Raw genomic sequence first — 134,179 nt, 5'->3', positions numbered from 1 at the left:
TCCACAGTGGTGGAGAGGGGGAACGGTTCCGTAACATGGGAAAAGATAGGACATGTCCCATCTTTTTCCCTTGTATGGAGCGGTACGGTGCCGCACGTGAGAAGGTGGCCATTGCCCTCTATGGGGTACAAATGTACAGTCATAAGCTTATGGCCGTATATTCGCCCCCCCCCCCAGCGACTTCTCTTCGTTGCGTAGCTTGATGTAGCTGCACTCGCCGTCCCTGAAGCTGGAGTTCTGCGCATGCGCAGTAGCTCAGGCTTTGGAGATGAGTTTGTGCAGCTACATTGGGGCGCACAATTTGGATGCCGTCTGCGAATCAGAAACTTTTCCTGCGCATCTAGTTTTCCAATACGTTTTTGACGCACTTTTTGGCGCATATTTAGAGCTGCAAAAAGCTGGTCTACGGAGTTCTATTTCACCATCATGAAGGTGGAGACATTTTCTAACCCTTTTTGGTTGTGTGCCAATTCTTTAACCCTTACCGCCACATTCTAACATCCCAGTATAAAATATAGCATGGTTTGTGCGCCAAAAAGCCTGACCCTGTGCCCAAATTGTTAAATGCCTGCATATGTCTTTACCTGAAGCTCTCATTCTCAACCATGTCTTTAACTATTTGTATCTCCAGATCACAGAACCACAAGCCCCAATTCTTATCTTCAATATTAACTAAAGAGTTCAAGGTAGGGGAGGGTGCAGTCATGCTCCCTCTCAAAGTTATTCATGCCAGCTCATCTCCACTGGAGTTTTTATAGGTAAATTGTCCAGCTTAACCCTAAAAGACAAAATGCTGGAAGTAATGTTTGACATTACCTGAAGCTGATAGTAACAGTATGAAAGCTGGTGACCTTGTTCCTTTAACATCATATTATTTTGTGTATTGTAAATTTTTTATGTGCATGCAGCCACCTGGTGGACAAGTTGTGAATTACAGCCTGTCAATGGTTTTCTAAGCATGTACCTATATTGCATTGAATTGGGAAAATGGAATTCTTAAATGGTTGCAAACATAGCGATCAGTGGTAAAAAAAAGGAACTTTTTAATTTATTGTATCTTAGAAAATGGACTCTTTCTCTTGTTATGAATATTTTAACGTATGTCATTCCTTTTTCTTCATCTGTCTTTCTCTCAGACATTGGGGCACATTTACTTACCCGTCCTGCGGAGTTCACGAAAGTGCATTGTCCGACGATCATGCACTCTGCCGCGATTCACTAAGAAAAGAGGCCCCTCCAATACAGGACATTTAGCATTATATGTACTGTGCATATGGCTGATAAGGTCTCCAGATTTTGATTTTAAAAATGGCAGCACAACAATAGTTGAGTAGCAAAATCCAGAGTGCAAGAACACATATATATATATATATATATATATATATATATATATATATATATATATACACATACAGTAGTCAGCAAAGTATAGGCAGCCACTAGTGCACATCAGTTTTATGTAAATTACAGGGGTATCCCATGAAGAGAAGATTCTCATATATACACAGGATAACAAAATAACATGTTCTCTAATTCACTGTTATTAACAAAAATACAGCATTTCACAGATATAAGTCCAACCTGTCTCTATCAGTCCTAGTGTACACAATTTTAGTTGCCCCTGGATCCAGTCGTAATTCTCCTGACTCTGGTAGGATTCTTCATGAATAGCTTATCTTGTCTGCACACTACAGTACTCTCTGCCTCGTGAATGTAAGTTAGGGGTGCAGCGTGACATGGATGTAATGTGGGGTGCAAGGTGACACGGATGCTATGTGGGGGTGCAAGGTGACATGGATGTTATGTGGGGGTTCAGGGTGACATGGACCTTATGTGGGGATACAGGGTGACATGGATGTTATGTGGTGGTGTTGGTGCAGGGTGACATGGATGTAATGTGGGGGTGCAGAGTAACATGGATGTTATGTGGGGGTGCAGGGTGTGTGTAACATGGAAACTTTTTATGTTTCTAGATCTTTAGAGCCAAGCTGAAACATCCTCCAGATAGAAGAAGAAAGAGAATTCCTCCAAATAAAAAGTGGTGATGGATCTCTCCAAAGACCTTTTTATATCCAGACCTCTGTTCACGACAAGGGGGCATCATCTACGCCTAGAGGAGAGGCGATTCTACCATCAACATAGACAGGGGGCATCCTCTACACCTAGAGAAGAGGTGGTTTTACCTTTTCCATAGACAGAGGGCATCCTCTACACCTAGAGGAGAGTAAGTTCTACCATCACCATAGACAGGGTGCATCCTCTACACCTAGAGGAGAGGAGGTTCTACCATTGCCATAGACAGGAGAAATCCTCTACACCTAGAGGAGAGGAGATTCTACCATCACCATAGACAGGGACATCATCTACACCTAGAGGAGAGGTGGTTCTATAATCACCATAGACAGGGACATCCTCTACACCTAGAGGAGAGGTGGTTCTATCATCACCATAGACAGGGGACATCCTCTACACCTAGAGGAGAGGTGGTTCTACCATCACTATAGACAGGGGAAATCCTCTACACCTAGAGGAGAGGAGGTTCTACCATCACCATAGACAGGGGGCATCCTCTACACCTAGAAGAGAGGAAGTTCTACCATCACCATAGACAGGGGGAATCCTTTACACCTAGAGGAGAGGAGGTTCTACAATTGCCATAGACAGGAGGAATCCTATACAACAAGAAGAGAGGAGGTTCTACCATCACCATAGACATGGGGAATCCTCTACTCCTAGAGGAGAGAAGGTTCTACCATCACCATAGGCAGGGGGCATCCTCTACACCTAGAAGAGAGGAGGTTCTACAATCGCCATAGACAAGAGGAATCCTCTACACCTAGGGCAGAGGTGGTTCTACCATCACCATAGACAGGGAGTATACTCTACGCCTGGAGGAGAGGAGGTTCTACCATCAACATAGACAAGAGGAATCCTCTACACCTAGAGGAGAGGCGGTTCTACCATCACCATAGACAGGGGACATCCTCTACACCTAGAGCAGAGGAGGTTCTACCATCACCATAGACAGGGGGCATCCTCTACACCTAGAAGAGAGGAGGTTCTACCATCACCATAGACAGGAGGAATCCTCTACATCTAGAGGAGAGGAGGTTCTACCATCACCATTGACAGGAGGAATCCTCTACACCTAGAAGAGAGGAGGTTCTACCATCACCATAGACAGGGAGTATACTCTACACCTAGAAGAGAGGAGGTTCTAAAATCATCATAGACAGGAGGAATCCTCTACACCTAGAGGAGAGGAGGTTCTACAATCACCATAGAAAGGAGGAATCCTCTACACCTAGAAGCAAAGAGGTGCTACCATCACCATAGACAGGGAGTATACTCTACGCCTAGAAGAGAGGAGGTTCTACCATCACCATAGACAGGAGGAATCCTCTACACCTAGAGGAGAGGAGGTTTTACCATCACCATACACCTAGAGGAGAGGAGGTTCTACCATCACCATAGACAGGAGGAATCCTCTACACCTAGAGGAGAGGAGGTTCTACAATCGCCATAGACAGGAGGAATCCTCTACACCTAGAAGAGAGGAGGTTCTACCATCACCATAGACAGGGATCATCCTCTACACCTAGAGGAGAGGCAGCTCTACCATCACCATAAGCAGGGGGCATCCTCTACACCTAGAGGAGAGGTAGTTCTACCATCACCATAGACAGGGGCCATCCTCTACACCTAGAGGAGAGGTAGCTCTACCATCCCCATAGACAGGGGACATCCTCTACACCTAGAGGAGAGGCGGCTCTACCATCACCATAGACAGGGAGCATCCTCTACACCTAGAGGAGAGGTGGTTCTACCATCCCCATAGACAGGGGACATCCTCTACACCTAGAGGAGAGGCGTTTCTACCATCACCATAGACAGGGGGATTCCTCTACACCTAGAGGAGAGGTGGTTCTACCATCACCATAGACAGGGGGCATCCTCTACACCTAGAGGAGAGGCGCTTCTACCATCACCATAGACAGGGGGCATCCTCTACACCTAGAGGAGAGGTGGTTCTACCATCACCATAGACAGGGGGCATCCTCTACACCTAAAGGAGAGGAGGTTCTACAATCACCATTGACAGGAGGAATCCTTTACACCTAGAAGAGAGGAGGTTCTACCATCACCTTAGACAGGAGGAGTCCTCTACACCTAGAGGAGAGGAGGTTTTACCTTCACCATAGACAGGGAGTATACTCTACTCCTAGAGGAGAGGAGGTTCTACCATCACCATAGACAGGAGGAATCCTCTACACCTAGAGGAGAGGCGGTTCTACCATCACCATAGACAGGGGGCATCCTCTACACCTAGAGGAGAGGCGGTTCTACCATCACTATAGACAGGGAGCATCCTCTACACCTAGAGGAGAGGCGGTTCTACCATCACCATAGACAGGAGGAATCCTCTACACCTAGAGGAGAGGCGGTTCTACCATCACCATAGACAGGGGACATCCTCTACACCTAGAGGAGAGGTGGTTCTACCATCACCATAGACAGGGGCATCCTCTACACCTAGAAGAGAGGTGGTTCTACCATCACCATAGACAGGGGGCATCCTCTACACCTAGAGGAGAGGAGGTTCTACCATCACCATAGACAGGGGAATCCTCTACACCTAGAGGAGAGAAGGTTCTACAATCGCCATAGACAAGAGGAATCCTCTACACCTAGAGGAGAGGCGGTTCTACCATCACCATAGACAGGGAGTATACTCTACACCTATAGGAGAGGTGGTTCTACCATCAACATGGACAGGAGAAATCCTATACATCTAGAGGAGAGGAGGTTCTACTATTACCATAGACAGGGAGTATACTCTACGCCTAGAGGAGAGGAGGTTCTACCATTGCCATAGACAGGAGGAATCCTCTACACCTAGAGCAGAGGAGGTTCTACCATCACCATAGACAGGAGGAATCCTCTACACCTAGAAGAGAGGAGGTTCTACCATCACCATAGACAGGAGGAATCCTCTACACCTAGAGGAGAGGAGGTTCTACCATCACCATAGACAGGGAGTATACTCTACACCTAGAGGAGAGGAGGTTCTACCATCACCATAGAAAGGAGGAATCCTCTACATCTAGAGGAGAGGAGGTTCTACTATCACCATTGACAGGAGGAATCCTCTACACCTAGAAGAGAGGAGGTTCTACCATCACCACAGACAGGAGGAATCCTCTACACCTAGAGAAGAGGAGGTTCTACCATCACCATAGACAGGAGGAATCCTCTACACCTAGAAGCAAAGAGGTGCTACCATCACCATAGACAGGGAGTATACTCTACGCCTAGAAGAGAGGAGGTTCTACCATCACCATAGACAGGAGGAATCCTCTACACCTAGAGGAGAGGAGGTTTTACCATCACCATAGACACGGAGTATACACTACACCTAGAGGAGAGGAGGTTCTACCATCACCATAGACAGGAGGAATCCTCTACACCTAGAGGAGAGGAGGTTCTACAATCACCATAGACAGGGAGTATACACTACACCTAGAGGAGAGGAGGTTCTACCATCACCATAGACAGGAGGAATCCTCTACACCTAGAGGAGAGGAGGTTCTACAATCGCCATTGTCAGAAGGAATCCTCTACACCTAGAGGAGAGGAGGTTCTACCACCACCATAGACAGGGAGTATACACTACACCTAGAGGAGAGGAGGTTCTACCATCACCATAGACAGGAGGAATCCTCTACACCTAGAGGAGAGGAGGTTTTACCATCACCATAGACAGGGAGTATACACTACACCTAGAGGAGAGGAGGTTCTACCATCACCATAGACAGGAGGAATCCTCTACACCTAGAGGAGAAGAGGTTCTACAATCACCATAGACAGGGAGTATACACTACACCTAGAGGAGAGGATGTTCTACCATCACCATAGACAGGAGGAATCCTCTACACCTAGAGGAGAGGAGGTTCTACAATCGCCATTGTCAGAAGGAATCCTCTACACCTACAGGAGAGGAGGTTCTACAATCGCCATAGACAGGAGGAATCCTCTACACCTAGAAGAGAGGAGGTTCTACCATCACCATAGACAGGGGGCATTCTCTACACCTAGAGGAGAGGCAGCTCTACCATCTCCATAGGCAGGGGACATCCTCTACTCCTAGAGGAGAGGTGGTTCTACCATCACCATAGACAGGGGGCATCCTCTACACCTAGAGGAGAGGAGGTTCTACAATCACCATTGACAGGAGGAATCCTTTACACCTAGAAGAGAGGAGGTTCTACCATCACCATAGACAGGAGGAATCCTCTACACCTACAGGAGAGGAGGTTCTACAATCGCCATTGACAGGAAGAATCCTCTACACCTAGAGGAGAGGAGGTTCTACCATCACCATAGACAGGGGGCATCCACTACACCTAGAAGAGAGGAGGTTCTACCATCACCATAGACAGAAGGAGTCCTCTACACCTAGAGGAGAGGAAGTTTTACCATCACTATAGACAGGGAGTATATTCTACACCTAGAAGAGAGGTGGTTCTACCATCACCATAGACAGGGGGCATCCTCTACACCTAGAGGAGAGGAGGTTCTACCATCACCATAGACAGGGGAATCCTCTACACCTAGAGGAGTGAAGGTTCTACAATAGCCATAGACAAAAGGAATCCTCTACACCTAGTGGAGAGGCGTTTCTACCATCACCATAGACAGGGAGTATACTCTACACCTATAGGAGAAGAGGTTCTACCATCACCATGGACAGGAGGAATCCTCTACATCTAGAGGAGAGGAGGTTCTAATATTACCATAGACAGGGAGTATACTCTACGCCTAGAGGAGAGGAGGTTCTACCATTGCCATAGACAGGAGGAATCCTCTACACCTAGAGCAGAGGAGGTTCTACCATCACCATAGACAGGAGGAATCCTTTACACCTAGAAGAGAGGAGGTTCAACCATCACCATAGACAGGAGGAATCCTCTACACCTAGAAGAGAGGAGGTTCTACCATCACCATAGACAGGAGGAATCCTCTACACCTAGAGGAGAAGAGGTTCTACCATCACCATAGACAGGGAGTATACTCTACACCTAGAGGAGAGGAGGTTCTACCATCACCATAGAAAGGAGGAATCCTCTACATCTAGAGGAGAGGAGGTTCTACTATCACCATTGACAGGAGGAATCCTCTACACCTAGAAGAGAGGAGGTTCTACCATCACCATAGACAGGAGGAATCCTCTACACCTAGAGAAGAGGAGGTTCTACCATCACCATAGACAGGAGGAATCCTCTACACCTAGAAGCAAAGAGGTGCTACCATCACCATAGACAGGGAGTATACTCTACGCCTAGAAGAGAGGAGGTTCTACCATCACCATAGACAGGAGGAATCCTCTACACCTAGAGGAGAGGAGGTTTTACCATCACCATAGACAGGGAGTATACACTACACCTAGAGGAGAGGAGGTTCTACCATCACCATAGACAGGAGGAATCCTCTACACCTAGAGGAGAGGAGGTTCTACAATCACCATAGACAGGGAGTATACACTACACCTAGAGGAGAGGAGGTTCTAGCATCACCATATACAGGAGGAATCCTCTACACCTAGAGGAGAGGAGGTTCTACAATCGCCATTGTCAGAAGGAATCCTCTACACCTAGAGGAGAGGAGGTTCTACCACCACCATAGACAGGAGGAATCCTCTACACCTAGAGGAGAGGAGGTTCTACAATCGCCATAGACAGGAGGAATACTCTACACCTAGAGGAGAGAAGGTTCTACAATAGCCATAGACAAGAGGAATCCTCTACACCTAGTGGAGAGGCGTTTCTACCATCACCATAGACAGGGAGTATACTCTACACCTATAGGAGAAGAGGTTCTACCATCACCATGGACAGGAGGAATCCTCTACATCTAGAGGAGAGGAGGTTCTAATATTACCATAGACAGGGAGTATACTCTACGCCTAGAGGAGAGGAGGTTCTACCATTGCCATAGACAGGAGGAATCCTCTACACCTAGAGCAGAGGAGGTTCTACCATCACCATAGACAGGAGGAATCCTCTACACCTAGAAGAGAGGAGGTTCTACCATCACCATAGACAGGAGGAATCCTCTACACCTAGAAGAGAGGAGGTTCTACCATCACCATAGACAGGAGGAATCCTCTACACCTAGAGGAGAGGAGGTTCTACCATCACCATAGACAGGGAGTATACTCTACACCTAGAGGAGAGGAGGTTCTACCATCACCATAGAAAGGAGGAATCCTCTACATCTAGAGGAGAGGAGGTTCTACTATCACCATTGACAGGAGGAATCCTCTACACCTAGAAGAGAGGAGGTTCTACCATCACCATAGACAGGAGGAATCCTCTACACCTAGAAGCAAAGAGGTGCTACCATCACCATAGACAGGGAGTATACTCTACGCCTAGAAGAGAGGAGGTTCTGCCATCACCATAGACAGGAGGAATCCTCTACACCTAGAGGAGAGGAGGTTTTACCATCACCATAGACAGGGAGTATACACTACACCTAGAGGAGAGGAGGTTCTACCATCACTATAGACAGGAGGAATCCTCTACACCTAGAGGAGAGGAGGTTCTACAATCACCATAGACAGGGAGTATACACTGCACCTAGAGGAGAGGAGGTTCTACCATCACCATAGACAGGAGGAATCCTCTACACCTAGAGGAGAGGAGGTTCTACAATCGCCATTGTCAGAAGGAATCCTCTACACCTAGAGGAGAGGAGGTTCTACCACCACCATAGACAGGAGGAATCCTCTACACCTAGAGGAGAGGAGGTTCTACAATCGCCATAGACAGGAGGAATACTCTACACCTAGAAGAGAGGAGGTTCTACCATCACTATAGACAGGGGGCATCCTCTACACCTAGAGGAGAGGCAGCTCTACCATCTCCATAGGCAGGGGACATCCTCTACACCTAGAGGAGAGGCGCTTCTAGCATCACCATAGACAGGGGGCATCCTCTACACCTAGAGGAGAGGTGGTTCTACCATCACCATAGACAGGGGGCATCCTCTACACCTAGAGGAGAGGAGGTTCTACAATCACCATTGAATGGAGGAATCCTTTACACCTAGAAGAGAGGAGATTCTACCATCACCATAGACAGGAGGAATCCTCTACACCTACAGGAGAGGAGGTTCTACAATCGCCATTGACAGGAGGAATCCTCTACACCTAGAGGAGAGGAGGTTCTACCATCACCATAGACAGGGGGAATCCTCTACACCTAGAAGAGAGGAGGTTCTACCATCACCATAGACAGAAGGAGTCCTCTACACCTAGAGGAGAGGAGGTTTTACCATCACCATAGACAGGGAGTATACTCTACACCTAGAGGAGAGGAGGTTCTACCATCACCATAGACAGGGGGCATCCTCTACACCTAGAGGAGAGGTGGTTCTACCATCACTATAGACAGGGAGCATCCTCTACACCTAGAGGAGAGGCGGTTCTACCATCACCATAGACAGGAGGAATCCTCTACACCTAGAGAAGAGGCGGTTCTACCATCACTATAGACAGGGAGCATCCTCTACACCTAGAGGAGAGGCGCTTCTACCATCACCATAGACAGGGGGCATCCTCTACACCTAGAGGAGAGGTGGTTCTACCATCACCATAGACAGGGTGCATCCTCTACACCTAGAGGAGAGGAGGTTCTACCATCACCATAGACAGGAGGAATCCTCTACACCTAGAGGAGAGGAGGTTCTACAATCGCCATTGTCAGAAGGAATCCTCTACACCTAGAGGAGAGGAGGTTCTACCACCACCATAGACAGGGAGTATACACTACACCTAGAGGAGAGGAGGTTCTACCATCACCATAGACAGGAGGAATCCTCTACACCTAGAGGAGAGGAGGTTTTACCATCACCATAGACAGGGAGTATACACTACACCTAGAGGAGAGGAGGTTCTACCATCACCATAGACAGGAGGAATCCTCTACACCTAGAGGAGAAGAGGTTCTACAATCACCATAGACAGGGAGTATACACTACACCTAGAGGAGAGGATGTTCTACCATCACCATAGACAGGAGGAATCCTCTACACCTAGAGGAGAGGAGGTTCTACAATCGCCATTGTCAGAAGGAATCCTCTACACCTACAGGAGAGGAGGTTCTACAATCGCCATAGACAGGAGGAATCCTCTACACCTAGAAGAGAGGAGGTTCTACCATCACCATAGACAGGGGGCATCCTCTACACCTAGAGGAGAGGAGGTTCTACAATCACCATTGACAGGAGGAATCCTTTACACCTAGAAGAGAGGAGGTTCTACCATCACCATAGACAGGAGGAATCCTCTACACCTACAGGAGAGGAGGTTCTACAATCGCCATTGACAGGAAGAATCCTCTACACCTAGAGGAGAGGAGGTTCTACCATCACCATAGACAGGGGGCATCCACTACACCTAGAAGAGAGGAGGTTCTACCATCACCATAGACAGAAGGAGTCCTCTACACCTAGAGGAGAGGAGGTTTTACCATCACTATAGACAGGGAGTATATTCTACACCTAGAAGAGAGGTGGTTCTACCATCACCATAGACAGGGGGCATCCTCTACACCTAGAGGAGAGGAGGTTCTACCATCACCATAGACAGGGGAATCCTCTACACCTAGAGGAGAGAAGGTTCTACAATAGCCATAGACAAGAGGAATCCTCTACACCTAGTGGAGAGGCGTTTCTACCATCACCATAGACAGGGAGTATACTCTACACCTATAGGAGAAGAGGTTCTACCATCACCATGGACAGGAGGAATCCTCTACATCTAGAGGAGAGGAGGTTCTAATATTACCATAGACAGGGAGTATACTCTACGCCTAGAGGAGAGGAGGTTCTACCATTGCCATAGACAGGAGGAATCCTCTACACCTAGAGCAGAGGAGGTTCTACCATCACCATAGACAGGAGGAATCCTCTACACCTAGAAGAGAGGAGGTTCTACCATCACCATAGACAGGAGGAATCCTCTACACCTAGAAGAGAGGAGGTTCTACCATCACCATAGACAGGAGGAATCCTCTACACCTAGAGGAGAAGAGGTTCTACCATCACCATAGACAGGGAGTATACTCTACACCTAGAGGAGAGGAGGTTCTACCATCACCATAGAAAGGAGGAATCCTCTACATCTAGAGGAGAGGAGGTTCTACTATCACCATTGACAGGAGGAATCCTCTACACCTAGAAGAGAGGAGGTTCTACCATCACCATAGACAGGAGGAATCCTCTACACCTAGAGAAGAGGAGGTTCTACCATCACCATAGACAGGAGGAATCCTCTACACCTAGAAGCAAAGAGGTGCTACCATCACCATAGACAGGGAGTATACTCTACGCCTAGAAGAGAGGAGGTTCTACCATCACCATAGACAGGAGGAATCCTCTACACCTAGAGGAGAGGAGGTTTTACCATCACCATAGACAGGGAGTATACACTACACCTAGAGGAGAGGAGGTTCTACCATCACCATAGACAGGAGGAATCCTCTACACCTAGAGGAGAAGAGGTTCTACAATCACCATAGACAGGGAGTATACACTACACCTAGAGGAGAGGATGTTCTACCATCACCATAGACAGGAGGAATCCTCTACACCTAGAGGAGAGGAGGTTCTACAATCGCCATTGTCAGAAGGAATCCTCTACACCTACAGGAGAGGAGGTTCTACAATCGCCATAGACAGGAGGAATCCTCTACACCTAGAAGAGAGGAGGTTCTACCATCACCATAGACAGGGGGCATTCTCTACACCTAGAGGAGAGGCAGCTCTACCATCTCCATAGGCAGGGGACATCCTCTACTCCTAGAGGAGAGGTGGTTCTACCATCACCATAGACAGGGGGCATCCTCTACACCTAGAGGAGAGGAGGTTCTACAATCACCATTGACAGGAGGAATCCTTTACACCTAGAAGAGAGGAGGTTCTACCATCACCATAGACAGGAGGAATCCTCTACACCTACAGGAGAGGAGGTTCTACAATCGCCATTGACAGGAAGAATCCTCTACACCTAGAGGAGAGGAGGTTCTACCATCACCATAGACAGGGGGCATCCACTACACCTAGAAGAGAGGAGGTTCTACCATCACCATAGACAGAAGGAGTCCTCTACACCTAGAGGAGAGGAAGTTTTACCATCACTATAGACAGGGAGTATATTCTACACCTAGAAGAGAGGTGGTTCTACCATCACCATAGACAGGGGGCATCCTCTACACCTAGAGGAGAGGAGGTTCTACCATCACCATAGACAGGGGAATCCTCTACACCTAGAGGAGTGAAGGTTCTACAATAGCCATAGACAAAAGGAATCCTCTACACCTAGTGGAGAGGCGTTTCTACCATCACCATAGACAGGGAGTATACTCTACACCTATAGGAGAAGAGGTTCTACCATCACCATGGACAGGAGGAATCCTCTACATCTAGAGGAGAGGAGGTTCTAATATTACCATAGACAGGGAGTATACTCTACGCCTAGAGGAGAGGAGGTTCTACCATTGCCATAGACAGGAGGAATCCTCTACACCTAGAGCAGAGGAGGTTCTACCATCACCATAGACAGGAGGAATCCTCTACACCTAGAAGAGAGGAGGTTCAACCATCACCATAGACAGGAGGAATCCTCTACACCTAGAAGAGAGGAGGTTCTACCATCACCATAGACAGGAGGAATCCTCTACACCTAGAGGAGAAGAGGTTCTACCATCACCATAGACAGGGAGTATACTCTACACCTAGAGGAGAGGAGGTTCTACCATCACCATAGAAAGGAGGAATCCTCTACATCTAGAGGAGAGGAGGTTCTACTATCACCATTGACAGGAGGAATCCTCTACACCTAGAAGAGAGGAGGTTCTACCATCACCATAGACAGGAGGAATCCTCTACACCTAGAGAAGAGGAGGTTCTACCATCACCATAGACAGGAGGAATCCTCTACACCTAGAAGCAAAGAGGTGCTACCATCACCATAGACAGGGAGTATACTCTACGCCTAGAAGAGAGGAGGTTCTACCATCACCATAGACAGGAGGAATCCTCTACACCTAGAGGAGAGGAGGTTTTACCATCACCATAGACAGGGAGTATACACTACACCTAGAGGAGAGGAGGTTCTACCATCACCATAGACAGGAGGAATCCTCTACACCTAGAGGAGAGGAGGTTCTACAATCACCATAGACAGGGAGTATACACTACACCTAGAGGAGAGGAGGTTCTACCATCACCATATACAGGAGGAATCCTCTACACCTAGAGGAGAGGAGGTTCTACAATCGCCATTGTCAGAAGGAATCCTCTACAACTAGAGGAGAGGAGGTTCTACCACCACCATAGACAGGAGGAATCCTCTACACCTAGAGGAGAGGAGGTTCTACAATCGCCATAGACAGGAGGAATACTCTACACCTAGAGGAGAGAAGGTTCTACAATAGCCATAGACAAGAGGAATCCTCTACACCTAGTGGAGAGGCGTTTCTACCATCACCATAGACAGGGAGTATACTCTACACCTATAGGAGAAGAGGTTCTACCATCACCATGGACAGGAGGAATCCTCTACATCTAGAGGAGAGGAGGTTCTAATATTACCATAGACAGGGAGTATACTCTACGCCTAGAGGAGAGGAGGTTCTTCCATTGCCATAGACAGGAGGAATCCTCTACACCTAGAGCAGAGGAGGTTCTACCATCACCATAGACAGGAGGAATCCTCTACACCTAGAAGAGAGGAGGTTCTACCATCACCATAGACAGGAGGAATCCTCTACACCTAGAAGAGAGGAGGTTCTACCATCACCATAGACAGGAGGAATCCTCTACACCTAGAGGAGAGGAGGTTCTACCATCACCATAGACAGGGAGTATACTCTACACCTAGAGGAGAGGAGGTTCTACCATCACCATAGAAAGGAGGAATCCTCTACATCTAGAGGAGAGGAGGTTCTACTATCACCATTGACAGGAGGAATCCTCTACACCTAGAAGAGAGGAGGTTCTACCATCACCATAGACAGGAGGAATCCTCTACACCTAGAAGCAAAGAGGTGCTACCATCACCATAGACAGGGAGTATACTCTACGCCTAGAAGAGAGGAGGTTCTGCCATCACCATAGACAGGAGGAATCCTCTACACCTAGAGGAGAGGAGGTTTTACCATCACCATAGACAGGGAGTATACACTACACCTAGAGGAGAGGAGGTTCTACCATCACCATAGACAGGAGGAATCCTCTACACCTAGAGGAGAGGAGGTTCTACAATCACCATAGACAGGGAGTATACACTACACCTAGAGGAGAGGAGGTTCTACCATCACCATAGACAGGAGGAATCCTCTACACCTAGAGGAGAGGAGGTTCTACAATCGCCATTGTCAGAAGGAATCCTCTACACCTAGAGGAGAGGAGGTTCTACCACCACCATAGACAGGAGGAATCCTCTACACCTAGAGGAGAGGAGGTTCTACAATCGCCATAGACAGGAGGAATACTCTACACCTAGAAGAGAGGAGGTTCTACCATCACTATAGACAGGGGGCATCCTCTACACCTAGAGGAGAGGCAGCTCTACCATCTCCATAGGCAGGGGACATCCTCTACACCTAGAGGAGAGGCGCTTCTAGCATCACCATAGACAGGGGGCATCCTCTACACCTAGAGGAGAGGTGGTTCTACCATCACCATAGACAGGGGGCATCCTCTACACCTAGAGGAGAGGAGGTTCTACAATCACCATTGACAGGAGGAATCCTTTACACCTAGAAGAGAGGAGATTCTACCATCACCATAGACAGGAGGAATCCTCTACACCTACAGGAGAGGAGGTTCTACAATCGCCATTGACAGGAGGAATCCTCTACACCTAGAGGAGAGGAGGTTCTACCATCACCATAGACAGGGGGAATCCTCTACACCTAGAAGAGAGGAGGTTCTACCATCACCATAGACAGAAGGAGTCCTCTACACCTAGAGGAGAGGAGGTTTTACCATCACCATAGACAGGGAGTATACTCTACACCTAGAGGAGAGGAGGTTCTACCATCACCATAGACAGGGGGCATCCTCTACACCTAGAGGAGAGGTGGTTCTACCATCACTATAGACAGGGAGCATCCTCTACACCTAGAGGAGAGGCGGTTCTACCATCACCATAGACAGGAGGAATCCTCTACACCTAGAGAAGAGGCGGTTCTACCATCACTATAGACAGGGAGCATCCTCTACACCTAGAGGAGAGGCGCTTCTACCATCACCATAGACAGGGGGCATCCTCTACACCTAGAGGAGAGGTGGTTCTACCATCACCATAGACAGGGTGCATCCTCTACACCTAGAGGAGAGGAGGTTCTACCATCACCATAGACAGGAGGAATCCTCTACACCTAGAGGAGAGGAGGTTCTACAATCGCCATTGTCAGAAGGAATCCTCTACACCTAGAGGAGAGGAGGTTCTACCACCACCATAGACAGGGAGTATACACTACACCTAGAGGAGAGGAGGTTCTACCATCACCATAGACAGGAGGAATCCTCTACACCTAGAGGAGAGGAGGTTTTACCATCACCATAGACAGGGAGTATACACTACACCTAGAGGAGAGGAGGTTCTACCATCACCATAGACAGGAGGAATCCTCTACACCTAGAGGAGAAGAGGTTCTACAATCACCATAGACAGGGAGTATACACTACACCTAGAGGAGAGGATGTTCTACCATCACCATAGACAGGAGGAATCCTCTACACCTAGAGGAGAGGAGGTTCTACAATCGCCATTGTCAGAAGGAATCCTCTACACCTACAGGAGAGGAGGTTCTACAATCGCCATAGACAGGAGGAATCCTCTACACCTAGAAGAGAGGAGGTTCTACCATCACCATAGACAGGGGGCATCCTCTACACCTAGAGGAGAGGAGGTTCTACAATCACCATTGACAGGAGGAATCCTTTACACCTAGAAGAGAGGAGGTTCTACCATCACCATAGACAGGAGGAATCCTCTACACCTACAGGAGAGGAGGTTCTACAATCGCCATTGACAGGAAGAATCCTCTACACCTAGAGGAGAGGAGGTTCTACCATCACCATAGACAGGGGGCATTCTCTACACCTAGAAGAGAGGAGGTTCTACCATCACCATAGACAGAAGGAGTCCTCTACACCTAGAGGAGAGGAGGTTTTACCATCACTATAGACAGGGAGTATATTCTACACCTAGAAGAGAGGTGGTTCTACCATCACCATAGACAGGGGGCATCCTCTACACCTAGAGGAGAGGAGGTTCTACCATCACCATAGACAGGGGAATCCTCTACACCTAGAGGAGAGAAGGTTCTACAATAGCCATAGACAAGAGGAATCCTCTACACCTAGTGGAGAGGCGTTTCTACCATCACCATAGACAGGGAGTATACTCTACACCTATAGGAGAAGAGGTTCTACCATCACCATGGACAGGAGGAATCCTCTACATCTAGAGGAGAGGAGGTTCTAATATTACCATAGACAGGGAGTATACTCTACGCCTAGAGGAGAGGAGGTTCTACCATTGCCATAGACAGGAGGAATCCTCTACACCTAGAGCAGAGGAGGTTCTACCATCACCATAGACAGGAGGAATCCTCTACACCTAGAAGAGAGGAGGTTCTACCATCACCATAGACAGGAGGAATCCTCTACACCTAGAAGAGAGGAGGTTCTACCATCACCATAGACAGGAGGAATCCTCTACACCTAGAGGAGAAGAGGTTCTACCATCACCATAGACAGGGAGTATACTCTACACCTAGAGGAGAGGAGGTTCTACCATCACCATAGAAAGGAGGAATCCTCTACATCTAGAGGAGAGGAGGTTCTACTATCACCATTGACAGGAGGAATCCTCTACACCTAGAAGAGAGGAGGTTCTACCATCACCATAGACAGGAGGAATCCTCTACACCTAGAGAAGAGGAGGTTCTACCATCACCATAGACAGGAGGAATCCTCTACACCTAGAAGCAAAGAGGTGCTACCATCACCATAGACAGGGAGTATACTCTACGCCTAGAAGAGAGGAGGTTCTACCATCACCATAGACAGGAGGAATCCTCTACACCTAGAGGAGAGGAGGTTTTACCATCACCATAGACAGGGAGTATACACTACACCTAGAGGAGAGGAGGTTCTACCATCACCATAGACAGGAGGAATCCTCTACACCTAGAGGAGAGGAGGTTCTACAATCACCATAGACAGGGAGTATACACTACACCTAGAGGAGAGGAGGTTCTAGCATCACCATATACAGGAGGAATCCTCTACACCTAGAGGAGAGGAGGTTCTACAATCGCCATTGTCAGAAGGAATCCTCTACACCTAGAGGAGAGGAGGTTCTACCACCACCATAGACAGGAGGAATCCTCTACACCTAGAGGAGAGGAGGTTCTACAATCGCCATAGACAGGAGGAATACTCTACACCTAGAGGAGAGAAGGTTCTACAATAGCCATAGACAAGAGGAATCCTCTACACCTAGTGGAGAGGCGTTTCTACCATCACCATAGACAGGGAGTATACTCTACACCTATAGGAGAAGAGGTTCTACCATCACCATGGACAGGAGGAATCCTCTACATCTAGAGGAGAGGAGGTTCTAATATTACCATAGACAGGGAGTATACTCTACGCCTAGAGGAGAGGAGGTTCTACCATTGCCATAGACAGGAGGAATCCTCTACACCTAGAGCAGAGGAGGTTCTACCATCACCATAGACAGGAGGAATCCTCTACACCTAGAAGAGAGGAGGTTCTACCATCACCATAGACAGGAGGAATCCTCTACACCTAGAAGAGAGGAGGTTCTACCATCACCATAGACAGGAGGAATCCTCTACACCTAGAGGAGAGGAGGTTCTACCATCACCATAGACAGGGAGTATACTCTACACCTAGAGGAGAGGAGGTTCTACCATCACCATAGAAAGGAGGAATCCTCTACATCTAGAGGAGAGGAGGTTCTACTATCACCATTGACAGGAGGAATCCTCTACACCTAGAAGAGAGGAGGTTCTACCATCACCATAGACAGGAGGAATCCTCTACACCTAGAGAAGAGGAGGTTCTACCATCACCATAGACAGGAGGAATCCTCTACACCTAGAAGCAAAGAGGTGCTACCATCACCATAGACAGGGAGTATACTCTACGCCTAGAAGAGAGGAGGTTCTGCCATCACCATAGACAGGAGGAATCCTCTACACCTAGAGGAGAGGAGGTTTTACCATCACCATAGACAGGGAGTATACACTACACCTAGAGGAGAGGAGGTTCTACCATCACCATAGACAGGAGGAATCCTCTACACCTAGAGGAGAGGAGGTTCTACAATCACCATAGACAGGGAGTATACACTACACCTAGAGGAGAGGCGGTTCTACCATCACCATAGACAGGAGGAATCCTCTACACCTAGAGGAGAGGAGGTTCTACAATCGCCATTGTCAGAAGGAATCCTCTACACCTAGAGGAGAGGAGGTTCTACCACCACCATAGACAGGAGGAATCCTCTACACCTAGAGGAGAGGAGGTTCTACAATCGCCATAGACAGGAGGAATACTCTACACCTAGAAGAGAGGAGGTTCTACCATCACTATAGACAGGGGGCATCCTCTACACCTAGAGGAGAGGCAGCTCTACCATCTCCATAGGCAGGGGACATCCTCTACACCTAGAGGAGAGGCGCTTCTAGCATCACCATAGACAGGGGGCATCCTCTACACCTAGAGGAGAAGTGGTTCTACCATCACCATAGACAGGGGGCATCCTCTACACCTAGAGGAGAGGAGGTTCTACAATCACCATTGACAGGAGGAATCCTTTACACCTAGAAGAGAGGAGATTCTACCATCACCATAGACAGGAGGAATCCTCTACACCTACAGGAGAGGAGGTTCTACAATCGCCATTGACAGGAGGAATCCTCTACACCTAGAGGAGAGGAGGTTCTACCATCACCATAGACAGGGGGAATCCTCTACACCTAGAAGAGAGGAGGTTCTACCATCACCATAGACAGAAGGAGTCCTCTACACCTAGAGGAGAGGAGGTTTTACCATCACCATAGACAGGGAGTATACTCTACACCTAGAGGAGAGGAGGTTCTACCATCACCATAGACAGGGGGCATCCTCTACACCTAGAGGAGAGGTGGTTCTACCATCACTATAGACAGGGAGCATCCTCTACACCTAGAGGAGAGGCGGTTCTACCATCACCATAGACAGGAGGAATCCTCTACACCTAGAGAAGAGGCGGTTCTACCATCACTATAGACAGGGAGCATCCTCTACACCTAGAGGAGAGGCGCTTCTACCATCACCATAGACAGGGGGCATCCTCTACACCTAGAGGAGAGGTGGTTCTACCATCACCATAGACAGGGTGCATCCTCTACACCTAGAGGAGAGGCGGTTCTACCATCACCATAGACAGGAGGAATTCTCTACACCTAGAGGAGAGGCAGTTCTACCATCACAATAGACAGGGAGTATACTCTACACCTAGAGTAGAGGAGGTTCTATCAACACCATAGACAGGGGGCATCCTCTACACCTAGTGGAGAGGCGGTTCTACCATCGACATAGATGGGGTCATCCTCTATACCTAGAGGAGAGGCGGTTCTACCATTGCCATAGATAGGGGGCAGCCTCTACACCTAGAGGAGAGGCGGTTCTATCATCTCCATAGACAGGGGGTATCCTATACACCTCGAGGAGAGGCGGTTTTACCATCACCATAGACAGGGGGAATCCTCTACACCTAGAGGAGAGGCGGTTCTACCATCGCCATAGACAGGAGGAGTCCTCTACACCTAGAGGAGAGGCGGTTCTACCATCGCCATAGATAGGGGGCAGCCTCTACACCTAGAGGAGAGGTGGTTCTATCATCTCCATAGACAGGGGGCATTCTATACACCTCGAGGAGAGGCGGTTCTACCATCACCATAGACAAAGGTTCTTTACTGTAAGAGCAGTGAGACTATGGAACTCTGCGCAGGAGGTTGTTATGGCGGACTCTATGTACATGTTCAAGAGAGGCCTGGATGCCTTTCTGGAGAGTAAAAATATCACGGGAGTATGGATGCCAATTGTGCTAGGGAAATTATGTAGACACCCTAATTTGTATAAAACTTCTACTTTCCAGAATTCTTCTCCAAAGTGAATGTGGGGATTATAGTTGTTGTCTAATGTGTCCCTAATGATAACTTCTATTATATATGAATAACGTCAAACAGCAGCTGCTAGTTTTTATTGTATAGCTTCATTTTACTTAAGCAAAAATACACTGTAATATCATTTGAATATATTTATAAGTGGAGCTTTATGGACATTGAGTGAAAACATTTATTAGATTAGTCATTTCATCATTGTACAATCAAAAACAAAGGATTTTTTTTTTTTTTTTTAAGACTGGTTGATTTCTTCTGAGGACACCGGAGAAGGTAAATTATCCAGTGCACCGGACTCTGAAAGACAGAGAAAAAGGGAGAGATTACTAAATGGAGTGATTATTAACCCCTTATCTCCACGTTATTGACCAGACCATTTTTAATTTTTTTTTTTTGTCAATTCATTCTACAAGCTATAACCTTTTTATTTTTATGTCACAATAGTTGTATGGGGTCTTGTTTTTTTCAGGACGAAATGTAGTTTTTAATAGCATGATTTTGTGTTTCATGTATCCCACTGGTGAACTTCTATTAACACTGTCTGTGCAGTACATTTGAAAAAGAACGCAAATCTGACGTTTTTTCTGAATAAAAGTTTTGCCTCATATTCAAATCTAAATAGCATTATAACTTTGTAGGTGACATGGATTTTATGTGGGGGTTCAGGGTGATAATATGGATGTAATGTAGGGTGCAGCATGATATGGATTATATGTGTGGTGCAGTGTGACATGGATGTTATGTGGGGTGCAGGGTGTGTGTAACATGGAAAGTTCTCATCTGGTCGATTCCGAAACATCCTCCATTGCTTATATCATGCAATATCACATTATCCACTCAATACACAACACTGAGCTTGGTTTTGGTTCTGTACTTATACAAGTCTGTGTGTGTGTTTCTATATATAATATGTATACATACGTGGTCTTCATGATTAAAGGAGTTGTTCAGGCTTGTATTTTATTTTTATTAGTGGAGTATGGAGGCTGTAAAAACAAGAAAGCAGTTGTGCCACTTCTGCCCCCATCACCCCTGGTCTGTAATCACAGTGTTCCCTATGCAGCCTCTGCCTGCAGCCTATGTAAGTGTTACACTGACCATAGCTAGGACCTGCAGTGCCCCCCCATCACCCCCAGTCTGCATGTATACAGAGATACAGCAGTGATGTCACCACCACAGCGCCCCCTGTGCAGCCTCTTCCTGCAGCCTGTGTAAGTGTTACACTGACCACAGCCAGGACCTGCAGTGCTCCCATCACCCCGATCTGTATGTATACAGAAATACAGCAGTGATGTCACCACCACAGAGCCTCTTGTGCAGCTTCTGCCTTCAACCTGTGTAAGTGTTACACGGACCACAGCCAGAACCTGCAGCACTGCCCCCATCTCCCCTGGTCTGTATGTATATAGAGATACAGCAGTGATGTCCCAATCACAGTGTTCCCTATGCAGCCTCTGCCTGCAGTCTGTGTAAGTGTTACACTGACCATAGCCAGGACCTGCAGCGCTGCCTCCACAACCCCTAGTCTGTAGGTATGCAGAAAAACAGCAGTGATGTCACCACCACAGTGCTCCCTGTGCAGCCTCTGCCTGCACCCTGTGTAAGTGTTACACTGACCACAGCCAGGACCTGCAGCACTGCCCCCATCACCCCCAGTCTGTATGTATACAGAGATACAGCAGTGATGTCACCACCACAGCGCTCCCTGTGCAGCCACTGCCTGCACCCTGTGTAAGTATTACGCTGACCACAGCCAGGACGTGCAGCGGCTGCCCCCATCACTCCTGGTCTGTAGGTATGCAGAGATACAGCAGTGACGTTACCACCACAGTGCTCCTTATGCAGCCTCTGCCTGCAGCCTGTGTAAGTGTTACACTGACCATAGCCAGGACCTGCAGAGGCTGCCCCCATCACTCCCAATCTGTATGTATACAGAGGTACAGAAGTGACATCACCATCATAGCACCCCTGTGCAGCCTCTTCCTGCAGCCTGTGTAAGTGTTACACTGACCACAGCCAGGACCTGCAGTGCCCCCATCACCCCCAGTCTGTATGTATACAGAGATACAGCAGTGATGTCACCACCACAGCGCTCCCTATGCAGCCTCTGCCCGCAGCCTGTGTAAGTGTTACACTGACCACAGCTAGGACCTGCAGCACTGCCCCCATAACCCCCGATCTGTATGTGTACAGAGGTACAGCAGTGACATCAACACCACAGCGCCTCCTGTGCAGCATCTGCCTGTGTAAGTGTTACACGGACCACAGCCAGGACCAGCAGCTGTCGCTCTGGTTGTGATGTCACTGCTGCACCTCTGTATACTTACCGGGAGTGATGGCAAGCACAGTAGTGCTGGACCAGAGCACCAGACGGGGTAAGTACAACTGTTTTCTTGTTTTGACTCCCCCAATTCCCTCAGCTCAGATAATCCCTTTAATTATGGAGGACACTGTATATGTTAGTGGGTTAGGGTTAGTAGTTGGCTTAGGGTTAGGGTGCCCCAGTGGGGAGGAGTATAGCGACCGCATGTGCTCAATGCACATTCCTGATTGCAAGCGTTTCACTGTAAATGCAGATGCGATCGGGAGAAACGCACTGTGCTAGAAATTTCTTTGGAAATGTAATTCAAGTGCAGAGTGTGAACACAGTCTAAGGCTGCATTCTGATGATATGTTTGTAATTCAAATGCTTTGGGCAAAATGCATCAAACGCATATGTATTATGTGAGTAGCAACATGTGTTTTTGTCTTTTAACATTAAAGGGGTTGTCGCATAGGGCATAACTTGCTGATTTGTGGGTGGGGGTCTCAGTAATGGGACCCCCACAGATTATGTGCATGTGTATAGAGCAGAGGGCGCAGATTCAGGATTTCTGGTGCACGTTCTTAATTAATCTGGCTCCCCCTGCACTTCCCCCAACTCAGTGCAATCCCTTTTTTTGGTGTACCTTTAACATGGGGCGTGCAATATACTTCTGTCGGACTTTGCATATTAAAAGTGGTTCAAAGCACTTAGTAAATGTGCCCCAATGTATTTATATTTGATGAAGTATTTTGCCCAATGCATTTCAAAACACAATGCAAACACATCATGTGAACACTGCCTGAAGCAGTTTTTGAATCTAATGCTTACAGTGGATCATTGGGGAGACTCTTCCTGGGTCCTGCACTGATCTCTTCTAGTAACATGCTGGGGGTTATGGGTAGAGGCATTAGCTTGACGGCTCCAATAGTTGGTGCAAGCACTGAGAGTGCCTAGGGCAGCACTAAAACACTAAATATGGCTCTGTTAAAGACCCTCATAGAATCCCGATACAACAGTCATTAAAGTGTTAAACGATAATGAATCAGTCATGAGGACTTGAAGGACATCTACCATTAGAATGAAGTATTGGACACCAAGCACACCAACATACTGGTGTGTGTGCCACTGGTGTGTGCCACTCTTATTTGAGCTTCCTATGACCTTATTTATAAGAAAAAAGGCTTTAAAATTATGTAAATATACTTGTGGGGCTCCTCAGGGTCATTTGCATAATTAAAAACCTTTAAAAAAAAAAAAAAAAACAGGGCATAAGAAGATAAAATAAGAGCAGATCCTGCCAGTGGGGGTACACACCAGTATATCAGTGTACTTGGTTTACAATACTTCATCCTGCTGTTACATGACCTTTGATGAACTTTGCATAAACCACAATACACTGTGGGGCACATTTACTTACCTGTCCCTGCGTGATCCCCAACGAGAATGCACAGCTGCTGCGATTCACTAAGATTGTGCGCCTGATATCCTGCATGTGTTCCCCGCTCAGGTCCGCCAGAGTTCACCTTCTTCTTCCCGGTGTATGTCAGTGCATTATATGCGACACAATTTTAAAGTTAAATCCCGCGGTTTGTCCAAATCCCTCGGATCGTGCGACGGCCCGCCCCCCCCCCCCCCCATTTTTGTCGCATGAAAGCCGGCGCGATTGCGACACAATCTGATAGCGTGCAACAAAAAGCACTGTTAAATGCAGCGCAAAACGGAAATCATCCAGAAACCCGGCGGAAATGCGATTCGCAGACCCTTAGTAAATGTGCCCGTAGGTGTACACCAGAAATATCACTATTTCTGGACATTACATGGCTTTGCATTATTTTGATAAGTTCAGACTTAATGCTAGACTTGATGCTATTATCCCCTTAAAACCCAGATAGGTATCTTCTCATCTAACTCTCCTTCCCAGGATGATATTAGTCCAGTTCGCTCCTACAATATATGTGCCACTGGCGCACACTATAGGTCGTCAAAGAAAAGGGTCATTGCACCCTGATGACATCACAGGGAGCGCCAATCCCTGACAAAATGGCGGCACGCACCTACTGATCGCATGTGTGTGTTTGCTGGGACTGTGGTAATCTTCCGATACTTGTTATCCATGACCTCCTTACTTCTAAAATCAACTTTTATAATTCTGTTAATGAGGCGTTATTAGAGCCTCGAGCCATTCAGGCTCATTCACATTATTTTAAAAGTTGATTTTAGAGCAGGGAGGCTGTGGATATATATGAAGATTACTACAGTCACAGTGTCTGGATCTATGAGTAACTGTCCCTGGTTTATCATGATGGATTTTGATGGTAGATTTTCTTTAAATATCAGGTGTATATCTGTGCCTACCTTTCAGGTGTAAATAAGTTAAAAATTCAATAAGTGTCCGCAGTACGTTGTCATCAGACAGGGTTTTATAAAAGTTTCCTGGAAAACATAAAGAAATATTAATTATTACATACTATATGAAATAGCATCTATGTCATTACTATGCAGAGTTCTGAGTTTAATAATAATTCTTTATTTATATAGCGCACAAAGATTACACAGCGCTGCACAAAGCATGCCAAATTGGTCCCTGTCTCCATGGGGCACACAATCTAAACAAACTAACAGTATGTTTTTGGAGTGTGGGAGGAAACAGGAGGACCCGGAGGAAACCCATTATTCTCAATATAAACATCATAATGTATGGGTCTTATTTGAATTCTTAACTTTGCACTTCATTATGGTGACAAAGTTATCTGCTGAAAGCACAATGTATGGTTGTATCAAATATAATATCTGTATCCTGATGGTTGTGGCTCAAATAGAAGGTATAGTAGGCAGTGGCCATATATTACATATAGAATAATATATGTTATGTCTCAATAGAAAGTAAAGTCTACTGAAACTCCAACTGCAGTAACATGACAGAATGTAACCAATGACATCTGGATATTATTTTCTTAATTGTAGGCAAATAATCTGATTGTGTCTTCCATAACTGGGGTCACATTCAGGTTAAATATTGCACATACTTTCCAGTTGCATTTCGACATTTTATGATCCCATCATGTTTAAACACAATAACCTCTCCATTAACTTGGCTCCAACTTTCCTGTAGGCTACATGTGCTGTGATACAGAGACATATATCAGGGTGGAAAGGGTCACGCTGGTGTTGAATATTGCATAAAATCCGGACATAGAAGGTCAATAATGAGAAAGTAATACAAAATGATAGAGGATAGGGCAGTGGTGGCGAACCTATGGCACGGGTGCCAGAGGTGGCACTCAGAGCCCTCTTAATGGGCACCCTTGCCATCACACCAGGATAGAGTTTGCCAGACAGGACTCAAGGACTCTTGCGGTCCCAGGCAGCCCAGGACCCCAGAAGGAAGCTACAATGATTCTTCTCCTTCTTTCTACTGTATTGGTGTCCTCGGATGCCTATGCCATTTAAACCTGTGACAGAGCAGGGAGTAATAAGTTGCTGCTTAAATTGTCGCATTGGCACTTTGCGAAAAATACGTGGGTTTTCGTTGTAGTTTGGGCACTCAGTGTCTAAAAGGTTTGCCATCACTGGGATAGGGGAAAGGAAGAAAATGAGGGGGTCACAGCATAATGTATGTGCAGGTACTAAGCATGCGCCTCTCTTACAGAACCCCAGGGAGTGAATGCTCATATTTAAATAGTATGTTTTTCTAGGCCCAACAATCGTGTTCATCTTTGTAGAACAGAGGATTGAATTCTCGGAGTAGATGTAAAAAATAAATTATCCTGACTGCTTGGAGAGCTTAGGTATTTTCTATCTATAGTGGAATTCATTAAATATATATGTGCATAAGCTACATCCAGGGATAGCTGCTGAAATCCAAATGGTATCATTTATGGGTAGAATGTTATAGAACAGGAGGAGCTGTGCAGATTGAACATAGTATCCTATCTGCAGGTAGCATGTTGTAGAGCAGGAGGAGCTGTGCAGATTGCACATAGTATCATATCTGCTGGTAGCATGTTATAGAGCAGGAAGAGCAGAGCAGAGTGTATTATCTGCGGAGAGCATGTGATAGGGCAGGAGAGCAGAGCAGAGCAGACCGAAGATAGTTCCCCATCTGCAGCAGACACTGAGTACATCTATAAATATATAGTCTTTTTTTTATCTGTTAATTTACTTTTGTTCAGCTTACAATCCGCTCAGTTGCCCGTGTTCTATAACATGCTGCCTGCATATAGGACACTGTACAATCTGCTCAGCTCCTCCTGCTCTATAACATGCTGTCTGCATATAGGACACTGTGTACAATCTGCTGAGCTCCATCTGCTCTATAACATGCTGTCTGCGTAAAGGATACTATGTAAAATCTGCTCAGCTCCTCCTGCTCTATAACATGCTGTCTGCAGATAGGAAACTTTGTACAATCCGCTGTTCTCTAAAACATGCTGCCAGCAGACACCATTTTGTGCCATGTACCTAATAATCTTCTGCTATAACATGCTGTACACTATGTACACTTTGTACAATCTGCTCTGCTCCACCTGCTTTATAACATGCAGCCTATATATGGGACTGTATACAATGTGCTCAGTTATCTTCCGCTATAGCATGCAGCCTACAGATAGGACACTACTATGTATAATGTGCTCAGTTATCTTCCGCTATAACATGCTGCCAGCACATAACACTTGACTGCTGCTTTAAGATCTGACAAGGGGTTGTCCATTTTCAGCAAATAATTTATATTGTTTGTATAATGAAAATGTATACAATTTAACAGTATAATATATATAATAGGTTTCTAGATCTCTGCTTGCTGTCATTCTATAGAAAGTCTCTATATTTACTTCCTGTGGATATAAAGCTGTCCCTGGTCATGTGATGTCACACAGGTGCACGAGCCATTAGTATCACAGAGAGTAATCAGAGCCGCATGATATAATGAGCTGTGCACCTGTGTGTCCATCACATGACCATGGACAGATTTCTGTCCCCTGGAAGTAAACATAAACTAAAAGTTTTCTATAGAATGGCAGCAAGTGGAGATCTAGAAAACCATTAATAATTGATAGAGAAAGTACAATGAAAAATTGTATAAGGTTTAGTACAAACAACATCAATTATTTGCAGAAAGTGGACAGCCCCTTTAATCTTGCCTAACTCAGTGATTGAATATAAGTTATGTTCAGCTTTTTAATTCAGCAATATTCCCATTGTCTGGGAGGGACTGTGTCCTATTCACCTTAATGTGACTTCGGTAGCCAGTCGCTGGTCGTGCACATGTGACCACTGTCACAATTCATTGCCTGCTGCGATTACACATAAAGATGAATAGGACCAAACCTGCAGTCTTGGTGGGTGGGACATTTAAAAAGTTAGTTAAAAAAAAGCTTTCCATTAAAAAATTTTTTAATGACTTTTAAAAAAAAATCTCACTTATTTATACATTTAATCAATAATTATTAATAAATTTTCAGCATTGGTAATTATATTTCTGAACATTGTGGACCCGGTTTCTAGAACATGTTAGCAGATGATCATTGCAGGCTGTATTTTTCTTGTCGGCCACTAGGAGGTAGCAGTTACTTATCACTGCAGTCTATATAATTACACATTACCTGACTTTACATCCTCTTCTGGCTGTAGTTCACGTTTCCCGGCTAATCCATGTTTGTCATTAAAAGATTTATGATTATCTAAAGCATCTGATGAATAAATGAATAGGAGCAGTTACTTCACAAGACCTCATTACTTCATTATACAAAAAGATCATCAACAGCATTGCATGACATTGGTAAGTGAGAGCACACAGATCTGCCCAGAAATTCCACCAATAATCCATTCTTATATCAGCCACTTACTATAATGTCAAGTCATTGACCTAGAAATTGTTAGAATTACAAACAGTAATGTGAAATGAGTTTGCTTTGAAAAATTCACAACTTCCTAATACTAGTGTGAAAGCCGCTGGTACCCGACCCTTGACCCAGGGGCGTATCTTGAACGGGTGCAGAGGTTGCGGTCGCACCAGGGCCCAAGATGTTTAGGGGGCCCTTATGGTGTCACTTTCCCATATGAGAAGACTAGTACTATAAACCATACATTATAGTCGGGGGCCTGCATAGACTTTGCACTGGGACCCATCAGCTTTTAGTTATGCCACTGCCTTGAACCTTTATATTCACCCCTTCTGCTCTTTGCCACCAACTTGTGCAGGTAACCTACATTGTCTCTATATTATACTTTGCCCATGTTTCTGAGCACAGCCTCCATTACACCCTCTAGCAGCACAACTAAGTGAAACCAATGAGAATTTTTGAGTATTTAGCCCAATCTGTTGCCAGGCATGGCACGGTAGCCTTCAGGCCCCCTAAATCAATCCAATGGCCCTGAAATGTCAGTTTCCGTAAGACATGTTAGCGCTTTAGTTGGTGGCTCAAGTCTTTGGGGACTGTCTTTATAAAGGGGTCAAAGACAAGTGCCAGTTCCTGTCCATGACCAGGTCTTGGGTATTAAACGGGTTTCCCATCTGGGCATTTACACTTAATTAAATTTATTTGCCATATGTAAACATTTCTTCAATTGGATGTTAATAAAAAAAATGTTCCTGTGTGAAGATAATTTCTCATAAATGTAGCCATGTTGTCCCTTAGAAACCAGATGGCTTACTCGGATACAACCAGGTCAGACTCTGGCAGCGGTGGCCAGACATATAGAGTCCTGCCGGACCACCAGGATTCAGTAATCATTACCACAGGACGACTGTGCAACATGTAGTAACTCCCGGACATTTCATATACAAAAACAATTTGTATCTTTGTGCAATCCCTCTAGCAGAGGTGGCCGTATCCGAGGAAGCCATCTCGTTTCTAAGGGACAACATGACTACATTTATGAGAAATTATCTTCACACAGGAACATTTTTTGTAATAACATCTAATTGAAGAAATGTTTATGTATGGCAGATTAATGAAACTGAATGTGCGTGCCCAGACGAGAATACCCCTTTAATCTTCTCCTGTGGATCTGAGGCAGAAAGCTGAGGTTTGCAGGTAAATTCGCCCTCCCTGTCTCTGACATAAGGAGGTAATGGCAGAATCAGGCACAGAATGAAATGACAAATGACACTACAGATGGTGCAGTTGGTCTCTCCTTGTTCTAGTGATGGTGACTATGACTAGAAATTAATGAATTGTTCATTGAAGCTTTGTCAAATTTTTTGGAAGATTTTATTTGGGTCCCAATCAAAACAGTCTCTTACAGTGTTGTTCCAATTATTCTGGCAATCGGTGTATAACCCCCTCCAATCCTCTGAAACAAATGCTATTATAAAAGTCTGGTTTCATTCACTTTAAGGATTTTTTTGTGTGAATCTGTTCACTTTCCCTCACCCATCCACCTCTCCAATAGCAGCATTTTGAAAAACTATTTAAATAGTCGATTCAATTTACTTCTTTAGAAATGGACGTTTTGGACCAAATTTATTGATTAATAAGTTTGTTCATCTCTAATAGTGACCATAAAATCTGTGATCTATCTACTTACCGGTGTATCTTATTGCTGGGGGTATGACTGCGGGAACTGGTTGTTTCTAGCACAGGGCATGGTATGCAACCACCCAGGGCGCAGGAGGGGCGCAGGACTGAGGAGGGAGACACATAGATGCTGCTGAAGCTTTGCCTCTACTGCAACAGTTTGGCCAGTGAGGAAAGTGAGCTGCTTATCATTAACCAATCTGTGGCCCACAAGTGCGCTATGTACAGTTTCCTGTAGAGTGTGTCAGATTATAACTACATGTGCATGCAGTTTGCAAAGTGCAAAGTCAGATTTTAATAAATGTGGACCTGCGTGTCTCCCTCTTCTTGTCTGTGTGAAATAGTTTTTTGGGGGGACATTTATAATATGCCGGCGCTTGTGTGCCGTCGTATGACAAGCCCCCCATTGCATATTTGCTGCGGGTTACATCAAAAGGCTTCCACTTCTTGATGTATCAGGCCGCCCGCGCCCCCCCTCCCATTCATGCCCCCTCACTCCCCACTGGCATGAAGGTGGCAGATTGAGGCAAATAGTTGTAAGTGCTAGCAATAAGTTGCACAGAGCTCCTGATAAATATGCCCCAGGGCCAAATAAAGGGTGGGCAGAGAGTAGGGGGTCTCTTATTGATCGTATGTCTTATTATATATATCCTAAGTCTTACTACTGTACATAAAGGAGGCAGGGTTACACTATATAGGGGCAGAGTCTCATTGGTGAGGAGGAGGGACCTCCAGGACGTCGGTACGGGCCATATAATTCCTGGAGCAGAACTATCAACACACATGAAGGTGAGAGCAGCGAGTGTGTTCAGAAACTAAAAGAAAGATATTGGGTAGGGGGTTGTTAAAGAAATTGGTAATTATTTTTCTAAAATTGGGAGTCGGGCAGAGCCTTGTTTTTAAACAGGACAGCATGTTGAAAGGGGCTAACGAATAATAAATCTTTTATTTTACATGGGACTGTAGGCTGCAGAATGAAGGGACAGGAGTGATATATTTTTCATGCAGGGTGAAGCCACCCTGCTTTGAAGCCACATTCACACGCTGCATGTGAATTGTATTTAAGGTGCTTGCAGCCTGCAGCCTGCAGCCTGCGTGTAATTTGCGGTTCTACAGCAGCTAAGGTGTGTACTCTGAGGTGCTGCAGCAGCTGAAGTGTGTTTTGTGAGGTTCCAAAAGCAGATCTAGTCGATATTTTGGGGTTCTGCAGCATGTGATGTGTGTATTAGGTTCTTAAATCATAACTGCATTGTCAGATGTCCCATACACAACAATGGGCTGCTACCTGCCTGCTAGATGAATTGGCTTAGCTGCCCTGGCTGAGAACCCAATGGATGGTTAGACTGAGGTTCATCATGTGCCTCATGTAAATGAGTAATTACTGTGATGTGTATTCGCATGGTGCAAGTCCCAGTGGTCAGACTCCCAGCTATCCAAATTTGTGGGAATTCATCTTTAAAGGGGACCTGGCACCAGGATAGTACATACACTGCCAAAGAGTTTTTGTATAAAATACACATTTTGCAGAAAAAAGATGTTATATACTACCTTTCAATGCCATGTGCTCTGTGACTAGGAACTTGTCCCCTGGGAGTGGCTACAGAGGAGCAGGGGGCGTAGCTAAGCCAAGTGATGGGCGTTTTCATACATTTGAAAATGACACATGGAGGAGCAATTTCCCAAAGGGTGGGGGCCTGCTCCTCTATAGCCACTCCCAGGGGACAAGTGCCTAGTTACAGAGCACATGGCATTGAAAGGTACAATATAATATATATTTTTTCTATGTTTTATACAAAAACTCTTTGGCAGTGTATGTACTATGCTCTGTGGGGACTGAGGGTGCTAAAATGGTCTCCTGGAGACAGGTTCCCTTTAATTTGACTAAATGTTATAAATGTTATATTATACAACGACAGCTGCTTAAAATGATTAATGACTTGCAAGACTACCTACCCCTTCCCCATCAGAGAACTGGAAATTTGACTTTGTAAATGTGTGCCTCTTATAAATAACTTCAGAAGTAAAGGAGATTTTGATAGATTATTATGGAGTTTTCGTCAATGCTTGGAGGATACAAAACATTTTAAAACCAGTTTAGATATTTAATTATATTCGGTATGAGATATGTATTTAATAATTATTTATAAGTCATTTAAATGTATGTTTATATAAGCCCTGTCCTAACCTACTTACATTCCCCAGGAGATTCTTCTCTTCCCATTGCATTGGGAAATTTCTTTACCAGAAAAAGTTGATCAATACGACCTGAAATAAAGGATGATGGCTGATTAGCCTGTCTACCCAAGCTGGCATCTGGCAGTAACAGACCCACATTATGCCACTTTCATCCTATTAGTACAATATAATAAAGTGCTGAAACATTATACATACATAGTATGTGTTGAGATGTCAGACTGGGGAATGAGTTTCAGCAAACTGTGGATTAAAATGTTACAGTACTTTCTACAAATAGAAACAATGTTGGGGCCCCAGAGAACTTTTTTATATCTATGGTAGAACATTTCAACTCAAAAGTGCTAAGCACAAGAGGGGGTTGGGTTCAAAAATCTGTAGCACAACAGGGGGTGGGATCCAAAAATATCCACCACAACAGGGGGTGGGATCCAAAAATATCCACTACAACAGGGGGTGGGATCCAAAAATATCCACCACAACAGGGGGTGGAATCCAAAAATATCCATCACAACAGGGGGTGGGATTCAAAAATATCCACTACAAAAGAGGGTTAGGCTAAATATACCAGTCATAACAGGAAGGGGGGGGGGGCATAGAGGACGCTTTAATCCAGTAGTTGTGGTCACATGGCTTTTAAAATGAATAAATCCTCGCCAACCATTAGCATTAAGAAGATTGTATTTTGACTTGATTGCAGATACATTTTTATTATAGAAATAAGTCAAATTACCCAGACCCTGTGCAGTATCACACATGTACATACATGAGGGAGGGGGTGTTAGCCATATAGTGGCATAATTTAGGATCATTAATTAAGAGTTTGGAAGTAATCATGGGGTCCAGTCTGTGGTGTGCATTAATTTAATTGGTCTGGTTAGTCATTCATTTAAGGGTCAGGTAAGCAACCTGTATTAAAGAAAGTCTACCATTGGGAATCTACTTTTTGAAGTAGTTCCCATGGTAGATTCCCCCTCCCTGTAGTTTGCGGATGGTGTAGGGAGGAGAAATCTTCCATAGGAACTACTTTAGAAAGTACATTCCTGATGATAGATTTCCTTTAATTTAAGAGATGATCTGTTTGCATTAAAGGACTTCTACCACCAGGATGAAGGATTGTACACCAAACACACTGAAATTTTGGATTCTATATGCCTAGCAACGCGGACAGCAGCTCCATTGACATAGAAGCTCATGGGAAATGAAGTCTACAAGCCCTATAATGACCAGCAACACTGTTGCCCTTGAAGTTTACACACTAGACTGATTTCTGCAAAGATTTTTCCAAGACTAGATATTTTTTAAATCTTGTATTTTTTACTCTGACCAGTCAGTCTCCATATAGTCAGCCACTTCCTGTTCTGTAGGAACATCTCATTATCTCCCCATTCCTTCACATATATAAAGTACCTTATATACTCGAGTATAAGCCTAGTTTTTCAGCACAAAATTTGTGCTCAAAAAACCCTAACTCGGCTTATACTCGAGTCAACTAAAAACATAAAGACAAAACTCACCTTTCTGACGTCACCCATAGGTCCTCTTCTGTCTGGGACAGTCTGAGACAGAAGAGGATCTATGGTGGACGTCGGAAAGATGAGTACAGTGTTATTTTTTTTCCTACTACAGGGGCTGGGCAGGCTGTATGCTACAGGGGCTGGGCAGGCTGTATGCTACAGGGGCTGGGTAGGCTGTATGCTACAGGGGCTGGCAGACTATATACTGGGAGGCTGTAACCAATGCATTTCCCACCCTCGGCTTATACTCGAGTCAATAGGTTTTCCCAGGTTTTTGTGTTGAAATTAGGGGTCTCGGCTTATATTCGGGTCGGCTTATACTCGAGTATATACGGTACTTTAGACTTGTGAAAATATATGCAGGGTTTTCCATGTGATCCAGAAACAGTTTTAGTGAACAAACTGGTTATTCTTTTGCGTATCTTTACAATTTTTGGCTGTAACAATCGCTAGCGGATTGCAGTTTAGACAGTGGGAAGGACTTAACAATCTTTTTGCACTTCTGAAGGCAGAGTAGAGAAGACAGTTAGATACACCATGACTAAGAACAGTTAACCCGTTCGAAACGCGTTGGATTGTAAAGGGAACATTGGAAACAATGCTGTGGATGTATGGATTTGACTAAATAAAGTCTTGAAGTTTCCCTGGAATATGGCTGGTCTGTCAAGAGTTTTTCACATGCAATTGAGACCTCAACAAACGAGGTAAAGTCCGTGCTGGTTCCAGAGTATACAGTGGCTAGAGGTGAGCTGGAATTTCCCCTTCCTTTTCACGAGAGTAGAGAAGACAGTTGTCTTACAATCAGGCATAGGATAGTAAGGGAGATGGGCACAAGTAGATGGGGGGGATGTATTTCTCTGCACATGTTTAGCTTTCCATCCAATAGAACATAATACACTGGAATACTGTGGAACTATCTGGCATCTAAAGGTTGAGGCTCAAAAACAGGAGAGGTTCATCTCTATTTCCGCGTAACCTCTGCTGTTATCTTTACGTACACACGTGTCACACTAATATGTATCTGTATAATTGCCCCAATGAAAAATTCCAGAGAAGGAGAGACCAAGGATGTCAATATTATGGGTTGATCTCAATATTCAATATGATAATGATAGTGATCGAAAAAACCTTAGTGTGATCTACCAACCCAGGTACAAAATATACCAACATTTGGATGAAAATATAATATACAAATATTAAGTGTCTCAAGACATGAGATAAATGTGATAAAGTAGTTGAAACAATCATAAAAAGCTAACTTTTTTTGGCCATTTTGTCAGTAACACCATCAATGGGGTTATCTTTGATACTGACAATCTATCCTCAGGATAAGCCTTCAGTATGGAGCAGAGATTTATCACTGCTTGTACATCAGTTTTCGTAGAAGCAGTGAAAGAATTCTTACAGTGACGGCGGGGTGGCTGGCGGAGTGGGCAAGCCTGCATAATTTTGAAAAACCTGCCGTAGTTTTGTCCGTCAGCCATGTCAAAGCCTCCTAATATAACCGGTAGGAAGCGGAGGGATGTGCCCACTGGCTTGTAATAAATCTTCCCCTTGGACTCCATGCAATTATTTAGAAGCTATACAAGGAGTTGAAAATGTAGCATATATATGTAACGCACAAGGGTTACTGTAAATCAGCTCCTATTCACTGTAGCTACACTTCTCCAACACAGCAACTATTCAGTATTGGGAGCCTTCTACTTCTAGCTGTGACCTCCTATTTGACAGGTGCCCTGGTGAGGTGTTGGACTCTCATCGATCCTAAGAATAGAACAGTATCATACATAGCTCCTATCTGGTTTAAAGGGGTTGGCCACTTGTCATCAAATCTGTTCCATTAGACATATCTCTGTATGTATATGTACCTGTACTTTTGCCCTCTGTGAGAGCTTCAGCCTTTCCCTGTTATCCAGATGCTGCATTATGCACATATGCACACAGGGCTGGATTATAGGGGGACGTGTGTCCAGGGGCCCCCACCATTTTGGCCTTAAAGAGGTCCCCACCAAATGTAGGCAAATCGGGCGATAGGGGCGCTGCCATCTTGGTACACCTCTGATATCCACTAATAACCTGACACCGCGAAGGAAGGGGGTCGGCACGCATCGAGGGAACAATGGAAGGTGAGTACAAATGTATTATTTTACCTTGGACTGTATATAGTTATTATGGAGGGGTGTATATAGTTATAATAGAAGTCTGTGTATAGTTAGTTATTATGGGGAGGCTGTATATAGTTGTTATAGGGGGGGCCGTATATAGTTAGTTATTATAGGGAGGCTGTATATAGTTATTATAGGGGGACTGTGTATAGTTATTATAGGGGGACTGTGTATAGTTATTATAGGGAGGCTGTATATAGTTATTATAAGGAGGATGTATATAGTTATTATAAGGAGGCTGTATATATACTTATAAGGGACTGTATATAGTTATTGTAGAGGATTTTATATAGTTTTAGGGGGCTGTATTTAGTTATAGGGGGCTGTATATAGTTATTAAAAGGGACTGTATATGATGAACAGTGGACAGAGGCTTTAGAACTAATTCCTACTCTCTCCCCCAGCGATGCTGCATAGAGCATATAAATCCCCCCAACTGTTGTACCAAATAGGAATTAGATCCACTTCAGATTGTCCAAGATGTGGTACAGAAGATGCGGGAATACTTCATATGATGTGGGACTGTAGAGAACTGGCAATTTTCTGGAAGTCTATTTTGGAGATAGTGCGTAAAGTCTTCTCCATTGCTATAGAAGCAAGCCCTCTGGCATGTTTATTAGGGGTCTTAAGGGTCGATAACCTGACAGAACCAAATAACATCGCAATTCAGCGCTCCCTATACCAAGCCAGGAAGGTCATAGCCGCTCACTGGATAAGGCCTCGGCCTCCAGACGAGAGGGAATTTGTAAATCGTCTAAACGCGATTATATGATTGGAATATAGTACTTGCGCAAATTGGAATTGCATTCCAAAATTTGAAAAGATATGGGGCAAGTGGATGGACACACCAGGCCTGCCATCGGCATCCCTGATGCGCTTAAGGGCAAGTTTGGAATATCAGCTATCTTTGGTGAAATAGGCAACGGAGGTTCCCTTTGTAAACAGAATAATTGGAAACAAGGGTGTTGGAGAGGGAGCTGGCTCATAGGGGAGGGGGGGGGGGTGCTTGGGGTAGGGTAGAGAGGGACAGATATTGTTATATTTATTTTCGTATGCTGGAGTGCATTGGAGACATTACAAAAATATAGTATAAAGTCTGGCCCACTTTTGATTGTATTACTGGGTTGTAATGTATATTTGTAACACTGAATATGCATGTCAATGATCATATTTGCTGCAATGTATATTTCCCTCATTGTTGTACTTGTTGGGTTTGTAAAAGGGGGGGGAAATTAAAAAATTTCAATAAAAATATCTGATTTTAAAAAAAAAGGGACTGTATATAGTTAGAATAGGGATGCCGTATATAGTTATTATAGGGGCTGTATATAGTTATTGTAGGGGGCTGTATAGTCAATGCTGTGGGACTGTATTTAGGTAAATTTGGGGGACTGTTTATAGTTATGCTGGGGGGCTATACATAGTGATTACTGGAGGGCTGTATTTAGTGATTACTGGGGAGCTGTATTTAGTGATTACAGGGGGGCTGGATATAGTGATTACTGGGGGAGCTGTATATAGTCGTTTCTGGGGGGCTGTATGTAATGATTACTGGGAGCTGTATATAGTGATTGCTGGGGGAGCTGTATATAGTGATTACTGGGACCTGTATACAGGAATTGCTGGGGGCTGTATATACTGATTACTGGGTTGGCTGTATATAGTGATTACTGGGGAGCTTTATATAGTGATTGCTGGGGGGCCATATATAGTGATTGTTGGAGGGGGCTGTATTTAGTGTTTGCTGGAGGGCTGCATATAGGGATTGCTGGGGGAGCTTTATATAGTGATTACGGGGGTTGTATATAGTAATTACTGGGAGCTGTATATAGTGATTGCTGGGGGAGTTCTATATAGTGATTGCTTGGGGTCTGTATATAGTGATTGCTGGGGGAGTTGTACATAGTTATTGCTGGGGGGCTGTACATAGTTATTGCTGGGGGGCTGTACATAGTTATTGCTGGGGGATGTATATATTTATTGCTAGGCGCTGTATATTGTGATTACTGGGAGCTGTTTACAGTGATTGTGGGGAAGCTGTATATAGTGATTGCTGGGGGAGCTGTATATAGTGATTACTGGGAGCTGTATATAGTGATTACTGGGAGCTGTATATAGTGATTATTGGGGGGCTGTATACAGTGATTACTGGGGGAGCTGTATATAGTGATTGCTGGGGGAGCTGCATATAGTGATTGCTGGGGGAGTTGTATATAGTGATTGCTGGGGGAGCTGTATATAGTGATTGCTGTGGGGGCTGTATATATTGAGTACAGGGGGCTGTATACAGTGATTGCTGAGGGAGCTGTATATAGTGGTTAATGGGGAGCTGTATACTGTGATTGGGGGAGCTGTATATAGTGGTTGCTGGCGGACCTGTATATAGTGATTGGGGGAGCTGTATATAGTGGTTGCTGGGAGCTGTATATAGTGACTACTGGGTGCTGTATATAGTTATTGATGGGGGGCAATATATAGTGATTGCTGTTCCCTTTCTGGACTACATTCAATGGGGACCGCCACCATTTTTTGCGCTCATGGGCCTCCACCAACCTTCACCTGGCCTTGTATACACAACTTCCTGCTTCTCACTCCTTCAGTTCGTCCATAATGGCAGCCTCTAGTGTGTCTTTTTGCTCTTGGTCTGTCTCACTGACAGACACAGGGAGGGGGGGAGGAGTCTCCTGCTGCAGGTCCCTCCTATTTATCAGTGCAGAGACATGTATACAAACATCCACAGAGAATTTACAAACAGCACTATAGGAAGCCTAAGGGATGACTAATGATTTGTTGAACATTCAGGGATTATTATTAAGGCAGTAAAGCACATAGGCAATTTATGTAAAAGAGTGGCCAACCCCTTTAAGAATCACTGATGGCAACTTTTCTACCATGTGAAATGAAAGGCTACAATGATGAAAAAATACAATGTTCTCATAAAAAGACATCTAAAGCAAACCTGTCCCCAGGATTTCATATTTGACCTAATGACAGGTTACCATAGACTTTTCATACTTATCCCAATCAGTTTTAGAGGTTTCACTCACTTTTAAACATCATTACCTTAAACACAAGGTAGGTGTACCTTTAAATCCAAATGAATTTAGTCCAAAACAACAAAATGTCTCATAACCGTCCTACTTACGTGGTCCTAAGAGATAACCAACGCTATTCGTTGTCCAGCCACGCTTCTCTTTCCCCTGCGAAAACAAATATCACTTATCTAATAATGTCAGACGGATTAGTCCAAATTGATTATAATTTGGTCAACTGAAGCTGACATAAATAGCATTGTATTAGCTCCTGTCTTGCTCTGTGGGTGCCACTGAATTATATTTTTTTCATATTAAAGATACTTAAGCCCATTAGGACAAAATAAATCTTGCAAAAACTGTCTCCAAGTTGGGTTAGGTTATTTATCTCGACATAAAAGGTCATCTTGAGAATACAATGATAATTAAAAGTAAAATAAATAAAAACTATTATACTACATATAAATGTATAGACTGACTCGCCTTGGAGAAGGAATGGAAATTTAATGTACAAAAATATGCAAATAACCTGTACTTATGATATTTTGTGGGCCCACAGAGCATATGTGGTTACAGTTTGCCAGTAAAGGAAATGTGTTTGCTTCCCGACTGTAAAAAAATATTATGCTACTTACTAAACTGATTCCAAAATAATTGGTTGAATAATTTTAAGGGATAAAATGCATATAACATGTATACACTAAACTGAAAAAAATAAAGGGGTTTGCCCATGAAAAAAATTCTAATTACAATCCCCTAATGATGTTAACACAATAAAGATCATTTTAACCCCCTCCACTCAGTTTTATTGCTGTTTTAGCTCATATCACTCAGTGATGGTCAGTGTAAAATCCCAGGGTGTGGACAGGGACTGTCTAAGCAGACACTTCATGATTCCTCTAGCTCTGTGTGCTGACAATGTGGTTAGATTATCAGGTTTATATACACTTTTATTCAGCTTCTGAACATTCACTAGTATTTCACACATAGAAAAAGAGATGAGACAGATCAGAGATGAGAGATGAAGAGGACCATGAGATGAATATTTACATATAATTTCATTCTCAGCTCTGCCAACATACCATAACATACACTGTCAGCTCTGCTGTGCCTCACTTTCCCTCCTCTCGATAAAAACCTTATCTGACTGTAGCTTGTAGAATAAGTCGCCACACACAGATGCTTGGCAGCAGAAAGCCTCTATCTGTGTGTGTGAGCTCATCTTGGAATGAATTTGTCATGCCCGACCCTAGACTTCTGATTTATGGTTGGATCCCAGAGAAACCGAAATTGTGTGCGCCAGGAGTGATAAAGAGAGGTTGGAATTATATCTATGAAATGCTGTATTTTTGTTAACAAAATAACACATTCTCTTTATTTTTATTATCCTAAGTATATTTAAGAATTTTGTCTATGGGAATACCCCTTTAATTTTTGGACAAACATCATCTCCCTTTTTAGTGGGTATGGTGTGGTGTTATAGCTAATGTTAAAACCAAGCTTACTAAATAGACACAGCATGAGAAATGGGCTTACTACATAGGTACAGTACTGGAACCAAGAACAATACATATATAACGTACCATAACGTAACCTACTACAAGGATACAATTCCAGAACCTAGCTAACTACATGAAAACCGTACTATGGCTAGGCTTACTAAAAATATAGGGTGCCAGAATCAACTTACTATGAAAATACAGTATCGGAACCATGATTATTACATAAAAACAGGAACAGAACCAATCTTATTCATACATAAAGTACCAGAACCAATCTTACTAAAGATATAGGATCCTAGAACCTTTATGTCGTATTACCATAATACATCTCTGCTTTCTCATAAAATCATCTTATGCACCTCAATTGTAACAATGCATATCTAAGCTGCTGTAGAACATCATAATATATACTTCAGTTGCTGAAGAACCTCATAATGCAATTCACAAATCAGGGCTTTAAATATCACATGAAACAACTCAGCTGCTGCAGATCCTTATTCACACACCATATATAACAGCCCTCAATAAATATATGAAAAATACTTCCCAACACCTCTATACTATATATATATATATATACATCTATACAATTGATAGACCTCCTTATAATACAATTATGCTCTGAATAATTAACAGGCCTCCTAAATATTGATATCTATATACCATATAAACATTATGTGCATATATATGGGATACAGTGAAGTGTATAGGGTACTATAGATGGATATATCGCAAAGGCGTGTGAAGTATATACAGTAGCTGCATAGCAAATCTATGTAGGTTTCCTATATACAGCATTATCTTGTAAATGTAAGCATGGACAGTGACAGTACAGACTGGCTGCAGGCCCTACTCATCACTGTTAGAACCAATCAATATCATATTAGAATCTTAATTCTACAAATGACTGTTCCTTTTCAGCAGTGGAGGAGACTGCAGCAGTCCTTAATTATTGACCTCTCAATCTGCCCACTCATAAAGAGAACCGTGCAGCTACTGTCTGACAGCACAGTTCTCTTTATACATCCCTTCCATCATCCCTATCATCAGTGCAAAGAGAGAACAGAAAGCCTAATGCATACATTTCATGCTAGCAACCATGCTAGAAGGGCATCTCAAGCAGCCTGTGAGGAGGAGAATCCATCTGTGAGAGAGGGGGGGAGTCTTAGAGAAAGATGAAAATATTAAAAGTAGTCTTTGCTAGTAGTGAAATGGAGCGATCTCCAGAAGAGGGGGAGATATCTGCCCATTCTAGTCTCTGCATTCCTGCTACATGGACAATGCTAGAGCCTGGGAAAAATAGCTATGCAAGATGAAGCTTTTCTCTACCCTAGACAACCAGAATTTCAGACATAAATCTCTTGATTTCTCTAGACTACCAGATTTACAAACCTTTATTCCTTCTCTCCCCTAGATACAAGGGGTAATACAAAAACCCATTCACCATTGATTATAATAAATCACTTGGCACTGTATTAAAATTTTTAAGGTGCAACCCCCTACATTCATAACCCCTACAAGCTCATAGAGGCACATTTACTTACCCGGTCCCTGTTCGATCGCCGAGTTGCGTTGTCCGATGAGGATGAAGTCTGCCGCAATTCAACAAGATCTTGCGCCGGATATCCTGCATGTGTGGCTTCCCCGCTCAGGTCCACCAGAGTTCACCTTCTTCTTCCCACTGTATGTGAGTGCACGTCTTGCGACACAATTAGAATTTTTAAATCCTGCGCTTAGTCCAAATCAGTCCGGTTGCCCGGCGGCCACGCCCCCTGATTTGTGTCGCATGAAAGTCGTCGCGATTGCGCCAAAAAACCCTGTTAAATGCGTCGGAAAACAGAAATAGTCGGGAAACCTGATGAAAGTGCGGTCCACTGACCCTTAGTGATGTGCCCCATAGACCACAGAGTAGAAGCAGAAGGGGGTAAAGATATATTTTCCACTACATGGTGCGGGGTCAAATCATTTAGTGTTTTTTTAACTTGAACTTGAAATAGGTTCTTTGTGATTAGGTTTACACTGCAGATAGTACCTGCTTCTCCCATGTAATAGAGTTAGCAAGTTCCTTAAGATTTTTTTTTAATGGTTTGACACTTATTGCTTACGAATACTACCAGAACCAAGCTTGTTGGAAATAGAGGATTTCTTCTCTTAAATTTTATTTCTGTAGTTTAAGGATCTTTTGAAGACCGCAATAGGTCCTGGAAGGGCTTTTGTATATATCTGTGTGTCAAAAGTCAGCACACACGAATGTCATGTAATCTCTTTAGGGCAGAATCAAATTTAGTGGATAGATTGAGTATCTATGCGCCCCCTAGGAGCCTTGGGGCTCAATCTGTCACCTAAACCTAGCTGTCTGTATTGTATGCAGAAAATGTTATAAAATGTTTGGCACTGTGGTATTATTTTGGCTCAATTGTAACTTAGTCTAATACTTTATGATAAAAATGATAAAAAACTATTTGAGTTGAGTAAATGAGATCCAGTACCAAGCATTCACAAAGAGGCTTAAGTATGGAGAGCTCCATCTCACAGTCCTAAAATGATCTCGAACTCCAGTATAATCATTATCATTAAGATTAATCTCTTGAATGTCATCTATTGTTATTATGTAATTTAGTTCCCAAAATGAATCCAATAAATACAATGAAATTAATATTTATAGTAAGTATTATGCTCACAAAGCTTCCTAGCATTTATCATTTTAGGGCTGCATTTATTTTTATGACTCTATTATCAATTTTCAAAGAACCTAAACTTAATTTCTTCAGACCACTAATAAAATATAGAACAGCAGTCCTCATTTAATGGAGGTCAAGCCGCATTTTTATTTTGGCTGTGGTTTTATTGTGCAGGACAGCAGAGTCTCTCAGGGCTTAACTACATTATCTGTCATTATAAGACCTTTAAATCCAAAGCCAACATTTTTTTCTGAATAGTTAACTTTGTGCACTATAGGTCCGAAATACCCTATGGAACCTAGCCAAATGTTTTGTTGTAATTGTCAGGTCACATCACCTGCATTACATATGAAGCCCTTGTATCTACCAGTTAGCAGTAATTTTAGATACCTGGGTTGCAAAGTATACAGACACAGGTTAAAAAGGTTTTCCGGGTCAGTGATAATACCTAGACCTACCGTATTTTTCGGACTATAAGGCGCACCGGACTATAAGGCGCACCATAAATAAATGCCTGCTAAAATACCTAAGTTCACATATAAGGTGCACCAGATTATAAGGCGCACCTGATTATAAGGATGAATGACCAGCAGGTGGCAGACCTGTGCACAGCTCAAGGCAGCTGTTGTCTGTAAGTGTGGTTCATATATAAGAGGCACTGGAATATAAGGCGCACCTTTGATTTCTGAGAATATCTAAGGGTTTTTTGTGCACCTTATAGTCCGAAAAATACGCTATTCCAATACTCATGACCCTCCATTTTCAGTTGATTCTGGCAGGTAAATAGGAATGCTATTGCCTTGGCTGACCACTATACAGGGAGTGGCACCAGAGGCCGCTAGAACAAAAAATCGGTGTGGATTTTTAATTGTCGGAATAGGTTGTCCACATAGCTAACCTTAAAATCCCCTTTAAACATGAGAAGTGAAATGTGCTAATCTATGGTCTATGAGTATTGCCTTGCGGTAATATCATTACCATACAGTTTCTGAACATACATTACAATGCAAAAGACAATATTATTAGTTATACCACTGTAAAAGAGCCATGTAATGCTGCCACACCTAACTATTACTGCTACCCTTACTTAAAAACTGAATAATACCAACACATTGAATAAACACTATTATACAAGGACCAATATAATCACTGTAATGCGTCCATAAAGTGATTAGAGTATAAAAAGATTGAATTACTTCCCTTATTTACTTCTTGCTTTTTCAATTTGTCTCAGTGAGTAATATACTTGTGTGCAGTGCCCATCTTCTGTTAATAGTGTCACTTCTAAATTTAAAGTGTCCCCCTGAAGTCTTCATAGTGCTGTAGTCTATATAATACCACCACAATCTATGAAGTACACCCTACCTGTAGTGGTTAAAATGCCCCATGCAGAAGTTAGAGCGCCCCCTGTATTGTTATCAGATTTATGGGCTCTGGTCCCTCCTCCTGGTCACGTGTGGGGAGAGGTTGGTGACAGGGTGAGGTTTGGCTTCCCCAATCCTTTTGCATCACCACCTCTACTTTGCATGTCGAATGTGAGGTTGGAGGATTGTCATCATTCCTCATTGGTCATCACTGGCAGACGCTGGTTGACGCTAGGTTGTTACACCCCCTGGAGAATGGCCCCTGTCCAACCATGATCCAATCACAGGTAAAGAAACAAAACTTGTACCCACAGGTTATTTCAATGATACTATGTTACAATATCTAAAATGCTACTTATGTGTGTTAACATCTGAAGGGCGCCTGCGTTGCGCCAGAAACACATTGCCGATGATAACGTATGCTGTATTGTCCTGCAGTGAAGCTTGAATAATGATAGATTGCTTTGGAGCAAGAAAGTCAGATTGTTTAATTTTATGACAAATTGTTTATATTGTCCCTTGTAGTAGTTATAGTGCCCTATTTTGGCTATACCTTCGCCAAAGTACTAGTTATACTGCACATGTATTATATATACTGTCCATATAGATTATATAGTGTCCTGTTTCCTCACCATTCTTGACTCCCTGACATGGCATGGCTGCGGTATTATGTGGTCAGCTATCTGGCATAGGTGGTGCAATACACTGACATTATCGCAACACCAGCATTGGAAGCTGCGGTCCTGTGTGTCCTACATAATGGAAATGCAAGGAACCTTTGGCTCTACCAATACTTGTCGTGTACCTCTAGTTGTTGGTTCACGTGCATTATAGGTGAACTATAGGTAAGTAGTATCCAAGAGCACGGCTTGCACATTAATATTCACTTGCTCTACTAGGCATTACAAATATTAAAATAAGAATGGGAGATCCCTTTAATTTGTTTTTCTAGAAGGAAAAAAACAAAAGGGGATTTTGTCTTGTCCACAATTACTTGGAAGCTTTACTTTTTTAACTATTGTGATCTGTCAATGTTACTGCTATAATCCCAAGGAAATCAAGCGTGATAAACCCTTACTCATTCTTATATTTGTTATCAATGGCCTCCTTCCTCCTAACGTCAACATGCTAATGAGCCTGAAAGACCACTAGGGCAGTTCCCAGAGACCCTCGGTGCTGCAGATTTACAGGCTTTTACACTGTCTCATCCTCCTCCTCTGCTCCTACTCAATACCCCCCCATCCTCTGCCTGATGTAATCTCACAGCAGCACATAAAGTTTCAGCACAAAGTGGGAAGGAATAGTGCCCCTTGCACATTATAACAAGCCTGGAAAGCTGCATCACTGTGGGGCTCCGGAAACACATCCCCCCCCTCCCCCAGTAGCTTTTCCGACTCATTCAAATAATTTTAAAAGTTGAAGGAGGTCATGGTAACAAATAAAAAAAGATTATCACAGTCACGGTTCCAGAATCTATGAGGAAGTGTCCCTGGTTTATCATGCTTCAATTTGATGGTAGATTCCATTTAAGAGTTACAATCTGAACATCCCCTGTATTCTAAGACTCCTTTCATTCAGTTGCTGTTATATCTTTCTTCCTTGTATCATGAAAAAAGCTTAATTCCCCCACATAATATTGCTCACATATAACAGCAAAAGTGAGCAAGAATCTTCTTTTCTTCTATTCATCATCATGATACCATACAGAATAAAATCTATACCATCACAAACACCTATAGATATAATATACTGACAAACCAACAATATTATACTGTATAAAATATACTCACTGATAAGACTAGTCCAAATGTCTGTGAGATAGTGGCACATAGTATTAAAGATACCAGCAGGAGACTTGTGCACTTTTGCATCTGTAAGTAACAGAGAATTAAGATAGGGTGAAATAGCAAATAAACATATAAATGAAAGAATGAATAAATAAATATGTAAATGAAGATTACGTTGACATTCTTCTACACATTTCTTTACTATGAATACAAGCAGTTACTATCAGGGCTTTGACTAGATGTCATGATCCTAATATACTGTATTATAAATAAAGGAATTATTATTAATTATTATTATACTACTTCTGCTAAACTTCTTGCATCCTCATGAATTGCAGCACTAAGTATCATGCTGAATAGAATAAACAAAGTGTTCATCCAACTTGCACAAATCTATAGACTCTAAATTAGAAATGCTACAATTTTAATAATATTTGTATTATTATGTGGATAGAAATCTACTGGAAGGAATAAGGCATAAAGTAAATATATATGATTAAAGTTGTGATATTTAAATAATACTTTGAAATGCAGAAGTAATAATCCTGCATTTAGTCTAAAAGCAAAAGTAAAGCAAAGGTAAGGAATAAAAGAAAGAAAAAAGAGAAAGAAGGAATACATAATGAAAGAAAATGTAACACTGAGGAACCTTAAGAAAAGACAGACCTTGAGTGGGCTTGGAGATCTGTGCGTTGTGTTTCTCTGTCTTGTGTCTTTCAGGAGAGAGCTACAGGTGCTCCCAGCTGGCATACAGGAGGAGTGGTGCTGTGCAGACGTGTCCAAGAAAAAACACAGTAGGAATCTCACTGCATTGTAGGATAGGCAAGTCTCCCCAGGGTGTTTGGTGAAGCAGCTAGGAGGATTGGCTATTTATGGTCAGCACCAGGTTCATATGGACCGGCCTCCCTGAGGGTGAATGTGATGGAGTCAGACGTCACTAGATCATTTCCACTCAAGTCACTACATTAAGGGAGGGCAAAAATTACAGCAATTCAATTAAAGGTACTTTGAAGCAATATGAAGGCAAAAGACAGATAACAGCCCTGGTAATTACCTGTGATTACGGCATGGGTGGACAGTTCGTACCGGTCCAAGACACTTCATCCTACTTGCTTCCTCTTCTTTGGCCACTTCATTCTATATACACACACAAAAAAAATGAATGGGAGCATTATAATATATTACTCTGCTGCTGGTTATCGAAATTTAAATATGGTTATGTCCGGCGAAAAAAAATAAATCTGTCATTTATGAATGACGGAAGGAGTAAGCCATGAATAAAAAAGACATTATACGCACTTCCTCCATTGCGGATCCAAAAGAGCGTCATCACATTATTGCACAAAGTACATTGGAAAGAATTGGAAAGATTTGTGACTTACAGAAGAGATGAGTAAATATTACCTCTATCATGAATTCCATAATAAGCCGAAAACCTAAAGTAAAATATATGAGCTAAATTATAGCAATCTAATACATACACCATATGTCCTTCAAGACTAAGCAGGATAGATGAAGGCAGAACTTCGTCATCTACTGGAATCGCTGATATAATTATGTTTTCTGGTATTTTTGTTACTGTGGGATTTGTGCAGTTTATTGGTTTTGTATTTATTATTTAACATAATCAAATACGTAAACATGAAAAATGTTTATTTTACTTCCATCCAGTAGAGTTAACTGATGTTCTGGTCATCCTGCAAATGGCATCTTGCTTATTAGAAGTGGTCAGTCTATTTCCTAGAAATGCAGGATGTGGGTGGTAGCCATTATCATTATGTACTTACATGAAATCACATGTCCTTAAAGTAGGAAACTAGAGTATGTATACTTTACATTAATGGCGATTGGGTACAGAGGTCATTAGGGTAACTGACAGTGATCACTAAACATTCAGGTAAAATAAATAGACATCAACTTTTCCTATGTCTGACAATGCCACATATGAGAAAGGTAATGGATAAGTGTTACTTCTGCTCATAGAACAGTATAATCTTCATTTTCCAGTTTACTCTTGATGACTATATATAGAATGAGTACACCATATCATAACCTGGTAGAATACAATGAATGTAACCAGGTTCTGAACTTATGAATTTCAGTCTCTATATCTCACCATCCACTACAGCTTTGATTGTGGGTGCCATCATTTTGTAGACAATTGTCTATGCCAGCTCATCCATAAATTTGACTATTTACTATATGTTTAGTTATGCAGGTTCTTGTCATGTATCCTCAGTGTTGCTAGTTACTGCTCCTGGTAGTGGAAGAATATTTTTCTTCTTGTATGCTTCAAGTTCCAACAGGTTCTCAGAATACCTAATGTGTTATTAGCTCAAGTCAAGGATTTTAGGTTCAAATTGAGGGGGCAATGAAGAAGATTTCACTATGAATGAGAAACCGCGTTATCCAGCTCATCGTAGCACTCAGGCAAGAAAATTTACAAGCTGCATCATGTTTGAACCATGACAATTGGAAGAGTATGTAATGAAATCTGTCCATTTATTCCAAAGCCAAGAGGCGGTTGTCCAGGCAAATTTTCGAGTAAACAAGTCAGATCATCGCAAGACCCATTAATTTTGACACACTCAAGATTTGACGTAGCCAGAGTGGTCAGATCAGAAATGTCAATGCACGCACCATACAACATGTAGTACAGAAGTGTGGAATGGTGGCCTGAAAGGAGGTGAAGAAGCCTCAACTTCAAAATCATCATGAGAAGCATTGCCTTGAGTTTTTTTTTTTTTTAAAAAAGGTACTTAAAGTGGACATTAGAGTGATTTGGAGTGATGTGATGAAATCCGTTGGAGAACCCTTCTGTGTCTGCAATAAGCCCTAGTGAAGGACATGTACTGTATTCGTTTTAAGATGTCCAAATAAAAAGACATTCTAACCAGAGAATATCAAAGGATTCAAGTCTTCTTTCCTTTGGTTTGTGATGAAAGCCTGAACTGTTCTCATGATGAATAACCTACAACTTTTCTGATTACTACAAGAACACATGACTGATAAAAATGGATGGGAGTGGTGAAAGTTATATAGACTCTTAAAGGGGATATATGCAAAACATTGAACCTATGCTCAATTAAGGAAGTAGGTTTCTGATTGGTGGAAGTCCAACCACTGGCATCAAGTCTTCGGTCCCCCTGTAAAATGGAGTAACACACATTTTGTCTCTCTAGGGATGAAATTATTTGTGCCATAAACACGTTTTCCCTATCTAAAGCGTAGGTGGTAAATGTGTCATATAAGGTGTGGTAGATATTCTATGCTACTGTGGTAGTAATGTAGCTGTACTGGAGCTTATAATGGTGGTGTAGCATAATAGTCATGGCAGGTCACTAAGTTCATTAATGTAGCAGAGCTCAGACCACTGATAAAGTGGTCCTATCGGTTTAGTTGAAGAGCTGAGGCCGATGGTGAAGCAAAGCTGAAGTCACATGTAAGTAATAAAATTACGGCAACATTAGGCAAATCAGTGCTGCCGCACTAAGAATGGACTCCATGTGTGAGTTGAATGGCAGAATGTATTTATTTCGGTTTACAGTCTATTCACTTCCATGAGGATTATCAAGCACTTATCAGCCCCACAAACGTGAATACGCTACATTCATTAGGGAACACAAATATCTTATTTTTTTGTGGTTATTTTTCCCCAGGTTAATGCTTAAGGTCTACAGAAACAACATTCAGGCCATTTTAATACTTGGTATGTACAGTACACACAGTTTCTGAATGTGCCTTCTGTACTATACTTCTAGACTATACTTGTTCTTATTTATAGCATAATGGTATTATATAATGGTATTCAGTACCCACTCAAATAGGGACATAAAGTTTCCAAAAATAAAGCCATGAAGTACTATCCTTTTTGCAGGGAAAATGTCATATTGTTCACAGGAACAGAGTCATATAGTACTCACAAAAATAGGAACATGGTACACCGTTTTCCCATAAACCCCTATTTAGTGTTTTACCTGCCACATGAGAAGTGTGAAACAGGTAATAGTGAGAGGTGCTAACCAGTTTTTGCTTCCACTTTGTGTCAGTGCAGGTTGTAGCCAGGACATCATGTTGTATACTATGGGGCTCATTTACTAAGGGTCAGCAGACCGCACAAATGTCGGATATTCCGACGATTACCATTTTGCGCCGCCTTTAAAAGGGGATTGTGGCGCATGCAATCGGATTTTGCGGCATCGGCTTTCATTCGACATGGGGTGGGCCGTCGGGTGATCCGACGGATTCAGACTGAGCGCGGGATTTAACATTTAAGTTGTGTTGCAAGACAATGCAACAGCGCGGAAGCGACATATGCAGGATTTCGGATGCACGATCTTGGTGAATCCCACCAGAGTTCATCTTCGTCGGACCGTACAGAACGGGGATCGCGACAGGACTGGGTAAGTAAATGTGCCCCTGTATCTTGGAATTTTTGTGACGTAAAACCACAGTATTTTAAGCAGATTGAGAACTGGCTGAACCTACAGTAGACATGAGGGAAGGTAACAGATTCATGTAATACCAATAGTCTAGAAAATTGGTGGTTGGTAGCAATGCAATTGGTTCCTTAAAAGATGAACTGTAATTCAAAAGCATTTTAGCATTTAGACTTTTACCATAACAGTACAAAAAATGTCTATGTGTCTCTTCCCTTATCCTATGAATTTATATTCTTACTTATGTTGCTGATGCCAAAAGTATGTAGGGAAGTCCTATTTGTTAAAGAGAACCTGTCACCCATAAAAAAGGCACTACGAGCTGCTTACTAAAGTAAGCAGATCCTTGTGCTAGCCCATTTATAGTAGTGATAAGCTGCTAGTTTTATCGGAACCCTCCGATAAAGCTAGCAGACACTGCCGCAAAGTACAATATACATGAGGGGGTGGTCCGAGGCACTGCTTCTTCCCCGGACCGCCCCTCCCACTCCATAGGCCGGCAGTGACTACCGCATGAAGCTCCTAGTACCGCCTCCTCATGAATATAGTCCTCCTAGTCCCGCCCACTATAGTACTTCGCGGCAGTGTCTTCTAACTCTATCGGAGGGTTCCGATAATGCTAGCAGTTTATCACTGCTTACTTTAGACAGGTCCTCTTTAAATGACCAAATTAGTTTGGGTGTTTTCTGCTTTTTAAATGATAAAATGGGTGAAATCATAACGCCTTAGTCAAACTTCCATTTTTAATCAATGTATTTAGACTGTGGTCACCAAATCTCCAAACTGCATTGAGTGTTTGATTCTACACACATATTTAGTGATGCAGCTATTGAAGGCAAAACCAGGTTTGGTATAAAGGGCTATAATGCTTTATTTAACATAAGGGGGGCAGATAGGATCCACAAGCAATGTGTATACAAAAATATTAATCAAAGGAACCAGTGGGTTGTGCCATAAGGACAAGCTTGTAGCCCAGCTTGCGACTACCCACTAACATTTTTCAGGATAATAATAGAAAGGCGTTAGTTAAGGGTGAGATCAGAGAATAGGGGAGGAGAAGAGAAGATGGAGAGAAGAAAGAAAGAAAACGGGTATTTCAGAGATGGCCCCTAGCAGCCACCAGAGAGAGGCGCCAGTCTACACAGCTACATCAGTCATTGTCTGCTCTGGGATCTGCTTCATCAGTCATGGTTTGTTTTGGGGTCTGTTTGCATTATCATCTTTGGTCTAATCCGAACCAATCACAGCTCCACTTCACAGCTCCCCTTTATATGAGCATTTATGAGTATTTATGAGCACTGGAAAAATGAAAGCTGAGCTGTGATTGGTTGCCATGGCCAACTAGAAATATTCTGACTTTCAGACAGCTTGATAAATCTGCCCTATTATGTGTTGCATTCGGGTAGGCTTAGACTTTAAAAGACTTTTTGTGCTGCACTGTGCATAAATAAACATGTATTTACCTTCTTCCCTCCCAGTGTCCAGCACCGTGGTCCCTCCATGTCGTGCCCCTGTTTGTTTACAGGGCACGGAAGCTCCACTCTGACAGCTTCCAGTTGGCCGGCACGCCCACCTGTCACCATTTCCCAGGGGTCGGGTGGGTGTGCCCGGATGCCCAGAAACTGTTGTAGCGAATCTACCATGCCCCATAAAAATCTAGTACCCAAGTAATACATACATAGACCAAAGCAGTTCAATGACCCAGAATTACAGCACAGACCTCTATCATGCTTGCAGTTTGGTAAGTTGGGACTTGCAGTTGTAACCAATGACTCCAGCAGGAGGATAGAACATTTATTGTTGGATCCTTGGGTTATTCTTATTCTTCTTTGACCTTGGTTCACAACTTAGTCTTCCGTTACATCCAGTAAATAAAGGTCTATATTTAGACCATCATTACTTATAATTTTTTTTAATTTAAAAATATATCCTTGAAGGGTATGCTGTTTTCCTTCCACATGGTGGAGCCATTCTAATGAGTTGATTACTGCTGGTTCTCAATTACCACTGATATAATTCATTTCTGAAAAAGAAATTGTCGTCGGAATATGCCACATTGGGAATTTGACTTGACATCTTAACTTTGACAAATGACAGCTGCCATATTCTATCAGGGATAAGTTACTTGCCAGGACTGTAGGTTGGAGGTTTGGTGGCAGTGAAACAGTAATAATGGCTTAAGATGAAGTTTTTATTATATATATGTGGTCAAACTTCAAACATGTAAATTCAATATATATATATATATATATATATATATATATATATATATATATACATATATATATAGTTTTAGCATTTAAGGGATATTTGCTTAAAATGGGACTATTTTGACCGCCAGATATGAGGTGCAATGGTTCGAGTCATAAATCCTTGTTAGATGTGGGTCACACAAGATCTAAAACAATGTTGAGAACAGGGGTCTGCTGATACCCTTTCCGCAGCATGTGCAGAAAACTACCTGTTCAGTGCTGGAAGGGGTCAGCAGACCTCCACACCCCCTATGGATATGTCATAAATAGAGATGAGCGGACTAGATTTTTCAGTACGGGTTCGGCCGCCTTACCTGGAGATAATGCAAGATTAGTAGCCGGACATATTGCTGGATTGGTGGCCGAACAGCCATGGAAACTAGAAACTAGCCATGGTTAGTTTAGTCAGGTGGCCAAACGCCTAACCCGAACCTCGGCTCAGCTCATCTTTATTTATAAAATACACAAGCCAGAAATACCCATTGATAGGTAGATAATTAAAAGAGGTCTACCACTCAAGTAAAGTAAAAATAAAGTACACATACTCACCTATCCTCCTCTTCACCTTGATCCTGATAAAAAAGAAAAGCTATAAAAAGCAGCCTGGAGCGTGGGAGCGTGATGTCCTGAGCTCCAGGCTGCTAATTATTCACACCTCTCACGTGACTTCCCATGCTGGGAGAGGGCTATCCCGGCATTACAAGATTAAAGAAGCCAAGCGTCGGGATTGAGGTGAAGTGGTGCATGGGTGAGTATGTGTAGTTTATTTCCTTTAATGTATATTAGGTAATTAATTAATTATTTGTTATGATAGGCCTTTTTCTGGGTACCCCCGCAGCTGAAGCTCTGGTATTTGTGACCATAATTGAAACACATCTGTGAGTAAAATTGAGCATCTCAATAGCTGAATGCTATGTATGCTGTATGCTGCTGTGCTGTGTAATGGTTGAGGGACTGACTACTGGGATCCACATCATTACAATGGCAATGGCTGCTCCATTCACTTTTGAGTGACATCTGACAAAGACAAGTGCAACACTCTGCCTTTTTCAGCAGTTCCATATAATTAAATGGAGCAGCCACAGATGTGTGATCAGCCGTTATATTCATTCCATGGTAAAAGGGACAACAGTACAACTGTAGGGACAAATACATGGCTTAAGGGATAAGTAAAATGACTGCAATATCCCTTATAGTCTCTTCTTTTTTATATTTTTGACCTTATGAATCCTGGGTGCACTTTGCACAGTACAGGTGGTCCCTGACTTACAGACGGACCCCATGGCCCACTGTGACCTCTGGTGAAGCTCTCTGGATGCTATTACTATAGTCCCAGGTTGCAATGATCAGCTGTAAGGTATTTTAATGAAGTTTTATTGATTATCCTTGTTCCTAGGACAGCAACAGTCACCAGGACAAAATAAAGTTTTGTCTAGAGCTACAGTCAAAAAAATATAAGTGTTCCGACTTACATACAAATTCAACTTAAGTACAAACCTAAAGAACCTCTCTTGTACATAACCCAGGGACGGACTGTATACTGAGCCTGACATAAGAATTACATATTCGGAATTGTCATTTCACCTAGTCAGCCATTAGTTACTTTAGGAATAAAACTATGAATAATTCTCTTAAAAAAGTCAAATATTAAGGTTATAAATCCTTGTTTTAAAAGAACTTCTAAGTAAATATATACATGTTATTTAACAGAAGATGATTATGATTATGTATGCGAGAAACAGAATTGGATAACAGCTATGAACATAATAAGGGAAATAAGAATGTCCTATTAGTGACAGTTGGGTAAAAAATGTCATTCACAGGTGCAATACAATGCAGCAAATCTGAAAATGACTGCCTATTCATTGTATAATTGTGATTAGGGCCCAGGAATAGGGGGGAATGAATACAAGTTAAATCAATTAGGATATTAATTCCTAATTTAGTAATGACACTGCATGATAGATTCTAATGTCTGCTCCAAGAACATGCAATGTGGTCCATTACACAGTGACATAAGCTATCATCTTCTGCGTACATCATTAAAAACACATTGCTAATGCATTAGTACAAATACACAATGTATTTGACCCACTTACAATCTGGCATTCATTCAATAGATGATAAATACACTGTATTCAATATATTTATATTGACATCAAAACATGATGCACCGTGTTTTTCAGTGGACAAATGAATGGATCATAATTCACACTTATAAGAGCACTATTAGCTATTTTTGTAGCTTGTGCTACGTAGACTTCTAAGGGGTTTTTTATAAGTTAAAATGTTGCTAATTCACAAAGTCAAAGGTTTGGGGATATTAAAAAGATGCTAAGAATGGGAAGTGCTTATTATGTTTAAAAAGATAGCAAAGGGACATATAACCTCGAAGAGTTTATTATGCTTTTCATTTAAAATGTATTGCGTCACTGTATTTTTTTGTATTACGTCACTGACCTTAAGGTTTAAAACCCATAATAAAACCCAGAAATAAGTTTTGAGATTGCATTTTATTTTATTACAGCATATACTCGAGTATAAGCCAACCCGAGTATAAGCCGAGGCTCCAAATTTTAGCACAAAAACCTGGCAAAACCTATATTTTTTTTACTCGAGTATAAGCCGAGTTTGGGTTTACAGCACATTTTTTTGTGCTGAAAAACTAGGCTTATACTCGAGTATATATGGTATATATTTGATTATTTCCTTTCCTCTTCAAGTGAACTCTGATTTTCCAATTAGTGTATAATACTGCTTGCATACAGGGCTGCCAACAGGGGGGAAATACTGTGACTCCAGTCACAGACCCAGCCAGGAGAGAGGGCCTGGGCCAATAATCCCTTGATGTCAGCAGTGTCTGAGGTTCCTCTTGCAGCAATTAAAGGGGCTTTCCCAAGAAAACAAAATTCTTAGATATATTCAGGATAACAAAATAACACATTCTCCAATTCAATGTTATTAAAAAAAATACAGCATTTCACAGATATAATTCCACCTGTCTATCAGTTCTGGTGTAACTTTTATAGCACTATAACCCCTTACACACAAAGACACAGCTTTAATTTTCCCACAGCTGTTTATAAAATGAAAGCTGAGCTCCGATTGGGCAGCTAGAACAGTTTTACCTCAGAAACTTGATGATAAATCTTCCTCTGTACCCTGATTGGCTGAGCTGTTTGTGCACGTTCATGTGGATGCCCTGAGTGCTGTTGGCATCACTGTCCATAGCTGATGTCACAACCAGGAAGTCCGCCCACTTCAGGAACAGCTGAGAGGATATTACACATAGCCTCATATATCTATTAGCCCTATATCTCAGGACAGGAAGAAGCCAGAAGCATGAAACAGTTATTGTTGGAATTGTCAAAGGCTCTCTCCAGCTGTACCAAAGGCTCTCTCCAGCTGTACCAAAGGCTCTCTCCAGCTGTACCAAAGGCTCTCTCCAGCTGTACCAAAGGCTCTATCCAGCGCAACTTTACAGTTACGCTTTAAAATACTAGGTTCTCTGTGGTGCTTGGGTGACATAGCCATATTTGCATAACTTTTATAACTCTATATTTCCGTGATCGCAGGATATAATGCTATGGTATAATAAAAGAAGCCCTCAGGAACGATGTTCCTTGGGAACTTCTTACTAGGGCACATCTACCATCACTAAACTGTTGGTAGATGTCCTTTACCATCATTAGAAAATACAATTTGTTATGCAGAAAACAAGCCCTCATATAACTGCCCACATGGAAAATAAAAAAAAAGTTATGGATTTTTGAAAATGGGGAGTGAAAAATGGAGGCTCAAAAATGAAAAAGAGCTGTGTCCTTAACCCCTTCCTGCACCTTGATGTAATTATACTTCATAGGATGTGGGTAGTAACGTCATGGTGATCGCCCAGGCTCATAAGCTGAGCCTTTGCAATAACCGCGGGATCCCGGCAGTATACGATAGCCGGGATCCCACAATAACAGCCCCAATCGTGACTATCATGATTCCGCCTGTTTAACCCTATAGATGCTGCAGTCACTATGGTGCATTGCCATGACAATTGGTACCGATCATTGCCATGGCAGCCCTAAGGTCCAATGGAGGACCCCAGGGCTGGCAGCAGTATATGCCAACAGTGCTGATGTCAGCCTGTGCAGAATACATAGGATGACTATATAATATGCTGCAATACATTAGTATTGCAGTATATTACAATGAACAAGTGATCAAAATGATCACTTGTTCATGTCCCACCATGGGACAAAATAAAACATTAAAAAAAGTTTTTAAAAAAAGTGTAAATTATAACATAAATAAAAGTCCCCTGAAGTAATAACCAAATACAACATAAAGTGAAAATCACCAAAGAAACACAACATTTTGCATATCAGCACGTCCACGTAACAACCTGTACAATAAAATAAAATTATCACTGAACCCATACAGTGAACTCACAAAAATTATAAAATTTTCAGATCTGACATTTACCCGGACATGAAACAAAAAAAGTACAGCTTGTCCCGCAAAAAATAAGCTCTAAAACAGCTCTGTAAACAAAAAATATAAATGTTATGCCCATTGTTACATGGTGATGCAAAAACAAGTACATTTCTCACAAAATTAGTTCTACATTCTGCAAAACAAGTTAACCATAAAAAGAGCTATATAAATGGGTATCGCCGTAATCGTGATGACCCATTGAATAAAGGTAATACGTTATTTTTATGGTACGGGGAGCGTCCAGGGAAAAAATGCTAAAAAACATAAACAAGAAATAATGATTTTTTTTTAACCAGAGTTAAAGAGTTAATAAAACTTAATTATTAGCTAGAACCTCACCCACAAAAAAATAATCCCCCATATGTCCAATTTACAAAATAATAAACAAAGCCTGTAAAATTTGACAATGCAGATCGGCTCTGAATGGCGCTCCTTCCGTTTTATGCCCGGCCGTGTGCCCACAGAGCAGTCAGCACCACATATGGGGCATCCTCATACTCGGGAGAAATTGGGTATCAAACTTTGTGGAGTTTTTCATCATTTGATACTTTGTGACGGTTTAATTTTTGCCCAGAATTAATGTATCGTCTAAAAAAATTACAGCTTGTAAAGTACACCTCCATTTTGTTTTAACCCCTGTGAAACATCTAAAGGGTTAACACACTTCTCAAAGTTGATTTTTTACATTTAGTTTCTAAAATTGTATAATTTTCAGGGTTTTACTGCTGTTCAGGCCTCTCAAAGTTACTTAAAGCTGAGCAGGTGCCTCTAAATAAGGATTTGGACGATTTTCATAAAAATTTGAAAAAATGCACCCAAAATTCTGAACCTCCTAAAAACCTAGCAAAGAGAGAGGATGCATAAAAAGCCATGTCAATATAAAGCAGGCATTTGCGAAATGTTAGTCAAAGCACCCAAGTAGCTTTATAACTACCTTTGTGAATAAGGCTTATTAGTTTGAATTGAATACGCAAGGGGATGGGCAGCCAGCGCAGTGATGGTCACAAAGTGGAGACATCCATGTAGCGTTGGGATTGATAGACAAATCTGGCTGCTGCATTAAGAATAGAATGTAGAGAGTTTAGGAAGTGAAATATCGATAAGTAGGGAGTTACAGTAGTCGAACGAGATTGAATCAGTGCGACAATACAGGTTTTAGAGCTTTCCATGCTCAAGAAAGGACAGATTCTAGAAATGTTTCTGGGGTGCAAGCAGGGCTGTATTAAAGGGTGAGTACATGGGGTGCCCTCCCCGGGGCCCGACCACTTTGCGCTTAAGTGGGCCACGACCAAGTGTGCGTGATTACCACGGGAATCACCTACTATATGCCCGGATCTGTCTCTCTGCCTGTACAGGAGGTTGCCACTCGTTGGGGGGATGTGGGAGGGTGAGTACAATGTTATTTTTTTTATTTGTGCTGTATATAGATGTATTGCTGTGCAGAGGGGTGATTGATTGTGTTGGGCTTGATTGTACTGGGCAGGGGGGATTGATTGATTTTACTGAGCAGGGGGGTGATTAATTTTATTAGGGGCAGTGATTGATTTTGTTGGGACGGGGTCATTGATTATACTAGGCGGGGGAATGACTGTACAAGGCAGGTTGTTTGATTGTACTGGGCAGGAGGAGTGATTGATTATACTGGGAAGGATGGGGGTGATTGATTGTACTGGACAGGTGGGTGATTTATTTGACTTTACTGGGCAGGGAGGTGAAAGATTAATTTTACTGGGAAGGGGGATGATTGTACTGGGCAGGGGGATGATTGTACTGGGCAGATGTATTACTGGGGGGTGCAAAGTCTGTATATAGATGTATTACTCGGGGTGAGACAGCTGTATGTAGATTTATTACTCGGGGGTGAGGTGACTGTATGTAGATCTATAACTGGGGGTGAAGCCGCTGTATATAGATGTATTATTGAATTTTAAGGATTTTTTTTGTACTGTATTTGCAGAACCCCAGGGGTACTTTAACCCTAGGGGGTCTGATCATAACTGCCATATATTGCAATACAACGGTCATATGTTTATAAGGTGTTAACTAATTAGGGGCCCTGTAATCAGTTCAGGGGAGTGCAGTATACATTATACATAAGCCATCAGCACCTGGATTTATAGCAAAGGGCTCCATTTGTCCCCATTGGAGGATCCTGCCAGTAATTGTTGCAGCCATGAAAATAAAAATCCATAAAATGCAGATGCTATTGACCCTGAGAGTCTGACACTGCCAGGAAACTGCCCTGGCACATGTTGCATTTTGTCCCTGACCATGGATGTGCGGCGGCTTAATGACATCATTGCACAGCCCCCAACTAGCAAGCCGTGCTGGCTTAGGTAGCTACGTGATATTTGAAAAATATAGGGGACCAAGGGCATACAGACGGTCCCCTACTTAAGAACAACTGACTTACAGACAACCCCTAGATAAAGACGGATCCTCGGCCTATTGTGACCTCTGGTGATGCTCTCTGGATGCTTTACTTTAGTCCCAGGCTGCAATGATCAGCTGTAAGGTGTCTGTAATGAAGCTTTATTGATAATCTTTGGTCCAATTACAGAAAAGAATTTTGAAACTCCAACTGTCACTGGGGAAAAAAAAAAATTGGTCCGGGTATACAATTATAAAATAGACATTTTCGACTTACATACAAATTCAACTTAAGAACAAACCTATAGAACCTATCTTGTCCGTAACCTGGGGACTGCCTGTATATTATAAGGAGGGGGCCCAGGACACAAATTATTAGGAGGGAGTCCAGGACTGACATCATAAGGAAGGGGGACACAGTACATACATTATAAGGAGGGGTCTCAGGACGTAAATTATAAGGAGGGGGCCTAGATATTACAGTTCACTCTTATCCCTCACCCTAAACAGAAAACTCTCCAATAGACTGCCATAAGGTGGCTTTATTCTACTGTTGCCTAAGCCATGAGGCTGCTGTAGAGAAAGAAGCATTAAAAATGTAATATATTTTACTAGTTTTATATTTGTTGTTTAAATACATGACGGGAGGGGGTGGATGTCACTGTATAGCATCCATACCTGAGCTCTGCTGCATGTACTCTGTGGGTGGTCCCCAGTGATTTAACTGTCCAAATATAGTCAATAGGGAGACACCCTGAACATCAGCAAATCATTGCCTGCTGCTGATGTTTACTCCTCCTTTCCATTGTGATGCTCAGTATATTGGCAAATTACAAATGCAGTGATGGGGTGGGGGGAGTAAGCCCCAGTCCAAAGTTCTAGATATGTCTTTGTATTTAACACAAATTGAAAATTGGGTATTTTATGGATCACATATATGATTTAGTAACTCAACATAGTCTAATTTTTGTAATATTAGAGGAATTTTAGGATATTTATTAATCCAACGTTATCTTTATTTAGCTTTGAAGGGTTGGCTGAAGCATGTTGGCAGTCATGGTCGCTTTTGATTAGAGCCATATGTATGTATGAATTCTGAAGACGGGATAAGTATCATTTTTGTCCTTTTCATTTTCTATCCAGATTATACTTTTCTATAATAAATCATAAGTCACTCTCTACTTAGCGTGGGCCTGTTATAATTCTGGGCTTGAGGACATAATTATAATTATACTCATAAAATGTCACAAATCAACGGTAATTAAGTAAACGGCCGAAAACAAACATTAATTCAGTGTCTCGGGTAGTGAATAAGAGAGTCCAGAAATAATTGTGCCAATTGAAGCCAAATAAAACATGGGCATTGCTACATCAAAACAAGACAAGACCAAGGAAAACAACGCAACGTGGACGATGGCGGCTTCTAAAAAACCTATACATTAGAAACATTAATATCTGAACGTTAAAATCCGAGATGAGATAAACTTATTTTACTTTTTTTTTTTTCAGTCTCCAGCATGAAAAATTGGAGACTGTGACTTGTACTGTAAGCACCCCCCTTCCCCCACTCAATGTACCGAAAATCATGAATTCTGTGGAAAGCTTTTTAAGTGATAAGTAATGGAGGGGAGGGGGGTCTTCTTTCCCTGATTTAAAGCTCACCCCTCAGATCTTAGAAAATATTTTTATATTATCTTTTCATGGGCAATTGACCACACTAAAGAAATGACACTTTTATAGAAGTATAAAGTCAATCAGTGTACAACTTGTATAACAGTTACATCCTACAATAAAGTATGCCAGACTTCAACAACATTAATTGTTAAAAAATATACAATTTTATTGATTCATATACAGGCAGGTTCTGTAGATTTTTGTATGTAAGTCGGAATTTGTATGTAAGTCGGAACTGTATATTTTATCATTGTAACCCCAGCCAGAATTTTTTTGGCCTCTGTGACGATTGGATTTTAAAAATGTTGGATTGTCATAATAGCCAAAATTAATAATAAAGCTGTCTGGTGGGGACTTTACACCACCTGACAGGTGGAACACTCATCATGGGTATGTGCAATACTTTAGCTTTTATGCAATAGGATATTGTAATAATGACAATGGTTATGTGCAATACGTTTCTCTAAGCTTCTATGTAATGGAATATGACACATTTATCTGTCTTTGGTACTAGACATCATAGTGTGTTTTTTGAAAGACTGCATTTGGGAGCCATATGCATTGTGCACCTTATAGCACAGTGGTGGCGAACCTATGGCACGGGTGCCGGAGGTGGCACTTAGAGCCCTCTTTCTGGGCACCCAGGCCATCAGCAAAGAAGACTCAAGGTATCTACTTGTACTCCATGGCAGCCCAGGACTTGTCACGTTCAATGCTATTATTAAGCAAAAGCGCTGACTACAGGAGGAGTGAAAAGGTGTGGACAGATCAGAATTATCATTGTAGTTCCTTCTCCAAGCAAAAAAATTCTTCCGTTTTTGGGGACCTTAATTTAGTCCTCCTTCTATCTACTGTATTGGTGTCCTCAGAACACTGATACGATTGAAAGTGACAACAGAGCGGGGAGCAATAAGTTAGGTAATAAATTGCCATATTGGCACTTTGTGATAAATAGGTGGATTTGGGTCGTAGTTTGGGCACTTGGTCTCTAAAAGGTTAGCCATCACTGTTATAGCACTTGACACTTTCCTTTTGCAAAAAGCATAAGTGTCATCTTTCATACCTACATTTACATGCACTGAGCACTTTAAAACACATGACATCTGCCCCTTACTAAGAGGTTAATTGCAACCCACTTTAACCGTAGTGCCTACTTCTCTGCATACCTGTTTTTGATACATAAAGCAAGAATCATTCCCATGTATCGCCCTGTATTATCTGTCTGTATTTTTGTAGTGTCCTTGTTTTCCTCAATAAGATCAACCTGTTAATAGCTTTTTAATTGTTTGTTTATTATTTGTCATTCAATAAAGATGAATTTTTTTTCATACATTTTGGGTAAATTGGCTTTGTTGTTCTTAGGGTACATTCACACGCGGTATGCCCGCCGTGTGCTGGAGAGGAGGAGGAGGTGGCCCCTCCTCCCTCCATAGGAAATGGCGGCACACGGCCGCACATCCGCCGAAAGATAGAGCATGCTCTATCTTTTTGCGGTGTGCGGCCCGGATCGGTGCCACGTGTGGATCCCCGCCCTGCCGCTATTGCCGTCTATGGGGGCTTACATGCGGCCGCAAATTTGCGGCCGCATGTACAGCCCCGCAGACGGCAGCGTGAATGAGCCCTTAGATAGGTGTTGCATTTGCTTATAGCCAACCTTATTGCAAGATTAGGAGCTCATAGCATAGGTAGAGTACAGCTAGGGAGATCCCACTGGGAATGATTGAATTATTTAAATAACATTAGTCCTGCCCTTTACCTCATGTATGCAGCTATTTTATTAGTGTTAACATGTATGTAGATATAATGTAGTTCATGTATCTATACATATGTGTATTATACCATACAATTCATGTAATTACAACTTCACAGGTCATACTAATTCAGTAAGGGAGTACTGTATGATTACACTACCCCAAATGCCACAAACGGCTGTGTGTTACACAATGGGGCACATTTACTTACAAGTTCAACCAAGTTCACTGAAAGTGCATTGTTCGTCTATTATGCTGTGTGTGGCTATTCACCAAGATCGTGCGCCAGAAATCATGACTGTGTTGCTTCCCCGCTCAGGTCTGACACAGTTCACCATCTTTTTTGTGGTACACCTTTAACAAAGGGCGTGTGACACAATTTGAAAGTTAAATACGGCGCTCGGTCCGAATGAGTCGGACTGTCCGACGAAATGCCCCCTAATCAGTGTCACATGGAGGCCAGCGCAGCTGCGCCACAAAAGGGTCATGTGCGACACAATCCCAGCGCACACACTTCTTAAATGCCTGTGCAAGCTGTTTTAGCCATGAAGAACGTGCAGGGTCCATCAAAAGTGCAGCACACGATCCTTAGTAAATGAGCCCCAATATGTTCCATTACTAAGACATCCCATAAGATCTAAAGTGCATATAATATTTAACGTGTCTCTTCACTGTAGTGCACTTGTTTTAAATGTCTGTGTTCCCCATTCTATATATGAATCAATAAAATTGTATATTTTTGAAAAATAACAATCTTTATATAGCAAACACAGAGCTTGCCAAATCAGTCCCTGTCCCCAATGGGGTTCACAATCTCATCAACCTACTAGTATGTTTTGGAGTGTGGGAGGAAACCCACAAAAACACAGAGAGAACATACAAACTCTTTGCAGATGTTGACCCTGAGACTTGAACCCAGCTCTCCATCGCTGCGAGGCTGTAATGCTAACCACTAATACTTTCTTGTAGGATATAGTTGTTTTTTTGTCAGTCATTTAGGCTAATTAGGATGGAGGTTTATTGACACAATGGGGCACATTTACTTACCTGTCCTGGGCGATTCCCGAAAGTGAATTGTCCGACTGGAATGCACATCTGCCGCGATTCAAGAAAATCGTGTACCCGATATCCTTCATGTGTCACTTCCGCCGGAGTTCACCTTCTTCTTCCCGCAGCTCCACAATATGCATCTCCTTTCTGAGAGCAAGTCGGTAACCAAAAGGAGAGCTTTTAAAAAAAAAAAACACAAAGAACACGTTTGACTACTTAATAAATGAGTGGTGCTAAAACTGAACACCAAAGAAACTAAAGTTAAAGAAATTACTTGTATGTGTATGTTATTTTTCTCCCTTTTTATTTTGTAACTGTTTTGCTGTGTATTGTGTCATTTTATTTTTTATCCTTCTACCCTTTGTAAACATTGAACCCTTTAGTATTAAAACTTTTACTTCAATGTTGGTTCTTGAATGCTCTGCGAATCCATAGCCTTGTAAGTATTTGAGAGTGCATGTCTAGTGAGATAACAAGGTGATTACTTAAGAGGCAAAAGCAGATGTGAATTTGGGTACTTATTGGCTCTGAATGCAATAGGTGGTGGCAGTGTGTGGTTGTGGTTGAGATTTATGCTCAGTTTGTGATCTGAGTGAAAGGTGAGCAGAAGATTCTGTAGGAGTGCCAAACGTCTGTGGAAAAAATTGTGCACTTCTGCAGATTTTCATCACTTTAACTTTATGCTAAAATCCTAAAACTCTGCCCTTCAGCTGGCTAAACATGTCTATTTTACTAATCTAATATCATCTCTCCCTAACAAGCCTAAAAGGCTCTTCCATACTTTTTATTCCTTAATAACGCCAAGACTGCATTTGCCAGGAAATAATTTCTGAATCCACTATCCATTATCTGAATCAACTATCTGAATCCATTAAATCCATTAATCACCTTCCTTCCAGTACATTACTTTGTTCACTCTCTTCCTTTGAGCCAGTCACAGAGGAAGAAGTGTCCAGGCTCCTCTCCTCTGCTCGCCCCACCACCTTCATCAATGATCCCATCTCACACAGTACCTCTTCCCAGCAGTCAATCTCACCTCACTAAAATATTCAACCTCTCTCTCTCTTGTGTTGTTCCCTCTTCTTTCAAGCATGTGGTTGTTACCCCACTAGTAAAAAAAAACCTTCTCCAGGCCCGTCCAGTGCTGCTATCTACCACACAGTTTCTAATCTTCCTTTCATCTCCAAACTCCAGGAAAACTTAGTCTATTTTCGACTTTCCCGTTTTCTTGGCTATCTCCCTCATTGACCCCCTAAAATCTGGTTTCTGCTCTATGCACTCTACTGAAACTGCTCTTACTAAAGATCTAAATCCAAAGGTGACTATTCTCTCCTCATTCTTCTGGATCTATCAGCAGCGTTCAATACTGTGGACCACCACTCCTCCTCAGGATGTCTGAAGGACACTGCACTCTCTTGGTTTTCTTCCTATCTCTCTGACTGCACTTTCATTGTCTCCTTTTCTGGATCTCTTGCTTCTTCTTTTCCTCTCACTATCTGGGCTCCTCAGGGCTCAGTCCTCCTCTTTTTCCCTCTATACTGCCCCCTTTGGACAAACCATCAGCAGATTTGGTTTCCATTATCTTTATGCTCATGATACACAACTATATACTCCGGGATGTAACATCACCCCTGCCTTACTCCAAAACAATAGTGATTGTCTCTTTGCTGTCTCTACTACCATCATGTCCTCTCTCTTCTTAAAACTTTCTAAGGCTATATTCACACTGCCGTTGCCTGCCCGTACCGTACCGTAGCGGGCAACAGCAGTGCACGGGGAGAGGAGGAGGAGGTGAGCGCAGCTCACCCCCGCCCCTCTCCATAGGAAGTAATGGCGCACGGCGCCATACTACGGGTAAAGATAGGACAGGTCCTATCTTTTTCCCGGGTACGTGTACTGCACCGTACCGCTCCCATAGGGCGCCGTGCGCCCATTACCGTCTATGGAGGACGTATATCGGCCCTCCATACGTTAGTGTGAATGTAACCTAAGACTGAACTTCTTGTACTTCCACTACTGACAGAGTCTATCCTTACCTCTCAATCTTGGTCTGTAGGGTCACTATAACCCAGAAGCAGCAGGCCTGCTGTCATGAGCTTGTGCTGGACTCAGACCCCTCTTATGCACCAAACATTCACCGCAAATCTCTTGCTTGCTCTTGCCGTAGACATCTCAGTAACATCTCTAGATTCTGCCAATTTCTCACAATTGAAACCTGTAAAATGCTAACTGTTCCTCTGTCTAACTCTTGTCAAGACTACTCTCTAGGAATTTGTCTCCCACTCACTAAACTCTCTCCTCTCCAATGTATTCTTAACCGGTTAAGGACCGGGCCCTTTCCTGTTTTTTCATGTCCATTTTTCACTCCCCACCTTCAAAAATCTATAACTTTTTTATTTTTACACGTAAAGAGCTGTGTGACGGCTTGTTTTCTGCGTAACAAATTGCACTTCATAATGATGGTATTAAATATTCCATGCCATGTACTCGGAAGCGGGAAAAAAATTCCAAATGCAATGAAAATGGTGAAAAAACGCATTTGCGCCATTTTCTTGTGGGCTTGGATATTACGTCTTTCACTGAGCGCCCCAAATGACATGTCTACTTTATTCTTTGGGTCGGTACGATTAAGGGGATACCAAATTTGTATAGGTTTTATAATGTTTTCATACATTTACAAAAATTAAAACCTCCTGTACAAAAATAATTTTTTTGATTTTGCCAACTTCTGGCGCTAATAACTTTTTTATACTTTGGTGTACGGAGCTGTGGGTGGTGTCATTTTTTGCGAAATTTGATAATATTTTCAATGATATCATTTTTAGGACTGTACGACCTTTTGATCACTTTTTATAGATTTTTTTAGATTTTTCAAAATGGCAAAAAAGTGCCATTTTCGACTTTGGGCGCTATTTTCCGTTACGGGGTTAAACGCATTGAAAAACCGTTATCATATTTTGATAGATCGGGCATTTTGGACGCGTCGATACCTGATGTGTTTATGATTTTTACTGTTTATTTATATTTATGTCAGTTCTAGGGAAAGGGGGATGATTTGAAATTTTAGGTTTTTTTATTATAATTTTTTTTTTTAAACTTTTTTTTTATTTTTATTTATACTATTTTTCAGACTCCCTAGGGTACTTTAACCCTAGGTTGTCTGATCGATCCTATCATATACTGCCATACTACAGTATGGCAGTATATGGGGATTTTCTAACTCATTCATTACAATGTGCTATCAGCACATTGTAATGAAGGGGTTAAAACGAAATAGCCTCGGGTCTTCGGAAGACCCGAGGCTACCATGGAGACAGATCGCCGCCCCCCGATGACGTCACGGGGAGCGGCGATCCCAGGTAAGATGGCGGCGCCCATGCGCCGCTATCTGTTTGAGGCTGCCGGCAGCTTTGCCGGCAGCCCACGCTGTAAAAACACCCGCGATCGGTGCTAGCAAAGACTTACCGGATATGGAGAGGGCTCAGCCCGTGAGCCCTCTCCATGCAGCGCGACGCGACCGCCGCCGTGAATACACGGCGGGTGGTCGCGAACCGGTTAATGAAGCAGCCAGGTGTGTCTTCCAGACCAAACACTACATGAATGCCTCCAGTCTGTGCCAGTCACTGCACTGGTTGCCAGTTTCCTTCCGAAAACAGTTTAAAATCATAACCCTCATCCACAAAACTCTGCATAATGCTGTATCTTCCTGCCTCTATTCTCTTATCTCAGTCTATCACCCTAACCCGTGCTCTTCGATCTGCTAGTGATCTTAGATTAATCTCTACCTTGATTGGAACCTCTCACTACATCTCCAAGACTTCTCTAGAGATGCACCAAAACTCTGGATTGACCTTCCCCGGACTATCAGACTAATGTCCACCCTCCAAAGTTTCAAACTTGCTTTTATATTCAATCATTTTATTGGAATAAAAGAATTTTTAGTTACAAGTCGGAGATATATAACATTCACATACAAGTTATTGTCGTCATACATATTGGATACAATTGCAACTATATGCGTGACTCTCTTTAGCTTTTATCAGATCAATAGTGGAGGTGACCGGCTGTTAAAGTCGCAGGTTTTAGCCTGATCATATGCTGTGGATCAACTGTGTTCTTGTGAAAATCCTGTTTTCCCAATTTATTCTGATGTCAGAAGACAAGGATGTATATGGGAATAATCTGCCAATGACGTTCTAAATCGAGGAGTGTTTTCCATGAAAATTTGTCTTGGCATTGATTTATGGACGGGATGGCACTACTAGTGAACCCTTTTTATGTGACCTCACTTATGGAGCTATGTGGAGAGACAATATAAAGGTATTCAGACAATCACAGTCATACTATCCACACTGGGGAAGGGGGTTAGGGCTAAAACGTTTAATGTAACAATAAGGGACTTTGAAGGTAATGAAAAGGGGGGTGGGGGGGTGAGAAGGGAATGTAAGGCTTCTCTATGAATTGTATGGGGAAAATGATAGCCAGTTTAGTGGAAAATTGCAGAATTACAAAGGCAGATCTGGTTGCTGTTCTGTATTGAGGAGGTCCCGGAATCTCTGTGATTCGCGGAATACTATCCAGGGTTGCCATATCTTTATGAATTACTCTGATGTGCCTGCGGAGTCGGCCACCATCTCTTCCATACGGTATATGGATAACATTTCTTGTGTTTTTGTTTTCCTATAGCTCCTGGAAGCACAGACAGTAAGGCCACCTCAGGAGTTTTAGGGTTTGGATTCTCTGTAAGTTCAGAAGATACCTCAAAGACCTGGTCCCAGAAGAAAGAAATTGCGCTGCACGACCACCAGATGTGGAGCATGTCACCTTTGTCTGCATTACATCTCCAACACGTGTCCTGTACCTCAGGATAGATAGAACGCAGTAGGGCTGGCACTCTATACCACCTTGCTAGAATCTTAAAATTGCATTCCTGTGCCGTACTGGCTACCGATAGCTTATGGGTAAACAAGAATGCTTTACCCCATTCCTCTGTGGATAACGTGCTACCTAGGTCCCTGGACCAGCCTGCTACGTAGGGCAGGGGTGTGGTGTCTGATTCCTTCGAGAGAAGATTATATATTTGGGAGATACAGTGTTCCGGAGGAGACTCCAACTGAAATAGGGCCTCAAAGGGAGTAGGTCGGGTATTAAAAGCTGCTTCGGGTCCTGGGCTTCTAAGGAACGATTCCAGTTGGGTCAGTTCCAACCATGATAATTTAGTGGAGGTCGCTAGCTCCAGAAATTCATTGTGCAGGGGAATCAGTGCCTCCCCCAGAATATCGCACATTCGGAGGTCTTCATGGCTGTAGCGGCCCAAAAACATTGTTTTGGAAAATGCAGGCGGGAAATCTGCATTGCGGAACAGTGGTGTAAGAGGGCCCCATGGACGAGACAATATCTTACGTTTGGAGAGACCATTCCATGTTTTCAATGTTTGAGCTAAGAAAAGGGTTTCGGGTTCTATTTCTGTGTGTTGGAGTGCAACAATTTGATAGGGATTGGAGCGCTGTATTGCTCCAGGCGCACCCATTGTTTGGTGGTCAAGTGGTAGTGCCAGTCAAGTAACCGTACCAATACGGAGGCCTGATGGTACAGTCTAAAATCTGGTACACTCGCCCCGCCTGCCGACTTAGCCCTAGTCATGAATCGCCACCCGATCCGCGGGTGTGAGGATCCCCATATGAAACGGATGAGGGCTGACCGTATGGACTTAAAAAATGAGGACGGGGGAGCGATTGGTATGCCCTGAAAGATGTATAAAAAACAAGGCAATGTGTCCATTTTTATAACGTTGATACGGCCAAACCAAGACAGCTGTTTCCTACTATATCCCCCAGACCTTTTAATGTGCGTTCCAGCAGGGGTAGGTAATTAAGGGTGTATAGTTTTGATAGGTCGCTTGGTACCTGTACTCCTAGGTATTTAATGGATGCGGCTCACCAGCAGAAAGGGAAGTGTTCTTTGATGTGTTGGGTGTCCGTGGGTGTCAAAGATACATTTAACATTTTGGATTTGTTGTAATTGATTTTAAAATTGCTTAGGTGACCATACTTTTCAAATTCCTTCATAAGGGATGGGAGCGATATTCTCGGTTGTGTGACATATAGCATGAGGTTGTCCGCAAAGAGGGCAAGTTTGTATTGTCTCTTTCCTACATGTATCCCATGTATGTTTGGATTGTGCCTAATGGCTGTGGCCAAGTGTTCCATGACTATCACGTATAACAGGGGTGATAGGGGGCACCCCTGGCGGGTTCCGTTTCCTATGTGTATCGTCTGAGAAAAAAACCCGTTAGCCCTGACTCTGGCAGTGGGATGGTTGTAAAGGGCCATAACCCTTCCCAGGAACCGAGGTCCAAGTCCCAATTGTTTGAGCGCCGCGGACATAAAGCCCCAATGTACCCTATCAAAGGCTTTTTCCGCATCTATAGCGAGAAGACACGAGGGGATTGCTCTTTTCTGGGCATGCTTCATCAAGAGGAATGTTTTAACCAAATTATCCCTGGCTTCCCTGCTTCTAACTAATCCTACCTGGTCTGTGTTGATTATGTGTGGGAGAGCTGGGGCTAGGCGGTCTGCCAATATTTTGGAGTATAATTTCAGGTCAACATTTAAAAGGGAAATGGGCCTATAACTTGCCAAAGTCCGGGGGTCCTTATCTGCCTTCAAAAGCACACTGATGTTGGCTTCTAGGGATTGAGGATGGAAGGCTGTAGGTTGAGAAATGGAATTAAAGATCTTTGTCAAAAGTGGGGTCAAGGATTCCTTGAACGTTTTATAAAAGGCCGGGGAGAATCCATCTGGACCCTGGCTTTTCCCTGCCAGTGTGTTTTGAATGGCTTTGGTTACCTCTTCTTCGCTAAAGTCTTTTTCTAACTCCTCAACATCCTTATCAGCTAGAGATGGCAGGGCCGTGTCCCTTATATAGTCATCTATCTTTTTGGCTAGAATGGATGGGTCCATGTCAGAGAATTGGCCCTTGATGTTATACAATTGGGAATAATAGGAGCCAAATTCTGAACTAATATCTGCCGGATTGTGTATGTCTGTGCCCCCCGGGGTTCTAATGTGGGGTATGTGTGTCATGTCCGTTTTAGGATGTAAAAGTCTAGAGAGTTGGCGCCCACATTTGTTCGCATATTCCATATAGACGGCCTTTAAACTGTAAGCGCTGTGCCCGAGTTTTCTGGTCCATTAGAGCTTTTATTTCGTCTCTTGTTATGATGAGGTCTGCTAAGACTTCTGGGGATTGGATCTGTTTGTGTTGTTGCTCGAGTTCGTGCAATCTTCGCAGTAGGGAGGTGAGTTTAAATGCATTTTCTCTTTTTAACCGAACCCCATGATCTGTGAAGCGGTTGCGCAGTTCGCATTTAAGAGCTTCCCATTTCATTGGCAAGTCCTCAGGGCGGTTGTCGGGTGTGGGAGAAAGGCGTTCAATGGTTTGTCTAATTTCTTGTACGCATAAGGCGTCTTTGAGTAAGTAGTCATTGAGGCGCCAAGACCAATGGCGTTGTGCTACCGTGGATATAGTGACCGTCAGGTATATTGGTGCGTGTACCTCAGGATAGATAGAACGCAGTAGGGCTGGCACTCTATACCACCTTGCTAGAATCTTAAAATTGCATTCCTGTGCCGTGGCGTTGTGCTACCGTGGGTATAGTGACCGTCAGGTATATTGGTGTGTGGTCTGATAGGACAATATTGCCTATCGTTGCCGAGGGTTCCCAGGTCAGTGCCCTGTGCTGTATCAAGAAAAGATCGATTCGGCTATAGGAGTCATGTGCCGGGGAGTAGTAAGTATAGTCTCTGTCCTTGGGGTGGAGGATCCGCCAAGCGTCTACCAATTGGAGATTATACAGATCCTTTTTAAGGGAATCTAGCTGCCGTATGGGGACATGGCTTCTCCCCGAGGAGGTGTCTAGCTTAACATCAAAGGGGAAGTTGAAGTCCCCTCCGAGGATCAACATCCCCTCCGAAAATCCTGCCAGATCCCGTAAATTTTCCTACACACTGGGACTGGAGCGCGATTAGGTAAGTATATATTGGCCAGCGTAAATATTTGGTCGAATAATTGTATTTTGACAAAGGCGTACCTTCCATGTTCATCTAAAATACGATCCAGTAACACATGCGGGAGAGTGCGGTGAATAGCGATAGAAACGCCCTTTGAGCGGGAGTCTATATTCGAACTATGGAACCAGGTATTGTAGTATGTGTTTCTGATTTCTGGAATATGCCCGGTTTTGAAATGTGTCTCTTGTAAGAATAATATTTTTGCTCCCTGTCTATGCATTCCATAGAGTATCTGAGATCTCTTCTGGGGCACATTTAAGCCTCTGGTGTTCAGGGACCCGATCTTTAGTTGGTTGGGGGTTTCTGTTTTGGAAGCACAAAGAGAAGCCTAGGAAGGGGAGGAGACAAGAGGGAGGACAGACAGGAGGTTCAGACGCGGACAAGGACAAACACGAACTCGGGGTTAACGTATGTAGGAAAACTAAAAAAGAAAATAAGGCAATAGCCTATTTGGCTATATACAAAGCCCACGGTAGTGGTAGGGAGGTGTATATCACGTGTGAAGACTAGCTGAACACGCTACCCTAGATGGAACGAAGCCTAACTATCTGGCAAGCTCTCGTCCAGTGCTCCCGTGGGGTATAAAAAGAATTTGTGACTGTCATCAACAGGTGCAACCCAGTGAACCAATTATACATGCAGTATAAAACATCGAAAAGAGAAAACAAGTTATTAATAGACATTTTGCATAACAGTCAATGTGTAGTCAAAGGATACTCCAGCCGAAGCTCTGCAAGCCATAACCATTACAGTTTTCAGACCCGAGGGTCATTTGGATGTCGTCTCTGGCGCCAGGGACCCCTTGGGCCCATTCCCTCTATCCCGCGTGGCGGGCGCTGGGGGAGTGGGTGAGGACCCTGTGCTCCCGATGTCGGCATTGTTGGCCATTCTGTAAGCACTGGCGCATGTAAATTAAGGATCTCCGCCACGGGAGGAACATCTCTGGGATGTCGGATAAGGTGCGTGAGACCGCCATGACGGATCTGAAGCTTGAATGGGAAACCCCAGGTGTATGATATATTGCGCTGTCTCAAGATCTCCAAGAAGGGGCGTAGAGCTTTCCTTTTGAGCAGGGTCAATCTCGATAGGTCAGGCAGGAGTTGGATATTAGTCCCCTGGAAGGAGATTCGCTCCATGGTTCTAGCTTTAAGCATTATGGCGTCCTTCAGCTGGTACCTATGCACCCGGCAAATGACATCTCGTGGAGGATCATGTGCTGAAGGGCGCGCTTGTAGGGCTCTATGTGCTCTGTCCAACTCAACTGGAGAGTCTTCCGGTACCTGTAATATCGAGTTAAAGAGGCATCGTAAGGTGTCGTGAAGGTGGGCTGATTCCACAGATTCTGGTAAGCCCCGTATTCGGATGTTGTTCCTCCTGCCCCTGTTCTCGGCGTCATCTAGTTGATCCGTGAGAAGCTGAAGTTGGTAGGTATGTGTAGCTAGTAGAGCTGTGTGTGCGTTTATCTGCTCTTGCGTAGCTACTTGGACTGCTTCGGTTGCTGTTGTTCTGGCCTGTATCTGTTGTACTTCCTCTCTCAAGGAGGCTATCTCTGCTCCATAGGACTGTTCTAGACGGGAGGCGTAACACTCCATATCTTCCTTAGTTGGTATTGCTTTCAAATGAGTCTTAAAGTTACGTAATTCTGTCAGCTAAGACAGCGGTTTACTGAATATCAGTTGATGGAGACATACAGGCTAACGATGTAGGAGAGGAGCCTGTAGGGCTGAAGGAAAATATCTGTGGAGTTGCCATAACCTCTGGCGATTGTGTAGCCATGAATATTTTCGGGGAGGCACTAGGAGAAGACAAAGCTTGGTTGTAGGTTCCGGACCTCCATGGAGCAGGATGCAGCAGTGGAGAATCTGGCTGGACGACTGGGGAGCATGGTGATCCCTTTGCCCGGATGGCCACTGGAGGGTGTGAGGAGTTGTGGCCTGTTTCTAGGCCATTTGCATGCTGGGTCTGTGCCCCCTTTGGTGTTCCTATAGAATTCTCTCCCCTCTGGCGTTGCATCTGCCTAAGTGTTGGGTCCAGCAATCCTCCTCCCTGAACTGTTTCGAACCAGCGTCCCTGTGTTGGTGGTGGGGACTGTGACGGGGGTCCCTGGGATGCAGAATAATGTACCTCTGCCTGCACCTGAATGGAGGGTCGGGGGTGTGTTTGTAGGGCCTGAACATTGGCCTCCTGCTTACCTGTTCTCGGGTCATATCCATCTGGGGGGAGCGGGGGTGGGGAGCTTTCCTGCAGGCACATGTTGTGTCCCGTCGGCCTGTATCCCCTCTGACCCGAGCTGCTGTTCTGCCTCCATATCCAGGTCATCCCCCCGCCCGGCCTGTGTGTCAGGGCAGCAATGGCCTCCTACCTCTCCAGCTGAGGCCAGATGCGCTGCGGCGCCTTTCTCCCCTTCACCTTGTTTTGGCGCGAAACCACCATGCTCCGTCTGCGGGGACATCTTCTTCACTGTTCCTCACAGTGTCCCCGTGTGGTGGTCTGGTGTCGGTCGCGGCTCCCCCTGCAGCGGAGAAGTGGCTGATCTCGTGTCTCCCGCGCCGGATCCGCGGGAAGCGCTCGGCGCTGCCATGTTGGCGCCGGCGGGCCACGTGCTGGCGATGTGACTGGGGGCAGCAGATACTTATAAATGCCCCTCGTCGCGGCCCTGGAAGGCATCACAGGTGGGTCCTGGGGGTCTTTCTTTTTCTTTGGGGCCATGCTGGAGTGTGCAGCTGTGCTGGGTTGCACTTCAAGTCCACGGGAGCCTGAAAACGAGCCGGAGCTAATGTGTGCTGCAACCGCTCGCTTCCATAGCCAGGCCACGCCCCTCAAACTTGCTTTTAAAACCCATCTCTTTAGACAGTCCTACCACACTCACTAACTGCATGAATGTCTACTCTCTTTACTAACCCTTTTTGTGCCCTCCTCCCAGCAACCACCAGACACCAAGCTCCAGGCTTCTCTTCAGTCCCATTCACCTTGGACTATGTATATAAGAGGACGGCTGATGACTGGTTCAAGCAGCAGCACCTCTATTTATTATATATTTTATTTTTGATCTTTTCCCATATGAAGAATGGCTGGACCATTATATAAGTTTTTTTTTTACCTCTGGTGTCACCCCATTCTTCCTCATAGACTGTAAGCTCTTGTGAGCAGGGCCCTCACTCCTATTGTTCCATATGACTGTTTGTGCTCTTTTTTAAAAAAATATATTTTTATATGTCCCACCCTGTGACTCTGTCTCATCATTTCACATGATTCTTCTATTCCCTTGGTAAATCTTAATCTTCTCTACTCCCTGTGTCATTACCATCCGTAGTCCTATTACATATCTAATTGAATACCTGCTTTCCTTCATTCTTTCAGTGAGACAAATAAGTGTATGAAATGATGTGAAACTGGAGTTGCAGGTTTTGCTTAGAGGATATTATCAATGTCATCATTCCCTTATGCATACAATAGAAGATTCCACGTGCCTCATTTTTGGACGGTTTCAAATCCTTAAAGTGGAAGTAGTAGAATGCATTAGATTTTTTTTCTTTATTACTAAAACTGGGACCTTGTTCTGCTGCACATAGTCCTGATATGCAACTGTGTGCAGATACAATGAAGTCATTTCATGTTATGTTTATGTCCAGCCCACTGGTTGACACACATGAGCACCGCAGGCCAGCCAGATAGTGTCCTCAATAATTGGATGTGGGGTTGGCTCCAGGTGTCAGTAGGCCCCTGGGCAACAGAGCCTAAGTAGGCCCCTTTGCAGTGAACTTATTAGGGCACATTTACTTACCCGTTCCATCGCAACCCCCGCTGTGCGTTGTCCGACAAGGATTCGGGTGTGCCGCGATTCACTAAGATTGTACGTCCAATTTCCTGCATCTGTCGCTTCCCCGCTGAGATCCGTCCGAGTTCACCTTCTTCTTCCTGATGCATGTGAGTTTGTCCAATCAATCGGGTTGTCCGGCGGCCACGCCCCCCGATTTGTGTTGCATGCAAGCCGGCGCCGATGCACCACAATCCGATCGCACACGCCAAAATCCCGGGGCAATTCAGCACAAAACGGTAAAAAGTTGGGAAACCCGACGAAAATGCGCTGTTCGGACCCTTAGTAAATGTGCCCCATTATGGCATTGAAAATTCAGAAACTAAAACAGTCTCCTGTTCCCTAAAATATTCCCTAGTTTACCATCCCAAACAGCCCCCTCTTGGTTATTTTGTATAAAGCCCCCCTCACCTTCTATGGATTCCTTATGTACAGCCCTCCGAGAAGCCCTGGGCCCTTGCACCTGCCCGGGTTTGGCTAGTGTTGGTGCCGGCCCTGTCTGTGTGCATTATACAGTGGCCAAAAATGAGTCTGAGCTGCAGGGATTAGACACAGCCACTACACAATGTAAGGAGCAATTCCTGCTATCAGCCAGTATTCGACCAATATGAAATACAAAAAAAAGGTAATTATTAAAATCCCAGCTAACCAATTTAGTAGCAAGATAATACCGTATTAATCTATTGTGTAGTTATGTTTGTCTTGCTATTGATACTATGTGCATATTTTATGTTATATACGTATATACCTCTCAATTACATGATGAGCCTCATAGTAATGAATTGTCTTTTCAGGATTTTGATAGCATCATTAAGTTGTTCTGTCCCATTTTACGCCTCATTATAATCATTGCAATAATAGTAATTACATTTTATTTTCTTCTGTTCCATCCTATGTCCCAGTTTGCACACTGATTGCAATTATATGAGATGATATACAGAAGAGAGGCTTATAACAAGATATCAATAGTATTTACAACTGTTACTGTACATTAAGGGGGTTTCCGGAAATAAATATTAATGTTTATTTAATGAAAAGTTCTACAATTTCCAAATATACTTCCTCTCAGTTTAGTCTAGATCTCTGCTTGCTGTCATTCTATAGAAAGCTTTATTATTTATTTCCTGTGGATAAAAACTGGTCCATGTTCATGTGATGTCACACAGGTGCACGACTGATTATAACATACAGCTATATATGAACCTCTCTTTGCACCTGTGTGACATCACATGACCAGATTTTTTTCCAGTGGAAGTAAACATAGAAGCTTCCTATAGCTAGCAAAGATCTAGAAAGCCATGAATTGATACAGAAAGTATACAGGCGGTCCCCTACTTAAGGACACCCAACTTACAGGTGACCCCTAGTTACAGACGGGCCCCTCTGCCCCCTGTGACCTGTGGTGAAGCTCTCTGGATGCTTTACTTTAGTCCCAGGCTACAATGATCAGCTGTAAGGTGTCTGTAATGAAGCTTTATTGATAATCCTTGGTCCCATTACAGCAAAAAATTGTGAAACCCCAATTGTCACTGGGCCCCCAAAGAATTTTGGCTGTACCTACAGTTATAAAATATACAGTTTCGACTTACATACAAATTCAACTTAAGAACAAACCTATGGAACCTATCTTATACATAACCTGGGGACTGCCTGTATTGGTAAATTAAATAACTTTTTATAATACAAACAATAACTTTTATTTGCCAAAACTAGACAACCCCTTTAAATAATTTGCAACAAACATATATATAATGTGTATTGCCAGCCAAAGGTTTCATGTGAGCTCCTTATATCTGCTTAATGCCTGAGAAAGAACAAACATCTCTTGGAAGTTTGAGATGAGCTATTTTGCAGGGGGTGCTATTGCTTTTAAGGGCAAACGCCGACACCAGGTTCATGCTTCCCTTTTGGAAAGTAGTATAAACTATGTTAAATACGTTTTAAAGAATCCTGTGCCTATGTCCTTTTTCCCTTGTTTTCATTTTCAATCATTTTGTGCAAAATCCTGTTCTCCAGTGACAGCTGAGAGATAAAGGAACCATAAAGGGGTTTGCCCATGAAAGAAAATTCTCTAATTTCAATGTTTACACCATAAAGATAATTTTTTACCCCTTACTTTACAATTGTATTCAGTTTTATTGCTGTTTTAGCTAAGATTCTAGAGTGTGGGTGAGGACTCTGAGCAGACACATTGGGGCAGATTTACTTACCCGGTCCATTCGCAATCCAGCGGCGGGTTCTCCGACGCCCATTCCTGTCTTCCCGCGATTCACTAAGGTAGTGCGCCCGATGTCCACCAGGTGTCGCTGCTGCGCTGAAGTCCGCCGAGGTCTGCCGGAGTTCACCATGCTAGGCTGGGTGCAGGTGAGTGCGTGTCAAGCGACACTTTTTTAAAAAAAATACGGTGATTTTTCCGAATCCGTTGGGTTTTCTTACGGCCACGCCGCCGATTTCCGTTGCGTGCATGCTGGCGCCGATGCGCCACAATCCGATGGCGCACGTAAAAAATCCGGGGCAATTCAGGGAAAAACGGTAATATTCGGGAAACATGTTGGAAAAACGCCATTCGGGCCCTTAGTAAATGATCCCCATTATGATCCATCTAGTTCTATGAGATTCTGTGTGCTGACAATGTGGTTAGATTATCAGGGTACAGGTTTATAAACACTTTCATTTAGCTTCTGAACATTCACTAGTATCTGACACATAGAAAAAGAAATGAGATAGATCAGAGATGATGAGATCAATGAGATGCATATTACACACAATGGGGCAGATTTACTTACCCGGTACGTTCTCTGCGCTGGATTCGGGTCCGGCCGGGATTTATTAAGGCAGTTCCTCCGACGTCCACCAGGTGGCGCTGCAGCGCTGAAAAGCATTGGAACGTGCTCAAGTTCACCGGCCTATTCCTAGTGAAGGTAAGTGCAAGCTTTGCGACACATTTTTTGTTTTAAATGCGGCGGTTTTTCCGAATCCGTCGGGTTTTCTTTCAGCCACGCCCCCCGATTTCCGTCGCATGCATGCCAGCCCCGATGCGCCACAATCCAATCGCGTGTGCCAAAATCCCGGGGCAATTAAGGGGAAATCGGCGCAAATCGGAAATATTTGGGTAACACGTCGGGAAAACGTGAATCGGCCCTTAGTAAATGACCCCCAATGACACTCTCAGCTCTGCTACCTCACCTATAACACACACCTTTCTGCTGTATACCTCCCTCCCCTGATATAAAGATCTTACCTGTCTGTAGCTTGTAGCTTTACTCTACTCACGATGTGTTGATGTGTTGTTGCTCGCCGGCAGGAAGTCTCCCTCTGTGTGAGATTGCCTTAGAATGCAAGGGTGTGCGCTGTAGGCAGAGAGGAGCTTAGTGCAGGGTCAGACAGAAAAACAAGACGGCTGCCGACCCTAAGCTCAGGAGATCCAGGGTACAGTCTAGGGGTAACAAACATTGTATACACCAGGACTGATGGAGACCGGTTGGAATTATATCTGTAAAATGCTGTATTATTGTTAATAACAGTGAATAAGAAAATGTGTTATTTAGTTATCCTGAGTACATTTAAGAAACTTGTCTCCGTGGGAATACCCCTTTAACGGATCCTGTCATCAAGAACAGTTACAATAATCCTTACTCAACCCCTAATGTTCCTTTTTAAAAAGTGTTGGCACCCCGGATTAAATGTGCCTCCTCCGGTTGGAAAAATCCTTCCCTGAACGTTTCTTACCCTCGTTGGCTCGGCCCACCACCGGTAGATGAAATGGTGACAAGATCTATAATGTCCTGCTGAGTGCTCACTGCCAAATACACCATACACAATGAGAAGGACAGAAAGAGGACTTTTTGTCTTCTCAGTCCAAGACTTGAAGAAACAATGAGCTGTCATTTAAAAATAATACGTGGGTTCACCAGAAGCCCAGGAGACTTAACCCTTTACCAGCAGGTATTACCGGTTTGAGGGGTAACATTATAGGGAAAGGTCTGTACAGGTAGTCCCTGGATAATATAACCACCACAGAAAACCGAATCATCAGGGGAAATATTCTCTAGGTATGGAAATAATCAATCATTAGCCTCCTTATCTGTCCCTTATGGATGGGCCTCAGAAAACTTTCAATTACACTGCTCATTGCAGGAGGAAGAGCAGAAAAAAGGACCAGAGAACCTGCTTAAAGAGGTATTCCCACGAAGACAAGTTTCTTAAATGTACAAAATAACACTTATTCAATGTTATTAACAAAAATACAGCATTACACAGATATAATTCTAATCTGTCTCTTTCAGTCCTGGTTTACACAATTTCAGTTGCCCCTAGACACAAACCTGTAACTTCTTACTTAGGGTTGGGGCAGCCATATTGGATTTCTGTGTGATGGCCGTGCTGTTTCTCTTTCTCTGCTCCCTGCACTCTAGCCCCACACCCTGCAGTCCAGGAAAGAGCTCACTCACTGATACACAGACACTGAGTTCCTGCCGGCAGCAGCAGCATGAGGAGAACTACAAGCAACAGACAGGTAAGTTCTTTATTTAGGGATGCACAGCAGATCTAGTGTGTTGTGGAACAGCAAAGATGTAGGAGAGCTGACTGTGGCATTATGTATAATATGCATCTCATGGATCTCATGATCTCTGATCTGTCTCATCTCTTGTTTAATTTGTTAAATACTAGTACAATGTTCAGAAGCCAAATGAAAGTGTATATAAATCTGGACCCTGATAATCTAATCAAATTGTCAGCACACAGAGCTAATGGATCATAATGTGCATAGATAGACCTCGCCCACACCCTGGGATTTTGCACTGAGCAGCCTAGGGAGTGATAGGAGCTAAACCAGCAAAATAACTCAAATTGTGTAAAATTGAGTAAAATTGTGCAGTAAAGGAGAATTTTCTTTCATGGGAAAACCCCTTTAATGAAATATATTACAAAGCTTTCAATTATCATCTGCCCTAGTCATCTCTGAAATAACAAAATATTGCTGCAAAGATCTAGTTACTTTTAAATGACTTGAGGTAGTTTTTTTTTTTTTTTTTTAAATGACACTTCACCCTTCAAACATACTATTACTAGTGATTTCCTGGCTCACTGATCCCAAAAGTGGTTGATTGACTACTTTCTAACTATCTTTAATAGAGAATGCTGTCAATCGGTAGGGTTAACCCCCTACTCAGAATCAAAGAAAAACTTGTAAATATTTCACATACTATGAAGGTAATGGAAGATTTTTTTACAAGTTGTTTTACATTTTATGTTTTATTGATCTCTAAAATGTTACATTATGTTTTTACTCATATTTCAGTACAGTTCTTTACTATTAAATGGTAACAACTAAATATTCACTATGAATATAATTGTCAGTAGATTCTACATACATGACCTTTAGCTATGTGTGTTAGTTTCGCCCTTTTGTTGATATAAAAGCTTATTAACTACATTTCGGTAAGTAAAGGTAATCAACATGAAGACTAACATTAGACAAATAGGTCCGCTAATGGCAGCAATTGTACAAGTGCACATAAAAGAACTGAATCATGGGAAATGTCAGTGCTGTGTCATACTTGTACTCTCCTGACACGAAAGCCAGACCTTACATACCTCATTAAGCTATTGTTAACCATTACACACCTATGACCTAGTCTCTGAGATGAAAGCAGTTGTTCTCTCTGATAAATCCATAAGGAAAAAAGAAGGTTTTACAGGACAATATCAAACTCAAAGAAAATTGAACAATATGCTGCTTGTTCACAGCAAGTGCTATGCGCAAGTTATATGGAATCATGTAAGTGAACATACAAAAGATACACATTATAGCTCCAAATTCCAAAAAATCTATTATAAAAAAGTAAATAACTTTGAAATACTGAATTATTTCTGAAGGTAGGGGAAAACTATATAGAGAATGAAAATATAGACAGAAATGAGAATGACGGAGCTCTTTTTATACTTATGCCATGTCTTACTTAAGATGTTGCCTAGGTAAAAAAAATCCCCCTAAATTCTGACTATGATACTGTCAGGTATTGTAACGAAGCAAAAGCAAAATGTCATAGTGGCTATTACTGAAATTCTGTATCTTTAAAATAAGATCAACATGATGAATTTACCGAAAAGTGACGTATTACTACGGCCCGTGAACCCTCTCCATAGCCGGTGAGTGTTTGTTGCATATTGCTTCACATGAAAAAAAAGTTTTGTACCGTGTTAGCCACTTGAAGAATTTCCTGTTGCTTTTAAGAGGTCAAATAAAGTAACCAACCTTCTTGCTAGCACCGATCGTGGGTGCTGACCCTTTGATCGCTGCCGGCATTAAAAAGCCAACGGTGTGTGGGTGCCGCCATGTGGCTAAGATCGTCGCTCCCCGTGACGTCATCGGTGAGCTGCGATCTCTTGCTATGACAGCTTTGGGTCATACAAAGACCCGAGGGTGTCTATTTTTACACTATCTATTGTATTATTTTAATAGATGATGTGGAAAATCCCCATATACTGCCATACTGTAGTATGGCAGTATATTGTGGGATCAATCTGACAACCTAGGGTTAAAATACCCAGGGGGGGTCTGAAAAATAGTAAAAAAAACGTTTATTCCCAACATTTAACGCTGTAACAGAAAATAGTGCCCAAAGACAAAAATGCCACTTTTTGGTAAATGGTAGCATGTAAAATATCATCAAAAAGTTATTAGCGCCATAATATGGCAAATTTAAGATTTTTTTTTTTTGTACAGGAGGTTTTAATTTTTGTAAATGTATGAAAACATTATAAAACCTATATAAATTTGGTATCTCCTTCATCGTACCGACCGAAAGAATAAAGTAGACGTGTCATTTGGGGCATACAGTGCAATCTGTAAAATCCAAGCCCACAAGAAAAAGGAGCAAATGCATTTTTTCACCAATTTCACTGCATGTTTTTCCTGCTTCCCAGTAGATGGCCTGGAATATAAAATACCGTCACTACGAAGTGCAATTGGTCACGCAGAAAACAAGCCCTCACACAGCTCTTTACATGGAAAAATAAAAACTTTATGGATTTTTGAAGTGAAAAACAAGGAAAAAGGGCCTCAGTGTTAAGGGGCTAAATACGAGGCCAACACTTCTGTATGGCTTTTGGTCATTTTAATGTTGTGTCATGTGAATTATAGGAAGGGAATTAAAAGGAAGAGATTGAAAATATATGAAGGCACTTATTGCGTCAAATAGTATTTGACAGGACTGTATTCCCCACGCACGATGCCCTAGGAGCAGGAACATTCTACACGAATGTTTTGATCATTTATAATATAATAAGTAATTATAATGATGTTAATCTCAAATGAACCCGGAGAGACCACCTCACTCCTAAAGACTATTACTGTTGGCTCCCCCATTCTTATAGCTGATGACTCCCTTGTGTCCCACTTCAAATTTTTATTGGAGGCAAAATGGCAGAAAAGTGGCCATTTTGGACATTTAAAAAACAAAAATCGAACCAATTTGTTCGACAGGGTCACAATTAACAATTTATTAAATTTTAAGTGGGTCTTAGCCTGTATTAGTGAATAATTTTTTATTGGCTTTTTGGCTATTTTGAGCCTAATTTTTAATGAAATAAAATAAAGATGTTATGTTTTAAATGATCCGCTATACAGGCAGTTATTGCTCTTTATTTTTGTTAGGACTGCTGTATTGTGACTCGGCTAGCTGTAGATAGGCTACTGTACTGTGCCCCAGAAACTAAGCTGAGAGCTGTCCCACACAAAAGTGATCAGGTTGGCTAGGAAGCCGGGGAACACCACTGCCGTCAAGGTGAGGTGAATAGCTGTATCGGCCAAACAGGAAAGCTGAGAAGCTACAGCGCATCGCTCCCCCGAAGCCTCTCTGATCTAGTGCACAAGCAGAAGCGAGGTGGTCGGAACAATGTGAATGGTGCATGTGTGAGTTCACATAATCCTGGCCAGTGCCAGTCAGAATACCCACTCTCTGTGCGCCTGGGCGGCCACCGCTGCTGGTGTGTGAGGGAGGCTTTATCTAAGGACAACTGGAGGCTGTAACTAAGGCATATGAGCCCAATTTACAGTAAATAATCACCATATAGGTACATTTTTGAAATACAAACCAATTAAAGAAATTTCTGTCTATAAATTGTGGCGCATAGGACCCTTTTTCTGGTGCAGCTGCACTCCCTTCCATGCGACACAATTTAGGGAGTCTACCGTGAGATTCAACTTTCAAATTGTGTCACAAGCCCAAGCACATGCACCACTAAAAAGAAGGTGAACTCTTTCGGACCTGAGCGGGAAAGAGTCACATTCATGATATCGGGCGCACGATCTTAGTGAATGCACTAATGCACTAATTCTGTGAACTCCGGTGACCCTGTAAGTAAATGTGCCCCTTTAACTTGTGTAACTAGCTAACTCCATCACACACAGGAGTATCCGGACACAGTCCCAGTCTTTAGTGTCTGCAGTTCAGGAACAGAATTTAGAGGAGATGACTGCCAGTCTACCAGGAGAAGAAGCTGAGACGGGGATACTCTGCCAAAGACCCTGAGCTCCGGCCTGTGACCAGGATACCAGCATACTGAGAAAGAGGGGGACAGCTAGCCCAGGCCTTTCCGCAGCATTAACCCTTCTCCTGCTAGGGAGAAGACTGTAAAGTCAGCCCTTAGATTTGCTTTATATCTGAATTTCTTCAGTAACCCTGCAGACCCTGAGTCTTTGGACTTATTTCCCATTAGGGTACACCACACCTTACCATCCCAGCTGGTAAACAACAACACGTGGTGACACCCCAGGGGTGCCTGGCGGACCCAGCATAGTGTTAGGGCCAACCCTAATCCAGGTAATCAGGAAGCACTATCTTTAATAACTAAATAACTTCATCACGGATGGGAGTATGGAGCTTTCTAACTATATGACTAAACCTCTGTTATCAGTCTCATGCAGTATGCAGCACTGGCCGCCTATGGAGAAGGCTCGGTCCGTGAGACCTCTCCATACTCCCCATCACCACTGTAGATTTGTGATGGGCAGCGGTGAAGGTGTTAAAGTAAATCTACAAACAAAATCAAGCATGATAAACCAGGGACGCTAACTCATAAATCCAGGCACTGTGACTGTGGTAATCATCATCTAATATATGTTATCCATGACCTCCTTTCTTTTAACATCAACTTTTTAAATGATGCTAACTAGCCTAATGGGTTACCCTGCCTAGCCCCTCTATGATTTGGATTTACAAACTGTTACAGTCTTTCACTCTCCCCCCTCCCCCCTCCTCAGCAGCAGGTGCTCCCTACACAAGTGCTGAGGAAGCTGGGGAACAGTGAGTGTAACAACCTATAGAGACAAATGTCCCTTTACCATGAATGATTGCAGATGAGGAATGAAAAACTGACCAAAAAGGTGCAAAATAAAACATGAAAACAGACGAAAAATCCCAGGTTTATGGACCTAGGAATAAAACACTTGTGTGTAAAGAGCCTTATATGTTGCAGTGAATAAAAGTTATAGATATTTTATTTTCATGCATACAGATACAAAAGCAAGTATAGAATAAATCAAACCTTAATAATGAAGCATTCAAAATGTTATCCTGCAGACTTGTATATCTATAGTTTGGGGCTTGTATGAAACTGTGATGCAGCCATGTGTATGATAACAAATTTTTCTGTGGGTGTGAGACCTAATTTTTCAGCTGCAGGTTCCAGGATAAGAAAATCGCTGAATTCATTTTCGTGACTGATTTACAAGCAATTTCTTTAAGCTGCATTTTATCAGTGAGGTTAAATTACCTTCAACTGTAAATTATAGAGAACTGCTCTGTCTGCTGGGAAGTATTGAAGCTGGTTTCTACTGTATCATCGTCATCATTTAAAGAAAACACATTCGTCCATCTATGCATTTACGTCAAACAAGCCCGGTGCAGCGTGTTACACAAGCAGCCATGAGATATGCATCCATGACTAATAACATATTGTGAAATTAATTGTTATAAAAAATAAGGCAAAAAGCAATATAAATTAGAAAAAACAAACATTAATATTTGGAATTTGCACATCTATGACAACCTATTAGCTTGATCATTAGTCTTACAGTAAACCATAGAATTTAAGACAAAAAGCATTGATCTTTTTATAACCATGTCAGAAAAGATCAAGAAAGATTAACCCTAAAAAGACACCACCATTAAAAACTTTAAAATGTCCTGCAAAAAGCCCAAGCCCAAAACATCTAATTTGGCTAATAAAAAATGATTATTGTCTCGAAATGTGCTGATAGCATTTAAGTCATAAAAAAGGTCAACTATACAAGTCTCCAGAATTGTACCGGTCCATAGAATAAAGTTAAAAGGTGCACATTTACTTACCCATTCGGAGGTGCTCACCGAAAGTGCATTGTCCGATGATCATGCACTCTGCCGCGATTCATTAAGATTGTGCGCCCGATTTACATATACAAGTATATAAATACACACATGAACATTGGACGTCATTACGCGGCCGCGTTTCCTGGTTCATGAAGCGATGTGCGCCGGGGTTGTCTTCCGACCATATCGCTCCACCTGCCGTAATAATGCTCAAGCGGCCGTTTCACTATACAGTGACAAACGGAGGCTCCTGCCCAAATGCTAATCCAAATGGTATCCAAATGGTAATCTTCTGTTGGGAAACATCTATAGGATAACAGTAACCTTCTATACATCAAAGTCTATGAGGAAAGAAAGAAATACAGGACACTTTTCATTCTTAAGAAGGCTCCCCCCCCGCACGTGTAAACTGAACCCATATTACAGACAACATTGACCCACCCAGAATATACAAGAGAAATACAGGGTTGGCACCAGCACCAGGCATACCTGGTCAAGTGCTGGGGGCCCAGAGCTACTGGAGCGGGCCCACCCAGAAAAAATATACAGGAGAAATATACATATGGCCATTTTCAGTATGTAGTTGTTGTAGGTTAGATCATATTCGTATTCTAATCCATAGTTTAGCCACACATATTGTATGTCTAATGAAACTCCTCATACTGCATTTCATTTGTGCCGAAATTGTTGCTAATTGATCTTAATAAAATAGCATTAGCATAGTAAATTATCCTCTTCTCCATTCTCCATCGGCAGTGTCCCTTTCCAGGCTCTTTTTTACCATAAAGATATTTTATCTTGCAGAGTACAAGCTCTCAGAGACAATACATCTTCATCAGGTAATTATGCTAAAACGGTTCAGTCCTAGGGCAAATATACCATTTGTAGTCCATAAACCCCAGTAACGTCTCTATATCCATCTTTATTCCTATTGGTTATATGCTGCTTTATTTCATTTGATTTGATTTGATTTGTCAATTCATTCATACATTTGTCAAGGAAAATGTGAGGAGCTGCCAGCTTAGAGTAACAATGGAGCATTTTATTAACATTTGCCTTGAACGGTTTCATTTAAATTAAAAATAAAATCCTTAATTTAAGAGAAAAACTCATGATGCAATTACATATTTATGAATTAAGTTTACATTAAGCATATATTTGTAAAATATGAGGAGTTTTTTTTTTAATTCCAAATTTTCATAATTGGGATCTACATCAGTCACTAAACGGTTATTGTACTCCTCCATTTCCACTCACTTTGAACTTGAAGGTCAGCAGTCATTTCTATGTTATCAGGCAGATTTATTACTGTGCTTATGACTAGAATTTGGCTTATTTCTAACATAAAATATCTGATTGTAGGTAACTTTTCCTAAGCAGCTCAGAAAGAGAGATGACTTAGGTGAATGTGTTAAGGTAAACCTGCTGATAGATCAAATCCTGTCATTTCTACTTGTTCTATTTTCCTAAAATCATTGTAACAGAGACTTCATTATAAGATGGCGCCGGCATCGTGATCATAACGAAAACAATTAAAGCTAAAGAATGTCAACAAGACTTCCATCCTGACGTCAATAAGCAACAGCAAGGAAGTTCTCCAATCAAGAGACTACACGAGCTGGGAATTCTCCGCCCCTTCTGCTTCTTCCATAATTTCTATATAGTTTTGTGAAACCAAATAAAGTTCTAGCAGTGCAGATTTGCCATGGCCATGATCGCATGAGTGAGATTTAAATCAGCAAATGTGTCTGAATTAATTTCTTATGATGTGCACGCATGCTTATTGATTAGAAACACGCAGCCAACGCACACTAAAAGAGGATGTCTTGAATCCTACCCTAACATTGGAGGCACTGCTGAGATGTAATAATAAAAAGTCAAGTCACATTGTAAATGCATTACTTATCCTGTACTGATCCTGAGTTACATCCTGTATTATACTCCAGAGCTGCACTCACTATTCTGCTGCTGGTGCAGTCACTGTGTACATACATGACATTACTTATCCTGTACTGATCCTGAGTTACATCCTGTATTATACCCCAGAACTGCACTCACTATTCTGCTGCTGGTGCAGTCACTGTGTACATACATGACATTACTTATCCTGTACTGATCCTGAGTTACATCCTGTATTATACCCCAGAACTGCACTCACTATTCTGCTGCTGGTGCAGTATTATTAAAATTTATTGATCCCGACAATTAGAGAAAATTTACTATGAAAAAGTGTTACAATGTCTCCGGCACCTGCTTTCTGGCATTTAAGGGGTTAACAAAAGGGTGGGGGCTGTTGGAGCTGCGTTTTCTTTTGTGAAGACATGTACATGGCCTTGACGCTGAAGTTCTCCAAAAATCTAGGGCTCTGTCTGAGCTGTGTTATCACTTTGTGTTCTGTTCTGACCTTGACGCTACAGTAAGCTGAAGTTGTTTACAGAAGGGGGCAGATCGCTGCATTTAGAGTTCTCCCTGACAATCTAAAAAAGACTTGAAGGAATTTATTTGATTGTGGAACAAGAATACAGTATGATGTGATGTTCTCCTGTGTACCCCATGAACAGACTAAGCAAGAACGAGCCCCCCAACTGTATTACAGAGACTATGACTGACTTTTGTTCCTTTTTGATTAAAAACCATCTTAAGTGTACCTGGATTTTATTGAGACGTTGGAGTCTGGCCAGAACTTTATAGGAAGCACAGAACACTGGGCTGGAGATGTGGTGGAGGGACTCTGACACATTGACGTACAGAGGGAATAGAGGATGTTTCACAGACCACGCCAAAGTGAGATTGACAACATCTCCGGAAGTCTCAACCGACCAACCCAAGTGGGCGTTGCGGGGAGGAGACATTACTTTAGTGAGTGGCGGAGACGGCCCCCACAGGGCAAGATAAGGGGGGGTGGTTACAGACAAGGATGTCAGCGAGAACAGCCCCCCCAAACAGAGTTATCGCCTTTCATTGTAGAACTCTCCTCTGCTAGTCCGATGATGATTTTAGCCCGTTCTTTCTGGAAAAGACCCAGAAAGAACAGCTGGATACATGTAGGATGGTCTATGACCTCCAAGCTGCCAATGAGTGTACTTAAGCCCAGTGGTCCCTAGCCCAAACTGGCAGCAGTCCCTGAGAGTGACATATTATTCACTGTTATTGATTTGGCAAATGTTTTCCTCTCTGTGCCCCTACATGAGGATTGTGAGTACCTATTTGCCTTTACCAGTTCAGTATTCCAGTACACCTGATGTAGATTCCCACAAGGGGGGTAAAACTCACCCAGCCAGTACCCCACGGCCCTACAGGGAGTAGACTGGCAGACTAGCCCCTTACTGGATGTTCTCCTTTTCAGTATGTGGAGGACCTACTGTTTTTGTTTGCCAGGATGCATTTATTGACCTTATGTGTTTTCTGTTCCAGAGGGTTACAAAGTTTCCAGAGACAAACTCCGGTATTGCCAGGAGAAGGTGGTCTTCTTAGGCCACTGCTTCTCAGCCACAGGCAGACACCAGAAAGAAAGCTGGCAGTCCAGAATGTGCCCCTGCCCTGAGGCCCTAAGCCTCTTCACATGTTTCTAGGACTGGCCAGCTCCTGCAGGCCTGGGATAAGGTCTGCTACCCCTTTCTGACTGCATTGCCTCTTCCCCATTTGCCCTTAGTCAGGAGGCAATTGATGCATTCCATAGCCCTAAGCTGGCAAGTCTGCCCTGGCCCTGGGCACATGCCACTGAACCAGACCTTTTATTTTATTTTGCACTGAGTATGTAGGCCACAGGTGTCTTAGCCCAGGAATTTGGTGGCCTCCCCAGTGGCCCACTATTAGGCCCGGTTAGACTCAGTTGTGAGGGGAGCTCCTCATGTCTCAGTAGCTGCAGCCAGCAATCTACTCAGCAAGACCAGTGAGCTGATCCTAGACCCTAGATCACTCAGTTACAGTGCAAACCCCACATACCTTGCACAGTGTCCTCACCCAAGTACAGCCCAAGCATCTGAGCCAAGGCCAGACAGCTCAGACTCCAGTGTGCACTCCTGATGCCTCAGGATACACTGATAAGGTGCACAGCTCTGAATCCTTCGTTCTATCGCCAGTCTTCCAGGATTCAGAGAGGGGGGGGGGGGGGAGAGAGAAGGGTGATTAACCCAGATGTTGAGTTTTTTTCTCATAGGTGGCTCCAGGTCTGCAGGAGAAGACAGACGGTTCTACACTGGATATACAGTGGTCAGTGGCGCACATGAGGTAGTACAAGCAGAACCACTCCCTCCACAAAGGTCAGCGCAGGAGGTGAAGTGACGGCACTCAGGGAAGCGCTACAGCTGGTGGAAGGTAAAAGGGCAAACATCTATACTCAAGGTATAGTTCTGGGGTCTAAACATGACTATGAACCCATATGGAAGGCTAGAGATTTCCTCACCTCTGCAGGGACCCCCGTTAAGCATGGCACGCTGATTATAGAGCTCATGGATGCTCTCTTACTTCCACAAGAGGTGAGGATAGTAAAAGTTAAAGCACTCACAATTTGGTAACTCCACAAGCCAAGGGCAAGTATGTGGCTGACGGGATGGCGAAGGCAGCTGCACAGATGGAGCCCAGAGACTGTCCTGAAGTCTCAGCGGTGAGTTCTGAGCTAAAAGTTTGATCCACAGGTGTTCCAGTCCCTGGTGGCCTGAGAGTCATCAGAAGTGAAGGGAGTGTGGAGGAAAGCTGGAGCCCAGATGCAGATGGGACCTGGATGCTGGGAGAGAGGGTGTGCCTGGCCGGAGCCCTGCACCCGACAGTAAGTCAAGTAGCCCACGGACACACACACATATTCCAAATGGCCATGCTAGTGATCATAAACCGCAAGTGGTTTGCCCGGGCATTACTACCCCTGTCACTAGACTAGTGAAAGCCTTTATAGTCTGTGCCCGCCACAGCCCGGGTAAGGTGGTAAAGTCCCCACAGAAGGTGACAGCCAAGCTGCTGTATCCCTTCCAGAGACTGCAGATGGATTTTATCCAGCTACCAAAAAGTGGTACGTAGGAGTACGTGCCTGTGTGCATTGATCTCTTTCCAGGGTGGCCAGAAGCTTCTCCCGTGACCAAGGCTACTGCCAGAGCTGCAGCCAAGAAGTTGGTGAGTGAGATTTTTCTGCAGGTTTGGACTTCCAGAGACCATAGAGTCCGGTCGCAGAACCCACTTCACTGGACAGGTAAAGACCTGAAACCTTGTCCCTCCTGGGTGTAGAACAGGCCCTGCACACCCCTTACCCTTCCCAAGTTAGTGGTGCGTTTGAGATACTTTAAACTGCACTCTTAAGTTAGAGATCCAGGAGGCCATGGAAGAAACAGGGAAACCATGGCGCTAGTGCTTTCCTGCTGCCCACCATTCAGATAGGACCACCCTTAACAGAAAGATGGGATTGTCCCCCTTTGAAGTACTTTTTGGCCGTGCACCCAGACTAAGCCCCTACTTCCCACAGACCCTAGAGATGATGGCAGGAAACCAGGTGGAACATGCCATACAGTTGAGCCAGGCCTTGAAAAAGGTCGACAAAAGTGTTTCTGATTCCTTTTTCAGATCCAAACAGAGACCTCAGGACGCATAACCTGAAGCCTGGAGACTACGTGGTGGTGAAGAGACACCAAAGAGAGAGTCTGGAGCCTCGCTACGACAGTCCTTTGCAAGTCCTGCTGACCAGTGCCACGTCTGTGAAGCTAGAGGGAAGTCAGCATGCTTCCACACTTTCTATTGCAAACTTACTTATTCTTCTTGCTAGCTGGTCTCTTCTGACTGACTGTATGCTCAGGGACACCCCAACCATGACTATCACTGTATCTATAGGGCTGACCAGGATGCCCCCAGGGTAGGAGACTTTACCTACAGTTGGAGCAACAAGACAATGACCTTCTTTAACATTGACAGCACAAGTAACCCTGTATTAGCAGTGTCTGATGTGTACTGGATTTGTGGGGATAGGAGAGTCAGGTCTAGAGGCTGGGAAGGTGAGTGTACTGTGATAAGATTTGTGCATCCCTTCCTCGTGATCCCCAGGGATAAGGTTGATCGGACACATAAGAAAAGGTAGAGAATCCCAAAGGATTCTGGAGGTCTGAGAGAAGCACCTATATGACAACGTTTATATAGATACAGTGGGAGCACCAAGGGGGGTCCCAGATGAGGAGTACAAGGCCCACAATCAGATATGGGCAGGTCTAGAGTCCATTATTCCCCAGAGAGCTATGAGCAAAGATGTTGGTTGGGTAACTGTTTTTATTGTAATCAACAGAGATTTGTGAATTATATCCGAGATGCTTCCCAGAACCGCATGATTTGGGACATGACCCTTGCTGAGAAGGGAGGAGTCTGTAAGATGGTGGGAGTGACTTGTTGCATGTACATCCCGGATGACATCGCCCCCTATGGATCGATTACCCATGCTCCTGAAAAGATTGAAGGACTGTCCAGGGAACCCAAGAGAAACTCGGAAGTGGACGCTATATCCTTCACTTTGTAGTTGGGGGATTGGAAGGGTTTCCTGTAAGTGGGGGTGATATTGAGGATTGTGATTTTGCTCTTATCACTTATTGTGTGTTATGTGGTCCCCCCATCAAGTCCACCTAGTATCATGGGTATCAGTAGTTAGACAAGCCAAAGACCCCTTACTCAAGTTACCTAAATTTGCATAATGAAGATATCCCTCTAAGATCAACCACCCCTGAAACATATCAAGCCCCCCCTAGAATAGGGAAAGGTAGAGTAGAGATTTGATTCCCATATGTGAAAGTCCACTAAATGGGGGCAAACCCAACAGGGGTCTGCTGTCATCCAACTGGTGAAGAGGAGAACGATGCACATATGGGCAGATCTGTAGGTCCTTCTAGACTAAGAGTAGCCGAGAGAAATTCCAGGATTTAGGGGGGACTGTTAAGGTAAACCTGCTGATAGATCAAATCCTGTCATTTCTACTTGTTCTATTTTCCTAAAATCATTGTAACAGAGACTTCATTATAAGATGGCGCCGGCATCGTGATCATAACGAAAACAATTAAAGCTAAAGAATGTCAACAAGACTTCCATCCTGACGTCAATAAGCAACAGCAAGGAAGTTCTCCAATCAAGAGACTACACGAGCTGGGAATTCTCCGCCCCTTCTGCTTCTTCCATAATTTCTATATAGTTTTGTGAAACCAAATAAAGTTCTAGCAGTGCAGATTTGCCATGGCCATGATCGCATGAGTGAGATTTAAATCAGCAAATGTGTCTGAATTAATTTCTTATGATGTGCACGCATGCTTATTGATTAGAAACACGCAGCCAACGCACACTAAAAGAGGATGTCTTGAATCCTACCCTAACAAATGTGGTGTGGCACCAGGTTTTGGCCTTTGGTTTTTTTTATCTTCAGATCTTTTTTTCTATAGCTGCCTGGGAGTGGAGTGGAATTGTGACTTTTTACTGCGGTTGCAACTTTTATAAAAGTCTACGGGGCACATTTGTGCCAGTTTTCTTTTGAACTTTGTTCTTTCTATCTTAAACTGCTTGCACAAGTATTTAACAAGTGTCTGCACCACAAATGTGTTGCATCCGACCATTTTGTGGCGAACTGTGCTAGTCTGTAAGCGACACAAATGAATAGGTGTTCCGCTGCTCCGTCGGACCGGGCGCCAGATTTAACATGCAAAGTCTGTTGCACGTCCTATGATAAAGGTGCACAACAAAAAAGTTGCTGAACTCTGTCGGGCCAGTGCAGGGAAGCGACAAATTCATGATTTCTGTCGCTCGTTCTTAATGGATCTGGCATACGGCGCATTATACACAGGCAGAATACTATAAGTGCAGTTTGAAAGATTCTTAGTAAATGTGCTCCTATTTGTTTTCTAAAGATATATGTGAAAAGTCACAATTTTTAGTGCAGAATTTCAGGTGTGCCAAAAAAGTTGCAAATATAAAAGAAAAAAAAAGAGAAAGTAAATGACCCCTCGATGTGGAACTGGAGCATCAGAACTTTTCCTGCATGCTGCTATATATACACAGTATATAAACATATACATGCATATCTGTGAGTGTATGTATATACATTCATTTTCTAAGTAAATATATTTCTAAAGGTGACATGACCTCACCAGGTGTCGATAACAGCCCATCCAGATCACATTGCCAAAGAAATGTGTAATAATGAGAAAAAGTATTGAACACATGAAAAAGGAGACATGGCTACAGAAGAATGTCTAAACTACTGAAGGTTCCATTGAACACTGTTGGGGCATAATCTGGAAGTGGAAAGAACTTCATTTCACCATGGAACGGTCATGACCAGACAGAGGAATGAAAGGGACTATCAGAAGAGTCTAAGAACACCACCTGTGGAGAGCTGCAGAAAGACCTGGAATCAGCAGGTACGATTATTTCAAAGAAAACAATACGTAATGGCCTCAATCTCAATGGTCTGTATGCACGCTGACCAGGTATGACTCCATTGCTTGAGAACATTTAGAAAAAACTGTAAAATACTAGGAAGTTATTGTGCTGCCAGATGAGATCAGAATTAAGCCCTTAGGATGTCATGTTGAACACCATGTTGAAGACCAAAAGCTTTGAGCTTCATACCAACAGTGAAGTTTGGAGGTGGAAATCATGCTGACGGACAGTTTTTAAGCATTCAGCACTGGCAAATGTCCTATTTGGAAGAAAGGGTGAATGTAAAAATGTAACAAGACATTCTTGATAAAAACAAAATCTGCAGTCCCCTACCAATATGATTAAGATGGAACAAGGATGGACACATCAGCAAGAAAATTATCCCAAACACACAGACAAGGAAACTCTCAATTGGTTTCACAATTATGCAGCTAGAATGGCCCAGTCAATCACTTGACCTGAATCCAATAGAAAATCTACAGAAGGAACAAAAGCTCAGAGTTCATAGAAGAAGCCAAGTGAACCGTCTGGATATGTAGGTGTCTTAAAACGGTCATCGCCAAAAAGGGTTTTGTAAAAGTATTAAATACATTTCAGTACTTTTTCCCTTCTATTTCCATTTCTCTTTATTACACTTAACTCATGCACATCTATAGTTTGTTTGTTTGCCAGTGTGGATGTTTTGTTACTGACATTTGGTTAAAAACTTCATGTCAATTTCACCTTTAGAAATATATTTACTTAGAAAATGTGTGATGTGTTTAATACTTATGCATCAACTCAAGACAGAAGGTTTGTCAAGAAACGGTCATGAAAGGATGTGGTCTGTCCACGTGCAGATAACCACAAATAACTGTCTAGTAGCTCAGTTTGTGATGACAATTCATTGCAACAGAGGTATTATAGCACCGGGTAAAGTGCACTCCATGCAAAGGAAACGTAACAGGACTGGTCTAAGGGATTATGCCGCCCACTCTTTACAAAGTGACAGCCCCATTGGGGTACACTGGGCATCAGGATGATTCAGAAATTTTTTTGGTGAAGTGCCTGTCTACATTGTCCTTCAGAACAAATGAACTACAGATCATATAAATATATACTTTACTTAATTACTTAATTAAGGGAATACAGAATTTAAGGCTTTTTTTTGGAAAAAAAAATTTGATCCGTTTAAAAATTACTTTAAATTTTTGCCATCTATGATAGGGACTTTGTTACAAAGGAAAACATATCACTTCCATTCATTTACATGGTGATATATCACTTTGTAAGTCAGAATATAACAATGACCTCCAACCCCATAAATAACTATTGCAGGCCTCTGCCTGAAGCCAATGGCATCCTGCCACACTTCCAATGACTTCTCTGTTTACATACAATGCTCATTGTTACTCTTTTCTTTCTAGGCTTCCCATTGATTCATGATTGTGTGTTCCTGTTTTCCCATAAGAAAGGGTATTTTTCAGAATGTATTAATTTTTTTATCCTCAGTAGATTTGACTAAAAAACTGTTTTTGTATATAAAAAAAATATTAATTATCATGAAAAAGAAAAGTTTTTCAAACCTTTACATCTACTTTATTAGTTTGCAGATAAAATGAACACCACATTTTTTGAAAGACAGTAGCAGATGGTGGTAAATTACATACTTGGTTTCTTGGATCTTAATGTAAAACTGCTTGAAATTGGAAAATCTAGTAGAAAATAAAAACAAAACAAAATAGAAACAAATACATGCTTTAGAATACATTTAACCCCTTCGGGACTATTATGGCCTTAAGGATACAGCCCCATTTTTCAGATCTTTTTTTTCTATAGCTGCCTGGGAGTGGAGTGGAATTGTGACTTTTTACTGCGGTTGCAACTTTTATAAAAGTCTACGGGGCACATTTGTGCCAGTTTTCTTTTGAACTTTGTTCTTTCTATCGTAAACTGCTTGCACAAGTATTTAACAAGTGTCTGCACCACAAATGTGTTGCATCCGACCATTTTGTGGCGAACTGTGCTAGTCTGTAAGCGACACAAATGAATGGGTGTTCCGCTGCTCCGTCGGACCGGGCGCCAGATTTAACATGCAAAGTCTGTTGCACGTCCTATGATAAAGGTGCACAACAAAAAAGTTGCTGAACTCTGTCGGGCCAGTGCAGGGAAGCGACAAATTCATGATTTCTGTCGCTCGTTCTTAATGGATCTGGCATACGGCGCATTATACACAGGCAGAATACTATAAGTGCAGTTTGAAAGATTCTTAGTAAATGTGCTCCTATTTGTTTTCTAAAGATATATGTGAAAAGTCACAATTTTTAGTGCAGAATTTCAGGTGTGCCAAAAAAGTTGCAAATATAAAAGAAAAAAAAAGAGAAAGTAAATGACCCCTCGATGTGGAACTGGAGCATCAGAACTTTTCCTGCATGCTGCTATATATACACAGTATATAAACATATACATGCATATCTGTGAGTGTATGTATATACATTCATTTTCTAAGTAAATATATTTCTAAAGGTGACATGACCTCACCAGGTGTCGATAACAGTCCATCCAGATCACATTGCCAAAGAAATGTGTAATAATGAGAAAAAGTGTTGAACACATGAAAAAGGAGACATGGCTACAGAAGAATGTCTAAACTACTGAAGGTTCCATTGAACACTGTTGGGGCATAATCTGGAAGTGGAAAGAACTTCATTTCACCATGGAACGGTCATGACCAGACAGAGGAATGAAAGGGACTATCAGAAGAGTCTAAGAACACCACCTGTGGAGAGCTGCAGAAAGACCTGGAATCAGCAGGTACGATTATTTCAAAGAAAACAATACGTAATGGCCTCAATCTCAATGGTCTGTATGCACGCTGACCAGGTATGACTCCATTGCTTGAGAACATTTAGAAAAAACTGTAAAATACTAGGAAGTTATTGTGCTGCCAGATGAGATCAGAATTAAGCCCTTAGGATGTCATGTTGAACACCATGTTGAAGACCAAAAGCTTTGAGCTTCATACCAACAGTGAAGTTTGGAGGTGGAAATCATGCTGACGGACAGTTTTTAAGCATTCAGCACTGGCAAATGTCCTATTTGGAAGAAAGGGTGAATGTAAAAATGTAACAAGACATTCTTGATAAAAACAAAATCTGCAGTCCCCTACCAATATGATTAAGATGGAACAAGGATGGACACATCAGCAAGAAAATTATCCCAAACACACAGACAAGGAAACTCTCAATTGGTTTCACAATTATGCAGCTAGAATGGCCCAGTCAATCACTTGACCTGAATCCAATAGAAAATCTACAGAAGGAACAAAAGCTCAGAGTTCATAGAAGAAGCCAAGTGAACCGTCTGGATATGTAGGTGTCTTAAAACGGTCATCGCCAAAAAGGGTTTTGTAAAAGTATTAAATACATTTCAGTACTTTTTCCCTTCTATTTCCATTTCTCTTTATTACACTTAACTCATGCACATCTATAGTTTGTTTGTTTGCCAGTGTGGATGTTTTGTTACTGACATTTGGTTAAAAACTTCATGTCAATTTCACCTTTAGAAATATATTTACTTAGAAAATGTGTGATGTGTTTAATACTTATGCATCAACTCAAGACAGAAGGTTTGTCAAGAAACGGTCATGAAAGGATGTGGTCTGTCCACGTGCAGATAACCACAAATAACTGTCTAGTAGCTCAGTTTGTGATGACAATTCATTGCAACAGAGGTATTATAGCACCGGGTAAAGTGCACTCCATGCAAAGGAAACGTAACAGGACTGGTCTAAGGGATTATGCCGCCCACTCTTTACAAAGTGACAGCCCCATTGGGGTACACTGGGCATCAGGATGATTCAGAAATTTTTTTGGTGAAGTGCCTGTCTACATTGTCCTTCAGAACAAATGAACTACAGATCATATAAATATATACTTTACTTAATTACTTAATTAAGGGAATACAGAATTTAAGGCTTTTTTTTGGAAAAAAAAATCTGATCCGTTTAAAAATGACTTTAAATTTTTGCCATCTATGATAGGGACTTTGTTACAAAGGAAAACATATCACTTCCATTCATTTACATGGTGATATATCACTTTGTAAGTCAGAATATAACAATGACCTCCACCCCCATAAATAACTATTGCAGGCCTCTGCCTGAAGCCAATGGCATCCTGCCACACTTCCAATGACTTCTCTGTTTACATACAATGCTCATTGTTACTCTTTTCTTTCTAGGCTTCCCATTGATTCGTGATTGTGTGTTCCTGTTTTCCCATAAGAAAGGGTATTTTTCAGAATGTATTAATTTTTTTATCCTCAGTAGATTTGACTAAAAAACTGTTTTTGTATATAAAAAAAAATATTAATTATCATGAAAAAGAAAAGTTTTTCAAACCTTTCCATCTACTTTATTAGTTTGCAGATAAAATGAACACCACATTTTTTGAAAGACAGTAGCAGATGGTGGTAAATTACATACTTGGTTTCTTGGATCTTAATGTAAAACTGCTTGAAATTGGAAAATCTAGTAGAAAATAAAAACAAAACAAAATAGAAACAAATACATGCTTTAGAATACATTTAACCCCTTCGGGACTATTATGGCCTTAAGGATACAGCCCCATTTTTCAAATCTGTCCTGTGTCACTATAAGTGGTTATAGCTTTGGAACACTTTAACATACCCAGGGGATTTTCTTGTGACATATTGTACTGTACTTCAAATTAGTTTAAAAATTTGGATCATATCTTTTGTGTTTAGTTATTAAAAAAAACTGAAATTTGGCAAAAAATTTTAAATATTCTTTATTTTCAAAGTTCTAAATTCTCTACTTTTGAAGCAGTTAGTCATAGCACCCAAACTATTCATAACTTATATTTCCCAAATGTCTGCTTTATGTTGGCATGTTTTTTTAAGATTCCAAATATTTTACTAGAATGTTGTGAGGCTTAGAATTTGGATGCCATTTTTCACATTTTTTGGAAAGTATCCAAACCCTGTATTTAGATGGACCTGTTCAACTTTTAATTGACTGTGAGAGGCCTTAATTATAGCAAGACTCGTAAATTCTCCATTATGGAATCTACACCCCTCAACGTATGAAAAAGTACTTTTAAGAAGTTTGTTAACCCTTTAGGTCTTTTATAGGGGTTAAAACAAAATCGAGATGCGTTCTACAAATTGTAATCATTTTGAACAATACATTCATTTTGGTCAGATTAGATGAAAACGGGCTCCAAAGTTTGATACCCAATTTCTCCTGAGTTCACCGATACCCCATATTGGTGGGATCCTGTTGTACGGTTATACGGCTGGGCATAGAATGGAAGAAGCGTCATCCAGGGCAGATTTGCATTGTCAAATTGTAAAGGATATAATGGGGCAGATTTACTTACCCGGGCCATTCGCGATCCAGCGGCGCGTTCTCTGCGGTGGATTCGGGTCCGGCCGGGATTTATGAAGTTAGTTCCTCCGCCGTCCACCAGGTGGCGCTGCTGCGCTGAAAATCATCTCAACGCGCCGGAATGCACCGAGCTGGACCAGGTGAAGGTAAGCGCTCCCCAAGCGACACTTTTTCGGTTTTTAAATGCGGCGGTTTTTCCGAATACGTCGGGTTTTCGTTCGGCCACGCCCCCGATTTCCGTGGCGCGCATGCCGGCGCCGATGCGCCACAATCCGATCGTGTGCGCCACAATCCCGGGGCAATTCAGGTACAATCGGCCCAAATCGGAAATATTCGGGTAACACGTCGGGAAAACGCGAATCGGGCCCTTAGTAAATGACCCCCAATGTTTTTCTTTTTTTGTAATGTGGACATATAGGGGCTTATTTTTTTGCCACATGAGATGCACTTTTCTGGTACATAATTTTGGGTCATCTGTAACTAATTGGTGAGATTTTATTAACTCTTTGTTGGTGAAAGAAATGAAAATCATAAATTTTTAGGAACTTTTCTTGTGTTAATTTTGCCGTTTACCATACCTTAAAAATAGTATATTATTTTTATTCTATGGGTCTCCACGATTACGAAAAGATCTCATTTATATAGTTTTTTTTAAAAAAAGTTCCCATTTTACTGAAAAAAAGAAATTAGGCAAAAATGTAAATTTTAGCATCACCGACTTTAATATGCATAACTTTTTTTATTTTTCGGCTTACAAATCTGCTTAGGGGCGAGAAGGATTGTTCTTTTTAGTGGTCTTATTTTAGAGTGCGTAACTTTTTTAAATCACTTTTTAGAGCATTTTTTAAAGGGTATTAATTAAAAAATTATCTTTTTTTTGGAGAGTTTTTTGAGGTTGTTTTTACGGGGTTCACTTTGCGGGTCCAATAATGATTCTGTTTTACTATGCAGATTGTCACGGACGTAGCGATACCAAATATGTGAGGGTTTTGTGTATTTTATTCAATTTTACTGAATAAAAACTAATTTGGAGACAATTTTGTTCATTTTAGCATCACCATCTTTTCATATGCATAACTTTTTTATTTTTTGGCTGACAAATCTGGTTAGGGGCTTATTTTTTGCGAGAAGAGTTGTTCTTTTTAGTGGTCTTATGTTAGAGTGCGTAACATTTTTTAATCACTTTTTAGATCATTTTTTTAAAGGTATTAATTAAAAATTATCCTTTTTCGAAAAGTTTTTTGCGTTTTTTCCCCAGCGTTTACCTTGCAGGTCCAGTAATGATTCTGTTTTATTATACAGATTGTTACAAACGTGGCAATACCAAATATGTGGCTTTTTTTGTGTGTTTGTATTTTTTATACTTTATTAAGTGTTTTTACGGGAAAGTGTCATTTTAGGGGCTTATATTTTTATGTATTTATTTTTTATTTATTCTAATGTGTTAACTTTAGTGTTTTAACATGTTTTTACTTATACTTACTTGAACTTGAACCAGTGATGCTCTGATCGCTGGTTCAAGTTCAATACACTGCTCTACAATACTTCTTCATTGTAGAGCAGTGTAAACTGTCTGAGCATGCAGAGCATGCCCGGAAGGGATCTGACTGGCAGGGACATCGGGCAGCCCCGGAGCACTCGGCAGACTTCGGGGCTGCACAGAAGTGGATGGGATCCCCCGGTAAGCGGCATGGGGGATCCGATCCACAGCAGGAACACCCTTACATGCCGCGGTCATGCTTGAGTCAGCTCCGATCGTGGGTGTTACAGCGCGGTGTCAGCTTTGATAGACAGCTCCGTTCGTGAGCCGGACCCAGAAGCTGGACGTTATACTACGTCCCCGAGTGCTTAGCATGTAGCCGCAGGGACATAGTATAACGTCCTGGTGCGCCTAGGGGTTAAAGTGCCATATGTAACATTTGTGTCAAGGTCACAGATCTATTGATCATCTCAGATGGTGCTCTGGTACAAAATCTAAATCAGTCAGAGAGAAACAAGGAACAAGTAGGAAAAGCATTCAGTGGACACTCCAATATTTCCTTAAAGGGGTATTCCAGGAATCAGCATAATTCATATGCAAATGGGTCCTTAAAATATAAGCTAATGTGTAATTAGCACAGAAACACAGTTTCTTGTTGCACAGTTTGCCCCTTAAGGAGCTACTCACGGTATAAGACCGGTCCACACAGTCTTAGAAAAAGTCCACATAAATAGAGAAAATTACTATGACCGGAGCTCCCAATATTATTCTTCTCCCTCGTTATTCCATCTTTAACCACCGATGAATGGCACTAATCCTCAGTTTCTCCTGCTGAAAGTATGTCACCATTCAGACTAGCACCATCGCACCCTCATTCTCCTTCTTTAATTATATTTGTAGCTGGAAGAAAATATGCAGGCAGATGGTGTGGTACGTTCCAACAAAGTTAAAATTTATTTGAATTCATCATACTCACAAGATTCAATTAAAAATGTGCATATCACAAGTCAAATAGCTTTCATGTCCGCCCGACCCAGGGTTTCGCCGGCACCAATAACACTAATGTGTAATTAGTTGTTATTTAAAATTTTGCACCCGTTAGAAGAAAAATTCTGTTGACAGACTGTGATGAAGAATTAAAATGCTACTGACCCTTTAATCAGTACGGTAACGTGGTCCGTTGCAGAGAGCAGACACAGGACAGAAGATGGCCGCTGGTCACATGTCCACATCACATGTCCTGCACCTGCCTGGGCAGGTCATGTGATCACCACTACGTTTGGCTGTAGTCGGTTGGTTGCAGTGCATCCAGTATAGTCAGTGTTTTGGTGATGGCAGCTACACATCATTACTATGGTAACAGTGCAAGAAAACCTGTTACATCATTACTGGGAGCAGAGCATAAGAGGGAGGAGGAGTTACTGAGAACTAAAGGATCTTGGGACTTGTAGTTTCCAGTGGCAGCCATCTTGGTGATAACTTTAGAGAGGCCATAAAATTTTGTGAATCATAAAATCAAACTATTGAAGCTCCATTTTGTGACACGTGTAAGTTTTGTTACATTCATTTATTTATAGCATTATGGGTTTTTGTATCAGACGTTCATATTCCCGGAATACCCCTTTAAATCACTTCTCCATATTCTAAGATGCAAAAGTAGACACCAACACGATACACAGGCAGATCAACGAGTTTCCAGGCTTCACGTCTTAATCATGATCCTACATGCAAGTGAAGTACACAGATATTTAACACAATCAGCTGTTCAAACGTCACAGCTGATTCGTGGCAGCTACAGCCCCTCTTCTAAATTGAAAACTTCAGGTACATAAAATGTTTAGTAGAAGAATACAATGTTACAAGATTAAAAGCAAAGGGACACATACATGGTGCAATATCAGAAGAATAATTTAAACTACTATTACAATTGTTCAACAAATATTGTATCTCTGTACAATTTGGGTTCTTACCCATATATGTTGGATATCAATATTAAGCATATAAATTGTTGCACCCCGGATAGAAACCAATATGCAATACAGATGAAATAAAACATATCAAAACATAATAAACATGAATGTATTTATTATATACTGGAAATGCATACCTGTCACCTAATAAGTTAGAATTAATTCAGCCCTTGTTTAAACCCAAAAAGGAAACCTTCTCTCCAACATAAAAATCCAAAAAGTTTCTCGATTCATACGTTTCTTTTTTATGTCAACCCCCATAGTGGGTTGGAACACTTTTTCAATAGCCATCCATAAAAAGTGGACTTGATATATACACGAGTACCGTATATACTCGTGTATAAGCCGAGTTTTTCAGCACAAAAAATGTGCTGAAAAACGTCCCCTCGGCTTATACACAAGTCATATACGAGTTAAACACGAGTTAAAAATAGTTAAAAAATAATAAACTTATATACTCACCCTCCGGTGGCCCCGATGTGCAGCGCCCGTCTTCTTTCTTCTGCTGGGCGCCGCCATTGTTCTTCCCCCGGGCGGCGCCTAGTATGACGTCAGCAGCGGCGCGTCATACTAGGCGCCGGCCGAGAGAGAGAGAGCAATGGCGGCGCCCAGCAGAAGAAAGAAGACGGCGCGGAAGCCTGAGGACGAGCCGCGCGGACATTGGGGGAGAAGCACTGCACACCGGGGCCACCGGAGGGTGAGTATATAAGTTTTTTACTTTTTTTTAATGCTGGGGCAAGCTGTATACTACTGGGGGCAGGCTTATACTACCGGGGAAGGATGGCTGGGCTGTATACTACTGGGGGCAGGCTGTATACTACACGGGGCAGGCTAGGGTGCTGTATACTACTGGGGGCAGGCTGTATACTACTGGGGGCAAGCTGTATACTACTAGGGGCAAGCTGTATACTACTGGGGGCAGTGCTGTATACTACTGGGGGCAGGCTGTATACTACTAGGGGCAAGCTGTATACTACTGGGGGCAAACTGTATACTACTGGGGGCAGTGCTGTATACTACTTGGGGCAAACTGTATACTACTGGGGGCAAGTTGTATACTACTGGGGGAAAGTTGTATACTACTGGGGGCAGGCTGTATACTACTGGGGGCAGGCTTTATACTACTGGGGGCAAGCTGTATACTACTGGGGGCAAGCACTGTATACGCCTGGGGGCAGTGCTGTATACTACTGGGGGCAAGCTGTATACTACTGGGGGCAGGCTGTATACTACTGGGGCAGTGCTGTATACTACTGGGGGCAAGCTGTATACTACTGGGGGCAGTGCTGTATACTACTGGGGGCAAGCTGTATACTACTGGGGACAGTGCTGTATACTACTGGGGGCAAGCGCTGTATACTACCGGGGGCAGGCTGTATACTACTGGGGGCAGGCTGTATACTACTGGGGGCAGTGCTGTATACTACTGGGGGCAAGCTGTATACTACTGGGGGCAGGCTGTATACTACTGGGGGCAGTGCTGTATACTACTGGGGGCAAGCTGTATACTACTGGGGGCAAGCACTGTATACTACCGGGGGCAAGCGCTGTATACTACCGGGGGCAGTGCTGTATACTACTGGCGGCAAGTGCTGTATACTACTGGCGGCAAGCTGTATACTACTGGGGGCAGGCTGTATACTACTGGGGGCAAGCTGTATACTACTGGGGGCAAGCTGTATACTACTGGGGGCAAGCGCTGTATACTACTGGGGGCAAGCGCTGTATACTACTGGGGGCAGTGCTATATACTACTGGGGGCAGTGTTGTATACTACTGGGGGCAGTGCTGTATACTACTGGAGGCAAGCTGTATACTACTGGGGGCAGGCTGTATACTACTGGGGGCAATGCTGTATACTACTGGGGGCAAGCTGTATACTACTGGGGGCAGTGCTGTATACTACTGGGGGCAGGCTGTATACTACTGGGGGCAGGCTGTATACTACTGGGGGCAGGCTGTATACTACTGGGAGCAGTGCTGTATACTACTGGGGCAGGCTGTATACTACTGGGGGCAGTGCTGTATACTACTGGGGGCAGTGCTGTATACTACTGGGGGCCGGCTGGGCTGGCTGTATACTACTGGGGGCAAGCTGGGCTGGCTGTATACTACTGGGGGTAGGCTGGGCTGGCTGTATACTATAGGGGGCTGGTTGGCTATATACTGGGGGGGGTCTGTGACCAATGCATTTCCCACCCTCGGCTTATACTCGAGTCAATATGTTTTCCCAGTTTTTGGTGGTAAAATTAGGGGTCTCGGCTTATACTCGGGTCGGCTTAGTGGGTTGGAACACTTTTTCAATAGCCATCCATAAAAAGTGGACTTGTTATATAGACGAGTACCGTATATACTCGTGTATAAGCCGAGTTTTTCAGCACAAAAAAATGTGATGAAAATCCTCAACTTGGCTTATGCACGGGTCAATACACAAGCCCCGCACTTTTAAAAAAAACAACTTATATACTCACCCTCCGGCGGCCCAGCAGCTCGGCTCCTCTTCTGTCCGAACCTGTCTTCTTTCTTCTGTCTGCAGCCTGCAGGGCACGGCCATGTTTCTTCCCGGCCAGCGCACAGTATGACGTCAGCAGCGGCCACATCATAGTATGCACCTGCCGACTGGGTGGGTGGGAACGGGTGCAGCTCCCTGCAGGCTGCTACAGAAGAAAGAAGACAGGTGCGGAAGACAGAAGAGGAGCTGCACTGACATTGGGAAGCCCCGCTGCGCATCAGGGCCGCTGGAGGGTGAGTATATAAGTTTTTTTTTTCTTCAGTATTGGGCTGGCTGTATACTACTGGGGGCAGGCTGGGATGCCTGTATACTACTGGGGGCTGGCTGTATACTACTGGGGGGCAGGCTGGCTGCATACTATAGGGGGCTGGCTATATACTACTGGGGGCTTGCTGGCTATATATTGGGGTTGTCTGTGACCAATGCATTTCCCAACCTCAGCTTATACTCGAGTCAATAGGTTTTCCCAGTTTTTGGTGGTAAAATTAGGGGTCTCGGCTTATACTCGGGTCGGCTTATATTCAAGTATATACGGTACCTCTCTAAAATGTCTAGATGCAGTGGAGATATCAACTGACTCATTAGTGATATCCAATAAATGTCGTTTGATCTAGATTTTTTAATGGGCCTGCAGTATGTCCCATATATTGTTTGTTACTGATGGAACATTTAATCATGTAAATCGCTGGTGTTGCAGTTTAGATAAGTTTTAATCAGAAAATTAATGTAATCGGTGTACCTCTAGGTTTTTGCCGCACTCCAAAGATGGTGCTCGCGAGCGAGATCGTGTGACGGGATGACGTGAGAGCACGCCGCTCCGCCTCCCGACGTCCGTGACACGGTGACGCCGACTAGATGTGAGCACCTCGGCGCCGGAGCGTTCGTTACCTGACCTGCCCCCTTTTGCTGTGCCCGAGCTCGGAGCGCTGGATACGCTATCGGTACCTTCCTTGCTGGACACCCCGGTGTGCGTGGTGGCGGACCCTGGCTGGACCGGACCCAAACCGCGTGGCGAGTCGCTGTTTCCGTGGGAGCTCTGGGCGCTGAGCGATGGAGGAGCTGCGGGAGTTTGGAGTGGAGAGGAGACTCGTGCTGGGATGAGGTGATGCTCCAAAAGCTACAAAAGGCGGAATAAGGGGCTATAAAGTCACCTAAACGGGTGAAGGAAGTAAGGAAGGAGTGTCCTGGGTTGCTTACTAAGCTGCGTGCTGATCTCTCGGGGGGACTGCCTGTGAGCTGTTACCTGGCTGCGGCCGGGACCAGCTACCGGACTGGACCATTGTGGAGTATGCACCAACTCAAGTTTGCCAGGACTCAGGATCGATTTTCCATTGTACTGCGGAGTCACTAAGTGAGTAACACCCATTCGAAATCCTCCCTGGCTGCCATACCGATAGTTACTACCATTCTTTTTCCAAAGGTATGCTACTAACATTACTGCCCTTGCTTGGATTTAAGCCAAAAACTGCATACTCTCACTAACACTTTGCTACTAGCATTTGCCTAGGCTTGGACTTAAGCTGGAACTGCATGCTATACTAACTCTTTTTCCTACTGTTCGGACCTAAGCTGAAAGTGCATGCTATTTCAGCATTCTGTTACTAATACTTTGCTTTTGCTTGGACTTAAGTTAATAGCACCAGGAAAACAGCAACCTGGTGGCATTTGGATATTAGGGAAAAAAGCTGCCAAGCTGAGGGGGTTTTGGGGTAACCTCGACAGTACCTTTAACAGTGTCTTTAAGGCTTTGGTATTTAATTAATCTTGTTTTCACAGGGACTTGAGATGAATTTGCATGTTTAGCATCTTTTTTCCCTTTTTGGATTAAAGCTGTAACTGCATGATATCTTTGTAACTAGTATTTCGCTCTTGTCTGAGCCGAAGTTAAAATCGCACATGTTATCAGCACTTTGTTATTAGCACCTTGTTGTGGGGTAGCCCTGTGGAGAAATATTAACTTGTACAACTTGTCCTCTGGCTGTAATATCAGGAGAACTCCAACCGGGAGGCATTCGGACCATAGGGTAAAGCCTGTTATGCCAATGGGAATATTGTAGTTGGGCAATTGAGTCAGTACCCTTAATGCTAAAGGCAATCCTGGCTAAATCTGTGTTGAAGTAATTATAAGCCCGTCGTAACTTAAGTATCATTATATTATAGCTCTGCACCTTGCTCCTTGGGCGCTCTGCCGTGAGACATTAACTCAGCTAATTCAATTTCCGGCTTAACAATAGGATACTAACTAACTGGCTTAAAACGTAATACTTATTAACACTTTTTTATACCTACTTATTAGGTTTTAGGCTGCAGAACTTAATTGGATTTTTTTGTATTGTTGGTCTGTCATTGTTGGGTGTAGGTTGGTCTACTCCACTGTTAGGATCAGTGGATCCTCTGAACCACCGCGGGAGATGTAACTAGCCAACACCCGGAACCGGAGCCTAGCGGCACCTGGTATTCACCAGAGCCCGCCCCAAAGCGGGTTGGACTTGCTGCGGCAGGATACCACTAGGTCGTTCCCAGGTGTGACTAGCCCACGGTGGCAGCCGAGGTCGAGGTACCTTAGCGGATGACAATCTCGTAGACAGGTCCAGGCACAGGGTCAGGGCAGGCGGCAGAGATGCAACGTCAGGTCCAAGTCCGGGGTCAGCAACAGGAGGTCCAGGCAGGTGGGAACGGGAACCCAGGCACACGGAACACAGCAACACGGAGGAACTCAGGTAACACAGGACTCAGGAGCGGGAATACACAGGAATACACGGGAATGCAGGAATACACGGGAACGCAGGAATACACGGGAATGCAGGAATACTCGCTTGGAAGCTTTCTCTAAGGCTATGAGGCACAAAGATCCGGCAAGGAACACGGGAAGAGGCAGGATTCTTAAAGGTGAGGTGTTCAGCCAGTGCACCAATTAGCGGTGCGCTGGCCCTTTAAATTTTCGTCCGGAGCCGCGCGCGCGCCCTAGGAGGCGGGGACGCGCGCGCACGGCAGTCCGAGGAAGTGCAGGAGCCGGGAGAGGTAAGAGACACCGGGCAGCAGCGGGGGCACATGAAGGAGCACGGATGCGCCCGCGATCCGTGACAGGGATCGCGGGAGCACCCGTGACAGTACCCCCCCCCCCCTTCGGCCTCCCTCTCTTCTTGGGCCTGAGAAAACGTTGGAGCAGGCTCTTGTCCAGGATGTTATCCTCTGGCTCCCAGGATCTCACCTCAGGACCAAATCCTTTCCAGTCTACCAGAAACAACCGCCTACCTCTCACAGTCTTAGTATCCAGGATCTCTTTCACCTCGAAGACATCGGTGGAATCAGCTTGTGGTACCGGAGGAGGAGTAATTTGTCGGTTGAAGCGGTTGAAGATGACTGGCTTAAGGAGAGAAACGTGAAAAGAGTTAGGAATGCGCATGCTGGGAGGCAGACGCAACTTGTAAGCCACCGGGTTGATGCGGCCGAGAATTTCAAATGGACCCAAGAACCGAGGTCCCAATTTATAGCTCGGGATCTTCAGCCGAACATACTTGGCGGACAGCCAAGCCTTGTCACCAGGAGCTAAAACAGGGAATGGTCGGCGTCTTTTGTCTGCTTGACGCTTGGTCTGGGCTGTAGCTCGGAGCAATGAGGTGTGGACTTGCTCCCAGATGGCTTTCAGATCACGTACCAGGTCCTCCACAGCAGGAACATCTGCAGACGTAGGTAACGGAAGAGGAGGCCAAGGATGCAGTCCGTAGTTAATAAAAAAGGGAGCAGAACCGGCAGAAGTGGAGTCCAGGGAATTGTAAGAGAACTCCGCCCATGGTAGAAGAGATGCCCAGTCGTCCTGACGGGCAGAGACGAAGTGGCGGAGATAGCAACCTAAAGTCTGATTCACCCTCTCCACTTGGCCGTTAGTCTGTGGGTGATAGGCAGAAGAGAAGTCCAAGTTCACCTGCAATTGGTTGCACAAAGATCTCCAGAATTTGGACACAAACTGAACTCCTCGATCCGAGACGATGTGCTGAGGGAGACCATGAAGCCGGAAAATATACTGGAAGAAGAGGCTGGCGAGACGTGGAGCAGAAGGCAAACCTGGTAGAGGGACAAAGTGAGACATCTTCGAAAAGCGGTCAGTCACCACCCAGATAACGGTGTTGCCAGAAGATGGCGGTAGATCCGTAACAAAGTCCATAGCCACATGAGACCATGGGCTGGTAGGCACGGGTAACGGCAACAGAAGACCAGCAGGTTTAAGTCGTGAAGGCTTGTTGCGGGCACAAGAGGCACAGGAACCCACAAAATCCCGAACGTCCTTGACCAAATCAGGCCACCAGTAGAATCGGGAAATTAAGGCCACAGAGCGCTGCACCCCAGGGTGCCCAGCCACACGAGAAGAATGTCCCCAGGTCAGAATCCTCTTTCGGAGACCAGGTCGCACATAAGTCTTGGAGGCAGCTGCCGGAGGTCCACCGGCGCGGCAAGCACAAGTCTCTCTGGAGGAACAATATGCCTCGGAGCAGAGTCCTCCCCCATAACATCAGAAGCACGGGACAAGGCGTCAGCCTTGATGTTTTTCTCTGCAGGGCGAAAATGGATTCGGAAGTCAAAGCGAGAAAAGAAGAGGGACCACCGGGCTTGACGTGGATTCAAACGCTGAGCCGTCTGAAGGTACTGAAGGTTTTTGTGGTCCGTGAAAATGCTGACTGGAAATCGGGCTCCCTCCAGCAGATGACGCCACTCTTCCAAAGCCAGCTTGATGGCTAGAAGCTCCCGATCTCCAATGGAATAATTTCTCTCCGCGGAGGAGAAGGTTTTGGAGAAGAAACCACAAGTGAGTGTTCGTCCCCTAGGACCCTTCTGGGTAAGGACTGCCCCAGCACCCACGGAGGAGGCATCAACCTCCACCAGGAACGGCTTTTCAGTATCCGGTCAGGTAAGGACTGAAGCGGAGGAAAAAGCAGTTTTTAATTTCGTGAAGGCTTCTTCTGCTGCTGGTGGCCAGACACGGGGATTAGCACCCTTTTTCGTAAGCGCCACCATCGGCGCGACCAAAGATGAGAAGTGTGGGATAAATTGCCTATAATAATTAGCAAAGCCCAGAAATCTTTGTATAGCTCGCAGTCCCACTGGTCCTGGCCACTGAAGAACCGCAGATAACTTGGCAGGATCCATCTGCAAACCCCTATCAGAAATTATGTAGCCGAGGAATGGAAGGCTCCTCTGATGAAAGTGGCACTTCTCCAGCTTGGCATAGAGGTGGTTTGTCCTGAGGCGGCTGAGAACCTCCCGTACATGAGACTGGTGGGACTCCAGATTGGCAGAATACACAAGGATGTCGTCCAGGTACACCACGACACAACTGTACAATAAGTCCCGGAAAATATCATTTACAAACTCCTGGAAAACGGCTGGCGCATTACAAAGTCCGAAGGGCATAACTAGATATTCAAAATGCCCATCATGGGTGTTAAAGGCGGTCTTCCACTCGTCACCCTTCCTGATGCGGATGAGGTTGTAGGCCCCACGAAGATCCAATTTGGAAAAAATTCTTGCACCCCGCAGACGATCAAATAGCTCCGTGATAAGCGGCAGAGGATAGTGGTTCTTAACGGTGACCTTGTTAAGACTGCGATAGTCTATACAGGGGCGGAGAGAGCCATCTTTTTTTGTGACAAAAAAGAAACCAGCGCCAGCTGGCGAGGAGGATTTGCGGATGAAACCTCTTTGCAGATTTTCCTTAACATATTCCGACATAGCGGCAGTCTCAGGAACCGAAAGCGGATACACCCGACCCCGTGGTGGAGAAGATCCAGGCAGCAGGTCAATGGGGCAATCATAGGGACGATTTCGAGGAAGGATCTCGGCTTGTTTTTTAGAAAACACGTCTGCAAAGTCCCGGTACGGAGCTGGAAGTCCCTCCAGAGGCTTGGGAGACAAGGTAGTAGTCCTGACAGGAAGCGGATGTGGAACCGTCATGCAGCGTGAGGGGCAATCCGGACCCCAACGGAGAATCTCCCCAGAAGACCAGTCCAGAACAGGGGCATGATGCTGCAACCAGGGGAGACCCAGCAGGAGAGTGGAAGTGCACTGTGGCAGCACAAAAAAAGAGAGTCTCTCTTTATGCAATGCACCAACTTGAAGGAGCAGGGGTTCAGTGCGAAACCAGATAGGCACGGAGAGAATCTGGCCACTGACTGAGGCAATGGACAAGGGCTTCTCAAGTCGAACCACCGGGAAGTGATGCAGGGCGACCAGTGCAGACAAAGTTCGCTGTGGAGCCCGAATCCAGGAAAGCGGAAACCTGGACCGGAGTACCGGTTCCAATGCTGAGGAGTACAGGGAGAATCAAGCGTGGAGAAGCTTTATTCACACCTAGGGACGCTTCTCCTGAGAAGCCTAGGTGCTGGCGTTTCCCGGGCGTTGGGGACGTACAGGACAAGTCCCGACGAAGTGCTGTGGGCTGGCACAATACATGCACAAGTTCTCCTGACGTCGTCTGGAACGCTCTTGTAGAGTGAGCCGGGTTCGGTCAACCTGCATGGGTTCCTCAACAGAAGATTCAGGCGGGACCTGAAGCGGCCTTTGGAAGACTGGCGCCAGGCGAGGAATGCGTCTAACACGGCCTTGGGGATACTCGGAGCGTAGTTCCTCAGCTCGCTCCTTAAACCGAACATCAATTCGAGTGGCCAAGGTGATGAGGTCACTCAGAGTAGATGGAAGATCCCGAGCTGCCAGTGCGTCCTTGACCTGCGCAGAGAGCCCTTTCTTAAATGTAGCGATGAGGGCTGCATCGTTCCAAGCAAGTTCAGAAGCCAGGGTGCGGAATTGAACTGCGTACTCTCCCACCGATGAGTTGCCCTGACGCAAGTTCAACAATGCAGACTCCGCAGAGGAGGCTCAACCCAACCGGGTCATCTCTGTCCCAAAGCGGAGTAGCCCAGGCCAGGGCTTTCCCGAAAAGAAGGCTGAGGACAAATGCCACCTTGGACCGCTCTGTGGCAAATTGCGACGGCATGAGTTCTATGTGCAAGGAGCACTGGGTTATGAAGCCCCTGCACATCTTGGGATCTCCATCATACTTGCCGGGCAAAGAGAGGCGTAGCCTGGGTTCAGCAGCAGGAAGATAAGCCGGGGTAGCAGGGGTCGCAGCGGCAGCTTCAGGAGACTGTTGCTGATGTTGGGTAGCAAGTAGTTGTTGTAGCATGGCGGTGACTTGCTCTAGCTGATTCCGCTGTGCTGCAATCTGCCGGGACTGGTGGATCACGATGGTGGCGAGATCAGGCTGACTGGGAGAAGGAGCCTCGGCGGGATCCATGGCCGTATCTTACTGTTAGGATCAGTGGATCCTCTGGACCACCGCGGGAGATGTAACTAGCCAACACCCGGAACCGGAGCCTAGCGGCACCTGGTATTCACCAGAGCCCGCCGCAAAGCGGGTTGGACTTGCTGCGGCAGGATACCACTAGGTCGTTCCCAGGTGTGACTAGCCCACGGTGGCAGCCGAGGTCGAGGTACCTTAGCGGATGACAATCTCGTAGACAGGTCCAGGCACAGGGTCAGGGCAGGCGGCAGAGATGCAACGTCAGGTCCAAGTCCGGGGTCAGCAACAGGAGGTCCAGGCAGGTGGGAACGGGAACACAGGCACACGGAACACAGCAACACGGAGGAACTCAGGTAACACAGGACTCAGGAGCGGGAACACACAGGAATACACAGGAATACACGGGAACGCGCGCGCACGGCAGTCCGGGGAAGTGCAGGAGCCGGGAGAGGTAAGAGACACCGGGCAGCAGCGGGGGCACATGAAGGAGCACGGATGCGCCCGCGATCCGTGACAGGGATCGCGGGAGCACCCGTGACATCCACCATGCCTCCAAAAAAGCCAGAAAGAAAGTCAGGAGGGTTAGATAAAATGTGGAAGGCCTCCCCAACCAAAACTAAACAAAGCAGTAAGGAGGACTCGCCCCCCCTAGCTTCCAACAGCACAGGGTCTAATTCTTCAACTAGTGTAGATCTTAATCCCGCAAGTGAAGATATTCTTGCTCAGATCCTCGCTACGGTGCAAGAAACTAAGTCATCAGTAGCGGAGCTAAAAAAGGAGGTTGGCTGCATTAGTTCCGACATTGCGATAATGAGGGATGATTTAAATTCATTGAGGGATAAGTTTAAGGGAATGGAAAAGAGTGTTAGGAGAACCGAGGAAGACATTAAATCAATTCAGAAAGGCATGAAAGAACTAAGGGAAGAAAATGCACAGTTGAAAGAAAAGCTGTTAGATCAGGAGAATCGGTCAAGGAGGGCCAACATAAGAATAATTGGGTATCCAGAGGACCCTTCTGAAGGGAATATGGCCATCAACTTACAGAAGTGGTTTTTGAAAATATTTGGCAGTGATGAGCTATCCCCCAACTTTGCAGTGGAAAGAGCACACAGAATTCCCTTCCAGAAACCGATACCAGGGGCACCCCCCATAACAATTCTGGTGAAGTGTCTCCACTCACAAGACAGGGATTACATCATTAGAAACTCAAGGAAAAAAGAACAAGAGATGCTTATGGATGGAAAAAAAGTGGCCATTTTCCCAGACTATGCGAGGGAGACACAGAAACTGAGGGCAAGCTATAAGATGGTGAAAAATAGGCTGCATGAGGCAAATATACAATTCTCCCTGCTTTTTCCAGCCAGACTGAGGATAATCTATAAAAATAAAACACTGTTTTTTGGGTCCTCAGGGGAAGCCTCAGACTGGCTGGAGAGACAGGGGATCTAGACAGGAGGCAGGGAAGATTAACTGCATTAATAATATGTCGTAAAATGACAAAATGACAATGATGAACGCTACATAAATATGTGAAAATGGTCATTGGATGTCGGGAGGGCGATGTAAGGTGTAGGGATCTTCTGTATGTTGTTACAGGTGGATCAAGTTGGGGTAAGGGGTTGGGGAGGTACGGGTGGGGTTGGGGGGCATGGGTGGGGCTGGGTGGGGTATGGGTGGGGTATGGGTGGGGTATGGGTGGGGTATGGGTGGGATTGGGAGGGGGATACTGGCAGGGATTTTTTTTTTTTGTTTGTTTTTTTGAATGGAGAAGGTAATAAGAGTTTTGTGTTGGAATATAAGGGGCCTGAGTGATAGGAAAAGAAGATGTGCAATATTTGATGTAATTAATAAACATTTCCCAGCTGTGGTAGTGCTGCTAGAAACTCACTTAACCCCAGAATTAGGATATAGAATAAAAAAAAAGATGGGCTCTATGGGAATTCCACTCATTTGGGGGTAATTATTCAAAAGGGGTCTCGGTGCTAATTCATTTTAGTATAGATTTTAAATTAATTGACAAAAAATCGGTTAGTGAGGGCAGGTTTATATTTTTACATTGTCTTTTGAACGGAATTGAGTATATCCTTGCATTTATGTATCTCCCCCCTCCCTCATCGCTAAAGATCCTTTCAGAATTCACCCGCTTTATCGAGGCTAAAAGCTGTACTAGAATTCTGATTATGGGGGACTTGAATATGATCCTTGATTCTCAATTTGATCGCCTCAATCTATTGAGGGTAACGAAAACAAACCCTAATGAGGGGACAAAATTGAAGAACTTCTGTCAGAACATGGGTTTACAGGATATACGGAGAGCAAAATATGGGGAAAAGAGGGCTTTCTCCTGCCATAACAAATCCTGTAATACCCTGTCCAGAATAGATCACGGATTGGCTAGTGCGCAGGTATTAAGGAATATATCCAGAATGACCTATGAACCCATTGTGATCTCTGATCATGCCCCACTTTTAGTTACATTAGGGGAACCATCATTCAGTAGGCGGAAGTTTAAATTAAACCCCCATTGGTTAACTATTCTCGAACCCAGTTTGGATTTGAAAAAAGATATTGGAGAATTTTGGGACAGGAACATTAATACCGCAAGTACTCTTGCAGTTTGGGATATGTTAAAATTGTTTATTAAGTCTACGCTTTCACATGCGATCAATGTTAAAAAGAAAGACTTCAGTAGGAAGGAGGCAGATTTAAAAAAACAGGTAGAGGAAACATCTAAGAATTTGGAACACTCCGGAGATACCATTCTCACCCGGGCCTATAAGGCTGCCAGGGATAAATATGAAGACTTTCTAATAGAAAAGCCCAACACAAATCGTTTTTTGTGGGACAGCGATACTTCACGGAAAAGGGGAAATCAGGTAAACTGTTAGCCAATATGATTAATAACAATAAACAAGGTAACAAGAACATCTCAGCTATTCGAGGGCATAGAGGACAAATTTATAGAGAGCAACACGAGATACAACAAGAATTCAAACGTTTTTATCAGCACCTTTATGAGTCGGTTGGGGATAAAAATCAGACGGGAGACATTAAAAGATACCTGCAGGATATTAACTTTCCGCGCTTGTCTGGGAATCAAGTAGAAGCGCTAAATTTCCCGATTACGTTGAAGGAGCTGGAGGAGACAATTGACTCCTGTAGCGGTGACTCCGCCCCAGGCCCGGATGGCCTCCCCTTCGGTCTTTATAGGAGATGCTGTTAACCACAATGCAAGAAATTTACAGAAGGGGGAAAGTGACGGACTCAATGTCCGAAGCTACCATCATTCTTATTCCAAAAAAAGACAAGGACTTACTAGACCCAGGATCATTTAGACCCATTTCATTGATCAACACCGATGCTAAAATTATAGCAAAGACACTGGCCAGACGCCTTAAGAATGTAATCGCCAGCATTATTCATGAGGACCAGAGGGGGTTTATCCCGGGTAGGAAAGTGAGCGACTGTCTGAATAGACTATTTGTCTCCATAGAGAAGGGTGAGGGGGGCCTCCGCTCGATCCTGTCACTGGACGCTGTCAAAGCCTTTGACAGGGTCGAGTGGGGGTTCCTATGGGAGGTGATGGACAAATTTGGGGTCGGGTGGAGTTCGTGAACTGGGTTAAGTGTTTATATAATTCCCCTAAGGCCAGGATCGGTATTGATGGGAGAGAGTCGGAGAGTTTCCCCCTTAGCAGGGGTACGAGACAAGGATGTCCCCTCTCCCCCCTCCTCTTTGCCATATTTATCGAACCCCCCGCCATCAAAATAAGGGCCCATGGAGGCATAGGAGGAGGGGGAAGCGGTGGACCAGAGGACAAACGGTGCCTCTATGCAGATGACATCCTGCTATGTCTGCGTGATTCCCCTGTATCGATACCAAATGCAGTAAGTACAGTGACAGAATTTGGCCAGTTTTCAGGTTTAGAGATAAACTGGAGCAAGTCAGGTCTGATGGCACTGGATGGGAATAAGATAGTAGAACTAGAATTTGGAATTAAAATGAACAGCCAGGAATCGCTGAAATACCTCGGGACTGTAATCTCAGCAAAAGTGCAAGAATACGAGTTATTTAATTTGAAACCTTTAATTAATTCGGTTAGAAGCAGGGTCCACACCTGGGATAGACTACCTCTCTCCTTCGCGGATAGAATCGCCCTTATAAAAATGGTTCTGTTACCACAAATTCTGTTTTTTTTTACATCATGCCCAATTTGGATTGATAATTCTTTCTTTAAAGCAATGGAAGCTCTCCTCAATGAATTAAGAGGGGAGGAAGAGAGCTAGAATCAAATTGAGCCATCTGTACAGACCTTTAGGAGAAGGGGGACGGGGTATACCCTTTCTGCAGGGCTATTTTTTTCCGGCCCAGATGTCCCGTATAGTAGGAGGGAAGGATAGGGACAATCCATTGAAAGCGTGGATAATGGAAGATGGGAAAGCCTCTACGGTGTACGAGGCACTGGAGAGGGGGGTAGTGGGGGGAAAAAAGAAGTTAAATACAAGTATGGAGGCCCTACATAAAGGATGGAGCCAGGTGAAGAAAATAATTCACATGGAAGGCATCATAGAGGATACTCCTCTGTGGCACAACCCCCTTTTTCCAGAACTCGAAAACCTTCCAGATCCCATTTTTTGGGAAAATAGAGGGGTGTACTTTTTTTCTCAGATACTGGATAACGGGGTAGTGGTATCTTTTTCTTTACTTAAAACAAAAGCAGGTTTGAATAACGGAGATTTCTTGAGATACTCACAGTTAGCACACGCAATTAAAGCAATTAAAGCGTAGAAGCATTAAGTTAGAGTCACATCCATGTATAGACTTTATTAAAAACACTAAAAAAGAAAAGGGTTTGGTTGCTGGGGTATATAGACTATTGATTAAAGGGATGTTTTTAGGGGTTAAACATAAGTCACAAGAACACTGGGAAAAGGAGATAGGACAGTTAACACGGCACGAGTGGGAAGGGGTTTATAGGAATGTGAAGGTGGGATCTATCAGTGAAAACCACTGATACAGAAAGATGCTGTACAGATTATACTACTCTCCAGAGGTGTTGTACAAGATGAAAGTGAAGAGCTCATCTAAATGTTTCAAATGTGGAATAGAGGAGGCCGACTTTCTTCATACAATTTGGGCGTGCCCCAGACTTAAGGGTTTCTGGGATGGTTTATATCTGCAGATAAATAAAATTTTAGAGCGGCCACTGACCCCTTCGATTAGTGTGGCAGTTATGGGCAGGTTCGGGGCTAGTGATAAAATGAAGCAAAAAGAGAGGTTACTGGTATTAAAGCTTATGACAATAGCAAAGGTTCTAATAGTTCGGGAATGGGGAAGTGGTAGGATACCTAACGTGGACCAATGGTTTGCTTTCACACAAAAGATTAAGAGATATGAACAAATCTATGCGGATAAATGTGGAACTGGAGGGAAATGGGCCGAGATTTGGAATAATTGGAAATAGGCTGCTCCCCCATTGTTGAAGATGTGTCTCAGGTTTTTCTTTCTTTTTTTTTTTTTTTGCCAGTGGGTGGGATGGGAAAGGGTGGGGGGAGGGGTTGTCTTAGGTTACTGCATAGCTGGGCCATCAAAGGTTAAAAGAAGAAAATGTTTTGGTTGAAGCTAAGTATTATATAACTCCCATGTTAGGATTACAACTTTGATGGTTAAAGGAGGGGAGGGAGGGACCACTAGGGTGTTGTTGGTTAGGTTGGACTATGTCTAGCAATATATGGGTTCATAACTCGGTTTTATGATTTTGTTAAAATGCTACTTGTGTGAACACTGTCAAACTGTAATATCTGATTTCTGTTTTTTTTTGTAATGTATATTCTCTGTTAAAGAAGGGGAAAAAGATGGGGAAAAAAAAAAGGAAAAATGAAATAAAAAATTTTTAAGTAAAAAAAAAAAAATTTAATCGGTGTACATGGCTTGTATTGGTTATGACAGCATGTATAACTTCCAGGACAATTTAACAATGTTTGGCTACCATGTTTGTGACTGTCGGGACACATAAGTGCAGATTGTAGGGGCACGTCTAGCTATGCATTTAATACCTCCCTTAACAATGGGAATTAAAGAAAAATACATTTTTGGTTGTTATGGTGCAATATATACTAATGTAGGTATTTCATGTTAATTTCCTTGACCTGCTGCCTGGTCATATTAATTAACCCCGTATTACTGCTGTATGCATTTCCTAGCCATTTGGCTGTCACAGAAGAATTAAAGATACAAGGATTAGTTCTACTAACTTCTAACAGATAATGCTTAATGTCGGAACAGATTATATTTTTACTTGCATATCCCAGCATAGCCTCATCTCAAATAGTTAATGTTGTCCTCGGCACAGACTGCTCCTGCTAATAAGGGTAATTGCAAACAGCAAACATTCTGCCTGATTACTCACAAGCATATAATGTTATCACCAAAGAGCATAATTTTATACATTGCAAGCCTGTTCTAGATCATTTCTCTGCTGTCAAAGTTGGTGTTCTCTACAGCAATGTAATGTCTTCCCAAATTGACTCTTATTGTAATGATATTACCATTTAAAGCAAAAAATTGAAACATATGAGACATGAACTTGTCTATTTTGGTGTATTAATTCATAACCCAAGAACTGATTCTGAACCCAAGGCAAACCTTACATCAGGATGACCTGGTTTAGAGGTTATTATCAAAAGTATTTGTGGGGTGTATGATTGAACATATAGGGGCACATTTACTTACCTGGTCCATTCGCGTTCCAGCGGCGGCTTCTCCGACGAGCGTTCGGGTCTTTTGGGGATTCATGAACGTCCTGCGCTCGATGTCCACCAGGTGTCGCTGCTGCGCCGAAATCCGCCGAGGTGCCCCGGAGTTCATCTTCTTCATCGTGGTGCATGTGAGTATGTCCCATGCGACCAATTTGTTTTTTTAAATACAGCGGTTTTTCCAAATCCGTCGGGTTTTCCCACGGCCATGCCCCACCCATTTCCGTCGCGTGCATGCCAGCGCCGATCCGCCACAAACCGATCGCGTGCGCCAAAATCCCAGGGCAATTCGGGGAAAATCTGCGCAAATCGGAAATATTCGGGTAAAACGTCGGGAAAACGCGAATCGGCCCCTTAGTAAATGACCCCCATAGGGGCACATTTACTTACCCGGTCCATTCGCGTTCCAGCGGCGTCTTCTCTGACGAGCGTTTGGGTCTTCCGGCGATTCATGAAGGTCCTGCGCTCGATGTCCACCAGGTGTCGCTGCTGCGCCGAAGTCCGCCAAGGTGCCCCGGAGTTCATCGTCTTCATCGTGGTGCATGTGAGTATGGCCCGTGCGACCAATTTTTTTAAAAAAATACAGCGGTTTTTCCAAATCCGTCGGGTTTTCCCACGGCCACGCCCCCCCCATTTCCGTCGTGTGCATGCCATCGCCGATGCGCCACAAACCGATCGCGTGCGCCAAAATCCCAGGGCAATTCAGGGAAAATCGGCGCAAATCGGAAATATTCGGGTAACACGTCGGGAAAACGTGAATCGGCCCCTTAGTAAATGACCCCCATAGTATTAAAAGGCCTGAACATGTAGAGCAATAATGTTTTTTTATTTAATTTACTAAGGGGTTAACAGACATGGCACCAAAGGGACAAAAAGAAATGTGGTCAGGAAACAGGCCAAGGTCAGGGTAGGAAGCAGTAGTGTCATAGGTCACCATACTGAAATTCACTAACCCTTCCCCCATTATTTATTCCAGAATTCTTAAAAAAAAAGACCTTGAACGTAAGCTTCCATTTTGAAGACCTTCTTTTCTGGTGCATTAATACTAGGCAACTGGTATAAATACATTGATATGTGTATATATACATATACAAATTTGACTGATAAAAATAGCTGTCTGCAGGCGCCACTAGGGGGAGCTCTGTGTAAAGGAATGAATACAGCTTCCTCTGAGCTCAATGGAAGCTGTAAAAATATCTCTTTGCTTTGAATTTCCATAGTGGCTGCTACAATTATGAATGATTGGCAGTAGAAGACCAATGACAGCTGCATTGTCTGCTTTTATGGTAAGTATGCTTCTGGCAGGCAGATTTGCTGCTAACTAGAAATAACTAACTAGAAATAAAGGCAGCAGAGTCCCAAAAATATAAATACTGAAATGATTGCCTAGACAGAAGCAGTGCACACAAAATTGCAATGATTTCAGTGCTTCTACGCCACAAAACTGGTGTAGAAGCACCGATAAATGTCCACCATATTTGCTGCACCATTGGTCTGTAACACCATTGATAGTTTTTAATATTATCACATGAGCTGCACTTCATGCCCTCCATTATTTTGGATTTACATGAAGTATTTTGTATTTGATTAGGTCTCAAGTATCCCGTTCCTATTTTGAAAAAGTAATAACTTATAAATCACTTCCAGTTTATAAAGTATGCACAAAAAATAGCTGGAAAGGGTCTGACTCACATATGCCGGACTCCCAGTGGATAAATGCTTGGGCCCCTCCTTCTCACCATAGTCGGAGTAGTAGCGGCAAGATGCATGTGCCGCCACCATTTTGAAGTTGGTGGAAGCCCACTGGTTCTACATACAACATTACTATTATACTGTTCTGTTTGTTGACCTCTATGCACATCTCTACCTCATATGGACACATATATATGTCCAATGGTACGTTTCATGGTACGATTCTGCTTCCCTACTCGTACCGTGTATCCTGGATTGTCTGTGTTAAATATATTCTTGTGATCACGATCTCTACTTATTTGACTACTATCTGACTACTACTGTATTAATTTATTTTTTTAGACGTCTACCCTTGTGATTACTGCCCCTTGGGAGCCCTGATGCGACTCAGTCTGTTCCGCCGTTTATGCGCATGCACCTGCGCCTATCATATATCTGTCTTTTTTTGCCTTAATATTCAGCTTCTTTATACACTTTTTCATACCTCTCGGTTGGCGATCACTTTTATGTCACATAGGTCCCACTAGTTGAATATCCCATCATTAGATGAATACGGTGTCCCGTATTCAGCAGATTGCTGTTGTATTACTTTGGGATTCTGCATAGTATCCATTTATATATATATTTTTTACATGTGTGGCTGTTTGTGTTGTTATATCATAATTGTCCTATCACCTGTATCTATATGAGTTTTCTTGTCACCTTGTTTCATCATCATTTTTTCTTTCCTCGCGAGGTGTTGTATCTCTTTGCCTCTTCACTATTATTAGATATATTTTTTTGTGCGCCGTTCTCATTCCAGCTATAATTTTCTACCACCTTGATCACCAATCTTCTTATCTTTTCGTTCTATATGCCGCTGTCTATTAATGCATTCACCCGTAATGCTGCGCCGTTTGTTTGACATAGTCTCGATCTCGCTACTCTGTCATTCACGTTACCATGGTTCTCTCGCAGGTTCGTCTCGTATTGGCTGACACTTGACGGGGCGTGCTTTAGCTGACACGCACACCCCGCCTACTCAATGAACCGCAAACATCGTTATACATAATGACGCACTTCCGGTTGAAACCGGAAGTGACGTCGCGCATTGCTTGCGTACCGGCTCCACGGCTGAGTCGCATTAGGTCTCCGTCTGGGGCTATTTAAGGGCATCCTATTCATTACACCTCTATCCCCTGACGAAGCCCGCTAGACGGGCGATACGCGTGGGGCCTTCTTCCCTCCCCTGATCTCCACCAATGGTAATGTAACCTGACCATATGTTTGAGACTGCGTCTCTTCACTATTTATTACTTGTATTGTACTATTAATATTTATTTCTTTGTCTATATATCTTATTATTGACGCACTAACTCAACCACCACTACATTTATTTCATCTGGGGAGTTTTCTGTGATTATATACCCTCTGTTTAAGGGTTTTTAGATGTTTTTATTATTGCTCTTTTTTGTTACTAATAAAGAAGTTTTTCTATACACATCTGCTTTCCCTTGCTCTTCTTTTGTTCATATATCGACTTAGATGTGTCTACCTTACTCCTAATTATTTGCCCTATCTTTTTGATATGCCTATTAGCACTCACAGACAGACAGGTAAGACCTATTGTTAACCAATCAGATCATTATAAAGAGAAAAGGTGGGCCAACTGTTGGGTTAAACAGCAGCTAATAATTTCCATAACACACAAGCAAGCCGGAAGAAGCACCAGGAGTGGGAAGCGGCAGCCGTTTTTGCATTTTGTTGATGTACTGCACAGTCCTCCTTCTTCTTGCATATGCCTGCAATGGCTTTGTAAGTATTGTTGAATAAATGAAAAGCTTAGTAGACCACCTTGGTAAGTGCCGTTCATTTTTTTTCTTCATATTTCGACAGTAAGGTCCATATGGAAATTCGGCAGAGGTCAAGACATGAGGTACAGGTTCAGGGTCAGGCAACAGAGGTCAAATATCAAACATGGGTAGATACAAGCAGGCAGTAATGAACCCCTGTGCAGGACACCTTCAGGGAGGTGTACCTAAAAATAGTGTGGTAAATGCTGACCATAAATCTTTATGGCATGAACCAATTGTAGGAACTCTGCAGTAGCAGTGTCGCTTGCTAAATGCTGTGTTGGGATGAAGGTATTGTGCTACTAGAGCCCTAAGAGTTGTTGCTTGGGTTGATGTTGGTTCCTCGTCACAATTGGGTCATGTCATTTAAAAAGTAGGAACCCAGCTGCATCGGTATCGTTTGCTCATGGTTGTGATGGAATGAGGGGCTTTTCAAGGCTAAAACGGAAGATGCTTTTATATTTTTTTTATAAAGAAAGTTAGAATTCTCTTTACTGAGACTTTGCCGATTGAGACTGTCTTGCAGGTGTGTGAAGCGACTCACAGCCTTTGATGGTCCTCTGGGGGATTCTGTGAAATATGCAAATATGCTTTACAGGATGGGATAAGGAAAACCATGCCTCAAGCATGACTTTCAAGAAGCCTAATGACATGATGTGGGATTAAAGGGTTTGTCTGACTCTTTCAAAAAACTAGCAGGTGGGCTAGGGAGGTTAGTTTGAAAAAGAAAGCTGTACTCACCTCCTCCGTTGCACCCATGGTCCTTGCCCCTGTTTGTGTACAGGGGCACGAAAGCTCCGTTGAGTTCGGCTTCCGGTCTAACCCATCCCAGGTGAGTGCAGCTTTCTTTTTTTCAAACATACCTCCCTAGCCCGCCTGCTAGTTTTTTTTAAAGAGTTGGACAACCCTTTTAAAGCCAAACTAGAATATCTATTCCAAATGGAAAGGATTCTGAATAGAGATGAGCGAGCACTAAAATGCTCGGGTACTCGTTATTCGAGACGAACTTTTCCCGATGCTCGAGTGCTCGTCTCGAATAACGAGCCCCATTGAAGTCAATGGGAGACTCGAGCATTTTTCAAGGGGACCAAGGCTCTGCACAGGGAAGCTTGGCCAAACACCTGGGAACCTCAGAAAAGGATGGAAACACCACGGAAATGGACAGGAAACAGCAGGGGCAGCATGCATGGATGCCTCTGAGGCTGCTTAATCGCACCATTATGCCAAAATTATGGGCAACAGCATGGCCATGACAGAGTGACAGAAAGAAGCTAGATAGCATCTAAAACATCCAATAATTGACCCTGACACTATAGGGGACGGCATGCAGAGGCAGCGGCAGCAGGCTAGAGAGTGTCATGGCGACATACCCTAAATGGACTCAGGCTTCAAACCAATGGGTGGCAGAGAGGAACCAAAGGAGGTGAGCAAGAAGCGCTCAAATAATATCGGTACATGATAAAAGTTTGCCAGTATATTTTGTGGATTACACAGCAGGGTGGCGACAAAGTTAACAACTTTGATGTGGAATCCATGAAAACAACCCAAATTTGTGCCTGACACACCTCGTTTGATAAGGGGACGATGTATGGAGGCAGCTATATGGACGACTTTTGGAGGTAGCAATGGAGACAACGTGTGGAGGCTGCTATGGAGACAATTTAATTTGGATAGTGCCTGTATGTGGCAGTCCAAAAAAGTTTTCAAACCAGAGGAGCAGGTAGGTGGCCCTCCAGAAAAATGGAATAGATTGAGTGCCTGTATGTGGCAGTCCAAAAAAGTTTTCAAACCAGAGGAGCAGGTAGGTGGCCCTCCAGAAAAATGAAATAGATTGAGTGCCTGTATGTGGCAGTCCAAAAAAGTTTTCAAACCAGAGGAGCAGGTAGGTGGCCCTCCAGAAAAATGAAATAGATTGAGTGCCTGTATGTGGCAGTCCAAAAAAGTTTTCAAACCAGAGGAGCAGGTAGGTGGCCCTCCAGAAAAATGGAATAGATTGAGTGCCTGTATGTGGCAGTCCAAAAAAGTTTTCAAACCAGAGGAGCAGGTAGGTGGCCCTCCAGAAAAATGAAATAGATTGAGTGCCTGTATGTGGCAGTCCAAAAAAGTTTTCAAACCAGAGGAGCAGGTAGGTGGCCCTCCAGAAAAATTGAATAGATTGAGTGCCTGTATGTGGCACTCCCAAAAATTGTTTAAAACAGAGGACCGGGTAGGTGGCCCTCCAGAAAAATTAAATGCATAAAGTACTATAGCTAGAGCCAGTGGGCCCTGTCAAAAAATAGCCAGTTTCCTCTGCTTTAGTGTACAAAGAGGAGGAGAAGGAGGAAAATGAGGAGGAGGAGGAGTGCATAAATTATTCAGGTTGAGCTTCCTTCACCTGGTGGAAATTATGAGAAATCCAGGCTTTATTCATTTTAATAAGCGTCAGCCTGTCAGCGCTGTCAGTCGACAGGCGTGTACGCTTATCGGTGATGATGCCACCAGCTGCACTGAAAACCCGCTCGGACAAGACGCTAGCGGCAGGGCAGGCAAGAACCTCCAAGGCGTACAGCGCCAGTTCGTGCCACATGTCCAGCTTTGAAACCCAGTAGTTGTAGGGAGCTGTGTGATCATTTAGGACGATGGTATGGTCAGCTACGTACTCCCTCACCATCTTTCTGTAAAGATCAGCCCTACTCTGCCGAGACTGGGGACAGGTGACAGTGTCTTGCTGGGGTGACATAAAGCTGGCAAAAGCCTTGTAAAGCGTACCCTTGCCAGTGCTGGACAAGCTGCCTGCTCGCCTACTCTCCCTCGCTACTTGTCCCGCAGAACTACGCACTCTGCCGCTAGCGCTGTCAGAAAGGAAATACTGTTTCAGCTTGTGCACCAGGGCCTGCTGGTATTCATGCATTCTCACACTCCTTTCCTCTCCAGGGATGAGAGTGGAAAGATTTTGCTTGTACCGTGGGTCCAGGAGAGTGAATACCCAGTAATCGGTGCTGGAATAAATTCTTTGAACGCGAGGGTCACGGGATAGGCAGCCTAGCATGAAATCTGCCATATGCGCCAGAGTCCCAACGCGCAAGAATTCACTCCCCTCACTGGCCTGACTGTCCATTTCCTCCTCCTCCAACTCCTCCAACTCCTCTTCTTCTGCCCATACACGCTGAACAGTGAAGGACTGAACAATGGTCCCCTCTTCTGTCTCGCCAACATTCTCCTCCTCTTCCTCCTCATCCTCCTCCACCTCCTCCGATATGTGCTGAGAAACAGACCTAAGGGTGCTTTGGCTATCAACAAGGGAATCTTCTTCCCCCGTCTCTTGTGACGAGCGCAAAGCTTCCGACTTCATGCTGACCAGAGAGTTTTTCAACAGGCCAAGCAGCGGGATGGTGAGGCTGATGATGGCGGCATCACCACTGACCATCTGTGTTGACTCCTCAAAGTTACTCAGCACCTGACAGATATCAGACATCCACGTCCACTCCTCATTGTAGACTTGAGGAAGCTGACTGACCTGACTACCAGTTCTGGTGGAAGTTGACATCTGGCAGTCTACAATCGCTCTGCGCTGCTGGTAAACTCTGGATAACATGGTTAATGTTGAATTCCACCTCGTGGGCACGTCGCACAACAGTTGGTGAGCGGGCAGTTGGAGGCGGCGCTGCGCTGCCCTGAGAGTGGCAGCATCTGTGCTGGACTTCCTGAAATGCGCACAGATGCGGCGCACCTTCGTGAGCAAATCAGACAGATTGGGGTATGTCTTGAGGAAACGCTGAACTATCAGATTTAACACATGGGCCAGGCATGGCACATGTGTCAGTCTGCCGAGTTGCAGAGCCGCCACCAGGTTACGGCCGTTGTCACACACAACCATGCCTGGCTTCAGGTTCAGCGGTGCCAGCCACAGATCAGTCTGCGCCGTGATGCCCTGTAATAGTTCTTGGGCGGTGTGCCTTTTATCGCCTAGGCTCAGCAGTTTGAGCACCACCTGCTGTCGCTTAGCGACGGCACTGCTGCTGTGCCTAGAGCTAGCGACTGATGGCGCCATGCCCACGGATGGTAGTTCGGAGGAGGAGGGGTGGGAGGAGGAGGAGGCATAGTAGGCCTTTGAGACCTGGACCGAGGTAGGCCCCGCAATCCTCGGCGTCGGCAGTATATGACCAGCCCCAGGGTCAGACTCGGTCCCAGCCTCCACCAAGTTAACCCAAGGTGCCGTCAGCGATATATAGTGGCCCTGCCCGGCAGCACTCGTCCACGTGTCCGTGGTCAGGTGGACCTTGTCAGAAACGGCGTTGGTCAGGGCACGGATGATGTTGTCTGACACGTGCTGGTGCAGGGCTGGGACGGCACATCGGGAAAAGTAGTGGCAGCTGGGGACCGAGGGGGCGGCCGCCGCCATGAGGTTGCGAAAGGCCTCGGTCTCTACTAGCCTATAGGGCAGCATCTCCAGGCTAAGCAATCTGGAGATGTGGACATTAAGGGCTTGGGCGTGCGGGTGGGTTGCACTATATTTTCTTTTCCGCTCCAGCGTCTGGGGTATGGAGAGCTGAACGCTGGTGGATGCTGTGGAGGATCGTGGAGGCGATGATGGGGTTTTTGTGCCAGGGTCCTGGGCAGGGGGCTGACTATCAGCTGACACAGGGGAAGGAGCAGTGGTGTGCACGGCCGGAGGTGAACGGGCTTGGTGCCACTGATTCGGGTGTTTAGCATTCATATGCCTGCGCATACTGGTGGTAGTGAAGCTAGTAGTGGTGGAACCCCTGCTGATCCTGGTTTGGCAAAGGTTGCACACCACAGTCCGTCGGTCATCCGGTGTTTCCTTAAAGGGGTATTCCAGGAATCAGCATAATTCATATGCAAATGCATACTCAAAATATAAGCTAATGTGTAATTAGTTGTTATTTAAAATTTTGCTCCCCTTAGCAGAAAAATGCTGATGACATGGACTGTAATGAAGAATTAAAATGCTACTGGCCCTTTAATCAGTCCGTTAACTTCCTCCGCGCGGTCCGTCGCAGAACAGAAGATGGCCGCTGGTCACATGTCCACATCACATGTCCTGCACCTGCCTGGGCAGGTCATGTGATCACCACTAAGTTTGGCTGTAGTCAGTTGGTTGCAGCGCATCCAGTATGGTCAGTGTTTTGGTGATGGCAGTTACACATCATTACTATGGTAACAGAGCAAGAAAACCTGTTACATCATCACTGGGAGCAGAGTCTGAGAGGTAGGAGGAGTTACTGAGAACTAAAGGATCATGGGACTTTTATTTTCCAGTGGCGGCCATCTTGGTGATAACTCCACCTACTTTAGAAAGGACATAAAATGTTGTGAATCATAAAATCAAACTATTTAAGCTCCGTTTTGTGACTAATGACATTGAGTATTGTTGTATTCATTTATTTATATCATCACGGGTTTTTGTGTCAGACGTTCATATTCCCGGAATACCCCTTTAAAGAACCTCCAGACTTCTGAAAATCTAGCCCTCGCCGCGGGAGCCCTCGCCACGGGAGCTTCACTACGTGACACATTTGGCGCTGATGCACCTGCTCTGGCCCTGCCTCTCCGTCTGGCCCCACCACTGCCTCTTCCAACCTGTTCTGCTATAGGACTCTCCTCCGTCTCAGAAGCACTGTGTTCACCCAGCCTCTCAACCCAGCTTGGGTCTGTCACCTCATCATCCTCCGATCCCTCAGTCTGCTCCCCCCTCGGACTTCCTGCCCTGACAACAACTTCACCACTGTCTGACAACCATGTCTCCTCATCGTCGGACACCTCTTTACACACTTCTGCCACTACGTCAAGAAGGTCATCATCACCCACAGACTGTGACTGGTGGAAAACCTGGGCATCGGAAAATTGCTCAGCAGCAACCGGACAAGTGGTTTGTGACTGTGGGAAGGGTCCAGAAAACAGTTCCTCAGAGTATGCCGGTTCAAATGCCAAATTTTCCTGGGAGGGGGCAGACTGGGGGGGAGGAGGCTGAGGTGCAGGAGCTGGAGGAGTGCCGATTTCGGTGACATGGGTGGACTGCGTGGAAGACTGACTGGTGGACAAATTGCTCGAAGCATTGTCGGCAATCCACGACATCACCTGTTCGCACTGTTCTGGCCTCAACAGTGCTCTACCACGAGTCCCAGTAACTTCAGACATGAACCTAGGGAGTGTAGCTCTGCGGCGTTCCCCTGCTCCCTCATCAGCAGGTGGTGTCTCACCCCGCCCAGGACCACGGCCTCTGACCCCTGCAGTAGTTGGACGCCCACGTCCCCACCCTCATCCTCTACCCCTAGCCCTCGGGTTAAACATTTTGAAAATGAAAGTTATAACTTTAATTTTTTTTTTACTTTATTTTTGTGTTTTTTTTTGTTTTTTGTGTTTTTTAGTTTTTAAAACCAAACGATGCTATCCTATTGCTATGGCTATTTTCTAGCCAAGTATGAAAGCACACTGATGAGATGACGCTGAGTTATGAAAAAATAAACGTAAAATAAAAAGGAAATGGCAGACTGTGCCTAATTGAAATCCAACCCCTAATAAATTTTCCCACTTCGGTCTTTGCGATGGATATGTGCGTCACTAAGCGCTAAACACAGCGGTCGCAAGTCTCACTCCAAATTCCTCACAATTGGCTAGTATATGCACTGCAGCAAGGACAGCCACCAGCAGATCAACCAGAAATAAAATATATATAACGCTATTGTAGGCGTAAGTAAGCCGTTTGGATTCTCCTTTGGCTATTTTCTAACCAAGTATGAAAGCACACTGATGAGATGACGCTGAGTTATGAAAAAATAAACGTAAAATAAAAAGAAACTGCCAGACTGTGCCTAATTGAAATCCAACCCCTAATAAATTATCCCACTTCGGTCTTTGCGATGGATATGTGCGTCACTAAGCGCTAAACACAGCGGTCGCAAGTCTCACTCCAAATTCCTCAAAATTGGCTAGTATATGCACTGCAGCAAGGACAGCCACCAGCAGATCAACCAGAAATAAAATATATATAACGCTATTGTAGGCGTATGTAAGCCGTTTGGATTCTCCTTTGGCTATTTTCTAGCCAAGTATGAAAGCACACTGATGAGATGACGCTGAGTTATGAAAAAATAAACGTAAAATAAAAAGGAAATGGCAGACTGTGCCTAATTGAAATCCAACCCCTAATAAATTTTCCCACTTCGGTCTTTGCGATGGATATGTGCGTCACTAAGCGCTAAACACAGCGGTCGCAAGTCTCACTCCAAATTCCTCACAATTGGCTAGTATATGCACTGCAGCAAGGACAGCCACCAGCAGATCAACCAGAAATAAAATATATATAACGCTATTGTAGGCGTAAGTAAGCCGTTTGGATTCTCCTTTGGCTATTTTCTAGCCAAGTATGAAAGCACACTGATGAGATGACGCTGAGTTATGAAAAAATAAACGTAAAATAAAAAGGAAATGGCAGACTGTGCCTAATTGAAATCAAACCCCTAATAAATTTTCCCACTTTGGTGTTTGAGGTGGATATGTGTGTCACTAAGAGCTAAACACAACGGTAGCAAGTCCCCCTGCAAATTCCTCACAATATGGTACTAGCTGCACTACTAGTGCCAGCAAGCCCAGCCACAAGCAAACAAAAAAAAAAAAAGGATAACGTTATTGTAGCCCTAAGAAGGGCTGTTGGGTTCTTGGAGAATCACTCCTGCCTAACAGTAATCTACCTGCACACTAACGCTAACCCTGACCAGCAGCAGCTCTCTCCCTAGCGGCATCCAGACACAGAATGATCCGAGCAGCGCGGGCAGCGGCTAGTCTATCCCAGGGTCACCTGATCTGGCCAGCCAACCACTGCTATCGACGTGTAAGGGTACCACGTCATGCTGGGTGGAGTGCAGAGTCTCCTGGCTTGTGATTGGCTCTGTTTCTGGCCGCCAAAAAGCAAAACGGCGGGAGCTGCCATTTTCTCGAGCGGGCGAAGTATTCATCCGAGCAACGAGCAGTTTCGAGTACGCTAATGCTCGAACGAGCATCAAGCTCGGACGAGTATGTTCGCTCATCTCTAATTCTGAACTCTAGACAGTGCAGTTTTTTAAATCCATTCTTTGGAAAGGCTAACACATTAATCAGTTTACTGAAAAAAAAAACATTAGTCATTAAATAGAGGTTTTATGTTTTCCCTCTCTTTGTCTATTATAGCATTTATATGAAGATAAGAGGCCATATACTGTTTACATTTGAACTGTCCATGAATTAAGGTGGTGGGAGTTAGATTGCCATTATGCTGCTTCTTATGGGAAGGGGACATTGTAGAAGGTGCCCTATAGTGTTTTGGCCTCTTTTAATTTCGGAGCTCTGCACAATGCGTTTGTTCAGGCAATTCTATGTTATTGCAGTGGAGAGCCTCTTGATCTTTTCCAGTGACATTAGGTGAATGATGTCAAGAGCTTTTTAATTACTATATAAAAACTCTGCCGATAATAGGCCTTTAAAATACTTGAAGCTGTTTATATTTTTCACTGAATAAAATCATTAAAACGGTAACATCTCATGGAATATAATTTATTATATGAATTTACATAAATGAATGTATTATTATGCATTTTTTAAAATTAAAAACCTTATGATCTCCTGAAGTGTCAATCGTTTGAAGTGGACTAGGGCGCCATTGGTTCAGAGATTTCTACGGATGCCTCACAAGGCCATTGTTTTCAATGGGTGTTTCCAATTGGCTTTTTATTTCAATGATCCGTTGCCAATGGAAAAAATTATGAAGCATGTCCTATTAGGGTTTTCTTGATATTCTTATTACTCGTTTCCCAGTTGGGTACATATGTACTGATGTCTTCTGGAAGTCCACTTCTACTAACTCTTTCCTTCATTCCACCTCCTCTCACTATCCTCCAGTCAAAAAGCCCATTCCAGTGGGACAATTCCTTTGACTGTGGGGTATTTGTTCTACTTTTGAGAGACAGGCAGGGGATCTTTTTCAACAATTTCAGGAAAGAGGTTATGGGGAAACTGACAATCAAGAATGGCTATAGAAGAGCATAAAATACATTCAGAGACTCTCTGTTGGTGAGTAGACCCAAGGCTGGATTCACATGAACTTATGCCTACCGGGCCGTAGCCGGACAAGCATACATCCGGCGTGATGGAGAGGAGGAGGGGTGACCCCTCTCCATAGAAGATGGGTACGGCGCACAGACATATCCTATCTTTTTCTGTGTGGCGGACATGTATTTTATTTTCACAATTTTTCAGATCCCTCCTAAGGTATTTTAACCCTAGGTTGTCTGATCGATTCTATCATATACTGCCATACTACAGTACGGCAGTATATGGGAATTTTCCACCTCATTCTTTAAAATGTGCAAATCGCACAATGTAATGAATGGGTTAAAACAAGACAGCCTTGGGTCTTTGGAAGGCTGTCATGGGGAGCGACAATCGCCAACAAGCGCCGCCCCATGCACCACCATCTTTTTGAAGCCGTCTGCAGCTTTGCCGGCCGCAAAGACTTACCGGCTACGGAGAGCCGTGAACTCTCTCCATGTACCCGCACCCACTCCAGAATGAAACCACCCAACTTTCCACAGTGCTGTCAGGCTACATTCACACGTGGGGCACATTAACTTACCCGGTCCTGTCGCGATCCCCGAGGTGCGTTGTCTGACGAGGATGAAGTCCGGCGGGATTCACTAAGATCGTGCGCCCGAGATCCTGCATGTGTCGCTTCCCTGCTCAGGTCCGCCTGAGTTCACCATCTTCTTCCTGCTGTATATAAGTGCATGGTTTGCGGCACAATTTGAATTTTAAATCCTGCGCTTAGTCCAAATCAGTCGGGTTGTCCGACGGCCACGCCCCGATTTTTGTTGCATGAGTCAAAATCCGATTGCGTTCACCAAAATCCTCAAAATCCGATTGCATTCACCAAAATCCCCTGTTAAATGCGGTGCTAATCGGAAATAGTCGGGAAACCCTGCAGAAATGCGTTGTGCAGACCCTTAGTAAATGTGCCCCATGGAGTCTACATTGTATTTTTAAACACAATGGGGGTCATTTACTAAGGGCCCGATTCGAGTTTTTGCGACGGGTTAACCGGAATCCACCACAGAGAACGCGCCGCGGGATCGCGAATGGACTGGGTAAGTAAATCTGCCCCAGTGTAATTGGCCTAATTACATTGATTTTAACATTTGCATTTGCAATGTTAATACGATGTTAACTCATGCATTTACATCACAATAACACTGTTAATAAAACATAAATGTCAACACTCCGTTGAGA

The 134,179-nt window shown here is 43.7% G+C and overlaps 1 protein-coding gene across 4 annotated transcripts; it reads right to left on the bottom strand.

The window, feature by feature from the left end:
- Positions 1-20,427: 20,427 nt before the first annotated feature.
- On the bottom strand, positions 20,428-103,082 carry GAL (galanin and GMAP prepropeptide). Of its 4 annotated transcripts, XM_072114321.1 has the most exons (10): positions 103,020-103,082; positions 64,361-64,540; positions 47,397-47,479; positions 47,009-47,302; positions 46,346-46,426; positions 39,122-39,176; positions 32,295-32,366; positions 28,185-28,271; positions 24,937-25,014; positions 20,428-20,573 (listed from the first exon to the last, which is right to left on the bottom strand). In XM_072114321.1, exons 4-10 carry the CDS (start codon positions 47,090-47,092, stop codon positions 20,512-20,514), a joined length of 519 nt encoding a protein of 172 aa, XP_071970422.1. In that variant the 5' UTR covers positions 47,093-47,302; positions 47,397-47,479; positions 64,361-64,540; positions 103,020-103,082; the 3' UTR covers positions 20,428-20,511. The 4 variants fall into 4 exon arrangements, with proteins under 4 accessions (XP_071970422.1, XP_071970423.1, XP_071970424.1 ...); XM_072114322.1 differs by lacking the exon at positions 64,361-64,540 and having other exon boundaries at positions 103,020-103,068; XM_072114323.1 differs by lacking the exon at positions 64,361-64,540 and having other exon boundaries at positions 47,009-47,248; positions 103,020-103,061.
- Between the last annotated feature and the right edge of the window lie 31,097 nt (positions 103,083-134,179).

Source organism: Engystomops pustulosus, chromosome 7 (genome assembly GCF_040894005.1).
Source record: "Engystomops pustulosus chromosome 7, aEngPut4.maternal, whole genome shotgun sequence".
NCBI classification, from domain to species: domain Eukaryota; kingdom Metazoa; phylum Chordata; class Amphibia; order Anura; family Leptodactylidae; genus Engystomops; species Engystomops pustulosus.
This window is presented reverse-complemented; position numbering and strand designations above follow the sequence as displayed.

Excerpts from the sequence above, each read along its gene's own strand:
- GAL (XM_072114321.1), bottom strand. The coding sequence starts at position 47,092 with ATGCCAGCTGGGAGCACCTGTAGCTCTCTCCTGAAAGACACAAGACAG. Across the intron at positions 39,177-46,345 it reads CATTTGGACTAGTCTTATCA|GGGAAAGAGAAGCGTGGCTG; the intron begins GTGAGTATATTT and ends TTGTTTTCGCAG. Across the intron at positions 20,574-24,936 it reads AACTTATTTACACCTGAAAG|AGTCCGGTGCACTGGATAAT; the intron begins GTAGGCACAGAT and ends TCTGTCTTTCAG.